Consider the following 144,179-nt stretch of genomic DNA (forward strand, 5'->3'; position numbering starts at 1 on the left):
CTTTTCTTGCCTTCCTATTCATTCTCAAATATTCTTTGCCGTCTGAAGAGAAGCACAGCTCTCCAAATCTTTTTGGGTGTCCTCGGCTGCCACAGCAACAACTTGTATGGAATCCAAGTTGTTGGGAAAGGAGAAAAATTGCCAGTATTGGGCCCGTCTCTCTTCTCTGGCTCTATCTGAAATAACTTTGGTACTTCTTGGACCTGTTTCCTAAAGTTGTGATCATTAGAGTTTTATAAATTTGGCTTTCCGTGAATTGTTGCCTCTTGAACACATCTGTGACAGCCACAACCTGTAGTTTGCCTGACAGCAGTCTACTCTAATTTCAGGGCAAAGGAACTTGATGTGAGAGAAATATGGAATGACCAAACAGGTTCCATATATTCAGACAGACCTGGCTTCAGATGTTGCCTATAGCCCAGAGACTGTCAAAGGTTACCCTTCTAGCCCAGTGTTTTTTCATCAATAAAATGGACTAATGATACCTGCCTTGCTGAAATGTCCTGAATCCAGGCATGCAACATGATGCTTACATAGTATCTGGGAAACGGTAGGCATGTGAGAGTGAACCCTGCTTTTGATGAACCTCCTCCCTCTCCCTGAAGTCACAGGCGCTGGAAGATGAAGAGGAGGCTGCGGACAGTGCGCTTGTGTTGGAGTGCCGTGATTACTCTAGATCCTCTCCTATTCAGTTATCTCAAAATGAAAATTGAAATTTACAATGTGCTCTTAATGGGATACACGCAGAAAAATGGTTACTATAGTTAAGCAGATTAAATCCACAGTCTCACATATTTACCGTGTTGTTGGTGACAGACAAGAGAAGCTCAAACTGCTTATTATTTAATAAGCATCTTCGCTGTATCATCCAGCTTCTATACCCTATGGGACAGGAGGCTCAGAAAATCCACAACAGAATGAATGAGGGTAAAACCATAATAATAATAATAATAATAATAATAATAATAATAATAATAATAATAATAATAGCTTACCTAGAAATGACCTCTTACTCTGGCATCCTTCTCCATCCTTATCAGTTACACTTGAATGATGCTCCAAAACTTACAAACCTGCCAGTTCCAGGCTTGAGAAGTCTATTTCTGCCATCTTGTATTCTTATCTAACACCAGGAGTCACACACAGGAAGCCAGGAAAGCCCTCAGTCTTCAGATACTTATGGCAGTTGATTTTCAAACTCATGGCTCTTCCTTGCCTAGTTCCTCAGTGTTTGCTCTGTCTCCCTAGTGATTTTCTCCCCCTGGGCTCATAGCCCTTCATGTGGAACAGAAAGATAACAGAGTTATTTAGAGATGACATGATTCTCTACTTTAAAGCGAGCATCATCTAGTGAAAGACCCAAAGATCAATGCAAGCAAAATCCAAAGAAATGCTCTTGGCTGTACCATCATCCAGGATCCTGAGGCCTGGGCAGCACACTGGGGCTACTGGTCCTGCAGTGAGTAAATGTGCAAAGGAAATGCCTTGGTGACAGGGCAGTTTTAGTCATTTGCGTTGCTACCTCTAGCTCTATTTCCGAAATGCCGAACATAACGTTCTGGCTGTTTATATCCTTGGCTCCCAGCAGTGTCGTACGTTCCCTAGCTCCAGGAGCAGAAGCACAGCAGCAGCTTTCCCTAAAAGGCCCGTAAAGCCATGACTGGTTTATTCTCAGATAGCCAAGGTACTCGTTAAAGGGTAAGATCTGTTGCAGCTGACGTGACTTGAAGTTAAACATGTCGCAACACGCTCTTAAGGAGACGGAGTCCCATTGACTAACAGCCTCCATATTGCTCAAAACTACTATAGGTCAAAGGCTAACTTCAGCCTCTTGGCGGCAGAAAACAGAACCTCAAAAGCTGAGGTGAATGCTAAAGGTATGAGTTCCCTGCTTGCTGCAGACTCCTTGGTCTGAGTAGATGCTGTCCCAACGTGGGAGATTTAGGCAGTGTGGAATGCATAGAAGTTGGGCAGGAAAGTGGAGGGTGCTTCTGCCTCCCAGAAAGGGATGACTAAGTTTGATTTGTAACAGCTCCTAGATTCTAGGGTAGTTTAAAGAGAATGTCTTCATGCACTGTAACTTTTTAGGTAGCTCAGTTTAAAGTTTTCAAAACTGAGACAGACTGAAACTCTAAAAAGGAGCTTCCAGGTTGAACGTGGTGATAATAAACTTTAATCCCAGCACTCAGTAGGCAGAGGCAGGAGGATCTCTGTGAGTTTGAGGCCAGCCTGGTCTACAGAGCCAAGTTTCAGGCCAGCCAGGGCTACATAGTAAGACCCTGTCTCAAAACAATAAGCAAACAAAACTATTAACAAAATCAAATAAAAGGTCTATTGAGAGAGAGCCAATGGGAGTTAGCATGAGGAAATGGGGTTGGAAATGATCTTATTTTACTGTATACATGAATGATATTCTCAAAGAATAGATTTTAAGAAGATTTAAGATCAGTTGTCATAGGAAAGCAATAGATTTCCCAATGCATTCACATAACTTGACCATCAAAGTAGCTGAGCATGCAGTATGCAGATTGCTTCATTAAAAACAATCACTTTGAGGCAGGACTGAAATGTGAAGACCAGCAGATAAGATTCCTACAGACTGGTCTGCACCTGGAGCTGACCCTGTGCCTCAGCTCTGTGAGTCCAGATATGCTGGGAGAGAGCAGGTTTCCCAGGAGTGCTGACACACCTGAGAGCAGGTAGGACTGACACTCCTGCTCTGAGGGACTTGCCTGGTGCCATCGGGACACAGGAGCTGAGGAGAAGTTTGGGACAGGATCCTTCTGGTTTCTGCCTGCACCCAGAGCAGACCCTGTGCCACAGCTCTTTGTACCCAAATTCTGCCCACAGAGCTGGTCTCCCAGGAGTGCTGACACAGACTTACAGGAAGGTCAAACCACTGTCAGAGACAGCAAGACCAGCTAACGCCAGAGATAACCAGATGGCAAGAGGCAAGCACAAGAACCTAAGCAACAGAAACCAAGGCCACTTGGCATCATCAGAACCCAGTTCTCCCACCACAGCAAGTCCTGGATACCCCAACACACCAGAAAAGCAAGATTCTCATTTAAAATCGCATTTTATGATGATATTAGAGGACTTTAAGAAGGACATAAGTAACTCCCTTAAAGAAATATAGGACAACACAGGTAAACAGGTAGAAGCTCTTAAAGAGGAAACAAAAAAGTCCCTTGAAGAATTACGGGAAAACACGACCAAACAGGTGAAGAAATTGAACAAAACCATCCAGGATCTAAAAATGGAAATAGAAACAATAAAGAAATAACAAAGCACGACAACCCTGGAGATAGAAAACCTAGGAAAGAGATCAGGAGTCGTAGATGTAAGCATCACCAACAGAATACAGGAGATAGAAGAGAGAATTGCAGAGGCTGAAGCCTCAATTCCCCAATAGAAAGACAGGGACTAATGGACTGGATATGTAAATAGGACCCAGCGATTTGCTGCTTACGGGAAATGCACCTCAGTGACAAAGACAGACACTTCCTCAGAGTAAAAGGCTGTGAAAAAAGTTTCCAAGCAAATGGTCCCAAGAAACAAGCTAGAGTAGCCATTCTAATATCAAGTAAAATCAACTTTCAACCAAAAGTTATCAAAAAAGATAAGGCAAGACACTTCATACTCACCAACAACCCACCAAGATGAACTCTCAGTTCTAAATATCTATGTTCCAGGTGCAAAGGCATTTGTATTCATAAAAGAAACTTTACTAAAGCTTAAAGCACACATTGCACCTCACACAATAATAGTGAAAAATTTCAACACTCCACTCTCATCGATGGACAGATCATGGAAACAGAAACTAAACAGAGACAGTGAAACTAACAGAAGTTATGAACCTGTTAAATGGATTTAACAGATATCTACAGAACATGTCATCCTAAAACAAAAAGAATATACCTTCTTCTCAGCACCTCATGGTGTCTTCCCCAAAACTGACCATATAATCGGTCACAAAACAGGCCTCAATAGATACAAGAAGATAGAAATAATCCCATGCAGCATATCAGATCACCACAGACTAAGGCTGGTCTTCACTAACAACAAAAAACGACAGAAAGCCCATATACACATAAAAGTTGAACAATGCTCTACTCAATGCTAACTTGGTCAAGGAAGAAATAAAGAAATTAAAGACTTTTTAGAATTTAATGAAAATGAAGGCACAACATACCCAAACTTATGGGACACAATGAAAGCAGTGATAAGAGGAAACCTCATAGCTCTGAGTGCCTCAAAAAAGGAACTGGAGAGAGCATATAGTAGCAGCTTGACAGCACACCTGAAAGCTCTAGAACAAAAAGAAGCAAATTCACCCAAGAGGAGGAGAAGGCAGGAATAATCAAACCAGGTAGAAACAAAAAGAACATACAAAGAATCAACAAAACCAGGAGCTGGTTCTTTGATAAAAATCAACACAACAGATAAACCCTTAGCCAGACTAACCAGAGGGCACAGACAGAGTATCCAAATTAACAAAATCAGAAATGAAAAGGGAGACATAACAACAGAATCTGAGGAAATTCAAAAAAATCATCAGATCCTACTACGAAAGCCTATATTCAACAAAACTGGAAAATCTGGATAAAACGGACAATTTTCTAGACAGATATCAGGTACCAAAGTTAAATCAGGATCATATAAACCATCTAAACAGTCCCATAACTCCTAAAGAAATAGAAGCATTTATTAAAAGTCTTCCAACCAAACAAAAGCCCAGGACCAGATAGGTTTACTGCTGAATTCTATCAGACCTTCATAGAAGACCTAATACCAATATTATTCAAACAATTCCACAAAATTGAAACAGATGGAGTGCTACTGAATTCCTTCCACGAAGCCACCATTACTCTTATACCTAAACCACACAAAGACCCAACAAAGAAAGAGAACTTCAGACCAATTTCCCTTATGAATATCAATGCATCGCTTCTCGGCCTTTTGGCTAAGATCAAGTGTAGTATCAATGCAAATATACTCAATAAAATTCTTGCAAATCAAATCCAAGAACCCATCTAAACGATCATCCATCATGATCAAGTACACTTCATCCCAGGGAAGCAGGAATGGTTCAATATACGGAAATCCATCAAAGTAATACACTATGTGAACAAACTCAAAGGAAAAAAAATGATCATCTCATTAAATGCTAAAAAAGCATTTGGCAAATGGATATTAGCCCAAAAGCTGAGAATACCCAATATACAACTCACAGACAACATGAAGCTTAAGAAGACCAAAATATGGATCTTAGAAGGAGGAACAAAATACTTAAGGGAGGAAATACAGGGACAAATAGTGGAACAGAGACTGAAGCAAAGGCCATTCAGAGACTGCCCCACCTGGGGATCCATTCCATATACAGACACCAAATTCAGTCACTATTGCAGATGCCAAGAAGTGCTGGCTGACAGGAGCCTGGTATAGCTGTCTACTGAGAGGCTCTATCAGAGACTGACAAATGCAGAGACAGATGCTCACAGCCAACCATTGGACTGAGCACAGGGTCCCCAATGTAGGAGATAGAGAAAGGAGCTGAAGGGGTTTGCAACCCCATAGGAAGAACAATACAACTAACCAGACCCTCCCCACCCCCTGAGCTCCCAGGGTCTAAACCACCAACCAAAGAGTACACATGGGAGTGACTCATGGCTCCAATGGCATATATAGCAGAGGATGGCCTTGTAGGACATAAATGGGAGGAAAGGCCCTTGGTCCCAGGAAAGCTCGATTCCCCAGTGTAGGGAAATGCCAGGCTGGGGAGGCAGGAGTAGGTGGGTTGGTGAGCGTACACCCTCAAAGAAGCAGGGGGAGGAGGCTGGGATAAGGGGTTTCCAGAGGGGAAACTGGGAAAGAGGATAACATTTGAAATGTAAGTAAATAAGATATCCAATAAAAAAAGTGTTGGAAAAACAAAAACAAAACAAAACAAACAAAAGATTTCTATAGAACAAGGGATCTGAGTTTAGGACCAGAAAATAAACTGAGGGACCGTTAAAGTGAAAACTGGGGAACCACTGAGATGGTGGGCGAAGATGCTTTTGACTTGAGCCTGACAACCTGAGGTTTGTCCTTGAATCTACATAATGGTATAAGGAGGTAATTGACTCTACAGGTACACCATGACATATTTGTATTCACAATTATACATAACACACACACGGACAGACACACAGACACACACACACACACACACAGAGGCATGCACACACACATGCACTTACACCAATAAACAGAATAAAGTTTTTTTCAAAGACAAAATGAGCTGAAAGAGATGGGAAGAGTATATATCCTCTTTTTGCACATGTCTATGTTGATGCATGTACAGAGGCCAGAAGATACCCCTGAATGTCATCCTCAGGGAGATGTCCCCCTCTTTTGAGACAAGGTCTTTCATTGTACCGAAGGTTACTAATTAGGCTAGACTGGCTAGCTAGTAAGTCTCAGATCTTCCTGTCCATGCCTCCCCACTGGCAGGTTTACAAGTGCGAGCCACCATGCCTAGCATCTTCACACAGGGTCTGGGGGCAGAACTCAGGTCCTTGTGCTTGTGAGACTAGCACTTTACCAGTTAGACCTTTTCCCAGATCCAAGATGACGTTCTTGCAAATGCAACTGTTCCCTAAGGCTGAGTACTTCTCATGACTCATGTTTATGAGCATCTAACATACTGGTAACCAAAACAAACGATATGTTCACGGACACTCACGGCCTCTCTTTGACTGTGTTACAAAAGGAATAAAAACACTATTTGAAGAGTATGGCAGGCCAAGGAAGGGAGAATTGTTTTGTAAAGACTGGTGTCTTTGGATATAGAGTTTAGTTTAGTTTATCCATATGTGTATGTGAGTATGCTTGCCTGAGTTCATATTTATTCTGTGCAGGCAGGAGCACATGGGGTGGGGTCAGGGGGAGACATTTAGTCCTCTGGAACTGCAGAAATAGATAGTTGTGCCACCATGTGAGTGTTGAGGGGCAAGCCTGGGCCCTTCCCAAGAGCAGAAAGTAAGATAGGGTTTTGACTTATCCCAAGTTAATAGCCATAAAAATGTTTATTATAAGAATACCCATCACTATCTCGTTCTCAGAAGGAACAGAAAGTTGGAAGCATCTCCATCCTTGTCCAAGAATACTACTTCATATAATGCATTCATAGGATTGAATAATCAATAGTTTTCAAACAGTAGCCTACAGAAGAATGCTATGGAGGCTGGAGAGAGCTCAGTGGTTAAGAGTGAGCTTGCTGTTCTTCCAGAGGACTTGAGTTTGGTGTCCAGAACTCACACCAGGCAATTTGTAACTGTCTGCAACGTCAGCTTCGGAGGAACTGACAACCTTGTGCACATATCCACATGTAGATGTGTGTGATTAAAAAATAAATCTTACAAAGAATGATACAAAGGAAGCAAGTGACATGTCCTTGAGTGGAGGACAGTGCAACTCAAAAGCTGCAAGAGAGACTGAAAGGTAAAAAGCTCAAGGCAAAAGAAGGCAAAGGACATTGTATGTAGGAATCGCATAGTAGATAAACAGTTTCAAAATATATTTTAAAGCTTCATAAAGTGTAGAGAGAATAACTTATGTCTGTATGGATGTGGCACCTGTCAATAACAAATCTGATGTCCTATGGCTCAGGTAGGAAATAGAAGGTGGGGCATCCAGGAAGCAGAAAGAACTCTGGGATAGAGCCAGGCCTGGGAAGACTCACCTTGGATGTGAGAAGACAGACCTGAGTACATGCTAACCAATCATGTAGCAGAATGTAGGTTAAAATAAATGGGTTGTCTTAAATTTTGATTCTAATCAGAAAAGAGTCTTCCTATATGGCCAAGGTATTTGTAAATATATTTTGAGTCCGCATCTTATTTCTGGGAGCATGGGAACAGGAGAAAGAACCAGAGCCTAACTCTACAACAAAGTTCAATGAAAAATAATCTGAAAATAAGCAAAAAATTTGTATATACATCACAGAAGTGATACAGATGGAATAAACACAAATAAAAGGTGCTCCGTGTTGTGTGTTGTTGTTGTAAAAATATGAAAAATAAAAAAAAGTAGGGTTGTCTTTTACCCCACTGCATCACACCGCAGTGCCCCAAGATATCCGCTAGATATCTTGTCCAAAACGTATTCCAACTCAGCAGCGGCCCAGAACAGCTGCCGCACACTTTCCTACACTCAAACCATCACACAAAAGAACACACAGCACAACAACCTTTTGCCCAGTTGATAAGATATAATTGCCCAGCTAAACATATAAAGCCCAGTACCATCCATCCCTTAAAAACATTCGTAAAACCTGTAAAGGTACGGCGTGGAATCTTAACGTCACCTGCCATATTCTCTGCCACCGCTTCTCTCCCTCTCCTCCTGTCTCCTCCTTTCCGTTCCAGTCTCCTCCTCTTCCTTCGAACTTCTCTCCCACCCATCCTTCCTTCTCCTCCAATGACAGGCCTCCTTCTATCCTGTACCTGCCCCTCACCTGTGTTTTACAAATTCAATGGGGAGATGGTTCTAGTGAAGTCACCTGAGTCCTGAGTATGTGACTAGGCAGCTGTCCTTAGGGCAGTGGAATTAGCATCAAAATACAGATAACTTCAGGGCAAACCACAACGGCCTGTCACGTGGGAAATGCAGATGTAAAAAACGAGTTGCAGCAGTTCTCCTGCCGGCTGTTGGCTGGGTGCTGAGCAGGAAGTGTGCTCCCTCGCCCATCCTTGCTAGGAATGTAGCTCAGTGCAGCCACCTTGGAAGGCAACAGTTTCTTAAAACTAGAGTCTCATCATAGAACCTCACAACCAGATGCCTAAGTGTTTGCTCAGTCTATCTGAACATATAAGAAACACAAACAACGAAAGCAAGTACGTATAACAATTTTATTTCTATCTTCCCTGAACTAGAAGCTATCAATGAGTAGTGTTCCATCTAATCAATGGAACGCTATTGAGCTATCAAAAGGAATCTGCTACACAAGCTATGTAAGCACGTGGATGACTCTTGATTGCATATTTCACAATAAAATTAGCCTATTGGAAAGGGCCTGCATAGTCAATGGTACTATTTTGATAACATTATGGGAAAGAAAAACAAAATCACAGAGACATTAACTAGATAAATGGTTGCCACAGTCTTGAAGACCAGGGGTTGAGTGGGTGCAACTGTGGTATGCTTTAAGGTGAGAGAACTACTCTGCATGACCATGTGACCCAGTAGGTGCATGGTTCTATCCATTTGTCAACACCCATAGACTGAAACGTAATGTGCATGCATAAGGAAGCTCACTCCTGGGTGTTCAGAGTGTGGACTGCACATTAGGAGAAAATAATCCATCTGTATTAGAAATGTTCAAAATTACTTCACTGAGGAGGTAGGGGTGAAAGTGCGGAACGAAATGATGTTTTAAATGAGTTGAACCTGAAGCTAACCCTGTCCATAAACTCTGTGCTCTCGTTGGTAAAGTTGCTTCCCACGAGATCAGGGCTAACAATTCTGAAAGCACTATATGCATATGCTAGAACTGCGCAGTTAAGTCAGTGGGTGGCGGTTGGCAAGCACCAGGCTTCTTTTCTTTGAGGGGGAGTTTACGGATGAACAAGGGAAGACGTTTAGAGTCACTTAGGATTTACTGGATTATAGTTGAGACATTAACACGAACTCATTTCTAACTTAATATTGATGCAGATAAATACACAGGAATAAATAATTAGAGACTTATTTATATGTTCCAGTTACTACACTCATACATATTTCCTTGCCCTGTTAGCTGAGAAGGCTTAAAAGGAAAGGTGTCCGTGGGGTAACACGGAAGCCACAGATGTTGATTCCTGATGGTGTTCTTCTATACAAGGAAGCAAGGTTCTTGGGATAAATGGATGATTTTAGGTCTGGATCAGGAGACACACGTGGTAAGTCTGAGGAATCTGTAGGGGCAGAAAGGAAGGAAATTTGGAAGAAAATGCATCATGGAGGACTTCCCAAGGGAACATTGAGGATCCCACCAGTGGAAGAGGTGTCAAAAGCCAGAGTTGAGCAGCTTGAATAAAATACAAAAAGTAACAAAATATCGAATGATACCCTCTGTGGTAAATGCGCATCTTTGAGTTCATGCCAATGTAAAAGAAATATTTCAAGAAATAGATAGGAGAATGTGTCAGAGAGGAGACAAATTGTTCACAATAAAGAACTCTAAATTATTTATGTGGCTATCCATCACTTTAGAAATGGAATCTTCCTACCCCTTAAATATGGGCTCCATATGAGTCTTCTCTCAAAAGACTGTAATACACCGACAGAAAAAGAAACATTTTGGGGAGATACTGGACAGGCGTCATCTCAGCCAGATGTTAGTTGATGTTGTAGTGATGTGTGTTGATGGTCTGCTTTCGCTTCAATAAAGTGAGAAGGGCATTTTGCTCCTGTGTTCTCCCCCAAATTTAATGACCCCTGCACAACCAAGAGAAAACTCAATCCTAGACACTGTCAAGAACACCCACAGAACATTCCTCAATTGTCAAGATCATCTGAAGGGGTTCGGGGGAATTCCAGGGCTAGGGAAATGGCTCAGTCAGTTATGTGCCCGCACTGTGAGTATGAATACCCCTAGTTCAATCTCCATCACCCATGTTAAAAAAAAAAAAAGTCAGGCATGGCAGCGCAAACTTGTGATACCATCATTCTGAAGGCATGGACTTCCTCAGTCAGCCAGCCTAGCTAGTCAGTGAACTCCAGACCCAGATTAGTAAGAGACCTCATCCCAAAAATATAAAATAGACAGTGGCTGAGAAAGATGCCTGATGTCTACCTCTAGCTTTCACACACACACACACACACACACACACACACACACACACACACGGGGAGAGAGAGAGAGAGAGAGAGAGAGAGAGAGAGAGAGAGAGAGAGAGAGAGGGATTGAACAAGGAAGTCATCCAAAATACTTTTATAGTATAAGGAACCTAGAAATAAAATTAAAGAGAATGAATATGAATCCTGGGACAGAAAAAATGTATTAGGTAGAAAACAAAGAAATCTAAATGAAACAGATGTCAGTCATTAATAATTCTATCATCAATAGTGATATACTAATACTAGTTCATTAGGCGTCTTCATTATGTGACATTAGCAAGGTATTAATGCAAGATATTAGCACTGCGGGGAACAGAGTATAAGCAGTGTGGGAACTCCACATTGTCTTCTTTTCTATGAATATTTAAAAAATTTTTAGTTGTTTATTTACATATTTATTTTATGTATATGAGTACACTGTCATTGTCTTCAGACACACCAGACAAGGGCATCAGATCCCATTACAGATGGTCGTGAGCCACCATGTGGTTGCTGGGAATTGAACTCAGAACCTCTGGAAGAACAGTGTTCTTAACCACTGAGCCATCTCTCCAGCCCAAATATTTTTGTTGTATGTATTTGTATGTATATGTGTATGCATTCACTATTTGGGAGGAGTATGTGAATGTGTGTGTATTTGTGTGTGTGTGTGTGTGTGTGTGTATATATGTGTGTGTGTGTGTGTGTGTTATGTGTATGTGTTATGTGGTGTGTGTGTGTGTGTGTGTGTATAGGCTAAAGAACAACTTTGAATGTTGTTTCTCAGGTTACTGTCCTGGAACTCACAAAGCAGGCTGTCTTGGCTTACCATGGAAGCCCCAGGAATCTGCCTGTCTCCATCGCCATCTCCCCGGTGCTGGGGTTAAATGCGTGTGCACCACAACTGGCCTTTTCACATTGGTTCTGGGGATGGACTCAGATCCTCATGCACTTGACTGGCTGAGCTTATCTCTCCAGCTCCATTCTTCTATAACTCTTAAATTATTATAAACAAAACTTTATTAGTGAATATGTATTATGTTTTTCTTGAATCATGTTACTATATACGTGTATATCATCACAGACTCATGGGAATGAAAAAGAAAAAGATACAGTTATATGCCCAGACATTAGCATTGGTTGTAGCTGGTGGTGAGATTGGAGAACACTATTTCCTTACTTTGTGCTCTTTTATACATAACTTTGTAACACAAACAACAAAGACTCTGCAAACATGAATTTGGCACAGAATACTTCACTGACTTAAGAAATTAAATTTAATATGTAAAGTTCCTGAAAATATTGTGTAAGCATATAGCATGGACCAAGTCTGTTTCAATAAATTACAAAAAGTACTTTTTGATTAGTAATTTTCTTCCCATTATTTTCTTTGATAGTACTGCAGATTAAGATACAGAGAAATAATTATTTCTTGAACAGAAAAGTATTTGTCTGTGTTCTGTTACTATTACAAAATACCTAAGTTAACTAACTTATAAGGAGAAAAGGTCTATTTTGGCTCACGGCTTTTAGTTTGACTTTTGAGAGAGAATCTTTCTCACTCTGTAGTTCAGGCCAGCATCCAACTTGCGATGATCCTCCTGCATCAGTCTCTCAGATACTGGGGTTACAGACAAGCGCTATCACCTTCAGCTCTGGTTCATGCTTTCAGAGGTTCCAGCCCTTGGGAAAGGAGAAAAGGGCATTCCACAATCCTCTTTGAAAGCTCTCCCATCATGCTCCATGGGCCTTGCATTAGCCCCAGTCTCTGAAACATCCCATGGCTCCAAACACACCACACTGGGCATCAACTCTTTTAGCAGTCAGCTCTAATTCTAACATCAGAGCCTGACAGAAGATCAAGACAGCCTTACATCACCTTTAAGGGAAATTCAATTTTCCCTTTGTAATCCGCTCACTTCCACCATTCTCACATCTTGTGTGAGTCAGGATGTTTAAACCTCTAGAGAAGTTGGTCTCGGATTCCAAGAAGGTGCTGTCAAAAGTCCCTTGTGTCCAGCCGCCAGCACACCTGCTGAGCCCCTCACATTGCAGACCAGAAGACAACAGTCATAAGCTGGTGATGTCATGACCACCTTCCACGGTGAGAAACAATTAGCTACTTTAAACAAACAGCCATTCTTCCACTCCCTTGACAGCTGTGCTCATTCAACTTTAAGCTATTCCATCACTCTTGACTTGATATTCTTTAGCATGGACCACCCATATTTCCAATGGATCATTTAATTTATTCATTTTCCCATTTTGTAAGCATACATTGAAGGCTGCTCACTTACCAGTCACCAAGTTGGTAGTTGAGGAATATTAAATATGAAGGGCATTAACTAGCCTTTGACTCTAAAGGGATCCTAAAATTTGCTTACATGATATAATAAATACTATAATATTCAGTGAAGTAAAATACACATGTGTATCAATGGAGGAGTCCATTGATGTAGTAGAGCATGGTGGGGTGGGGACCAAAGCAATAGGTAAGTGGGTAGACTTTATGCTTTCTTTGTGTCTCCACTTGGAAGACCTTCGCCTACAATAACACCACTTCCTATGCTCACATTCACTGTGCTTCTAGTGAATAGTCATAGTCAAATAGTGAGCTCAAGAGTAGAAACTGGGCGTGCCCAGTTTATCTCTACTCTCTTACCGGAACCTATGCATGGGATGCTCACATTCAGCTTCCCCACCCCCTATGTTTTCGGCTATGTAGGAAGAAAATTTTAATATGTCCTTTTGCAACTAAGTTTATCAATAATCAAGGAGACGGTTTGATCTTTGCCTCTCAAGTTTGCAGTGGAAAGGGAAGAGATGTTGAATGAGCTCTAAGGCCCAGGGAGCTGATTCAGCAAGTACAAGCACTTCTTACGCAAGGACGAGGGCTGGAGTTCGGCTCCTTGGTCTCCACCTTGCAGGCGGAGATGCCCTGAGCAGGCTTGATAGTTAGAGCTGCTGAATTGTCAAGCCTTGCGTTCAAGTGAGAGAGCAACCTCAGTCAGGTACAGAGAGGGACTGGGGGAGATACTCAACATCAATCTCTGATGTCCACACACATGTGATATACACTCGCGCGCATGCGAGTGCACGCACACACACACACACACACGTGTAAAAATAAAAATAAAATAAAAAGCTCTTGCAGTGTGATAGCAGACTCTGGACATTTTGAGAACAAGAAATACAAAACAAAATTAAGGCACAGATACAAAGTTTGAGGGAGCACCAGATACAGCACACTGACAGGGAGTGAGCATTCGTGACAGCAATGGAAGGAACTGTCGAGATGGCTCAGTGGTTAAGAGCACTTACTGCTCTTGTAGAAGACACAGGAATTTCAGTTGCTGATATTCCCATAGAGTAACTTGCAACCATCTGTAACTCCAGTTGCAGGGAATCCTACGGCCTCTTCTGGCTTCCTCAGACACCTGTATACAAATGGTACAAGTATAGACAAGAAGGCACATACATGTGCACATAAACACAAACAAACCATGGACTTTTGGTGTTAAAGGGAGAGTGGGGAGAAGTGAGGAACATAGTTACAAGGAAGGCTGGAGACTGAATTAGTTGAGGTTACCCCAAGGAATGGAGCCAATATGGATCTTAAAGATTTACTGTAAAGGATTGGCTAAGAAACTTAGGGAGTCTGAAAAGTCCAGCAGTGTCCATGGAGCTGGGAACCCAGGAGAGCTGTGGCCTTGTTCTGGCCAAAGGCCAGGAAGCCAATGTTGATAAGTCCTCATCTGAGTCCTGAAGCCTAAGAACCACAAGACCAATTTCTCAGGGCAATAAAAGACAAATGTCCCAGGTGACACATGTCCCAGGTGACACATGGTTTTCCTTCAGCTTTTTGTTCTGTTTGGCCCTCAGTGGACTACACAATACCTGACCATGTTGGTAACAGTGATGTTTACTCCATCCGCTGATTCAAAGGCTAATCTCTTCCAGAAATATCCTCACAGAGGCAGCCAGAACATTACCAGCTCTCTGGGTATCCCAGGACTCTTCAAGTTGACACATAAAATCAACCATCACAAGGAATATTTCTTGGGGATCTTGAAAGTCAAAGTAAGGTTTTAGAGCTCATTTGTATTCAACACAGAGGTTCCAAGGCCCTGTCATGACAGGGTATCTTATTTTGAACTAAAATTCCCAAAGAATATTAAAAGCAACTGTTTCAAAGTATCAGAGAGTAAGTAATCAAAAGCAGACCAAACAAGGGGAGATTTGATGCTTGAGAAAGGATCCCAGATTCCTTTCTCACTTTCCCACTGGGGCTATCTCTAGCCTCAAGGAGCTGTAAGTCAATCTGTGCTCTCATTACACAAGTCTGCATGTAGAGGTTGATGTTGCTATCATGGTTAAAATTGAGAGATGAAATCCCAGAGAAAAGAGCCACAAAGGGCTCTCTTTGAAATGCACATACAAAGTTCTTAAGCCTTAGCTGACTGTTAACTATTGCTTATGAGAGTGAGACCCCAGGTAACCAAGGAGGAATAGACACGGAATACCAGGTGATCCAAGATTACATTTTACTCCCTGTGACAGAATTTTAAGTTAGAAGTGCTTGATAAAAGTTTAAAGTTTTTGATATATGCCAGAAGACTCATGCTTTAAGATGCATAAATAGATACATTCATTCATTCATTCATTCATTCATACATACGTACTATACACACACACACACACACACACACACACACACACACATATATATATATATATATATACAAGTATTAGGATTTTTTTCTAGGTTTGTGGGGAAATGGATATGGTTCAAGATTCATTAACTCTAAACTGGAACAAAACTACGCACCGTAGACTATGACAAAATTCATATTTCAACCACCACATTCAGTACGTAAAGAAACACTAAGTATGTAAATTAGCAACAAGAACAAAAATGTGGTCTACAGCCAAAGGAGAATTAGGTAAAAGAAACAGATTTGTGTCTGGTATGCAGACGGTGTAATTAGATAACATGATCTAAAATATGAAACATCTACTGAGGAAATTATATAAAAATTAATGAAACAGGTGAGAGGAGTGATTTCAGAAAGGAAACCATAAAGATGCCCAAATGGAAACCTTACAACAGAAAAAATGCAATATTTTATATTTTAAAAAATAATGTTAATTAACAGTATAGTAGACATGAGCTTTAGACAATCCAATAAAATGACTTAGTCTGAAACAGAGAGAAAAAAAATCATGCAAAACAGTGAAAACTCTTTAGCAACTACAGGGTGGTATCATACTATCTAAAATGTGATTGTGTGCCTGTGTGTGTGTGTGTGTGTGTGTGTGTGTGTGTGTGTCTTTGCATGTGTCTGTGCCTCTGAGTATGTGAGTCTGTCTATGTTTATCTGTGTATTTGTGTGTTTGTCTGTATCTTTGAGAGAGAGCATGTGTCTGTGTATGCATCTATGTGTTTGCCTGTGACTCTGAGTGTATGTGTCTGTGTGCCTCTGAGTGTGTGAGTCTATATTTATCTGTATGTGTATTTGTGTGTTTGTCTGTATCTTTGAGAGAGAGTATGTGTCTCTCTGTGTATGCATCTATGTGTGTGACTCTGAGTGTGCGGGTCTGTGTATCTCTCTCTGTGTGTCTATGTCTCTGAGTGTGTGTCTCCTTGTATGTGTTTCTGTGTGTGTATCGCTGTGTGTATGTGTCTCTGTGTGTGTATGTGTGTGCCTCTGATCATGTGTGTCTGTGTCTCTGAGTGTATGCGTCTGTATGTGCATGATTTATTGGAAAGGGGGCTGTGATTATGGGAACACTTATTCGTGGAAAGGTCAAAAGACAGCTTCCAGGAATCTACTCTCTGCTTGCACGTTGTTTGAGGCTCGAGTTCTCTCTTGTTATTCCTACCTTGTGTTCTCCAGGCTAATTCGCCTGTGGACTTCTGGGTGATTCTCACTTACAGTCACTTCCCACCTCGCCATAGAACTATTGAGATTACAAACTGGCATCACTGCATCCGGTTCTGGGGATCAAGCTAAGGTCATCAGGTTTTTGGGAGGAAGGAAGGGAGGGAGGGAGGAAGGAAGGAAGGAAGGAAGGAAGGAAGGAAGGAAGGAAGGAAGGAAGGAAGGAATATTTAACATAATATGCTATTGTAAAAGTTTTCTAGGTTTGATTTTTTAAAAAAAATCAACAGAAGGCATAATAAACTTCAGCAAGATAAACACCACTCAAGTCTAGCTGGTACCTACGTAGAGCCTTCGCCCTACATCCTAGTGTCTTTGGCACAGGAAGGCACTGTGCATGCTAACGAATGAGAAATGTAGACATCATCCCAACCACAAACTCTTTGCTCTACAATACCTGCAAGCTATGCTAGTGCACTGGTGGCACAAAGCTTGTGGGAGCAACCAACCAATATTGGATGTGACTTCAGGCCACTCCATGAGATGGAACCCATAACTATTACTGCTTGAGTGACCAAGAACCGAGACCTAGAGCACAACCAAATACTACTATTCTTTTTTTTTTAATGTAGCAATAAAATGACTTCTAATGACTCTGCTATTTTCACAGATGAGGACTTTGCTCAGTCATCATCAAAGAAGCTTCCTCCTGCAGCAGATGAGAACACAGAGCCACAGGCAAACAATACGCCAAAAACGAGAGACCTTGGAAAGCTCAGCTCTAGATGCGATGTCGCCATCAAATCCCTCTCAGGACTCAGGGAACCCTGCAATAGAGGAGTTGGGAAGCCTGTCAGAGCCAGAGGAATTGGAGAACACTGAGATAAGAAGACCTCAACCAACAGGATGGATGCACAGGTGAGCCCAGAGACTGAGCCGGCATCCAGGGGGCTGCCTGGGTCTTCACTAGGTTGGGTCCTAGAGCTGAAAGGAGAAGTGGACAGGCCTCCATCCCCAACACAGACGCCATATCCAACTGATAATCACTTGCAAAAGAAAATGTATTTTCTCCAAAGGAGTCTCACTGGGGAAACAAATGACTTTGATGGGTAGGCTGTATGCCCAGCAGTAGACAGCCTACAGAAAACAAAGACAACAGCGGTTTTAGAGGTTCCTTGTCTCATAACATCATGTCATGATTTCTTCTTCTTCTTCTTCTTCTTCTTCTTCTTCTTCTTCTTCTTCTTCTTCTTCTTCTTCTTCTTCTTCTCCTCCTCCTCCTCCTCCTCCTCCTCCTCCTCCTCCTCTTCCACCTCCTCCTACTCCTCCTCCTTCTTCTTCTTCCCCTTCCCCTTCTTCTTTTTCTTCTTCCCCTTCCCCTTCCCCTTCTTCTTCCTCCTCCTCTTCCTCCTTCATCATCATCATTCTTCTTAATTTTATCTTATTTTTATATTATTTTATTTATATTTTAAATTTTTCATCTTTTACCCTAAAGGTCCTTTGCATAAATATCATGGCTTCCGGTGTAGTGGTTTTTGGGATTCCCGATTGTGCGAATGAGCGGATCTCTGACTCTGTATTTGGTTCTTGTGCCTCCTCGTGGCCTCCTTCCCTTCTCTTTCCTTGTTTCATCCATTCTAATGTATTAGTTTTTGTTTCATCTAATGAGAGGTAAAAAGGAGGTGGATATGGATAAGAAGGGAGGTGAGAGGAACTGGGAGGAGTAGAAGAAGAAAAAAATCCATCATCAGGAGGCATTATGTGAGAAAAAAATCTATTTTCAATAAAAGGAAAAGTTTTTGTTTCGGTTTTTTTTTGTTTGTTTGTTTTTTGTTTCTTTGTGGTTTTTTTTAGGATAAATATCACAAACCCCAGAGACAGTTAAAACATCTGATAAGAAGTGAGAGGGATAAAAAGATGTACCACACTCAGCAAGGGGAAGGTGAGGAACTGTCTAATTCCCTACCAAAGTGACAGAAGGCAGAAAATGAAGGTCATCTATCATTCGAATCCCTTCTCAGTGAAATATCCTCTAAAAGGTTTAAAACATTATCATGACTGGGAAGGTAGCACATGGTAAAGCGATTGTCACACAGCCAACATTCATCGGACAGTGTGGTGACACACTGGGAATCCCTTCATTGAGAGCGAGAGACAGCAAGATCCATGTGGCATGCTGGCCAGCCAGTCTAGCTCTCTTGGATGGCTCCTAAGAAACAATACCTGAGGTTGATCTCCAGCCTTCACACGCATGTGTATATGGGCACCCAAATACATATAGGTGCCCCCATACATGCAAATACCTACAGATCTCCCAACATGTGCTCTCTCTCTCTCTCTCTCTCTCTCTCTCTCTCTCTCACACACACACACACACACACACACACACACACACACACACACACACTATATGTATATGCATGTACATTTAAGAGATTTTATTTTTATTTCTTTTTTGTAATGGTTTATTTATTTTTATTTTATGTGCATTGGTGTTTTGCCTGCATGTATTACTGCATGTGGATATTCAGTCCCCCAGAACTGAAGTTACAGACAGTTGCGAGCTGCCATGTGGTTGCTGGGAATTGAACCCATATCCTCTGGAAGCACAGCCTAGTGCTCTCAACTGCTAAGCCACCTCTCCAGCTTCGAATACATTTTCTTAAGCAAGAAAAAGATTTTCCACAAACAAATCAACATTTTGTTTAGCTTTCCTCTACCCTAGCATTTTGTTGAAGGACATATTCAAGGTCACTGCAGCATAAATCTAATCCACAGTCAAACAGGATGAGACTATACTTTGATTCAATCTAAATGTTAAATTATGTATCACAGCATATTAAATCACAGTGAGCAATCATTATCTTTCCTATCAAGATACTGTAGTAATATAGCCAAGACAGACATGATGCTAGACAGATTTTTAAAAATATTTTTCCTCCCTTGCTAAGGATTCATAGCAGAAGCTCCACACCGTGAAGACACTGTAGGAGGGAGAATGCTTTGGGCTATCCCAAGAACCCTTGGTAGAATTCGAAACGCTCTATGTGACTGGGTTAGTTAGAGCGAGCTTCTCCCAGGTACAAGAGCTAAATTTGTTCTCGTTCTTAGATTATGTTGAAATGCGCGTGCTCAAGTGCATGCAGGTGCACGTCCATATTTTTAGTTTTATCTATCTACAGAAATAAATTTACATATGGCAATCCCCCCAACATTCAGTGTTAGGCTTAACAGTTGGCTTAGAAGTTAATTTGACAATTAATATTTTTAAATGCTGAGGGATCATATTCGAGTTGTTTTTGAGCTAGGATCTCACTATGTGGCCTGGGCTATGCTGCTGGGTCCAGCTGAAATTTTGTTTCTACAGAAATGAATGAGGAGTAAAAACATAGGTAAAATGAAGGACTATTTTTTTCTTTCTTTAAAGATATTAAATATTCAAGGAAACATTTATAGTATTTTGAGATTTATAACATTTTAGGAGCATAGAAACAGGACAAAGATACAGAGGTTATAGATATAGATGAATTAATAGTTGGAAATCACTGTAAAATATTTGAACAGAGACATAAGATTAACAGTAGAATGAGATTAAGCTTGTTTTGGTTTCTCTTTTTAGGGGGAGGGGGTTTCTCCAAATAGTCTCCTATAGCCCAGATAGTCTCACATATGCTATGTGGCCCAGAATGACTTTGAAATTCTGATCTTCCAGTCTCCACTTTCTGAGTTCTGAGATTATAGGTGTGGACCACCAAACTTGTTTTGTGGAGTGCTGGGCAAGTTCTCTACCACAGCAATATCTGCAGCCTGAACTGTCTCTGAAGAGTCATCCTTCAGCAGGACTTGGGACATACGAGAAGGAACAACCTAACTGATGTACAGAGGAAGGGTCAGTATGACTCGAAAACTGGTCAAGGAAAATGATCGGTTTTAAACAACACCTCAGTTTTTAGAGATAGGTGACAAAGAATGTATTACGATCGTTAAGAAATCAGGGATTCTAATGATCAGAGCTGCTGTGGGAAGACAGTGGTCAGTCCACATCTGTATGCCTACCAAGCATGAGGTGTGGACGGGAGATACAGGCGGAGATCGGTGGCGGCAGTTCAGAATGGGGCTGCCTTTACTCATAAAATCCCAGGGCCTATCCTCAAAAGGTTACAGCATTTATGTGACTTGTTTTCAGCATATGCTGGCTGTATGGTTTATAGGAAATGTTCTAACGTATACAAGCTGTTGGCTAGAGAAATACTGACAAACAATGTTAAAGAGAGGCTTTGTAGGGCAGTGTGTCAGGCGGTCTTTTACTCCAGCCAGCCATGGCTGAGCTAAGGGCCAAAGCCATAAGACCGTAGGCTCTGAGCTTCCAGTCAGACACCCATCACCTGCTGCACTCTGTAGATAATGTGATGCGGCGGTTTGTCGGCCCAGGGACTCGCACTATTAGGGCATGTGGCCTCGTTGGAGTAGGTGTGTCACTGTGGGGGTGAAATTTGAGACCTGTCTCCTAGCTGCCTGGATGACAGTCTTCTCCTGTTGGCATTCAGATCAACATGTAGAACTCTCAGGTCCTCCAGTGCCATGCCTGTCTGGACACTGCTGTGCTTCCTGCCATGATGATGATGGACTGAACCTTTGAACCTGTGAGCCAGCACCAATTAAATGTTGTCCTTTATAAGTTGCCTTGGTTATGGTGTCTCTTCATAAGGTAAAGCTCTAACTAAGACATGGGATGTTACCAATTATTCCTTAGCTGTCAGATCATCTCTAGCCTACTTTTTGTTATAGTCTTTGGTTTCTTGATGTAATGCAATCTCAGCAAAGAATACAGTGAAAGAATATGCCCAAAAGTCTCTGGCCCTCTTCCCCGGTCCCCTCTCTGCTAATTATGCAACTGATGCATATAGCTAGTTATGAGAAATTCTACTAGATCAGTTTGCCTACCTCATATCTACTTAAAATTCACCTACCCTAGTAACTTCCCTGGAATATGCTCTAATTAAACCAAGTTGTGAAAGAGATGAAGCAATGTTTAAGATTTTCTTCCATGCCCCATTCTTTAACACGGTCACATATTTTGGGATCTATTTTGAAGGTAACCCCTGCATGGGTATTATTCTATTCTGCCCCTTCCAAGCTCCACTCAGTAACCCCACTCTTACCCTCCTAATTTTGAAAACCCCAAGTTCCCTGTTATCAGTAGCATCAGCGAAGGAAGATACACAAGAAAACTAATCCATTGACTTAATTGAAAAATTCTATGATTTCCAAAGAATTAGACTCAGCCAGAACATTTGAACTGTAGTTTCTTTTTAAGATCTCTCTCTGTGTGTGTATGTGTGTGTGTGTGTGTCTGTGTGTGTGTCTGTGTGTGTGCGTGTCTGTGTGTGTGTATGTGTGTGTGCGTGTATGTGTGTGTGTTTATGGGTGTGTGTGTTTGTGTGTGTGTTTGTGTGTGTGTATGTGTGTGTGCGTGTCTGTGTGTGTGTATGTGTATGTGTGTGTGTTTATGGGTGTGTGTGTTTGTGTGTGTGTTTGTGTGTGTGTATGTGTGTGTGTTTGTGTGTGTGTGTATGTGTGTGTGTGTGTATGTGTGTGTTTGTGTGGGTGTGTAGAAGTTAGGGCTAGATCTTCCTCCCAGTCTCACGTTCCCAGAAATAAGACTCAACTCAAAATATATTTACAAATGCCTTGGCAGGATAGCTAGGCTCTCCTCTGACTAGATCATAACCTAAAATAACCCATTTATTCTAACCCACATTCTGCGACATGGCTGGTTACCTGAGCTCAGGTACCATGAGTCCACCTCATCATATCTTCTGGTGAATCTCCTGCTCGCGGCTCTATCCCAGACCTCAATCTGCTTCCCAGATGCCCCACCCATCTTCTATTCTACCCTTTCCTATAGGCCATCGGCTTTTTAACTGACAGGTGATGCATCCAGAGAATATGCAAGATATTCTCTTTACATAGGTGTGTATGTGTGTTTGTGTGTATGTGTGTGTGGGGGATGGTGTGTTTTGTGTGTGTATGTGCAGTGTGTGAGTGTGATGTGTATGTGTGTGAAATGTGTGTGGGGTATATGTGTGTGTGATGTTTTGTGTGTTTTGTGTGTGTGTATGTGTGATACGTGTGTGTGTGATTGTGTGTGTGTGCGCGCACGTGTGTTTATGTGTATGCGTGTGTGTGTGTGTAATGGTGTGTTTTGTGTGTGTATGTGCAGTGTGTGAGTATGGTGTGTGTGTGTGATGTTTTGTGTGTTTTGTGTGTGTGTGTATGTGTGATATGTGTGTGATTGTGTGTGTGTTTATGTGTATGTGTGTGTGTGTGTAATGGTGTGTTTTGTGTGTGTATGTGCAGTGTGTGAGTATGGTGTGTGTGTGTGATGTTTTGTGTGTTTTGTGTGTGTGTGTATGTGTGATATGTGTGTGTGATTGTGTGTGTGTGTTTATGTGTATGTGTGTGTGTGTAATGGTGTGTTTTGTGTGTGTATGTGCAGTGTGTGAGTATGGTGTGTGTGTGTGTGTGATGTGGGGGGTATGTGTGTGTGATGTTTTGTGTGTGTGAATGTGTGATATGTGTGTGTGATTGTGTGTGTGTGCGCGCGTTTATGTGTATGTGTGTGTGTAATGGTGTGTTTTGTGTGTGTATGTGCAGTGTGTGAGTGTGATGTGTATGTGTGTGAAATGTGTGTGGGGTATATGTGTGTGTGATGTTTTGTGTGTTTTGTGTGTGTGTATGTGTGATGTGTGTGTGTGATTTTGTGTGTATGTGTGTATCTGCGTCTATGTGTGTGATGTATGTGGGGGATATATATGTTGTGATGTTTTGTGTGTGTGTGAGGTATATGTGTGTATATGTGTGCATATGTGTGTCTGTATCTGTGTGTCTGTCTGTGTATAAATGGGCTCCCACTAAAGCCAAATAGAGAGCAGCAGGGCCCCTGGAGCCAGAGCAGGCAGTTGTGAGCTGCCTGGCATGGGTACTAGGAACTGAACTCAGGTCCTTGAAAAAGCAACCAAAGTCCTCTTAACCACTGAGCTCTCTCTCTCTCGCTGGCTCCTGTAGTCGTGTTTAAGCTTTACTCTATGCAAGTGAATCTCTAAGCCAGGCAAAAAAAGATGGAGGGAAGCCCACCCTTTATTTCGGTCTACAGTACTATAATACAAGAAAATGCCGCTAACCTCTGCCACCCAAGACTTGTGCATTCATTTATGAAGTACTGTTTACTATTTCAGGATAAAATCCGAACACGAAACCGTGAAATGGTAGCATTCTCGTCCCCCATATGGAAAGCCCGCCTACACAGCTCTATCTGCCTTAATTATTCTCTTGCATTCCTGCTGGCCTCTCTTGAGTGACATGATATTTTAACACTTGTTTCTTTCCCCCTCCTCTGCCCCTCCTCCTTCTTCCCTTCTCTCTCTCTCTCCCCCTTTTCATTCCCCATATTTCCCCCGCTTTCCCCATCTGTTAAACTACATTTGCTTTTAATCATTAAAAGAACAAAATCAAGTCTAAAGCTAAAATAGTATCTAAAATCCCTATCTCCATTCTAGTCCAGCTTGAGAGTTTAACCATGTAACTGTGTAAGAGTTAAGCAAAAGTTGAGAGCAGGGTGTCTGAGGGTCACTTTACGGTCTGCAGAGTAACTAACTCCTCATTGCGGAGACTGTTCCTGAGAACTGGGGTGCCCCCTAGTTCATAAAAATCCATTCCAGTTAATAAAATCCATCTCTCATCTCACTCTTCCAGAACACCAACACCAACAGCTCTTGCCTGATGCTCCACGTTTTAGTCAGCATCAAACATGCCATACTCTGCTTTCAAGCATTCCCAACTTGCTCCTGGGTCTAAATACTCCTCCAGGAAGAGTTCCCAGAGATAAACAAGCTATGCCACAGATCTTAACACATCGTAGAGCTCAAGGCAGACAGTAGAACTGCGGGATTCTTCACCTTCACAAGAATTCTGAGCTTCCTCAACAGCTTACTTAGTAAAAAACTACCAAAACTCAAACCTAGTCAGTGAGGGGCCTTCCCTTTCTTTCACTCACATTTATACAGGTATAATTAGAGTCCAACTTGGGCTTCTTAATTGCAGTAATAAAATAATTTAAGAATAGACTCAAACAAAAGCCCAGAAAAGACCATTTTATTATACTTAAAGGAGAAACCCCAGAGTAGGCAAGCTATAAACCTCAGCTGCTGCCCAGAGAAAGATAATGGAGGAGAAAGACTGTTTAAAGTGCTGTAAAGGTCGGGCACATGGCAGATAAGCAACTACACGGCCAGAGGGGGAAGCTTTCAAAAAAGAGTAAGGAAGCCCAAAATGTTGGGGGGGGGGGGTAGAATCACAAAGTGTCAAGGAAAGCATGGTTAGACAGGAGATAGGGAGGTGGTGAGAAATATGCATTTCTAAGTAGTTCAAAAGAACAGGCAGACCCATGGATCGTGGTCGGTGAGCTACTGAACCAGGGTCAGGGATACTGGGAAGAAACAGTACAGTATTTCACTAAAGGACCAATTATTGCCCGTATGTCCTTAGTGTGGCTGAAGGTAAGCCCGCCTTTCTTGGAATGACCCCTTACCCAGAGTGAGTGAACCAGCCCTACTGGAATATTATGTCTATACCCAGGCCAGAGATTTTATTCCCTTGAGCAGAAAGTTTTGCTCTAAAGACAGTATCAGAATATGCCTTATGTTTGTTTACATGGTACCCTACGCAGTAAAAGACACATGGTAAAATACACAATTTCTGGAGTCCAATAACACAGATGAAAAACCAAGAAATTACAGAATCAAGAAATTGCCAGATTTAGTTTTTCCAGGAATGAAGCAAGCAATGATAGAAAAGTCTAGAAAGGACTCATTGACCTACGCAATCTTCGTCCCTGAGCTACTCAGTCTTCATCACTGTAATAATCAGTTCATGTTTTGTTATCTGAAGCAGGCAGAAGCATTGCAGTCTTCACAGCAGGTTAACATGTATCTGACTTGTATAAAAAGGGCTTCCTTTCATGTGTTTATATAAAAAAAACAGAATTTAAATTATAATATACTGAGTACCCGAATGACACCTAGGAATAAGAAAATAAAGAGTGCCTATTGATCGCACGATTTAAACATCAGGGGTACACATTGAGAGGAAAAGTAATTGCATACAGCCAAGACAATTTTCATGGCTGAAAAACACATTACATTTCTTTATCTTTGAGCTGATTTACTTTATGTGTCTCTCTGAAACAGAGTCACAACAGGCCAAAGGGAACAAAAAAAAAAAAAAAAAAAAAAAAAAGAGTGTGCTCGTCCCGTCCCCCCCCCCCCCCCCCCCGCCCTTGGGAATAAGCTCAGATCTGCTGATGAAAGCTGTCTGGCCTTTGTCGCTGCTGAGAATCAGCATGAATGTGTTGATGGATTCCGCAGAGCCTGGTCACAGGCTGAAATCAGATGGAAAGTGGGCAACGCCTAACAAAACTCTAGGCAAGGAACAACGCGAGCAGAGCACGACAGTACCTAGCTTATGTTAATATGTTTATTATTTTAATAAAACCTTGGGGAAGGCATAGCACCTGAAAATCAATGGAGTTTTCAAGTCTGCGTTACATCTCTACCAAGAAGTTGTCTTGCTCTTTGTTCGGTAGCTATCTATTCTCTTCTGTCAATTCTATTCTCTTCTGTCAATTCGTCTTTCAAGCATCTACACAGAGAGGAATCCCCAGCCCGCACTATCTGTGAGCTCAGCCCTCATTCCTATCACTCCTGACACCCACTGTGCTCCCATTCAGACCCAGGTTATAATGCCCTAAGAACAGATTTCCAAATCTTCCTAGCTTCAAATAATTAGCACTACGAGAAGTCAACCGAGTTACTCTCCCAGGCGGACTTCTTCCATCAGCCCTTTTCAAAACAATTCCACTGGAAAGAAAAGTCAAGTCAGGAAACAATGTTTCTATCCAGAGGCCGGCAATCGACCAGGCCAATCCCGTTCTCATCAGTATCCAGGTGGATAAACGTATGACTCCTATGCTTCCGTGTTCTTTGTGATGCCTTTCACCTAACTGCGCAGAGGATTTGTTTGTTCTCATCCCTTCTCATCAAAATAGAAGTATTGTCAGATTAGAAACCTTGTCTATTTTGCTCATTGCTGAATCCACAGATCTGAGAACCCAGATTCTCGATGAATTTTTGGTGTGTGAGCAACTAACAATGTAGGAAATGGTTCATAAAGCAAATGTCAAGTACAAGGGCTGAAGGGAGTCAGCTATACTACAGAGAGGGGGGCTAGTGAGAGCAGAAGTGTGTCTGAGTAGAGATTTCACAGCCTCCCAGTTGCCTCCGTGACCTAAGGTAATCAGACAACCCTGACACCACCCCTATAAGAAGTTAAACTTCTGGAGTTTTAAATGTAATTTTCTCTTGTGACTCAAATGTTTTCAGAACCACATTTTCAGGTCATGGCCACTAAACCTGATGTTAATCTTGGCCTTTACCGTAGTGTAAGAAGCTGAAGATGTGAGTTGTGAACCCTCCAAAGGTCGCATTGAGTGAAGAGAAGACAGAGGACAAAGAGAATCTCCACACCCAATGACTGCCTCAGCCCCTAAGCAGTAAGACCTGTCCTGCCTCCTCACCTCCCACCCCTATCCCTCTTCATCCAGGAACTAGAAAAGGACTCTTTTTTTATTTACAGAACTACCTCCCTTTCTCCTTTTGTGAATATTCATGAAAGGTAAGAAGGGAGTCAACCCTGCCTTTACTACTGTGTGTCTTACTATGCAATGGTATATAACTAAATAAGAGACCAGGGTGAGGGTCTCCAAGGTGAAAATATTTAGAATAAAGAATTGTTGTGGCCGAAATAGCATTGACAGCCTAAAAGAGCTGGTAACCATTTCCTCTAACAGATTAGACCAAGCCAGGAACTCTCCTCTATAGCCAATAATTTGGTCTTGTTACGTAATGCATGTGTCTTCTCTTTGGCCTGAAGTTGAACTTGTATACAGAGGGGCTGCCAAGCCTATTTTCCCTGCAATGAAATGCCGTTTCTCAGTTGTTATTGCCCATGGGGCTCTAATTCAGATGGAAATGTTCAAAAATCAAATGTCTGTATTTCCCTTGAAGCTAGCTAGAGGTAGTTTGGGGTTCATCCCACTTTTCTTCTCCAGGGAGAATTCTTACAAAGTGAGATCAATCAAACTCAAAGCGTAATTGTTGACTACAACAGCCCCAAGCCTGCACATCAGTGTTCTATGGAAGCAATGACCAAATGCCCCAAATACTCAAGTCAGAGGCACACTGGACTCCAGGGAAACTGCTTTTCTAAGGAGGCGTTTGAATGAAAGCAAAACTTATAGGATAGGGGAGACGGCCTAGTAGGAAGGATGCTTGCTGTAGAAGCATGCAGACCTGGGTTCAGACTCCCACAAGCTACACACAGGTATACGCAGCCTGTACAATAGTGTGTCCTACAATCCCAGTTCTAGTAAAGCAGACAAGAGGATCCTTGGGCTTGCTGCCCAGTCAGAGTCTAGCTGACTAGGCAAACTCCAGACTTAGTAAGAGACGCCATCACAAAAATAACATGGACACGCATACCCCTTATACCGGTGGACATACATGAACATATATATACAGACCAACTTCCACCTCCATATCTTACGGAGAATACTACCACTTTTTATAAGACTCCTGAACAGCAATACAAACTATTCTCTGTAGGCCATTACCCCTTTAGAAAGCTATGAGCATGTCTGGCATATATTGGTACTAATTCTAGGGTAATTGGGGAAATAACAACAACATCACTCAGCAAATGTCCCTCTGTTGAGACCACTCTTTGCTTAAAATCTTCGTGGTATACATGGACCTGACCTTCTTACAAGGTTCACTCTATGGAACTGGAGACTGTGACCTCTTGGTGTTAAGTAAGTAAAGCCCCTAGCCCTTGGTTCTTAAAACAAAATTACTAAGACAAAAACTGGAACTTTTGTCCTCCCAGAAGTAAATTAAAGTATTAAAATCTTGGAGATGAGTTTGTGAACAGAATAAAGCCACTTTCACAGAATTCTACAATCCGTTTATTTTACAAAGTCAAATATTGATTCGGCTCTGAAAATAATGCACACCATTTTTTCCCACTAAATAAGTCTTCTTCAAAATGGTCACTTACTCTGTGGGAAATCAATATCGCGTTTTAAGACTGTGCTTTGATATCTCCTTTTATGTACAAGTGCAAATTGAAACAAATCGCCCATTGGCTGGGTGTCTATAGATGTGCCATTTCTTAAATTGAATTAGATTTGAAGATCCTAGATGATCAGGAGAGACCAGGCTCAAAACCTTCAAAGTCGGAGAGAGTGGTAAAGGCAGGTTGAGGGATTAAGAGAGAAAGCTACCAATGACAGGAAAGTGTCCTCAACAAGGTGTTCATGCACACACACCAAAGGAAGAGAGAAGGGCATAGAAGTTGAGTTTAAGTTTTAAATTGTGGAGAAATGATTTTAAAATCTGAAAACAAATATGCTTGGGTTCTTCAAATCATAAACTATGGACAACTTTAAAAAATAACAAGAAATGATAAAACTCAATGAACAAATAAGATATTGAGAAATAAGAAAAAAAAAAGAATCACTAGAAACCTTGAGTATTAAAAAAAAATAGCTACAATAGCCTGGGAAAATGAGGTCTTTTCCCAGGTGGAGAATACAGTAACCAGAAATGACCTTAGGATTTCACCAGGCACATGGCATGAAGGAGTGAGGTTAAACTTACCAAAGATAAGTTAATAACTTGGTGACTCAACACAGTAAGCCTCAAAATAACTATATGATTGAACTCTACTAGGTCTAAAATATACACTCAGCACGTCACCACAGAAAGCTAACCAGTGGTGCCTAGAATGGTGGGTGGAGCAGACGAGAAGGATTTGGACAGGGTACGATGCTTACTTTGTGGGGGGAGGGGAAGTAAGTTCATTTAACTTATGCTGTGACACTTAACAAAAGTATACACTTTAAACATGTAGAGTTTGTTTTCTTGACAGAAATACCATGCTTGACAGCTTCCACCATAAGGAAGCTATTCTAATGTTACCCCCACATGACCAAAAAGAAAAGAAAGAAATACTCAAGGAAGTCAAGAATATCTACAGCAGAGCTAAAGTGATAGCCCAGTGGTTAAGAGTGTACATTGCTGTGTTTGCTTTCTATTTCTGTAAAAACAGTAACCAAAATCAGATTCAGGAAAGAAAGGGTTTGATATGATTTGAATGCCTGACCATAGTGCATCCTTGAGAGACGGCAGGACCACAATCAGGAGGAACGTGAGGCAGGAACTGAAGCAGAGACTGTGGAGAAATGCTGTTGTTTGTTCTCCGTGGCTTGCTCAGCTTGATTTCTAACCCCAGGACAGGGTCGTCACACTGGGTTGAGCCCTCTTACATCACACATCTACATCAATCACTAGTCAAGAACATGCCCCACAGACAAAACCACAAGTCAATCTTATGGGGACAATTTCTCAGTTGAGGTTCTCTCTATCTAGGTAATTAGTTTCTGTCAAGTTCACAAAACCAACCAATATACTGCTCTCGCAGAGGACCATAGAAGGTTCTCAACTAGTTGCATGCGATTCCAGAGCCAGAGACATTGTTTGCCTCCCTGGGCACACGCATTCACTGCACATAATCCACCTGCCCTCACACATATATGATTTAAAATAAGTTTTTAATCTAAAAAAGAAATACCCTAGGCAATTCTTACAGAAGACAAATTAAACGTGCTTATGGAAGGATCAACCCAGACATTCTGAAGACAAAAAATAAGTAAAGTTAAATATGTAAATGCAATTTTTTTTAAAAAATAAAAGCCAATTTGGAATCAATAATATCCAAACTTACATTAATAAACCGATTTGCAGAAAAACATTAACTATTAGAGTGATTAAAGAGAAAAGAGCAAAAGGAATAAATCAACTATTTTTTAATGGATTCAACTGTATGACCCAAAACCAAAAACAGCAAAGCAAACAAACAAAAACCTCTTTTGAAGTCTTAGCACCTGCCTAGTGTCCTCATAAGGAGGAGACCGTAGTTCGTAGGTCACTGGTAAAGGGTGTTCTTTGTGTGCACGAGGCCCTGTACAGTCCCAGTAGTTCCAACCCCAGAGAGAACAATGGTAGACATGCCCAGAGCAGTGTCAATGTGAAGACACACCTAGAAGACAGTCAATATCTGTTAACTAAGGAACAGGAAGGATGGCTAGCTAGCAAGTGCCATGGGCTAGCTAAGGAAAGGAGAGCCTTCCTTCTTGAGAGCCCTTAGAGACTCCCTAACCAGTTCTCAGGCTTCTGTATTGTGCTTTGACCATTCGGTTTGTGATACTTTTTTTGCAATAGCTGTAGGAAGCAAATATTCAAACAACAATCAAAACGTATGACTTCACTTCTGTTGGGTAACAATGTCATTCCTACCTTACATAAACGTTTTCAGAAAAGAAAAAGACTAAGGGCACTGCCTGGCTTGTGTTCTGTTTGTGATAACTTTCACATCAAAATTGACTGTGAGAAAAGAAAATCACGGAATAATATCGTATCTTAAAGTCCCAGTGGTCTATAAAACAAATCCATCAATGTGTTTTTAAAAATCATGGTGACAGAAGACTAATCCAGACTAGAGAAAGAGTGTCAGAATTTCTAGATATAAATCAATTCCACTAAGAAAATAAAGAGAAACCAAATTATCACCTCAGAAAGAGAAAAATTCAAGAGTATTAAAAACTTGTTCATAATTAAAATAGAGACACATCCAATAATAAGGATTCTGAAAAAAATTCATTGATTTTAGAAATAGTATTATTTAAAATTTTGGGGAACATATATTACCAGTGAACTTTTAAAAGAATTCTAAAATTATTAATGATAAGACCAAAAAAAAAAAAAAGCCTACTCTCATTTCTCTCTATAATTACAGTCAAAGATAAAACAATGAACAAACTATTACATTGAACTTCTGCGTTGAAAGTTCAACTTGTTACCTCCTTATTGTCTACACTTCCAAACCACAGCCACTGGCTGTACCTTTTCTTACACCACTGAACGCCGTCCAATCTGCTGCACAATTTGCTTAGTACGCTCATTTAACATTTCCCAAATTCCCCCAACAGGATGTACGTCCCTCCCAGCCAAGATCTCTGTTTTGACCCTCGCTCTATCTTGGGGACCACTCAGTAATTATTTTCCATTGAGAAGTTAGGATTCGGCAATCAAAACGAACAAGATATACATGATAAACAGATAACTGTTCAAAACAGTACTGTTCAGCATAAACAGCTACTGCCATGGTGCCTTTCATGTGATGTTCAAAAGCACCCGAAACTTTATGTTTATAGACATGAATAACTACATATGTATTAAAAGTATAAGCATATGCAAGAGGAATATTTAGGGTCAGGAAAGAATTACTTCTAAGGAGGACCAGATAGAATGCAATGGTTAAGAGTCATGAGTGGGTGCTTCACCCCTATCTGCCATGCTTTATTCTAAAGTAATCTGGAGAAGATGCTTTCTTAAGGACCTTTCACGAGGAGGCTTGAAGTAGTTTTGTTATTAAAATAAGCATCTCTACAAGCTCTCCTACCAGGCAAGGCGTGGTCTACTGTCTTAGTTTTAGTTACATTTGCTGATCTCTCACTCACTATGAGGCTTTTGGTTTTGTTTTGGTTTTTTTTGTTTGTTTGTTTTTTGTTGGGGGGCGGTTATTTCTCCTTTTTAGCCCAAATTCTTGGAGTAATTTGTAAATGTTATTTGAAAGTATCCAGAATCTTGGTATAAATACTTAGATTAATATTTGTGGCTAGAACATTCCATCCATTGGGTGTTTACTTTTATGCCTCATTCTGAATATGGTAGCCTTAATTTTGCCTTCATCACAATTTTCTGGGTCACAATGAGAAACTCACCTGTAACAAAACATTCCTTCAGAAAAAGAAAAATGTAGCAGCCACATAGGTAGTGTCTGATGTTGGCCAATTACTGTGATTTAAGAGCACAGGATGTAAGGAGACAGAGGGCTTGAGAATGACTTGAGGTACAGACATCCATGTAGCCCTTTCCGGGTTTTTGGTTGTTTTGTTTTTGTTTGTTTGTGGTGTGTGTTTTCATTTTGTGTTTTAATTTTTATCTAGGACCACATTATTAAGAAGAGGAAAAACAAGGATTGAACGACCTGTTTCTTTGTGTTAACTTCCCCCCACTTTTTAAAAATCTGGTCAGTCTGAAAACAAAAACAATTCTTAATATCTGCATAAATTTAAAATGCCATTTTAGTCCCTTGCTGATGCATAGATTCTTTTTAGAAGAATGAATCTTTATTTCTCATCACATTTTTCTTATGGAACAGGCCTTATGATCTAATTTGAAAACAATAAAGTTGTCATTCTGTGAAGCAAAGCCACTGTGAAATCTTTGTCCTTTCTAATGACTCTGGTATTGTTGTGTTTCTTAGATGAAGGACTTCTAGGAGTTTGAATTGCTAGAAGAAGGGGTGAATGGAGAAAGGGAGACAAAGACAGAGGATAAGAACATAGAGAATAGGGGAGGGTAGGAAAAGAGTAAAGAGGGGAAGGAAAGGGAAGGAAGAAGGAGGGGGGTGGGGAACGAATGTCAACCTTTCCCCTTCGGAACCAAGATAATGGTATTATCCAGTTTTCAGAAAGGACCTTCTCACTTCTCTTCCTTGACCTCAAAACTCATCAGACTCCATGATTTTCCCCATGCTGTTTGTTCTTCCCGGCTGGGAAAGGATCACGTCAGAGTCTCAGGTTCCTGTGCTTTGTTTATATATTTGTGTCCTCTCTAAGAATGGCAGCTGAGAGCATCTTCCTGTCGACTGTCAATCAGGATTGACATCCTCCCATTGTTCCCCCACCCTGTTCCTACCCAAGTACAATCTTCTACAGTGTTCCCTTCTCTGTGCTCTTTGCCACATCCTCTATTCTTCCAATATCTCTTGAGGAACCTGATCAATTACTCAGCATCCGGGCAGTCTTTTAGGATCAACAACAAGATCTCTTTCCACTCCATCTCCGGAGTACGGAAGTGCTTTTCCTTGACACAGAGACAAATGATGTAGACCCTTTGCTATGTCAATAAACAAATTAACAAACGTACCTAGGCACTGTCTGAATTTTTTTTCCTATTCTATGATAGCTTGCTGTTAGAGCTAAAGCACAAAGGTCATAAAATTTAAGTGGTTATTTAAGAATTTTTAAAAAATATGTACATTGGGTCTGGTCTGGTAGTATACACCTTTAATTCCAGCACTCAAGAGGCAGAGGCAGGTTTCTCTCTATGAATTCAAGGCTACCATGATCTACAGAGCAAATGCCAGGCCAACAAGGGATAAATGATGAAACACTGTCTTTTCAAAAAAGTACATAGGAAATTGGAAAGCATGTGTTGCTAGCAAAGATACTCATTCCCGGAACCCGAAATAATGTTCACAAATGATCGATGCCTCGCATATTTACAGTCTATGATCATCACAAAGTCTCAAACAGCATGTCTTCTAGTTTCTCTTCTTGTAATGAAAAACTGACTAAAAGCAACTTAGGAGAGAAAAAATTGTTTGCCTTTTAATTTCAGGTTACAGCACATTATTGTACTCAAGACAGTCACATCACACCTGAGAACAGAGACAGAAATCACCGTGTGTTTAGTTATTCAGCTCAGTTGATTTCTTTCCTTTTTTAACTCATACAGTCCAGGTTCCGACCTGTGAAGTGATGTTGCCCACATTCAGAGTGAGGTGTCACACTTCAACTAAAGCAATACATACATACATACATACGTACATACACACACACATACATACAGCTCAGTATGGTAGTAGCACAAGCCTTTAATCCCAGCTCTAGGGATGCAGAGGCAAGTGTATCTCTCAGTTTGAGACCAGCCTGGCCTACAGAGTGAGTTCCAGGATAGCCAGGGCTACACAATGAAACCCTATCTCAAAAAAAGAGAAGGGAAGAAGATAAGAATAGGAAGAGGAGGAGGAGGAGGAGGAAGAGGAGGAAGAAGAAGGGGAGGAGGAGGAAGAGGAGGAGGAAGAGGAGGAGGAAGTAGAGGTAAAGAAAGAAGAAAAAGAAAGAGGAAGGGGGAGGAAGCAGAGAGGAGGGGAAGAGGAGGGGGAGGAGAGGAGGTAGAGGAGGAAGAGGGGAGGAAGCAGAGAGGAGGGGAAGAGGAGGAGGAGGAGAGGAGGTGGAGGAGGAAGAGGGGAGGAAGCAGAGAGTAGGGGAGGAGGAAGGGGAGGAGGGGAGGTGGAGAAGGAGCAACAAGAAGACCAAGACCCATAACATGAACAAGAACAAGAGTGAGACAGCTTCCTTATGGGCATATTTGCAGGCCAACGTGGTCTAAGCAATTCCTCACTGAGACTGCCTTTCCAAGTGATTCTTGGTTGGGTCAAGGTGACCATTAAAAATAATTAGCACCACATGCCACAACGATGGTGTCTCTGCCTATCAGCCTGGTGACCTAAGCTTGATCCATGCAAGTGCTCCTTAAATTGCCACTGTTGGCCCTGCATTATGGGGAGTCTTTGTTGGAACAGCCAGGCACACTGCCTAGACAGTGGGTGAGAAATGCTAGCTATCTGACTTGAGAGATCTGTTGTGCTGGGTTACTGACTCAGAAACTGTAGCCATCCCACTGAGGTAAAGCAGAGCTGAACATCCTCAGTGCCTAGAGCAGGGGCTGCATTTGGGAACCCATGAGGATGACGTAACCAGAAGCAGCTCATTAATTTCATTCCAAGGCTTAAGTTCCAAGTCACAGTAAATCAAAATAAAATGAGTTTCCACGGAACAAAGCTAAAAAGCGATTTTTATGGATTATAAAACAGTTTATGGCTTCAGACTTTGTTGCAACAAACTACTGAAAAGTTGCTTGCTTTTTTTCCATAATAATTATATAAGTCCTTGATTACTCTATAGAGACCACAGCTAATTTCAAATGTTGTGAAAGCAGAATCTGATTCCCCTTTAACACATGAAGGTAAGCTGCTAGTTAGAACGGGCAGCAGAAGGGGGTAAAGCGATCGCTCAACAGCTAGGAGCACTCACTGATCTATCAGAAGACCAGAATCAGTTTTCAGCTCTTGCATGAGCAGCTCAGAAGCCTTTGTAACTCCAGCTTTAAGAGATCTAACACTCCTTTCTGGCACATGCACACACACACACACACACACACACACACACACACACACACACACACCATTTAAAAACAGTGCAATATTTTTTTAAAACAAAGGTGTTTGTATATAGTATAATAATCAAGCAAATTGAAGGGTCATGCCTTTAAGCTTTAATTGAGTACCATCCTCAGGAGTGGAAAGGCTCTGGTGGCCATGTTATCTGCCAGGTAGCCGTTAAACATGTATAGCTACCAACATTATGCAGTGAACATTACTGAGTAGCTGAATCTTTTTAAAGATATGTTTCAGTTTCGATCTAATGCAATGCCAGTAGTTACTGGCTTCCATGATTGAACAAAGAAACTTGGGATCATTATAGCGCACGTTAACTGAAATAAATGAAGTCTAAGCCCCAACTTCATTACCAATGCTAGAAATGGAACTGAAGGTGCACATCTTATGCTATCTTTTACAGACCCTTTCACTAGTATCATTAGCTTCTAAGCAGCACTCGTCAGCAGGCAAGTATTGTTATCATCTCTGTTACTGAGAAGAAAACTGACACGCTGGGACATATTAGATGACCTAGGTGACCTGTGACTCCAACTGCCTATTCTTTACACAGTTGTGAAGAGCCAAGTGAATATGGATCTCAGCAGTAAGTCGATCTGAAACTGAAACCAAAGACTTCCTGGCATGGGCAGGGTGCAGCCTACCTGACACTTAGTGCTCTGCCATCCATGAACACTCCTCTCCCTTTAAGCCTCCTCATCTCCTGTTCTCTCTGCACTCCATTGTCTGAACCACTCTCGTTCCACCGCATCATGGGATCTTAAGTCAGACACTTGCCTGGATTAAAATGGAAATCCTTATATACCAACTGAATACAGCATTGTAACGGCAACGGGTTCTCTCTGTCTTTGGAATATGTGCTGGAACTTATAAGGGAAAAAATCCATTTTCTTGTTCAAATTAGCATAATGAAATATATTAAATTGAATATGTATGACGGATCATAGCTTAGAGGAAAATGAGTTGCGCATCCCAGTGTCTAGTCAGTGTGCAGACACATTAACAAAGGTGCTATAAACCTGCTTTTGTGATAAGCCTACGTAGGTACTCTGCTGGAGAGATGAGGCTCCTGTCTCTGAGAAAGACTTTGGTGCCGCTGAATAGCTCATGTCTTATACATTTGCATTGGAAAGGCAAACGTTGAAATTGGCTATCCAAAACCTAAGCCTGTGGTTTGGTGGATTCCCAGTAATTGAAAGCAGAACTTCAGTGCACTCAATCCACCTCTTCTGGGCTCCTCACCGTAACGTGCTCCAATCTGAAAACACTTGTTTTTGGTTCTTTTTTTTTTTTTTTTTTTTTTTTTTTTCCGGAGCTGGGGACTGAACCCAGGGCCTTGGGCTTCCTAGGCAAGCGCTCTACCACTGAGCTAAATCCCCAACCCCTAAACAAATACACTTTTTTTTTTTTTTTTGGTTCTTTTTTTCGGAGCTGGGGACTGAACCCAGGGCCTTGCGCTTCCTAGGTAAGCACTCTAACCACTGAGCTAAATCCCCAGCCCCAAAACACTTGTTTTAAAAGAAGCTTCTCACACACAAAGACAGGAGAGAAGCAGTGAAGAGAAATTATCATCTATACACTGTATGAAACACACTTGTCGCTTGCCGAACTATTCTTTGCTTGGGATGTTGCTCTCCTGCTAATAGCCTTTCAGCTCCATGAAATGATAGGCCTCCTAAGCCAAGAAGCCTGCTTTTGCAAGCAGTAGAGGAAGATGGCCCCGGTGGGCAGGACTGAGACCAGTCACTGTCAATGCTCCCCACGCCTCCTTGCTATAACCCCCGTTCATGAACCTTGGAAACTCTGTTGTAGTGAGTGCGGGTCTCCTCCCTCATTTGATCTTATAGTTTGTTTTTATCTAAAATGTGCTGGACTCTTTTAGCACCTTGAGCTTATTATATTACAACTGTTTTCTCAACTTAATTTTAATTGTGAAAGACAAACAATTAAAGGAATTTATCCACCTTGATAGCACCTCCCTTGGTCATTCATTTTAACTGCTAGAGAGTGTGCCATGGAGTTACTGAGCTTTAATTTATTGACTCATGGGCATCTTGTCAGTTTTGTTGTTGTTGTTTATCACACACACACACACACACACACACACACACACACACACACACACGACTATTCTTATACATATGTTCTTGTGTGCTTGAAGAAGGCTTTTCCTTTAGTGCCTAGGATTGCTGGCTTCTCACCTGATATACATCTTTAGCTTGTCCAGATCCAGATACCACTAGCTGCTGTTTAAGGTGGTTGGCTTTTGTTCTCCGCACATGTTCCTTTATAATCTGCTCACAACACAGTCATCCTATAATAACATGTCATACCATGTCATCCTTTGCTCAGAACCCCGCAGCACCTCCCTGTTGCACTTTGAACAGCTGACAAGTCCCTAACAGATCCCAGCTCCCCTCTACTATGACCTTTTAGCCCCTACTTGCTCTTTGAAAATACCTCTCCATTTTAAGGACTTTAAAGCCCCAGCATGTGAATCCTGAGCCTTCAAGTCATCCTTCAAAATATCCCCTTAACAATGAGGCTACCCATCCACTCAGTGGCTGTTCACGTGATTTTTTTCCCCATCATAGAACCAGTATCCTTTGCTATACAAGGCAACAAGCATGCATTACTTAACTTACTATATTTTCTAGTGTCTTTTCCACACTAGAATATCAGCTCCATGAGACCAGAGTTCTTTGCACGTGTTCACTGATGTGTCCCAAGCCACCCAAAACAGATTTCGATGTGTGGTAGGCATTGTAGCCTACCCACATGAACAGTATACAACTATCCTTCCATTTCATACTTTGTAGGGTACTGTCCAAACCTAACATTAATACTTAATTGCTAATGTATGGGGACTATAATTAGAAGGACTAAAGTTCTGTCTTTTTTATCAAAAATGAGCCCACACTCTGAGCAGGGACCAGGTCTGTCTTTTCACTGCTTTGTCCCCCAATGCCTGGTCTAGAGCAGATGATGCAGACAATTTGCTAAACAAATGGCTGGATGGAGATTCCTTGAGAATTTTACTCTGCAATTTGGAAATTAATTGTGCTGAAAGTTAAGTCTATTCGAAGCTTTGTGACTAAGGCATGCTAAATGCTTCTGCCTCCTCACAGTTTCCCATTGAGAAGAGAGAGCATGGAGTTTTCTGACTAGCTGCCTCAAGATAAGAATCTTTCAGGGAAATCCCTTAAGAAGTCTAGACCCAATCCTCACCCTCCCCTCTCTCTTTGGGGAGAGAATCCTGGGAAAAAACCCTAAGAATTTTAATGAACAGGTGAGTTAGAGAAACAAAAGTCTGTAAACAAGCCCAGCAGCTCTTCGGCAGACAAAGAACAACAGCGGAATGACTGAACTGTCAACAGGGCACCTTATAAGCCTCCTTTAGAGTAATGGCATAGAGCAGGCAGGCCACAGACAAAGGCCCTTTGATGTTTGATTTGGGTCTCAGAGCCTCTCTTCTGTGCCTATCTAACATGGTCATTAGGGACTCAAGGAATTTGGGGTGACTCATAGCCCTGTGTTTATGAATTAGTCATAGACATCACAACCAGAGGAAAAGACGCTGCTGTCCACTCATCCAAAGCTGTTTCTAAAATCCTGATTATTTCCACCTCATGAGCAGATGAAACAAGAAGAGTACAAAGACCTGGACCACATAGGGGAAGGGGAAGAAACACCTTGACACGGAGAACCATTGGAGCCACTTGTGTTCATAAAGGAGCAAGCCTTGGAATGTTTGATCATTCCTCCAATGGTAGCTACCTCCCTGGATATGCAAGTTACCTGTTAAAAGGGAATCACGTTTGTAATACCTTCTAGCAGATACCACAGCCTTTAAAACATAGCCCTTGTTCAAGGGAATGCTTTCGTTCCAGTGCCATCTCTGGTAAAGTTGGTCATCAGATCGAGTCATCTTTCTAGAATTTTTTTAGCAAAGCATACACACACACACACACACACACACACACACACACACACACATACACACAGAGAGGGGGGGTGTTGGAGAACTTAGTATAAAAAGTATAAATTTGATCAAATGAAAACTCTCCATTTTTAAATTTAGCATATATCTCAGGATGATAAGGGAGGGGGTGTTTTAGAGGCCCTGTGGGATTTCACAACTCCTTGCACGTTTTTATTAGAGAGTGGGCAAAAACCACTTCCCATCTGTTAGCTTTTCCCAAGTGCTGACAGGAACATTCCAATATCCAGCTTGAGTGCCCCCGCCTCTTCTTTTTTTCTCAGTCTTTTTCCTGTTTACTCTGAATGGGCAAGAAGCTGTATAGTGATCGATCGCAGGCAGAAGGCAAGGCTTAAATATTCTAATGTGGCGTTATAAGTGGAGGAACCACCCAAGCTCCATTCACTCAAGACCATCTCCTCCTAGGACTGGCCATGAGCTTGTGTTATCCTCAGAGAAACTCAGACCCTGCAACATGCAGACAAACTCTCCCTTGAGTTCTTCAGAGAAATGGAGGGACTATTGACTGACTAGGCTCCTCCCAGGAACCTAGCAACAATGACCTAGCAATCACTTACATCATCACCTGCCACCAGGTGCGAGCCAACTTGGCATAGAAGAGGGTCTGCTCCATTACCCCACCCCCTGCAATAAATCTTCTTTATACCAGGATTGTTGCATGGTATTACTCCTCAAGGAGGACACCTTGGCAGGGCCCGCAGAGGTACTCCCTCTTTGCCACATTATATTGAATTATAAAGCACAACATTGGTGCCAAAAGACTGGACAGGTTCTCCTAGGGCGCATTTGATAAACACATCCGGAATCCTGGGACCCTATCTTTGCCTGCCTGGGTCAGGATGTCTCTCCTGCTGTCCCTACCGCTGCTTTTCTCCACACACCGACTGATGGCGAGGTTTCCATTCCTCTGGGTATCTCTTTCTTCCACCAATGTGAAATGTAGTCCCCCTCCCCTCAGAACAAATGTCACCAGGTAATCCATGTCAGTCAGGTGTCAGTTGTCTGTCCTTAGTCCTCCTCCACAAGCCAGACGGTCTGACTGGAGGGACTGTAACACACATCCCCTAGTCACACTGGTGTCTTTGGGATGCCTCAGGTACAGGCTGCTCTTTCCCGTCTCTGAAAAACTGTACAATTACCGCCATCAATCAGGTAAATATAAATGAATTTGACAGTCCCCATTTCTCTTGGTGGGATATGACACAACTGTTCCCTCCAACGGCTGCTCCTGAACCAAACCGCTGATCTCCTCGATTTTACAGATCATTTGTCTGTGATTTAATTCCAAATTCTACTAAAATCCGTTCTTTCTCCTTTTGACAGCTGCTCCCGGCCCACCCACATCGACCTCCACCCCCCCCCACCTCCTACAGCCCTGCACTATGAGGGTTCTCCAGATTTTATTTCTGATTTCCAGATTCTCACTGCCACAGACAAATGATTCTCAAACACCTTTTATTCGTACACTCACTCTTAAACTTCTTTCCTCCTGAACCAGACCCCACTGCATGCTGCACAGGCACCGTGAGATAGGGCACACTGGTGCCTGCCATGTAACTTGCCCATTTTAAGATTACCACACAGTAGGAAGCAACAATTATAAAACTTCTTGATCCTAACCAACTCTCTGTTTATTACTGAAATCTCCTTTTAGACTAAGAAAACAACAAGGCTCATATTTTAAGTTGGTATGGATTTTTTTGTGATGATAGGAACATCACGAAAGAAAATAAAGAATATAGAAAGCTATATTTTGACAATATGCTGTGGATGCAGAACCAGGGAGGGTCTATTCATATAAACAAAAGCTGATTTGAATGTGTGCCTAACCATTTGTCTCCTTGCTAATACATAGCAGCATGCTTGTTTAAATGAATGCTGTTCCTTTCTCCCTGTTTGCCACAGATTTATTCACTCCTCAGTTTTCTAGCCACTGGATCTTTGGGAACACTGTCTATGTCCTTCCATGGTGCAAACACTCAACCTCACTCCCAGAAACTAAGCATTTGGGATACTCCAGCAAGCTAGAGGAGTTTGCTTTCGTCTCAGTGTTGACGCTGTCGTTCTGAGGCGGGGTCTCTCTCTGGACTCACTCTGCCTCTGCTCCACTTTTGACCCTACCCTCATTTCCATCACAGCCCAACCAACCCAGACTCATCTAACAACCCTTTCCAAATACTCAGAGAAGCGAGATCCTCTCTGTAACACTCTGTGGGATCTGTGATTCTCCTTCATGGAGTTTTACATACTTTGGGTTGTTCAATTTTCTCCCTATAGTTAGTTACTTAATATCTATTAAATCCTGATAGGATCCCAAAATGGCCTCCAATGTCTCCATTTTGTAATACAGAGATCCTTGTGTTAATCTCATTTCCTTGGTATGGACATGGCTTGTAGATGCCATGGCGTGCCACTCCTGTGGTTATGAATCGTTATGTGTCAAACATAATTAATGTTCCTAATCAGTTGAGTTAATTAAAGGAATGCCATCTCGGGTGGGTACTAATCAGGTGAGTCTTTCCTTTTCTTATTCTTTTTTGTTGTTTGTTTTATTTTTTGAGGTGGTTTCTCTGTGTAGCCTCTGTGTAGTCCCAAACTCACTCTGTAAAACAGGTTGGCCTCAAACTCAGATATCCACCTGCCCCTGCCTCCCAAATTCTGGAATTAAAGGTGTGTACCTGGCTAGGGTGAGTCCCTTAAAATGAGGACCCTTTCCTACGAACCTTTAAATAAAGCAAACTGACCTGAGTTTTGTAAATACAGAAAAACCAATTTCTGTCGACAACCCAGTTTAGAGGCCATCTCAGACACCAGTTCCCTGCTGTGGAGTGATGTGGATCCCATCAGAAGTGTCACTGCTGCCGTGGTGCCAGCACATCTCACCTGGGATGCTGACAGTGCTAACAGGGGTGGGATGGCGGGGGGGGGGGGGAACATGAGCAAGCAGGATTATCCACAGCAGTTCTTCCCAGCAGCCACAAGATGCCTTCGAGCACTAGGACATTCTATTAGCAGGAGAGCACTTGAATCTTGTCCTCCATGTCCTGCAACTGCAGCTTACAGGGCTGATAGCATCAGGCACCCTCCACCAAGTTCTCAACCAGCACCAGTAGTAAGTATGGGGAGTAGGGCTCAGGGGGTTTCCTGGCCAACAACTCATGATGAGGTAGCCTAACGATGGCATTGATTTTTTTTTTAATTCATCTGCCTTCTGTACTGTTTCCCTCCCAGTCACAGTGCTACTTTTGTTTAAATCCTCTAACTACTGTCTTTGAGAGAGAGAGAGAGAGAGAGAGAGAGAGAGAGAGAGAGAGAGAGAGAGAGAATCTTTAAAGTACCCAGGGGCTACCAATCTATTTAGAAAAAAATATTTTCAGAGTGTGAGCATGGTCCCTGAATCATTACCAAGCAAATACAAACTGGTCCTAGGGCTTGGAAGCTGAAGGGAATACAAATTAATAAAAGTAACAATTTTTTAATTAGCAAGAACATGGTCCATGACTCAAGCTGTGGAGATTTTCTGAGACCTTATGAGCAAACTCTGAGTAAACGAAAGTCTTGTCATCTCTGTTTCTCCATAACACTGGTTGTTCTTGGAACGTGCTCTCAAGCTCCTATCCCAGGGATAGGAGTCACTTCAGATCACTCATTATGGTTAGCTATTAGTTTTTATGCCTCTATGAAAAACCATGTTTTTGCCACATGCCACTTGTCCTTGTGATTGTAACTCAGGGGACTCTTTTCAACCCCCAGAGTATAAATTGTCTGATGCTCTGACTAAAGTTAGCTATTGCCTAAGACTTCAGTCATCCTTATTTTTAGGTACAGCTCTCCCAGATTCCTGCCACCAATTAGAGCAGTAAACAACAAACAAGCAAGGTCTACTACACCATGAGAAGATTCCATAACGCATATCATTTGTTCTGTCAAAATAACACTGGTTATTATCCAGATGGGGGCTTTTACCTTCTCTGTTGAAGAGACCTCAGTTAGGTCTCTATACCTTCTCTAATCTCTATTCTTACTGGGTCTCATTTCACCCAATGGTACATGGTCTTTTCGATTTCAACCCCCTAAAAGAATTCTCCTAAGCAGGGTGTGTTCTGGGAACATGTCCACTCAGTACTTAGAGCTGCAGGGAAGAAATGTACACAATATGTTCAGGGGGAATAGCTACCTCGTCCTCAGGCACGCTTAATCTTGTCATCAACAGAGTTCTAGCTGCATATTGGTCAGTCACTGCCCACTGGTCCTGGGACTCTCTGGGTACTGCCATAAATTAAGATATACTCAACTCCAGCATCCATCAAAGCCCAAGTCTTCCACACACCAGCCAGGGACCAACAGCTCTACAGATCAACCAGTTGTGATCTCTGGTTGTTTTGCCTAGGCTGCCTCTGCAGGCCGTCTCCTCAGGGAAGCAGCTGAGGTAATCCCCAGCACACAAGACTCCCCCTCTTCACAGAAGCAGGAACAACGTGTAGAAGGAAAGGTTCTTTCTGTCATTCCTACTTTTGGTGAATGTTGCTTGAGTTTGAACAACTTCCAGGGTCTCACAAGCACAGCCTTTGTGTTTTTGTTCATTTATCCCCTGTGGGAAACACAGTTCACCACAAATTCTGCTCTATTTGTTCTAAGGTGACTCAGATCAGCCCCTTGTGTCTGTTTTTGTTTGGTCCCAGACCTTCTTGATTACTTTAGAACTTATAAGCCCAATTTATAAGCTACTCTACGTCTCCAAATCAGGCAGAGAGATCGTGCCCCACCAGGAAAGCCACTAGCAAGCTCGAAAGAGTCCCGGGGTCCTCCTAAGTTATCTTTACTCTCCAGCCAAGGCCATCTATCTTGTCTAGTGAAGTAGGCATCAAAGGCCTCTTTAGTCACACCACAGTTGCACGTCTTATCACCCATAGCAAGAGCCATACAACTGCCACCACAGTGTGAAACCATGTCAGCCTGTTACCACACAGGGGAAAGTGACCACATCAGCATTTCCCCTGGAAATGCTCTATCCTGCCTTTCCCTGTCTGTGTTATCATCCACAGAAGGAGTCCTGTAACTGCCACCAAAGCAAGGATGCAAGTCACCCCATGTCACACATGAGGAAGCAGCCTATAGCAGCTGTCTGCAGACATTTGACACTGACTTTCCTTCTGGAAAGAAGCATGAAAAAATATCTTTGCATCCCAGATAGTACAAACCAAGAGACCCAACAACAATAACAGCAGCAGCAGCAGCAGCAGCAGCAACAACAACAACTAATCCATTCAACTTAGTGAGCCAATGAATTTGTAAATTTATTGATTTATTTCGGGAGTATAGTGACTCAAAGGCTAGTGCATGACTAAAAGTCTCATCCTAGTGTGGATGATGACTCAAAATTGCTGTATTATGAAGGAGTCTCTACCTCCAGGAAACCATCTGTTGTCTATGTATGTTAGGTTTTTGGAGGAGGAGAAAGAGGATCCAACAGAAAGGTCCTGAACAAAATTTCCTTCAGGGGACAGGTGTATTGACACAGCAGTAAATAGTATGACAGGGGTCTGCAGTGAGAGGCATCAGTCCTGGAAGACAAAGTTCACTGTTTACTCTGAAAGGTTTCTGGGGGGCAATGGGGACACTGGACTGTGAGGAAACAGCTTGGTTAATAAGTGACTTATGATACATGACAGGGGTCACAGAGACTCAGGACAGGGGAGTGGGGCTAAGTTAATAGGTGACCGCAGTTAAGCATCCATGGACCCTGAGGTGGGGTGGGGTTGAGATCTGGCTCTTTGGGAGAGTAGTATGTGACCTGTCAGCTTTTATAGTAGCTATGAGGGGAAAGAGACTGCAGTGGGTGAGGCCAGATCTATAGGCTCTTAGCAGCAGATCCCGAAAGGTCTGAGTTCTAACAATATAAATTCTAGAAACCCCAAACTTGACCCCACCCAAGACTATATACAGTTAAAAGACAAGAGATGGGGCTGGAAAAATGGCTCAGAGGTTAAGAGCACCAGCTGTTTTTCCAGAGGTCCTGAGTTCAATTCCCAGCAACCACGTGTTGGCTTATAATCATCTATAATGAGATCTGATGCTCTCTTCTGGCCTGAAGGCACACATGTAGACAGAACAATGTATACTAAATAAATAAACCAAAAAAGAAAGAAAGAAAGAAAGACAAGAGACACTTGGCCATATCAGGTAAAGGTCTAATGAGCCTCTCCTTTGCCTGTCATCCTTGCCACAAACCTAGCTTTTGCTATATTGTTTGGCTAATTTTACTGTTACGACTGTGGGCCAGGGTCTTCTGTAAGTCCAGCTTGTGTGGTGGAATGCCTGTTGGAAAGAGCTCTCTACCACAGGTAAACCTCCCTCTGGTTTCTATCTGCATTTCAGTTCATCTGATGAATTTCTTTTTTTTTTTCCTTTCTCAGAAACCTCTCTGTGTTGATTGAGTCTTTTAAATAGTAACTCATCCTTCCTCTTGCCACACACTACCACTCCCCATCCCTCTGGAGGACCACTTGTCCCGCCACATTGGACTCAGCTGTCAGCTGCAGAAGCCCACGAACACTGGGCAAGTTACCTAAGCAGAACCCAGGCTGAAGCCAGCCGCATGACTCAGGGGGGAAGCAGCCTTTCTCCCTGAATCAGCCCCAGCCAGGCCACATCTGAAGCTTAACCCAGCCAAGAGTCCAACCGCTGCCCAGCTGCCTATGGACACACGGGCCCTGTGCTGTCTCAGCTGAGAGGACCCCGTCTGCTGATTCACTTGCACCTGGGCTTCCTGGCTGGTCATCTGGAAAGGTACAAGCTCGGGCCTTATTTATCCAAGGCAATCTTTTAGAAGTCACCCTACATTTCTTCCAAGTGTCTGGGCGCAGTGTGGAGTGCGGTTTATTTCAACCATGTTGTAGCAGCCTGTGTTGGAACTTGCTGAGGTCTGAAGCCTGTCGTCAACATACAACTGACATAAACTTTTACTGGTGGGGGAGACATCAGAGGGCTGTACAGACAAACAGCTGAAGTGGCAGGGTACCAAAGACTGCAGCTAAAGGTCACTCTCGGCCACCCTGGATGTGCTTCTCTGAGCCCTCACCCTCGTGTAACATGTGAAGGGTGGACAAGTGATCCAAGCATGTATTGAAACCAGACTTGGCCGAGGTGCCATAAACAAAATTTTGCCCACTGTGTTTGGCAGTTACAAAATATTTCGTAGGTGGTGGGGCCATGCATCTTCCTGACATACCATGAGGAAAGTTGGAAGAGTAGCTCTGTGTCACATGTGAGGAGCAGGAAGCACCAACGTGGTAAGGAAGAAGAAGAAGACAAGATCTGGATGTTGGCTCTGCCACATGCTGGGAAGATTATGACCTTTCTGTGGATTTGTGTGAGAATTGCAGCTAATAATTCCTTCCCTACAAAGTTTACCACTAGGATAAGATCTAACACATGAAGCACCTCCGACTCTATACACCGATCATTCTATTTTCTTTTTCTGTTTTTGTTTGTTTTTTGTTTTGTTGCTGTTTTGTTTTGTTTCCAGATAGGGTTTTTCTGTGTAGTCCTGGTTGTTCTGGAACGCACTTTGTAGACCAGGCTGGCCTGGAACTCAGAGATCCACCTGCCTCTGCCTCCAGAGTGCTAGGATTACAGGTGTGCACCACCATGCCCAGCTCACTCAACTTTCTTGAGTCAAAGACATTCAGAAGTATGTTCAGAGGCGCTCAGCTTGTAGAAGAAACCGGGGCCTGAATGAGGACCTAGGTTCAAGATACATTTATTGACCTTTGGAATTCGATCTTTTGACCATAAAAAGAATGACGTCTATGCCCCTTTCCCCACATTCATATTCCTATCTGACTGAGAACACCAGAAGAGATCTTTGGTTCTCTGTATCTTAGCTTCCAGTTTCCTTCTTTCTATTTATTTTTCTCTGTTTCAGATGATTTTAAACCCTCTTTCCCCAGAAATCTCCATTTGGATATATTTTCAAATTAAAATTTATAAAGCAGACTCAAACAGCACATTGAATAGGAATGATGCCTTATTACAGAAAATTGGTCAATTATACAGGAGAAAAGATGTGACAGGTATTAATACAACAGGAATTGCGTTTGATTGACAGGATTAGGTGTACCTTTATTCTGATTTTTTTTAAAAGTGTGTGTGTGTGTGTGTGTGTGTGTGTGTGTGTGTGTAAAAGCATGTCTGCATGTTCATGTGGAGACCAAATGTTTATGTCTGATGTCTTACTCTCTTGCTTTCCACAGAGACTCTTACTAAACGTTAGTACTCGCAGTTCTGTTTAGAACGACTGGCCAGCAAGTCCCAAGGATCTGCCTGTCTCTGTCATCCCTCCACCTCACCTCCTAGCATTAGCAGGCATGAGCTGTCATACCCAGAGTTTCACCTGGATGCTAAAATGGTCTAATTCAGGTCTCAGGCTTGCACAGCAAGCATTTTACCCACTGATCCATCCATCCCGCCCCACCTATTCTTCTGAAGTTTCCAACCTTAATATGTTCTCCAACAATTGTTTCCAACCATAACTATGCTTTTGCTTTAGGGAGGTAACTCCTCATTCTCTGCCTTGAGACTCTCTGTCAAACAAAGTCAGCTCTTTTGCCTTAAAAATATAAATTACCAGCTGCCGGATTCTTGATAGCTATATTCCTTGCAGGGTCTCCCTTCTTCCCTCATGAGACTGCCTGGATTTCATTTTCACTATTAATCCACAGGCTTTAAGAACTTAATGCTTTCTAAAGAGCTCTAGCTATGGTAACAGCTGTCAGCTTTTCCACCAAAGACGCTCAGACCATCGCGCTGTCACATTTAAATATAAGAAGCCCCCAGCATGGGAGAAGACATCCCTTCTGGTTATGGTCTTAGTATGCACCAGCTCTCTGTCACTAATATCCACTTAAAACATATACATCATAGACTGGCACATGACTTTAATCCAGCACCTGGGAGGCAGAGGCAGGCAGATCCCTGAGAGTTTGAGGCCAGCCTGGCCTACAGAGTGAGTTCCAGGACAGCCAGAGCTACATAGTTAAATCCATGCTTTGAAAAAAAAAAAACAAGAAAATGTATATTATCTACTTATATTACATATTTTATTGTGCATATATGATATATATGCATCATAGTAGTCTTCCCATCCCACACATTGAATGAACTAACATTTCAATCTCCCAATCACTTTGAGGAGATTGTGTGTTCCTTGCCGAGCACTTGAACGTGTTTATGAACTGTGAGTAAATCGTGCCTTGGCAAATTAGCAGATTGAAGCATTGAATTTCACAAGCGCAGACTTAGAAATGTAGCCACTATTAAGTTTTAGTAAATGTTTTAAAGTCTTTTGCCTTTTAAAGTTGGGGTAGGATTTCTCACAAAGGACATCTTTAAGCCAAACTTAATATTTATAACTCTGAGTGTTTCAGAAGTCAGACAGACAGACAGACAGCCAAGTGTGTGAAGAGACAGAGAGTTTCTCAGATCCTCTTACGGAGTCACGCTCATTCCCCCTTCGAAAGCGGTTGAAAGATGTTTCTCTCCAAGAATTTTCAAGATTGTCTATCTTCTGCAGGCAACTCTGTGCTCTGAAAGGAGTCAAGCCTAGGCCTAAAGTGGAACTGTCTGGCTAACCAGCGTGTGTCACTTTAGCTGTTCCCGAGGACCCCTTTACTGTAACACAACATAGAAAAAAGAACTAAGCAGCTGAGACACGGAGTCACAGAGGGGCCATGGGGAGTGGCAGATGCCCTCAGTGTCTGCAAGTCTCATGCAGTCAGCAATCGCCTTCTATGAGAGTTAGCACTGACTCATGGTTCTTGAGAAGCTCGTGCCGTGGAGAGCCAGTAGGTTGTCCAACCCCTCCTCTAAAGAGGTATCTGAAACCTTGCAGGGCAGTCCATCTGAGTCCCAGAATTAGTGGCAAATGGTGTAATAAGACAAAGTGACAGGGAGTCACCAGAGAGGTACCTTTTGAGAAAACACAGATCTGTCTGCTGACTAATTGTTCCTCCCTAAGCCTCAAATACCTATTTTTTTCCAGTGAAGTTAATCCTTAAAGTTAAAAGAAAAATGTTGATCCAAACAACCTTTTAAATGCCAGGCATAGAAACACAGTGAGACACAGCTTTCATTTGAAAGTCCAGCGTCCACTTCTCATTCAAAGGGCATCGTTACTCAACCGCCCATCAAGACCTGGGACAGCACAGAACAGGTCATCCTGGAAGATAGAAAAGGACAGTGCTGCATGACACAAAGATGTCAGGTTGAAAAAAAAAATGTCATCAGAGAGCAGGAGATGATGTCAGCGGAAGACAGGAAGACCCAGAAAATGTGGTGGCCAAATTGCAAAGTACAGTAGCAGAAGGAATACCAGCGGGGTCGCCAAAGAGAAGCCTCACTGCTCAGTTTAGCCTGCATCTCCAGGTAGCAGCTCCTAAGAGATTGCTATAGGAAGACAGAAGAGATGGGATATCAAAAGGCGTTCTACCCCTCACAGCAGTGCCCTCCAACCCTCCTGATGCTGCGACCCTTTTATAGAGCTTCTCCTGTGACCCCCGACCATAGCATCACTTTCCTTTCTACTTCCTAACTGTAATTTTGCTACTGTTGTGAGTTGTAACAAACATTTGTGCTTTTGAATGGTCTTAGGGTAACCCCTATGAAAGGCTCCCTCAACCCCCAAAGGGGTCGCGCCTCATAGGTTGAGAACCCTGCTTTACAGGAACTCGTTTGTCCCACTCTGGTCCTATGTTACCATTGTGGGGCAATGTTTCCATGTGACAGTTCCTGCAAACAGCCTTCCTTACCCTTCTTCCTGTGTTCTATGATGTCACCATTCACTGGGTCAGGAGGATCTTCTGTCTATTATCTTTACATTCTCTAACTATATTTCTTAAGATTTATGTCTTTTCATTTTATATGTATGAGTGTCTTCCTTGCTGTATGTCTGCTTACCTTGTACATCCAGTGCCGGTAAAGGCTGGAGGAAGAACTTGAATCCTCTAACCTCTGGACCTGAAGTTACAGATGGTTGTCAGCAACTATGTGGATGTCAGGAATTGAACCCCTGGTCCTCTAGAAAATTCACAAGGGCTCTTCACTGCTGAGCTACCTCTCCAGCCTCCCTTCAACTTCTTCTAAGTATTTAAACTCAATGATAAATTTTGCCAGAAAAATATCCCTGTATTGTTGCTGGCCTGCCTGCCAAGCCATGGGTCCAGGGGAACTTGGTTAAACTTTGCTTGGTCCAGATGTTTCAGAGGAAGTCGAGTATACCAGAGAGCCAACTGGTCCTTTCAGAGTCAGAGAAAGGTTTTGGTTGGTATAGAATCTTAATGATGTCATTTCACATGTAGTTACCATAGCCTGGTAAGATGGCTCAGTGGGCAAAGGTCCCTGAGTTCAACCCCCAAGTCCAGGTGGAAGGAGGAGAGAGCCAAATCCTACAAGCTTTCCCTGACCTACACATGTATGCCACGGTACAGGTGCATTTGTGTATAAGTAAATAAAATGGCATCTAAATTTTTAAAAAGTAGCCACTACAACAAACTTAGTGGAAAAAGCTGAGTGCCTTTGGAAGCTCTGTTTGTTCACACTTACGCAACCTTCTTCTTCTTCCTTCGGCTGCTAGGAAGAAGCTCTCATCCCTGAACCATACAAAGGATGCTGACAAAAAAAGAATCACTTTATGAACAGTTTCTTGCACCGGCATTTTGCTTCCGAGCCTCCAAAGTGACTCATCCAAGTAAGACTGGGTGCCACAGCCCTCGTCCGGGGAATGGCTGCTGAGTGAATGACTAATATTTCACACTGTAGAGAGAGCAGGAAGTTGGCTCTGCGTTTATTATTGGAACCAGACACTAAGGAGCTGTTTCTAAGAGCACTTGAAAATGCTTGAGCCCCGAGGAATGTGGCTTACCTACTTTGCTTCATTCTTGCTATTAAGGTCAAAGGTGACTTTGCCTCCGAGTGGGTTTTGGGTGGGGGTGACAAAAAAAATCAAGTGGTGAGAGAGATTTGAATGCTGACATTGCATGTCACAAATGTACTAGAAGAAAGAAAGAAGACCTCAAACTGATTCTGACTTACGTGTTGCTTTCATTGCCTGGTCAGGTGAGATTCAATTGGCAGTGTCTTCTACCTGGGAATTAGGGTTCCCTTCTAACCTAAGCCAACAGTGAAACTCCATTCTTAAATGATGATACTGATGGTGGTGGTGATGGTGATGGTGGTGGTGATGGTGATGGTGGTGATAATGGTGATGGTGGTGGTGATGGTGATGGTGGTGGTGATGGTGATGGTGGTGGTGATGGTGATGGTGGTGATAATGGTGATGGTGGTGGTAATGGTGATGGTGGTGGTGATGGTGGTGGTGATGGTGGTGGTGGTGGTGGTGGTGGTGGTGGTGATGGTGGTGGTGGTGATAATGGTGATGGTGGTGGTGGTGGTGGAGGTGACGGAGGTGATCGGTAACTTTGGATGCAGAGATAGCTCAGTCTATAAAGTGTTTGAGGACCTGAGTTTGATCTCCAGCAAACACATGTGAACATAAGATGAGAAGAGAAGGCCTGTGTCTGCAATCCCAGCAGTGGGGAGTAATCGACACAGTGAATCTCCCAGACTGGATGCCCAGACAGACTGGACTATTTGTCAAATCCCAGGTCCTGGTGAGAGACACTGTCTTTAAAAAGAAGGTGAATGGTTTCTGAGGAAGAACAGATGAGGCTGACTTCTGTCCTTTACACAGACAGACAGACAGACAGACAGACAGACAGGCAGGCACAAGCTAAAATGCAATTATTATATCCTTCATTGGTTTGGGTAGGAAAACTGTTCTTAGCCTATGGATTAATATTATTTGGAGACTGTGTCAGTCTTTTTGTCAAAGGACATTTCTTCTCTTTTTTCTACCTGATTAGTGTTTCCTCACACCACACTTAACAACACAGCAAGAACTCTGTCCGTAGCCCAGTACCATCAGCTAACCTGCCACCAGGCTAGCATCAAGTAGAAGGAAGCACTGTCACAGTGAACCTCGTTCCAAGATGTCCCTTAGATGAGCTTTTGAGCCTTCTCCCCACCCCCACCCCCGCAGAGAACCACAGGTGAAAATGGATCTTTCACGTCTTCTCTCTCTCCTCTCTTTGCAGATTCACCTGTTGCTGTAAAATTATAAAAAAAAAAAAATCTGTCTTTTACCCTGTCCTAGGTTTGGCACCGCAGTGTCCTAAGATATCTGGTAGACGTCTTCATCTCAGTCAGCAAAGCCTCTCACCCACTTTGCTCCACCCCATATCACACTGCCGATGGCTTCTCTCTGACCCTGGCAACAATCTCTCTACCCATCTAGTTCCCAAGGCAGGCTGCCACCATGTCAGACACACACATCTCAATTCTGTGGCAGCCCAGTGTCTCCAGCCACCACACACTCTCTTGAAATCAATTAAATCGCCACATGAAAGAACACACAACACAATAACCTCTGATCCAATGATAATATATAATTGCCCACCTAGACATACAAAGCCCTGTACACATCCATCCCTTTAGAACATTCATAACAACCTGTAAATGTGCAGAGGGGAGTCTTAACATCCATCTCCATGTTCTCTCCGCTGCTCCTCTCTCCTCCCTCTCTCCAGCCTCCTCTCTAAAACTTTTCTCCCGCCCATCCTTCCCTCTCGTCCAATGACAGGCCTCATTCCACCTGGTACCTGCCTTCACCTCATAATGACATCATCCTACAGTCACCGTACACAGTAAAACCGTGAAAACCACGTGGTCTTCAGGTCAGACCAGCAGACACTCGCAGGCCTTGTCAGATTGCTTTTTCCCATTAACAGTTTTACAAATAACAGCTGAAGGTTATGATTGCTCCATAGAGGTGAACTTAACGTTTATAAACGGTAAAACTCCCTGTCCTCACAAACAGAGACGTAGACTTTGATCTCTCAGTTTATAAGCCAGTACCATGGAGCAGCGACCCTTCCTGTCTCTGCACGTCAGTTCACACACAATTCACTGGGACAAAGGGTAAAGCTGGCCCTTTCCGCCTGTTTGGAATTTGGAATAAAAGCAGAACCAATTTATCAAAAAAAGTTGGCATTTTTAATTCCCTATTCTCACGCTCAAAGATGCTGAATTATTTAAGGTATCTTTCCACATCTCCCCACCAATAAAATATCAGTTCACCAAGATGTTGTCTAAATCAGCTCCTCGGTGTATTTCCCTTTCCTTCTTTCTCCTACCACGCATGACTCTTATTCTCCTCCATCATAAAAGGTACCTCAAACATCCTCCGAGTTGACTTTTCCCTCCTCCCTTCCCTTTGGAACTCCGGAAATGGGTAGACGCAATCTGACACATGGCTGTTCACCAGGAAGACACTGCCCGGTGCCTTTTTCCTTATAGAGATCTGTCTGCATGCCGACAGAAATTCTCATTGTCTGAAACCAGTGCTTTGGACATTGCATTTAAAAGAAAAGGAAAGGCATCCTGAAGGATAAATATTCTAAGGATTTTCTGACAGCCTGAAAGGCTGATAAAGGAAATATGACGAGGTTGGAAAGTCCTGACAGGGTGGACAAAAATGCTGAGTCTGCTATTTTTCTTCACTTACTGTGCCAAAGGTCACCTGGGGAGTGAGACCCTCACTGGAGATAATACCACACAGTTGCCAGGCAACTCTTGGAGTGACCCGCCCCACCTCCACCTCTTACTTTTTCCTCTTTGCATGAAGCTGCTTTTACACCATGTCTTGCTTCTGAATCCTTTCCCAATTCAATGATGAAAGTTTCCAGGAAAGGGGGGAAGGGAACCACTGGGAACTCAGTTTAAAGGCTTTTCCATCTGAGCTGGGAGGAAGCGGGGAGAGCCAATGATTGCCGCTCGCTCGTTTTAGAAGAAGGCACTGTGTCCCTCAAAAAGAGACTGTTTTCAGCTTCAGTGACTGGCCACAGAGGAAAATGTATAACTGGGGAGTTAGAAGAGGGAAAAGCGTTCCAAGACTTAACTAGCATTGTTCATGAGGGCAGTCTGACCCTCTGGTATTGGAAAGAACCTCTTATCCCCAGAGATTTAAATGCTACTGGGACAAAGGCTTCTGTGGATGCGTGAACTCCCGATGCTATTTCTCAGTTTGAGCATGGCCCGGTTGCCAGAGATGCAAGATTTGCTGGCTTGGTGGGAGTCATCTTTATAATAGTTCTCAAGAGTCTGAGAAGACCTGGCCCAGCCATCAGAAGCGATTATATTCCCAGTCCCCTAAAAAAACAGAGGCATTTAGTTCTCCAGCAGCCGCCTCCTTTCACCAGCAGTGACATTACCTTAGAAAACAATTTTAGAAATTAAAGTGAAACAACAAAAAAGATTTTAAAAAAGTTACATTGTATGAGAAATTATTGTCCATTCCAGTAACCAGTTACAAAGAAACATATTTAAAGAGAGTGTTTCTAGCCCGGTGCTCTCCTTCCTGACAGCTTTCCTGTGGTGGATGCAATGCCCAAGTGAGATGGTTACTGTATGTTAGACTTTCAAATCACATCTGGAAACGTAATCTCCAGAAACGCACAATTCCTTCTCTGCTAAGAGACTTTCCAAGTTGCGGCTTGAAAGGGAGGTGGAAAACGACCCAATTCTCTGATTTCCACACCCACAAGGTGCATTTCCCTCTGGTGTTTTCCCCTCACACAACTCCGCCATAGCACTAGAAACTAATACAGGAGTGGAATGAAGCACTTTTGAGGACAAGGAGGAGCACGTGGAAATAGGGCCACAGGCCACAGGAATTGTGTCCCTCACCCTCATATCCTGGTAGATGAAAACACTTCTCATAGCATTGGGAGCTGTGAGGGAACTTGCTGGGACACCCTACCATATCCACCCCTATCCGCGCCCACCCAGGCGAAATGTCTAGGTTAGACTTAGTGCAGTGGCTCGGCGCAGTGCTGCCTTCCAGGGCTTTCCGTGCCTGGCACAAACATGGTCCTCCCAGGATGAAAAGTAGCTGTTTTCACATGTGATATGGATTCAGGGAGGGAGAGCTTGACTTTGAAAGAGAAGACTGGAGAGAAGTCAATGATGCCCTGCTAAAGACACCATGATTTCCCCAACGGCATTTTTATTTAATGATAATGAAATCTGGTCTCGATGCAATTTCCTAACAGCCAGCTTATGCTGTGAGCTGTCTTGGCACTGGCAATTCAGAAAGAGATTGTGGGGTGAAAGCCACTGAATGCAGTATCTTTCCTTGTGGCTTTTTCTCTAAGCAGTGACAAGTTTTCACGGAACGGTGACACTTCAGATTAATGCCTTAACAGGGGCAGCAAAATCTGACAAAAAAAAAAAAACAAAAAACAAAAAACAAAAAAACTTGTCAGAAAATTTAAGAGGCTCTGAAACAAGTTATTTATTCCCTGGGAACCCTACACAAGTCAGCCACAACAGGATAATGTTTGATCATAAAGAGAGCAGGAGGGAAAATGAGGAAGAGGTTCTTGTTTGTTTTCTCTGCAATTTTCTACTAAATGGTTAACATGAGGCATATTGCCTATAGGAAGCATACACTGGCGTGGTATTAGGTTTCTTATTCTTAACTAATGCATCCTCAGTCTATCTGCCTGTTTTTAGGAGACTGGGAGGGAGGGGCAGGGGCATGCCTGCCTGTATGGTCAATGCCAAGACAGTGGCGTGACACCCCACTGCATGCTACGTGTAGAAGCTGAGGTACCAGGCAAGCAGCCATGTCTGAAGACAGCCTGAGTAGGCAGGGAGAGTGCAGGCAGAATGAAGTCTCACAAACCACCACATTGAACAAAGGAGCGCTGCTCACTCAGCCGATGATAGAGTGGTAAATTAGGGGAAGGAAGGCAAATCCCAAGAGAAAAATGGACTGTTTGGTACCAAAGGAAGGTTGAATACAAAGGCCTTTCACTTTTCCGGTCATTGTTACCACAGCAGAGCATACCAGGCACAAAGTCCTGCTCAAGTCTCCCTCCTCAGCTCTGGCCACTCACCCCAACCCCAGGAAGTCTGGAAATAAGAGGTCCTGCTCCTTGGCAAGGGCAAGTTTTCCTTTACTAGTTAATGCATTGGCTGCATTCTGGAATAGAGTCTCAGAACAAGTGGCTCACAAGGCTGGCTACTTAACTGTGCTATGTGGGGTTGGTGCGCTACCCTATGGCCTACCCAGTCTGGACTTAGGACAAAGGAATCTCTGGTTCCCTGCACTTAATGCACCAGATCCATCGAAGGAACTGGTCCTCCTACTGCTGCAAGAGGGGCTTTCTTCTATGACATCCATCTGGGAGAGTGGCTGGAAACCATTTTAGAGAGTCTCTTCTCCAGTTATCCACGAGGACTCTCTTTCAGTTCCTCTGCTTCTGACCCTTCTATGCGTGTACCTCACACCCCAGCCATGATGAGAAAACCAAATAGAAATGCTTTTCCTGTGCAAAATGAATGGGGCCATTAAAATAAGATAAATGAAGCTGCATTCAACTGCAAGATTTAACTGTCGAGGCTCTGGTATCTATACCTTAGCAGGACCCATCAACACTGAATTTTGGATCCCAGCCTTACTTACTGTATAAATATGGCTACACACACATTCCTTGGGTCAAAGTCTAGTCTGCCCTGGCAACGTGAAGAGATGACAAATCACTTTCAATTTGTCCTAAAGTTTCAACAGGGAATTTGGGATTGATTAACAGCTGCATTTTCAATCTTAATGCAGGCCAGTTTCTGAAAACAGTGAAATTTTTGTTTAAAAAAACAGGCATGTTTTAAAGCGCTGAACGCATAGGAGGGACTTTCTGAAGGTTCACCTCCCACTGGACTCACACTGTCTGAACAAGTCGTCAGTCTCTGCGGCCGCCACTTGCTCAGACGTTTATTCTGAGAGTTTGGAGACTAGGGAGGTATTAGCAGATGAACATAGCAAAATCTATTACTTGTCTTTTGACTTATTAGTGTTAATGGTGAAATGTTCACAGTAGGGGTTGTCTGGGTCACCTGTCAATTACTGAAGTCTGGGAGGACAGGCCCTAAGGCTAATAGAGGCTCAACCATCAGCTGGTAATGTGACAGCCCTGAGAAGTCACTGAGGTAATTCTGCCTATTTGTCAGTAAGATGCTGAAGTAGTTTTCTGCTTTGTTATTCTTCAAACCCAGATCCTGCATCTACTCATACAGTTTCCCGAAATGAGCTCTGTGTAAACATGCTTTTTGGCTCTTGTGTCCACACCATCTGATACCATCAAAAGAATGGCAGCCCTAACAAGGCCATCCCCCTCATTGACTCGTCAGTGCCAGCTGCACCGACTCTCTCACCACTTTGCTGAGTGCTGGTTTCCATTGCTTTCCTCTTCCACTTGTCAGATTCTGTTTCTTCTTCAAGAATCTCCCAAATTGGAAAGATTCCTAGAAGTATACTAAACGCATAAGATTCAAACTTATGAAAACTTGAGAGTGTTACCGGCAGCCATAGTCAGGGCAAAATATTTCCAGGTTCTTGATGTCTTATTTGAAGAGTTTCATGACTTAGTCACCCAAGTTAATGCTTTTCAAACACTAAGGCAGACATGAATGATATAGAAATGTTCAAGGTGTTTCTGTACCCCACTCCCCAGAGCTTCTTATTGAGTAGGTCTAGGGAGGGAGGCTGAGAATTTACACTTCTCACAGGCTCCAGGAAATGCTGATGCCTGGTCACTTTGAAGGGCACTGATCTGAATCAAAAACCAACCATTTGCTTATCCACGAAACTCCCAAGAATGGGAAACTGGAGCAGGAGTGGAAGGCTGAGAGGTCTTAGAAGGGGAAGATAATTACAAGGAAATTGCAAACATTGGGAGCCAAGAACTGAAGAGTAAGAAGAAAATAGATAGCTCTCTTGTGGTGACTACACAGCTGACTTGCACTGTGGCCTTCCCAGTATGAGAACACAGATAAGCAAACACAACCAAGCATAGGACAGGGACATGGATGGCAGTCGCAACCAGCACGCATTCTTTTTACTGGCCTGGGCAGCACGCATTCTTTTTACTGGCCTGGGCGGAGAGCCTCCCGAGTAAATGTTTTCAAGATACTAGCTGCCTAAAAGAAGAGTAGACCAGAGAAGTAACAAAAAGGAGAGTCAGCAACAAAACCTATGTTGCGTGGCTGAGGGTGTGGTTCAGTGGTAGAGGTTTCCTCTGCACGCCCAGAGGGAAGAAGACGAGAGGGAGGAAGGGAGGGAGGGAGAGAGGAAGAGAGACTGTGAGGGGGAGAGGAAGGGAGGAAATGAGAGGGGGAAAGGGAGGGAAAGGGAGGAAGGGTGACTGGGAGGGAGGGAGGAAGAAGGGGGGAGACTTCATTTAAATTATCATTAAACCCAAGATTCAGAATTAGAAACTTTAAATGAAGGCTTCAAGCATCTGTCTTAACATTCCTTATATGGTAAATATGAATGTTGAAGAAATCTGCACGAGTAAATTCAGCGTAGAGCAGAACAGACACTGACGACGAGGAAGCTAGAAACAAGTTAGAACTGAAAAGCCACAGAATGGGAGCAGTTCATTGCACAGGCTCAGCAGCATAATGATGTGGGAGCAGGCCATGAGCTACTGTATAGATCCACATGAACTAACAAATTGATACGAATTATCAGGGGAGGGGGGCTTTAAAAATTAAGCACAGCCCCCAGAACAATTGGAAAAAATATCAGCATTTGGGTCATCAGAGGTTTACTTAGAAGAGAGAAAGAGATTAATGCAGAAAAATAATTCTAAATTTTTCCCTAACTTACCTGGGCATGATGACATACCCTTGTAGTCCTGGCACTTGGAAGACTGAGGAGAGAGATGGGAGATTGTGGGTTCAAGGTCAGCGTATGCCACATTGTAAGATGCTCCTTCAAAATAGCCAGGAAGCAAACACAAAACCTTTCCCAATATAGTAAAAGGTAAACATTCCTGAAAAAGACAAACACACACACACACACACACACACACACACACACACAAACATAAACACACATACACACATAGAACACACACAAAAACACACGCACAAGACACATACACACACAAAACACACACACATACACATAAGACACACACACGCACACACACACACACACACACACACACACCTCCAAGGATAAGAGTAACAGGGAACATTTAACGACAAAATAGTCGATTCACCAGACAGTGTAACAGTACAATATTCTTGGTAATAAATCTTCAGAGTACACGAACAATAACAACAACAATCTAGCACACAGAGAAGACATAAACATTCCCATGGTGTACAGGGAGAATGCAGATATGGCCCCTCAGAAATCAACAGGATAAGTGTACATAAAACTAGCAATAAGAAGACTCATCACCAGCTACCAAATTGACCTACATCACATTTACCAAGGCCTCGAGCCCACAGCAAGAAACACATATTTTTTATTCATGGACTATTCATTAAGACAAACCACAACCTCAACCTCAAAAACATTTAAAATATTTTAAATCATTTAAAGTATATTTTCTGACCACAAAGTTTTAAGAAATAAAATAGAAAGGAACATATAAAATTCTTGAATACTTGGAAGTTAAACCCACAAGTCAAAATGGAAGTCTCAGCGGGAATCGGTATTTTGATCTGAATGATGTAGTAAGATATAAAACCTACAACATTTAAAAGGAAACGTACTCAGACTGACAAGATGGCTCAGTGGGTAAAGACACTTGCCCCAACGCCTGGCAACCTGAGTTCAGTCCCATGGCTGAAGGAGAGAACCAACTCTAGCCAAGTTGTCCTTTGACACCCCCCCCACCATGGTGTGAGCATGTTCACCCCCCTTCTCAACAAAGAAGTAAATAAATGCAGTTTTTAAGAATAAATAAATAAATAAATAAATAAATAAATAAATAAATAAATAAATAAGGGACTTTGGATAAGTATGTAGCCTCGAAAACACAATTAATCCCAGAACAACTGATTAACTATCTTCCTTTACCAGTAGGATTGTGGCTATTCCTGTGTCCATCAGCCCCATTTGGGGACAGATAACTGTTGTGAGCCTGTCTTACACCTCCTAGTATGTATGTATGTATGTATGTATGTATGTATACACACACACACACACACACACACACACACACACACACACACCTTCTAGTAATATATGCACAACCCAACAATTTGACAACCCAAACCATCCAAGTCTAGGCATGGCTGATTGAGTTTTTTGAGGGAGACGAACATCATTTCCTATCTCATGAACTGAAAACCACTGCTGTGCTTTGTTGATTTTAACTGCTACCTAACCTTATCTTGTTATTTTGATTACTAGAACCCTTTTTCCTATTATAGGCCGTTCTGTTACGAATGTTCCTATAGCGGGACAGGATATGAGGTATGGGAGTTATACTGTAGAGTGTACTCTTTAGAATGAACTGGCTGGACCTCACAGAACATGTATCATCCCCTGGATGGGGAACCCAGATCCCACTCCAAAGCTGAACCAAACATGTCTCCAAGTGGATCTGGGGTTCTGTTACACCCACGTATGCTATCTTTTGTGTTGACACAGAATTTCTGCCAAGGGAATAAGTAAAAGGACCTTTTCTTACATTTTCCTGGCTGCTGGTCACTTGGATTGGTTGGTTGATTTTATTTTGTTTTGTTTCTCCAAAATTTTGTTTAATCGTTCGACAGTTTCACACATTTATGTAATAAACTTTAGTCGCTTACACCCACCCCCACCTCCCCTCTGAAACCATTCTTGTGACCTGCCTGCCTGTGACACCCAGGATGCTTTGCTGTCACACCTGGTTCTCTGAGCTTTCTGGAATAAACAGTAGATACTCGTTTACAGTGTCTCTAAAGGACGGCAGCAGTCTCCTACTTAACTCAGTAACCACTGGTCCAACTTCCCGTTTTTGGAATCATATTAAAATTAAATCTGCTTGTAATTGACTTCTATGAACACTAAGAATCTGACATTATTTTGTTCCTGAGAAGCAGTGAATTGTCCTGGTATTGAATGGTATGTGCTTTAGCACCAACTAACAATGCCACTGACGTATTTATTTTCTGTTCACTGACAAGAAGTGTCCCTCCGGCCCACTCTGACATTGCCACACAATTTCAATTACTAAAAGTTCATAGTAAGTTTTCATGGGAGAAGCCTTTCTCATATATTTTTCTTCAAAACTGGCCCTAGATGCCTTATACTTCTATAATTTTATGGGTATTTTAAAGTTGGGTCATCACATAGTCTCTCTAGGATTTTTAAATTGAGAATCTTAGTTGAATTTTTATAGATTTTGTAAATACAACATCCTTATAATACTGTGACTCCTACAATTTTTTTTCTTTTCTACACAGAAGTCTTTGTAGCTTCTCGTTTGAGTTACCGGTGCTGGAGACCAAGCCCACTGTATTGTGAGACACATGAGACAGGACCGCTGAGATACATACCCAGTCCCCGACCTGCCTTTAAGCAGAACTTTTAGACAAGCTTTAGGTAAGCTTTTCCCAAGTTTTGTTTATTTCAACCCAGGGCTTCAAGCATGTAGGCAAATGCTCTACCACTGAGCTACACCTCCAAGTTTTCGTAGCTATTGTACATGCAAATTTTAATTTAAAAAAATCAGACTGTTTTTCAGTGTTTGTTAATACTATAGAAGGCAATGGATTCTGCTGTTGGGATGAAGAAGAGGGAGGGGAGGAGGAACCGTCAGCCAGTTCTCACAGCCTGCCCTGTTTCTCATCTGTGAATCTATGAGCACTGGCAGTTTTATTTCTTCCTGTGTATAACTGGTTCTCTTGCCTTACTGTGATGACTTATGCAGTCTAAACAGTGGTGACTAGGGAGCCTTGAAAGCAGGCATCTTGTCTCATTGCTAAATTTTAAGGAAATATTTTTAATCTTTTCATTTCAAACACTACATCTGCATGAGCCCTGGAAACTGCATTTCATGAAGGAAGGAATTAAGCCATATTTCAAGTTAGTTAGTTAGTTAGTTAGTTAGTTAGTTAGTTAGTTAGTTCCTTTATCCACAGCATAAGTGGATTTTTTTTTGTGATACTTTTCTGTCCACAATAAGGGTTTTCATTGCTACAATCCATAAATGGTAAATTCACTTAAAGAAAAATAAATAAAACTTCATTTATTTTGATTGAATTAGAAGATGGTGAAGCCCACGGTTATTTCTTGACATCTCCTTTTAAAAACTAATGATCTAAATCGACAAAGCTATTATGGTCTGCTGTTCGTGGAATAGGTTAAAAATTGAGTAAAGAAATATCGGCAGAGCAGTCAGCTTTTGTAAAGATCTTACACTTTAATGATTATGGTAAAAACGAAGATTAGGGGAAAAGAAAAACTAACAAGGGCTGGAAAGGTGATTCAGTGGTTATAATACCAAGGGCAAAAGCAAGAAGACCTGAATTCAGATCCCTAACGCCCACATAACAACCAGGTGGGTAGCGCCTGCCTGTTACCAGCAGAGAGCATCCCCGGGCTCACTGGCCAATCAGTCTAGCCCAAATAACTGGCTCCAAGTACAGTCAGAAACTTGATCTCTGGACAGCAAGGACAGGGTTAGAAGAAATACCCAAAGTTTATTTCTAGCCTCAAGACATGCACATACATGAGTACATACACACATAATCTCTCTCTCTCTCTCTCTCTCTCTCTCTCTCTCTCTCTCTCTCTCTCTCTCTCTCTCTCTCACACACACACACACACACACACACACACACACACACACACACATTTACACAAAGTATATAGTCAATCTTTATTCTGCATCCACAGTTCCCAAACCTAGCTCTATATTAAATCATCTTGGAAATATTTTTGTGTGATTGTTACTTGGACTTGATTTTTTTAAAACACATATCTGTATTAATTCTTTTGAGAATGTTTCGTTTGTTTTTGCTTTTCAAGACAGGGTTTCTCAGTGTATACTTGGATGTCCTGAAACTTGTTCTGTGCACCAGGCAGGCCTCAAACTCAGATCAGCCTGCCTCTGCTTCCTGAGTGCTGGGATTAAAGGTGTGCACCACCATCATCCTGCTTCTTTTGACAATTTTATACAATGCATTTTGACCATATTTGTCCCCAACTCCTCCCCTAACCTCCTGCCCAATCCACCCTACCTCCATATCACCACAAACTTCATGTCTCACTTTTTTTTTGGTTTTGGTTTTGGTTTGCTTGGTTTGGTTTTTGTTGTTTTGAGACAGGGTTTCTCTGTGTAGCCTTGGCTGTCCTGGAACTCACTCTGCAGACCAAGCTGGCCTCGAGCTCAGAGATCCATTTACCATCCATTTACTGTCTCAGGAGTACTGGGATTAAAGGTGCATACCACCACCACTGGGCTTTTTTTTTAATAACCCATGGACTCTAATTTTTGTTTTCTACACACTTTTGCATGTGGGGGTCTTAACTGAAATAAGGTTGACCTACCAGGAGCCACAGCCTTCAAGAAAACTGACTTTCTCTCCCTCCAAAGACATTAACCAACAGTCCATAGCTCCTCAACTCAGAACTCATGAACTCATTCCCCCTCCATGATAGAAGATTGACTGGCTTGATCTTGTGCAGGTCTTGTATGGGCAGCCACAGGTGCTGCTGTGAGTTAATGCATGCAGAAGTCCCAACATGACCAGAAGACATTCTTATACTCCAACCTTCCCCAACATCTGGCTCTTATAATCTTTTCCCCCCTCTTCATTGATGGTCCCTAAGCCATAGAGATCTTCCTCTTGGGACTATGTATTCCCTGAAACTTATTTCCTGTGTTTTGACCTGCTGTGAGTTTCTATATTAACCACCATCCACAGTACAAAGAAACTTCTCTCGAGAGGTAAGGAGATAAGAATTTAGAGGGCATTTGATAATGTGTCTGTTTAGCAAAATCATAGTTGTAGGATCACCCCTAGAGACAGCAAACTCCCCAGCTGCAGGTTCCTGGCAAGATTCAGTACCAGCCATGTGCTACCACCTATGGTGAGGAACTTAAATTCAGTCTAGAAGCTGAGCCACCATTACGCCAGTGTCTTGTCACCCCAAGCACTATTGTAGTTAGCAGGCTCCCAGCTGAGCAATGCTGTGGATGACTCTCTTCCCTAAGTGGCCTTCCAGTCCTTGAGAGCTAGCTGACAGGGGGCAGCAAGCTTCATTAGTAATGTCAACTTGATTTCTCCATGTGCTGTGATTAATGTGTGTAGTGTCTCCAACAACTGCATCTTAACACCACGTTCTGGTCAGCAACCAAGAACAAGGGCAATCACCTGTGTTGGATTCCCACTGTTCTTCATACGGGTGTTCTGTGTCTCTGTGTGGTAACTCCGTGGAGATTTTATGAAGATGTCTATACCAGCGTTCCACTCCAGCCTGTCTGCCCAAGGTGGTTTCTAGTGGTTTCTATTCTCTGACTTTGCTTCTCTCTCTCTCTCTCTCTCTCTCTCTGACTCTTTCCCTCCCCCCTCCCTCTTCTCTCTCCCTCCCTACTCCCTTCTTCTCTCATAACTTTGACTTTTTATTGGCTATTATGTATTACATTTCAAGTGTTATCCCCCTTCCCCTACTGCCATCCCCCTACCCTCTGCTTCTATGAAGATGCTCCCACTTCAACCCACCCATTCCCACCTCAATGCCCTGGCATTCCCCTACACTGGGGAAATGAGCCTTCACAGGGCCAAGGGCTTCTCCTCCTATTGATGCCAGACAAACCTCTGTCTTAATAGTGTAAAATAAATTTTTTAAAAATAAGCATAATCAGTGAATTAATGCTGTATTGTTTTTACCTTATGCTAGTCCCCAGTAACCACACAGAGAAACCAAGGTTTATTTGAAGTTTCTTCCCCAATTACCTGGGCAGTATTGGTTTATATTAACCCCCTAAGCTGATCTGGCTACCTCCTGGCCATGATCCCATGATACTTGCATATGATTATTGATCTGGCTCTTTGGGCTTCTGGCTTTTTTCTCATGATGTCTTCTGAGATCCTTTTCTCCTTGTGGCCTATCTGAATCTCCCTCCCTCTCTCTCTCCTTCTCCTGGCTGGCAGAATTCTCCCTTCTGCTCAGCCACTGGGTAATCAGCATTTATTGACAAGGCAGAGAATAAATGGTAAGAATTGTTGATACAAACTTGAAACAGGAGATTCTAGATCTAAGCATTACAACGCTGTGTCTGCATTGAAACAATGTATGAGGGCAGAGAAGTCATCATTTTAATAACACAGGGGTAACCTTTACACAGTACACAAAAACATCATGCCTACATGGCAGTACCACTTCTTAAGCTGACTCAATTGTAAAAGGATTATATTACTAATAATTGATCTAGATACCCATTAATCTTGTACCCTTTTCTCTTCCCAAGAGGCTCCAGACAAGTAACTCTGTGATTTAGGAAAAGTCTATAGGTTCCCTTATTAACATCCAAAGCTGCAAGTGACAGAGTCTGCTGGAAAAGAGGCCAGTGTGTAGCAGAATGTCACCCTCACGCCTAGGAAGAGCCCCACTAGTGTGCTGCCTTGGGTCCCGTGCTGGTGAGCTTTGGATCCCCACTGTTCTGGCTTCCTCGCCTCTCCTTACCCACTCTACTTCTATTCGGTGGTTTAACATCTCAGTGAAATAACAAGAGTCTTTTTAAAGGGGGGAAGGGTAGGAGCTGAACATTTATTTGAAGGACAGAATGTCAACAGCACTGCCAAGAAAAACTTAATGAATCAAAATAACAGATGGGTTAGCCTAAATAATAATACATAACTTGTGGGTGTCATGCGAAACTTCTGGAATGTCTGAGGTTTTCTGTGTTCCCCGTATGATATTTTGGCGTTCTACAGGATATCTCTCTGGCTTTTCAACGTTCTCATAATTTTTCTTTGGTGACATCTAGATTTCCTGTGTGGGGTGTGTGTGTGTGTGTGTGTGTGTGTGTGTGTGTGTGTGTGTGTGTGTGTGATGGTTGCCATGACTACTTCCTTTCTTCACAGAAACACAACACCATTCAAACTAAATATTTAGAAAAACATTTTCAGAAATGAGGAGAATTTGAGAGATAACATAAGACTCTTACAGATCTGGAGTCTACATATAGCATTATAGTGGGAACAGAGACTAAGAAGTACTCTTACCAGCACAGCAAGATTCAACTCAACCAGTAGATAATTTGAATTAAAAACAGGTAGTTCTCTTAATAGACAAAAAAACAACCTATTGTTTCATTCTATGACTTAACATTTATTTTCACAGACTGAGAAAAACACTTCTGATTTTTGTTATCATCATCATCATCATCATCATCATCATCATCATCATCAGTAGTAGTAGTAGTAGAAGTAGTAGTAGTAGTAGTAGTAGTAGTAGTAGTATTGTATAAAAGTTTGCCATTTACCTAATCAGGTCAAAACTAGGAAGAGAAATGAGATTGTGAGATTGTGAGATACGTGTGCACATGCATACACACACACACACACACACACACACACACACACTGCAGAATATTTGATCACACTGTGAGCCCCAAGATTATGTTATTTACTGAAAAAAAAACTGTTTCTAGTTGTGGTATAGCTCAGCCCTTGGCAAACACTTTTAATCCCTCTATCTGGAATGCAGACAGGCCCTTAGTGCACAACTTTAATCCTAAACAAAGAAGAAGGTAAAGTTAGTTTATAGACAGAGGCAGCCATGTTTGAAAGTGATGTCTAATTGAGTGGCAGAAAAAAGTAATGAATCAGAGAAATACTTGACAAGATAGGATATGCCCAATTCTCACGAGAAGAGAGAAGAAAAAGAAACTATTTAAGAGAGCAGTGCAGAAAGAGAGAGAAAAAAAGAGGAGGCAGTTCTACAGAGACAGGTTGAAGAGAGAACAAGCTAGATACAGGTAAAGACACATGAGCCAGAGAATGAGGAGTAAGAAGACTAGAACATACAGCCAAAGTCTGTACCAGGCCAAGCAGAGCAATTGGAGAGAGGGACAGGGAGGGGAAGAGGAGGAGAGAGATGGGGGAGCCAGATTGAATTACTTGGCTTGGACTTTGGTGTTTGAGCCAGAGCAACTGAGTTGAACCAGCCAGCCAGAGTTCAGAAAGAGCTACGAGGAGGTGAGCTTGTTCAACAGGAAGTCTCCAAGGCCGAAAACACTCTAGGCCTAAATAAGAATCAAAGGAGTCTAGAAACTTCCAGGACTAGGCCTAGGTTAGCACACTGAGGCAGTAAGACCTGAAAACAAGGATTATTACAGGAGAATAAAAGTTACTGCTGCACACACACACACACACACACACACACACACACACACACACACTTCATAGAAAGGATATTTTAAAAAGCAAGTATTTAAGTACATGTGAGCATTAAAACTTATCAGGCCTGAACAAACCTAAAGAGACATTTCTCAAAAGTAGACATGCCAAATGTCCAATAGATATGTGAGAGTTCAACACTTCATCGGGAAACTTCATCGGGATTAAAGCACAATGAGACAGCACTCTGTACAGTTGGTATAGATGCCATTAAGAGAAAGAAGTTGTGGATGTGGAGAACAGGAAGATGCATAGAAGGAGGAAGTGGAAGGTAGTTACCAGAGCCAGGGACAGAAGGGAGAACAGGAAGTCAGTCAAAGGCTAAAATAGTTAAGAGGAAAATGTTCTACAGCTTTACACACCAAGACTGTTACCACTAATGATGCACTGTGTACTTAAAAGTTGCCAGGAAACAAAAAATATGAAAATTGCCAAGAAAGTATACTTCAAATGATTTCAGCACCAAAAAAAAAAAAACAAAACAAAACAAAACAAAAAACCAACAACAACCCCTGAAAAAAAACCCAAAAAACAAAAAGTACATGAGGTGATGAATAAGTTAACATTATTAGTACATTGTGTGTGAGGATGGTGTGTGTGTGTGTGTGTGTGTGTGTGCGCGCGCGCGCGCATTTGTGTGTGTTACATCTTAAATATACATAATTGCTATTTAATTAAAAAACAAAAGGTTAATAATAAAATTAAGTTTACTCAGCTGATCAGCATATTTTAAAATTAAGTGTTTTATGAGGATATCTCAAAAAGGGAAAATTATATGAGCGATTCTTTTTTATTTTTAATTTTTGAGCCAAGGTCTCTTTTAGTTATCCTACAGCTTTTTATACAGCAGGCCATCATTGAATCTGCGATCCCCAAGACTCAGCTGTGCCTCACACCTCCCCATACAACCTAAGTGATGTCTCAGTTGGACTTCCTGACGCAGTTGGACTTATCAGAGACCGTCTTGTGACCTTCATGGAATCACGCAGATTTCAGTGTCAGCTCAGATTTTTTCAAAACTTACTTTAATAAGGGTTCTTAAGCACTTCAAACTCCCTTCTAGCCTATTACCCACCAGTGATAGTGGGAAAGAAAGGCTAATAGGAAACAGGGGTTGTGAACCTGTTCAGAAATAGTTCTTTATGGAGATTCCAATCTTGGTTATCAGCAGTCCAGTCCTCTAGCAAACACCAAACATGGATGAGCAGCTGTAGTCCAGTCCATTCGGCAGCCACCACTCAGGAATCAACAAGGGCAGTCTGATCTGGAGGACACCACAAAGCTCTGCCAATCCGAGGGAGTTCTTGCCGCCAGCGTGTCCGAGAAGTTCTTTGGTGAGTTATGTTCTGTGAAATCATGACAGGGGAAGGTCAGCAACAGGATGTAGGGGGAACTGACACAAGAGTGTCTTCAGGTAAGACAGTGAGGCAGAGCAAGGCAAACCAATGCCAGAGCCTCCTTCTGTCCGTAGGTCAGATTTATATTCTTTCTAAACATCACATGCCCTCCCACAGGTCTACTTCAACAAAACTTCCTTTCACCTGTCTGCCCCAGCCAAACATCATATTACATAACTGAGTTTCCAAAGAAACCAGAAAGTTCCACTTCACTTCAGTCTCCAGCAGCTCAGTCTAGCCCTCTTTCCATTGCATTATGTACTCACTCCGTGTTCTTTAAAACAATTACAGGGTCACGCCTGTAATCCATGCACTCAGGAGGCTGAGACAGGGGAATTAGAAGTTCAAGGTCAGCCTTAGCTACTTAGCAACTCTGTCTAAAAAAAATAATATATAGAAAGGAAGGAAAAGATAAATATACACAGTGCAAAAATGTATTTTAAAATATATATAATTATTTCTGTTCTCAGCCATCAGAGCTTGGCCTGCTGGATTTCTTTTTATCATAAGTTAAGTGAAGTTAAATAAAAATAATCTGTACATTTCTAAATTCATCTTATATCATAGATAATATAGTACCACAAACATTAAATATTGAGATAATATTTAGAAATTGATGGTTTTCAAAAAATGACTAATGCTCTCTTTTAAAAAACATTTTTAATATAACTAAGTAGCTTTTTTTTTTTACAATTCCAGAGTAAAATAGTGAAGCATTTAAACAATGTGAAGATCTTTTTAAAGTTTAAATAAATGTTCAACCATCCTTACATGAGCAGATCGTAAAGAAAATGGAAAGACCATATCAAACTGGCTAAATGCATTCCACATTCATGGTTTACTCGCTGAACTGTTGTTGTTCATGGTTTTCTTACTGATTCTTACAGAATGTACATATTTCTTTTTAATTTTCCTCTTTTATGTTTCCCAAGTTCACAATTCACATAAAATACCCATTGAGGCAGACAAAAAAGTGAAACGAATGTTTTAGCGCTCTTCGGGGATTTAAATAGAGTTTTTACAATAAAGCTTTGATTACTCAGAAAGGACAGGAGTACTTAACGCTTAATAGCAGGAACAAGGAGGATGTTTCCAAAGTGTCAGAGGAGAATCTGAACTTGGCAGAGTCGATGCAATGGGTTTTCAACCCCAGAACCCTGATGAAAGAGGCCAGAGGGCAGGATAGGGCCACGGTGGTGGGGAGGGGAGACATGGGAGGAGATGTGTAAGGTTGTGGTTTCCTGAAATTTAAGATGACACAGACAGTCCCACAGGACTTCCTTTATTATATTATTGTGTAATTTGGATTCAGAGTGAGGCAAACCCACAAGTTAAAGGGTTTTCAAAGTGGCTTAAAACTCACATTGAAATCAGGACACAGCACGCTTCCAGTCAGTGTCTCTGCAACACTGATCAAAAAACACAGAGGAACACAACACATAATTGATTAACACATGGTAACCAGGTGAAGGTGGGCTTGGAGTACACTGCTTTGAGAAATACACTTTCCTTCCTTGGACTGGAAACCCGAAGACTGTGTTAAATGATACAGACTTCTCTGAGGCCCCCAATGGAAGATTTATAAAGGCTACGGGAGACAACATTAGGGTATTTGAGCACTTTTTAAGAAAGATCAAAAGTATTGATTTTTTATTTCCTTATTTTGTCTTCTTATTTAAGAGTTAGCTAGCTGCCCAAAGCACTTAGACTCACCCGGCAGAAGACCTACTGAGAGATTTTTATTCATCTCAATTTTTATCTTCTGTGTCTCTCTCTTTTTTTTTTTTTTTTTTTTTTGGTTCTTTTTTTTTTTCCGGAGCTGGGGACCGAACCCAGGGCCTTGCGCTTCCTAGGTAAGCGCTCTACCACTGAGCCAAATCCCCAGCCCCTCTTCTGTGTCTCTTGATGGCTTGATTTCACATCATTTCACAATGCAGGAATTAAACTAATCGGCTACAAATCTGTGGGGTGTGGATGGGCAGCATAGGAAGAGCAATAGTAGAAGAGAGACAGCTGTAAATATTTCAAAATGTGTTTAATGTGTCCGAAGTTGAACAGCCTCTCCTCACACTGTGTATAAATTCCATCCAGACATGGTCATTCAATCCCCTCCCCTTGGTCTGGACCATGGGTACCATTGAACTTTCAGGCAATGGCCTAAGAGTAAATCATGTACTATAGTGTCACATGACTTCAAGTAATGCTGGACTAGTACTTCAACTTTCCCTTCTAAATTCCAATCCGTCTCTAGAGCAACTGCTACTTCTGATACTTTCATTGGTAGCATCTGGTGTCAAGTTGATACACCTGGGAAGAGGGAACCTCAACTGAGGAACTGACCTTGCAGGGGTTGAATAAGAAATGTTCTCAGGGTCTCAGATCTTTGAACATTTGGTTTCTAGTTGCTCCTGTTTGTGGAGGTTTAAGAGGTGCACCTTGCTGAAGGAAATATGTCCCTGGAGGCTTCGAGAACTTACAGCCAGGCACCAGTTCTAACCTCCCCCACCCCACTCTGTGTGTGTGTGTGTGTCTGTCTCTATCTCTCTGTCTCTCTGTGTCTCTGTCTCTGTTTCTCTCTGTCTCTCTTTGTCTGTCTCTGTCTCTGTCTCCCCCCCCCCCCGGTACCCCGGTATAAGCTCCTTGCTCTTACCAGCATCCGCCTGCTGCCATGCTTCCTAGCCATGGTGGACTCTTAAAACTCTGGAGTCATAGGCCAAAATAAATTCTTCCTTAAGTGCTGTGTTTTATCACAGCAACAGAAAAGTAACTAAGACAAGCTTCCATCAACTGGCCTGTGGGGGTGTCTACGGGGTACTTTTTTGATTGCTGATTGATATGTCAGGGTGCAGCCCTGGGCTGTATAAGAAAGGTAGTTGAGTAGGCCAGGGAAAGTCAGTAAACAGTGTTCTTCCTTGGCCTCTTCTCCAGTTCTTCCCTCCAGCCTCCTGCCTTGTGTTCCTGTCATGACTTCCCTCAGTGATGAAGTATAAAATGAAATAAACCCTTCCCTCCCAAGTTGTTTTCAGTCATGATGTTTGTTACAGGAATAGAAACTAAACTAGAACCAATACATTTCTCGCAACTATTCATGTATTTATGCATTCGTTCAAAATAGCATGTATTTTAAAACATATGCCATGTTTAAGGTCTTAAGGAATATAGCATTGAATGTAGCAAAGTCCTTGAAGTCCACTATTTCATCATGTTTATATGTTGAGGAAGAACTACTTATCATTAGAATAGAATAGAATCATAACGTAGTTATTGAAAGAACTCTGGCCACAGCTGTGACCAGAGCTTGCCGTGAGCTTCTTGTGCTGAAGGAAAGTAGTGCTTACTAAACACTTGTTATGCCAAGCACTGGGAAAATACCTCTGCCTCCTCCATGGGCAGGAAGTTGAGCTGGCTGCAGTCCATGGTGTCTGTAGAGCTTAAACTTGTACGCAGTTGGATACTGACAGAATGATAGCTTGTCATTAAATTTCTTCCCAGAGATCACTCAAGTTACAGCAAAAGAGAGAGAAAAGGCGGGGGGGGGGGGGGAGAAGATGGGAGAGACAGAAAAAGAGAGAAGGGAAGAAGGAAGGAAGGAAGGAAGGAAGGAAGGAAGGAAGGAAGGAAGGAAGGAAGAAGAGAGGGGAAACAAGTGAAGGGGAGGGAGGCAGGAAGAAAAGGGAGAGATTGATTGAAGGTCTTTTGAAATAGCTTGGATTTTTGTGCAGAGAGAAAACTTTATTGTCTCATTTAACATGGTAAAAATGGAGACAGGTTCAAGATCCCATTCTTCCACTAACCTTTCTGCTCTTGCAATAATTTCAAAAGATCGGTTCTTTCCTCCAGTATTATTGTGAAGACTTTGTTGATTTATGCCTCCGTGGGTATGCATATGTACATGTCTGTGTGAGTGTGTCTGTGCACATGTGTGTGGAGGCCAGAGGTTGACCTGGGCTGTCTTTCTCACTCACTTATTGAGTCAGCTCTTCACCCAAACCTAAAACTCACCAGCTCAGCCAGCCAGCAGCTCCAGGGAACCTTGTGTCTGCACCTTCCTAGCACAGGGGTTGCGTGCATGAGTATGCCTCCACACCAGGTATTTCACATGGGTGTTGCAGTTGTAGCAAGCGTTCTATCAACCGAACAGTCTCCGAGGCTTTGACAAATATCTAAGAGGTTCTGCAGTGTACCAGGCTTCATCCTTGCTACAGAGGTTCATGGAGATAAGAGTCACTGTCCTTACAAGTACCTTATCTCCAGCCCTTGTCCTTCTACCCTCTTCTCTCTTGGGAAGAGGAGGAATTCAGATAGTAATCAGTCCTGTTATTTGTGGGTAGAAGATAAGGTTCAGTTTTGATAAAAGACCCTCTGGCTATCTCCAGACCCTTCTGGACAATGTCAGGACAGACCAAGAACTGATTCCAGCCTTCTCTTGTCGGATGGACAGCAGAGGAGAAATGTTCAGCATGCGGCCAAGCCTGATTCCTGCACAGGCAAGGATTCCAGATCCCGGATAAGCCAAGAGGACATCACATTGTTATGTTTAAGAGGCCCTGATAAATACATTCCAAACTGATTTACAGCCTTAAGTCATGACCCTTTGAGTGTAAACACACTAAACACTTCAAAATCAGTAAAGGACTGTTGAAACAGCTTAGTAGGTAAAGTGCTAACCAGAAGCCTGGCCACCTAGGGATTTTCTGAGTCTATGACATCTACAGAAGGGACCATGAGAGGAGCAAAGCCATTCACAAGGTCAATGGCTTCTTAACTAATGGCCAACAGATCTATTAGTCTGTCTTATGCATGTATGTATATGTATTTATGTATGTACGCATGTATGTATATACATGTATGAGTGTTTTGTGTATATATGTGTGTGTGTGTGTGTACATATGTATTTTTATCTTTCAAGTCCTTTTGGAATCACCCTCTGGGTTAGCTAAGGATGAATGACTTGCTGAATTCTCAAAGTTTTTAGTAAGCTTAGAAACAAAGCTAGAAAGAGAGGGGGAAGGGCAGAAAGGCAAGAGAGAAAGAGAGAGAGCAAGAAAGCAGAGTGGGGAGGGGTCCCCGTGGCTCTTCCTGAAGCCAAGGTAGTGATAACTACCTCTCCTGTCAGGAAAGTGGCTATGTTTGCTCTCCCAATGTTACTGAAGCTTCTTGATCAATCATCCTCCTGTGGCTGACTGTGGACCTGGCCATGATGGCAGTGGCATAGTCTTTCTTGGGAAATGACTACTCTCACTCAGTACAATGACATTAAATAGCTGCACACAGTTCCCTGCGGTTTTGTCTTATCAGATTTTATGGCAGCTTTTAATTTCATTTTTTTATTATGGAGTGTGTGTGTGTGTGTGTGTGTGTGTGTGTGTGTGTGTGTGTGTGTGCGTGCTGCAGGTTCTGCACTGATGACACTTGAATCTATTTCCCAGGACTCTCAGAAAGGCATGATAACCAGATTTGGTTTTATGTGGTGTTTTCACTTTCCACTTACAGCACCCACCCTCCCACTCCTCAGCCTTCATAGGCTAGCTATGCAGGAAAACATCGGGTTCAAAACAAGCTAGGCAGAGCAGTCTTTAGAGAGACAGGGGCCGTGTCCATAGCTACCATTAAATGAAAAGTATTTTCCTTGGGTTGAGCTCATGAAAATCCATATTATTAGACACAGAGCCAAAAATAATGGGCTTGCTTTTCCCGGTGTGGGAGGGACCATGCCCTGTGACCCAAGCTGCCCACACAGCCACTGAGTAAGAGCCTTGTGACCTCTTGGAGGAAACATCCTGATGGAAAACAAGGAATTGCCACTTGAAATTGAAAAGTGGTTTTTTCTTTTTCCCTTAAGTCTTGAGTTAGTTAAGACATTTTGAAAGTTCATTGTGGTTTTAGCATAAATAACAAAACTATTAAATGCAGCAGTAGGAAGGCAGTCATCATTGGCTACTTTCCATCTTTCATATTGAAAACCTTAGGGTTTGGGGGAAAGTATTTGCATTGATGTTTCTCCCTGTTGGAAATAAGATGAGAATAAACTCAAGAGAAAAGTGAAAATGAAGCAGCTCGTAATTTACAGTTCAACAGAAAGGGACAGTGCCTCAGAGAAAAGGCAAAACTGACTGGCATACTGATTGGGCATAAAACTGGCTTAAAATCCCCTGATCACATTAAATTCCTGCCTTTTTCTTCTGGAGGCCAGGGCTTGTCCCTTTCCCAAGTCCCCATCTTATTGGGGTAGGACTCAGCCTCATCTGATGGCTAACTTCAGGCACGGGACTGTCCCCTTTCTGCTCATAGACTCAGTCATATAACAAACTACTTGTAACTTCCCAACTCTCCATTTTCTGAGATGGATGGATGTCAGCCACCAGCTAGGGAAGAAAGGGTCCTATCACCTTCTACTTGCCTATAACTAAGATCACCTCATATTGAAAATGGACAATAGCAATCTATTATATTTCTTTTTTGTTCATTTGTTTGTTTCTTTGGAGACAGGGTTTCTCTGTGTATCCCTGACTGTCCTGGAATTTGCCCGGTAATCAGTTTCAACACACAAACACAATTTTGTTTAAGTTCTACCCAGCAATAAAAATGAGGTGTTTCAATTTTCTCAGATGAGAAGATTAGAGTTGTATCATAGGAGCCCCCTGACCAACTTGCAAGCATTCCCCTGAAGAGTCCTCATTGCCTAGCCTTCCCTTCCCCAGTCCCCTCTTTCCTAGATGGTTTACAGATTATATAAAGTTGGGGACAAACTTTGTGACTCTTAACAGCTCTCTAAGCCTCCTGAGCCCTGTACCTTCTGTTAGCTTTCTGAACCCTGTAAATTTTCTTAGTTTCCTACACTGGTTAGTTTTTTTTTTTGTTTTTTTTTTTTTTGTTTTTGTTTTTTTTTTTTTTTTTTTTTTTTTTTTGTCAACTTAATACAATACTAGAATCATTTGAGAAGAGGGAATCTCAATTGAGAAAATGCCCCCATAAGACCGGCCTATGGACAAGCCTGTGAAGCATTTTCTTGACTTGTGATTGGTGTGGAAAGACCCAGTCCATCCATTGTGGGTGGTGCTGTCCCTAGGCTGATGTCCTGGGATATGTAAGAGCGCAAGTCAAGCAAGCCAGGAGGAGCAAGTCAGTAAGTGGCATCCTTCCATGGCTTCTACTCCAGTTCCTCCCTCTAGGTTTCTGCCTTAAACTCCTGCCCTTGCTGCGTTGACTACAACTGTAAGCTGAAATAAACCCTCTGCTCACCAAGCTGCTGTCACAGCACTCTTCACAGCAGTAGAAAACAAAGTCAGGTACTTCTGGAATATGAGAGCCCTTCTCTTCCTTCATGGGATATGTTCCAATCCATAGGACATAGCCGTACGGCAAAGGGATGGATGACATTTCAGGTCACATAAACATGTGGAGTCACCAAGGTTAGTTTCATAAAAGAGGAACAGAGGATCTGGAGAAACTCACAAGGGACAGAGAAGACAAATAACAAGAAGAATGAGTCCCCTGTTCTCCTGCCCCACCCTCAGGAAACTTAGCTAAGAATGCGGTTGCTGGTTGCAAGGAAAAGACAGGAGTAATTCCAGGGCCTTCCTCACTCAGAGCCTTCTTTATCAGACTCTAAAGAACGTGAATAGTGAAGACCAGACACAGCCGGAACTCTTCCCAGAGATTCCTGGGATGGAATGAGATGAACATTTATAAGGAGGAAACAAACTGCTGGAGACAGTGGAAGCCACAGCCAACATTTACTGAGTCCTTTCTAAGACACAGAGAGATTAGTTTCAGGGCCGGCCAGGGCAGTATGGCTGGTAAGCTTACATTCTTATAGGCTAAACTCTTGGCCAGGCTGAGCACTGATCACTAAAGCACTCTGTCACCTGAGTCATAGTGAGCATATAGAGTCCCTGGCTAAATCTATGATGGAGCCTTCCTGCTGGAGCTGAGACCGGATGCAACTCTTAGAGAATAAGATCAGATCCTGCTCAACAGATAAAGAAAGGATAGAAGTTTGGACTTGAGCAGAGAATGACACGACATCTTTTCTGAGATACAAAATAGCTAAGTGGGTTTAGATATCCCGAGTTTTGTAGTATTAGACTTTGATACAGAAAATAGGAGAGTTTAGATTCATGGACAAGAGTCAGATCAGATAGGATGACTTTCATGTTATAAAACCAAGCTTGCAACAAGAAGCTTTTTCTATAAATAAAAAGCCACCAACAGAGTTTTAAGTAGAGTAAATTAAAAAGGGCTTAGACAGTTCTCTTTGATGGCGGTGTGAATACAAAGTTGGTAAGAGGCAAGACTGGCATTCAGGTGATTGGCTGGAGAGAATGGAACAAGTTAGATTAACAAAGATGAAGATGTGGACTATAGTTCCAGAGAGAGACGAACAGACTCCAGGGCAGTTTGGGGTGAATCTGTGTAGCTCAGCAATGTAAAGACTGAGCCAGCATGAAGCACAGTGGCCAGGTTGCTGATGGTGGCCATCCGGGGCAGTATTTTTATAAACAAACAAAAAACCAAACCAAACCAGTGATGCTGCCTTGATATCAGTTTGAGGAACTATAGGTTTGAGGAGTCTAAAAAATAAGTAACGAGGTATGTTTAGCAAGCTCTGAGTCGTAAGGGTAAAACCCAGGGGGAAGTTCCAAGTTAGAGACCCAGGTTTGTGATTCATCCATCCACTCACTGAACAAACATCCATTGACCAAAAAGAACCGGCCTGTTGCTTCAAGAGCGTCAGGGACCTTGTTTGTAAGTCAAGATAAGAAATTTCAACTTTGCCCATACTTCACAATGACTGGATCAAGCAAGAGAAAAACAAGCTCCAAGTTGTGGTTCATAAACATCGTTTTGTCAGGAAGATGGAGATAGCCAAAGGACAGAGAAAAGACATTAGGGAAAGTGTCTTAACTAAAGTGAGCAGCCCATGAAGGAAACTCAGGGTCCAGCATCATCAGCCTAAAGTAGGCAACAGAGGGCTCATCCCATAGAGGAAGCAAAGACAGACTGTGAGAGGCACCACAGTCATCAAGGTTCCAAAATGGGTGGTGGTATGGGTGTGAGTGAGGTACACAGTTAAATTATGAGATGTACGTGGTTCTTCATGATAAAGATAGTCTTTGTGGCTTGTTCTAGGCGGTGATGGATCGAAGAGTGAATTATGAACATCGAAATCAAGTAAAATCACAGCGAGACACTTAGTGTGCACTCTTAAGGAGCTCAATGAGGGGTTGTCTGGATTGGGGAGCAGGGCACTGTGGGGTGATGCTGCTGAGGACTTTTCTTAATCAAGGTAAGTGAGGATGTGCGCTGCATCATCTCAGGGGCTGGACCCTGACTGGCAAAAAGGAGAGATTAAGCTGAGCACAGCATGTGCACCTCCCATTTCCTCTGTGCCCATCTCAGGTTTTTTCCCTCTGGAAAACAGTACCTGTTCTTACCATCTCCCTAGCTCTTTAAGCTTTTCTGGTTTTGTTTTTGTTTTTGTTTTCTTAAAAGCCTAATTGTAATGGAGGAAAGCAGAGGACACTTTCTTTCAACTGAAGAGTCTGATTCTTTTTATAGACTACAAGGATGCATTAAAAAGTGGTTCTGGGTAAAATATACAAGAATAATTAGGAGGCAGGGGCGGGGCTGTCCTTGTTTTGATGAATCTTTTTGCCTGAATTATATATTCCAATATAAGGAAATCGTCTTTAAGGATTATTTAAAGTAAATGGGGTCGAGCATAGACAGAGCAGGCTGAGCAACCATTGAGTCTAAATCTCGTCAATTACAGCCCGCCCTGTACTTGTTAAATAGTGGTGGCTTCTGTTTGGGAGCTCACAGCAGTGATGGATGTACTGCTTGCCCTCCTTGCGACCTTACCTTCTTGAAGCCACTCAGAGCCCCAGATGTTGTGCTCTGCTCTGCTCTGCTCTGCTCTGCTCTGCTCTGCTCTGCTCTGCTCAAGCCTCTATCCCATGACTTGAAGCATCACTGCTGTGCATTGGCTTTGGCCCGTGGTTTGGAGCTTATGACAAATGGGAAAGATGCTAACACTTGCTGCCAGAGGATGTGGAAGAATTTCTTAGGGGAAAAGCAAGCCAGGAGGGAGGACTCTGCTCCTCTCATGCCTCACACATTCATCCTGAGGAGATTAAGGGGTTTGTTAGCCTCAGAAGGACTGGCTCAGAGGGCTTGAGAGATGGGTGTGGTGACACTGGTGTGCATGACCAGAGGGCCAGCAGCCATTTTGGTTGGTATAGGGAGAAACCCATCTTGTTTGTGAAGGAGAGAACAGCTAGAAACAGTGTTGGCTACGGAAGGGAGGGAGTAGAGGTGTACAAAGTGTCCTCTAATGGGGTTCTCTGGGATTCCTAGTGGTCTTCAGGAAGTTTAAATTATACCAAACCTCTCCTTTGCACCTTTTTATCTGTTTGACAATACATTGTCAGTTTCTACATTACACTGTTGTTTCTACATTAAGCTCACTACAGTGTTCCAGAAAGCATGGGGCTGATAGATTATACTGAGAGTAGCTTCATGAAGTTCACTGACACAGCAAGTGAGAAGCTGTTTCAGAGATCCAGGAAGAGGTGGAAAGGAAGACTCTATTAGGGTGGGTTGGGGCTGGTGGATGGCATGTTGCTCATGGAAGGATCCGTTACAGTAAGAGCAGAAAGAAGGGGACCACAGAGTCAGACCATGATGTAGAGTAGGGTTACCTAGAATCGGTCACCTACCTCTCTGCATAGATGAGGCGACTTACATTTTTCAAACCCAGTTCTTATCAGCTGGGCACACTAGTAGGACAGACAGACAAAGCTATGCAGTTTTCCTTCCCCTGACACCTTCTTACCCACATGTCCCGTGCCCCACCCCCACGTCACAGTGCCCTTGGCAGAGTGAGGTCTCCTTCAGCAGCTCCCCACTCTGCTCTTTGACAATCTCGTCTAGTCTCTTCTTTGCCCCAGTCAGTACACTCTTTATTCTTGACCAAGTTCCCTCAAAGTTTGCCAGAGGCCTGAGGAAAGAACAGAAAGAAGTCTAAAGACTGATGTCCCTGTGAATATAACCCTGACATGTTAACAAATGCATGTTTTTATGTGTTGAAAACTGAACATTGAGGGATAGTCAGGGGCACTGCAAGCTGACTGGAAGAGCTGGTTGTCAAAACAAATATCAGATGTTTATACTTCCTAAATGATAGAGTAATGTCTGCTCTGGTCTAAAGCTGGTCTCTGCATTCTCTCATTCTCCCATTCTCCCATATTCTCTCTCTCTCTCTCTCTCTCTCTCTCTCTCTCTCTCTCTCTCTCTCCCCCTCCCTCCCTCCTTCTCTCTCTCTCTCCCCTTCTCTCTTCTTCCTCCCATACACCCTCCCTATTTCCCTCTGTCTCTTCACCCCTTCTTTCTACCCTTTCTCTCTGCCTCTACACTTCTCTCTCTCTCTATTTCTCCTTTCTCTACAGGTATACCCTTCTCTAGTTATACAAAACTGAATTATTGTATATTCTTTAGTATTTCCCTACAGGTTCTATATTAATTCATTCAGATGTATTTGCTATATCTCGGTTTGGGTTCAACGTTTTGTAACTATTCCATGCCTGCTTAAACAGAATGGACACCCTTGAGTTGTTGACTGGAATGCTTGTTATATTTAACAGAATAGCTATGTTTCAAATCTTCTACATTTCACCAACTTTTTCTGCCAAACACAAATTATGGCTAGATGTGCAACAGTAAAATCTTTTGCCATAATGGATTTTATTATGTTTATGTAAAATTTTGCTTGCTGTATTAAGTCCCCTTTAGTCTATTATCTGTGCTATTTCTTTAATGTAAGCGAAATTTCTTATTATCATATGGTTTCCCATTCATTCTCCATAGTTCTCAGTTGTAGCATTACTTTATCTCTGATAATAACATAACTATGCCAGCTATATGTTATAGTATTTTTATTATTAACGTCTCACATCCTAAAAAGCAGTGGTTGAAAGAACCACTTCCATATCTGTCAGCCCCTCAGTTGCCGAAGGTCAGCAATCCTGGAGAGATTTCACTGGGAAGCTCCTGGGGTTGACACCAAGATGTTGGCTGACGATGCAGCCTGTTTGGAGCCTGAGGATCTGACTCACCCCATCGGCTGGCAAGTGGGTGTTAATTGTTGGCAAGATGTTTAGGTGCCTCCCTGCAAGGGGCCTCCCTGCAGGCTGCTTCAGAATTCTCACAGCATGGTGACTGGGCTCTCCGGGAGGGATCAAATGGGATATAATCTTAGGACATCTTCTACAGGTTCCTATTGGAGAAGCCCAGGCTCAAAGACAAAGGAAGCAGATGGGACTGTGAAGGGGAGAATGTCCAAAGATTTTCTGATTTGCTTCACAGCCACTATTAACAGGTCTTCTTATTATTTGATATTTTAGCTTGTATTACACTTTTCAGGGTGCCTTATATAGACAGATTTCATTCCTTCCTGGTCACCTATGTCTTTTAAGTGAGTCATTTAGTCTGTTCACATTGCTTGTTGATTACTAATCAATTCAGATTCATGGCTACCATTTTATCTTGTGTCTTTTATTTCTTCATCTTTTATGTTTTTCCTTTTCCTCTTCTTTCTTGACGCCTACCCCTTTAAAATCATTCTTTTCCTATGTTCCAAATGCTCCTCTCTACTCTTTTTGAACTTCTGCACCTTACTTTCTTACAAGTGTCTTTACAAATCTAAGCATGTGTCTTTTATTTCATACACTAAAGCAGCTCAATGTCTCTGTTGTGGATTTCTTTAGGATTATGTCTGACGGGTATATTTAAGAATCTTTTTTTGAAGCAAACTTTACCAAGAGACACAATTTCAAAATGACGTAGACACTGAAATTATTCTTAAAATTTTTATCCAACTACTACAAAGTGGTCTAATAAGTAAAGAAAATACTGTGGAAACAAATGGAAGGACCGGGAGTGTGAAGAAGAAAGGACTGGAGAGTTAAAATACTATATTGTATGGAAACGAGATTTTCAAGTTGTCTCCCATACTTGATTGCTGTCTTTTGATTTCCAGCACACAGTATAACAGAAAAGTAGCAAGTATTCAGCGAGTTGATTGAATTGGTGACAGGAGTGAAAGTGAAAACCTCATCTAATGTTCTGATGGTTAAAAATCCCTTGGTATGTAGGACAAAGCAGATCAAACGGTACCACAGTGGGACTAGAACAGAGCTGGTAGCCAGGGCAGGCTCCACGTGTGGTTTCTGCACTCTCCTCTTGCTTCTTGTTTTGGTATCTTCTTTTTATTTGTTTGTAGTGAGGAAAACCTTCCCACAAATGCAATCCAACTCAGCAGCCTGAACAAACAAATTATCTTAAAGAGCCACTCACAGACTTCTCTTACTGAGGACAAACTGTCCCATCCTCGCCTTGCAAACCCTGAGACCAGCACTGCTGCTCATTTGAAAGGTTTATGACTACTCACAGAGGTGGGTGCAGAAACAATATCATAATGAGACCTGCTGCTCATGCTAATATGTTTTAAAGGCTCCTTCTGAAGACGTCGCTACCTCTAAATTCCCATGGATTGAATCTTATTGGGTAAAAGTGAATAAAATCAGACATCACTTTATGTCCTTCATGAAGGAATAGAGTAGAAGGAAAAGAAACACCTCCAGGCAGTGTTCAACTGTCATAGGTGACGCTAATGCTGCAATTATCCAGAAAAACTAACTCTACCATTTGGAGCCAAGTTTTGAAAAGCATTTATTAAATATTAAATACCGACCAAAAGATGGCCTTTGGTCAGCTGAATTCCCAGCTGGAATGCCCTTGAGCCACTAGCTACATGTTGTGGTGGCTAAGGACAAACTTATAGGCTACTATACTTCCCCATGAGGTTTTGCTGGTTCTCAAGACTACCATTCCAGCATTCCAGGAAGTTACCTGGCTCCTGGGCAGGTGGAGCTTACAGAGTGATTTGGGGGATGGATTATAGTGTGAGGAAAGGCTGTACACTTTAGGAAGAAGCAAAGGGAGTTAATAGGCTGGTATATATATATATATATATATATATATATATATATATATATATATATATCTGTTAGAGAATACTTCCCACCATTCTCAGTCACCAGGCGGGGAACCATGTGATTGTGATGAGCTGATTCCATAATGGTCCATACAAAAGTAACATCAGCAGTGAAGAAAAGAAGTGTGGCTTCCTATGTGGCCTTTCTGAAGAGGGTAACTTTGTGAGAGTGGAGAAGTCTGATGACTTCTGACCTTTGTTAGAGAGAGAGAGAGGGAGAGAGAGAGAGAGAGAGAGAGAGAGAGAGAAAGCTCAGCTGAGATCCCAATAACCAAGAACACAGTTCATTCTGTGAACTTCTGTGAAGAATTCATTCTGAGAACGCCCTGGCTCTTGCCTTTTAAGACCTCATCGTCATGAAAGTGTCAGGACCTCGGTACGGAGAAATGGCATGTCATATTACATTGAAAAGATGAATGGAGCTGAGTTTAATAAAGTGGCTGTTTGAGAAATTACAGGCAGGGGGTCAGGATACCATAGAGTAGGATTCATTAGCACAGAGTGCCCCCAGTTTTGCCACCTGTATACACCACTAAAGAGAGGAGAAATGGTGAGGAAAGGCAACATTTCCAGGACGTTTACACAATTTAAAAAGTAGAAACTGACCCTGGATTTGGCCTGACAATTGACTTTGGTACTGAGAGGGGAAAAAAAAATCAACATTTGGTTCTGTAATAAGCCTTCCTCTGTAACACAGGGGCAACTGTCTGGTGTGTGTGTGTGTGTGTGTGTGTGTGTGTGTGTGTGTGTGTGTGTGTGTGTGTCTGTGTGTGTCTGTGTCTGTGTGTGTCTGTGTCTGTGTGTCTGTGTGTCTGTGTGTGTGTCTGTGTGTCTGTGTATCTGTGTCTGTGTGTCTGTGTGTCTGTGTCTGTGTGTATCTGTGTGTCTGTGTCTGTGTCTGTGTGTGTCTGTGTGTAGACTTTGATTCTAGCAAATCTGATCATGAATGTTTAAGCCATATTTCATTTCACTGTGTTTGTTAGGAACATCTTGGGTCATTGTCTCCAACCCAAGTCAGTGGCAGTATTGAAAGGGTGAGAGTCGCACCATAAAGGAGAGCTGACTGATTAGGTCAGGCAACTATCAAATTCTTGGAAACTAGAGTTCTGCCTCTTAACCTTCTGTCTCATCTTGGATTTTCTGTTTGTTGGCTTCATTTTCAACATATAAAGCCAAGAGATGCCCCCAAGGTTTTTCATCTTAGACATGGAATTCTCAAGGGAAGGATCCACTGGCTTAACCTGGATCACGTGACCATTCCTGGATCAGATCAGTTGTGGTTAGTCGGTTGGCAGGAGTTTATTACAATAAAGGAAGGATGAAAGCAGGCACTTGCTTCTCATGTCCGTGGGCAGAACTTTCCATATTTTACCACCCAAGGGCCTCCTAGAGTACAGTTTCATGCAGTGCACTCTCTCAGGAGCTTTGAAATATGACAAGGAATTCTGCCATGCTCTGTGGACAACATTTCATAATGTCGTCTAAGTTAAGATAGTTTCATTAGTCTCTTTTCATCGTGTGTGTGTGTGTGTGTGTGTGCGCGTGCGCACGGGCATGTACAGGGAGGTATATGCAAGTATATGTATATGTTGGGGGTGCATATGTGTGTGCATGCATATGTGTGTGCATGCATGTGGAAGTCAGAGGTCAATCTCAGAAGTCATTTCTCAGTGGCTATTGTTTTAGGAAACGGCCTCTCACTAGGACCTGGTCCAGACTAGGTTAGCTGCTGGTTAATGAGCCCCAGAGATCCCCCTGCCTCCACCTCCTCAATGCTGGGATTATAATTATAAATGCAGACACTGTATCAGGGTTTCTTCCAGGGTTCTGGGGATCAAGATCATGCTTATGTTGCAAAGCCTTTTACTTACCGGTGGAGCCATCTCTCTAGTTCCTTTTCCCACCTCTCAAAAGCCTCTCATCTTTGTTTTTGTGACGTTGAGTATAAGCATCAAAGCAGTTTTCTGGCACCAGATTCTGGAGGAAATCAAGTCACACAATGACCACAGCTATTAAATCAGATTACCGCCCCCTTGGTAATTGTTCAGGACCTTTCGTATCGAATCCTCCTTTTGGCTTCAATCACTTCCTACCAAATGGAGGCTGAGGTCAGTCGTTTCTGTTGGGATGTCTCGAGGATCTCAGACGCCCCTCACCTCCCATCCACAACATGGCCTCCCACAACACACTTACCATATTTCATCCAAAGAAGCCAGCCGCTGTTGCAGAAAGTTATAAAATTATTTATAAAACACAAAATAGATGATTTTAATTCCAGTAACATACTATTTTGTTTACCCAAACTGCCACATACTCCAGTTTAAACTGGGTTGCTTTCCAGGCCACCGAATAATCTAAGTAGATTTCATAATACACCTAACCTCACCTACCTTATCTTCTTCTAGCGTGATTTCCAAACTACATTCTCAAATGATGGTGTGCTTAGTCCTCCCAAACACTGCTGTTTTATTTACAGCTTCATGCCTTTTCATGCTATCCCACAACCTTGTATATTTATCAGCTGGAGCTATCATAATAAATGCCAATAGCTAGCGACCTAACAGAGAAATTATATTTTCTTTCACTTCTGGAGTCTGGGTATCTGAACTCAGGTGTCCTGGCATTGAGTTCTTCTTGCTGTGTCCTTGGGCTTTTCCCCAGCCCTTAAAGTGCATTTAGTGTCTTTTAGTGTACTGGACTCTCTTCTTTCCTCAGCTCATCAGTTGGCTTGGATAAAGGCTAACCGGAAGTCCTCACTGTAACGTGACCATCTCTTACGCTCCCCAGCTTTGAATGTACTCACAGCCTGCGCTGCTGAAGATTAAGATTTCAACACGAGTTTTACAAGGCACAATTCAAACTGTAGCACCTTGAAATTTCATTTATAATCTAGTTTCTCCCCTCAAAAATAACTATGTGGAAACTCAAATCCAATATATATGCAAGGCTTTCCCACAGGCCCCCTCTTTCCTCTTGCTTCTGGATATAGAAATGGATTTGCCCTGAAGACAAACTTCCAAGTTTTTGGTTCTGCTCACAGATTCCCTGAGCATGGGTGTCTGTGGATGTCAATCAATTTAAGGCTGATTTCTACCTCAGGCACTGGGGCAATGTTACCTTGTAGTCCACTCCTTCCTACTGACTTCTCTCCTCTACGTTCCTATATCCTTTACCTCTACTCCTGTGGTTCCTAAACTTTGTGCTTTGCACACATCTGGGTCAAGTCAACCCAAGAAGATTTAGAAACCTTTGATTGGTTCATAGTTTGCTACAAAATAATGAAGAAAATGAAAAATAATGCCACTTGAAATTTCAGATTCGCACCAACAAGAAAAGCGTTTCAGGGAAGCTTCTGCAGCCTCGCTGTTTATTTAATAGAAGCTTTGAACATCCATTGTTATGTGGTTTAGGACCCAGAAGTTCCAGGAGCTGAGTCTTCCTGATCTTTTCAAGGGTATTTATTCGATGTCTGCAAAGTGGAGTCGAAACTCAAGACTGCAAATTGTTATTCATTCTAGAGCAAGAGGAATTTAGAGTTCATGAAGCATGCAACTCCAGAGAGGAAAGACAGAGGATAAAAGGAAGCAGCCTTAGTGAGGAATGTGAGAGTGCTGGCAGTGACAGTGATCAAATGGACAGCAGAAGGATGGTTGGGAGGACTGAGTTTGAAGCTGATCCAATCCTTGAAAAGCAAATTCTCCAGCCCGGCAATCTTCCCTTACACCGCTGTCTTTGTGAGCTCATCAGGTGCACACAAAAAGAAAAACAGAAAGCAAAACTCCTCTTGTTGACCAACTGGAACTGGGCCAACCTCATAGGCATGGTAGGGTCATTTTCTAAAATATGTAGTTTATTTTTATTTTCATTGGTGTTTTGTCCACATTCATGTCTAGTATCAGAAGCACCTGAACTGGAATTACAGACCATGTGGGTGCTGGGAATTGAACCCAGCATCTAGAAGAGTAGCCAGTGCTCTGAACTGCTGAGCCACCTCTCCAGCCCCAGGATAATTTCTTACATAGAGAACATAGGACAAGGTGGGACTCAGAGGTAAGCACAAAAGCCCAGAGTCCAAGAGCCTCCAAAACATTCTGAGGGAGAAAGAGCACATTGTCAAAGTTACATCATAAAGCAGTTGTCATGCAAACAAGACAAACAACAGCAACAACAACCATAGGTAAAGGTACCTGCAGTGACTGTCCACACATACCATGAAAGCAGCACAATTAAAGCTCTCCCCTGCAGTCATATCCCCCTCCTGCTCCTGTCTGGATAAACTTCCGTAGGTTTGGTACTTGTCTTTCCAAAGATGCAAAATACAGTTCAACTCGCTCTTGAACAACCTTTTTTTTTTTTTTTTTTCCTTTTTTCTTTTTTTCGGAGCTGGGGACCGAACCCAGGGCCTTCCGCTTGCTAGGCAAGCGCTCTACCACTGAGCTAAATCCCCAACCCCCTTGAACAACCTTTTAATTTTTATTTATGTGTATACGTGTTTGCGCTTGTCTGTGGAGCATTTGGGTCCTGGGTGCCTGGAAGGCCTGAAGAAGGAACGCGAAGCCCTGAGACTGAAGGTGCAGACGGTTGTGAGCCACCGTGTGGGTACAGAGGGGTGGAACCTGAATCCTCTGAAAGAACAGCTGCTGTCCTTAACCACTGAACCATCTCTCCAGCCCCTCAAGCATTTTTTAATCTATGTTTAAAGAGGCAAGATAACTTTGATATATGGAATATGAATCTTTAATCCTTTTGTACCCCAGTGCTAAGCAGATTCTTAGAACGTAATAGACACAAGCCATATATTCAATAATTATACATCCACAAATATATAAACACAAGTACCTATATACAAGTACATATACATAAGCACAAGTACACATATTTATATAAGGTACTTGCATATAAAATTGTGTAGTTACAAATGTACATATATCTTGACTGTTTCTCCAGCTACTTCAGATTTATTCCGTTCTTTTATTTTAATAATTAATCACATCAACATATTCATAAAACAGTCTTGAAACTTAAAACAATTAAGTATGCAATGTACTCCGTGATTCCTTCAAAACCCACTAAGCCAATTTTCTTTTTGGCACGGGACACCCTATTATAGCCTTTAAGATTAAATTTCCAATTGCTTTGGGTTTTCTGCTCAGCTGCAATTAACTTTGAGGCTCATTCTCACAGGACATGTTTCCCTCCAATCCCTCCGATGCCAACTAAGTACAGAAAGAGGATCATCCGTTTCTGAGGTCACCTAAGGCACTAGTCTTCTTTGTGTGCATTAAATATAGTTATTAGCAGATATCACCTTTCGAAGATGGGGGTGAAAGACAGAAAACACACAAAACTCATTGCCAAATTTGTCTAATGTATTTAGGAGAAAACACCCAACTCACTTCTTGTAAAAGATGATGCCAGCCACCAGTAAAATATATCTGTCAACAACATTGCAGGAAATCAGCTTGTCTTTATCTAAGGAATTTGCACCGTGTGACTGTGATGAAGTCGGCTGTTACTAAAGGTGATTTTCAAAGTCAGAGCTCTAAGCATCCACAAGGTGCCCATACATCCAGAATGAATCCTAGGAGCCAGACTCCAATGAAAACAGAACTGCAATCTGCCAGCCTCTACTCCAACACGGTAACCTGCAATCCTACAGACTTATCCCAGTTACAGGCACTCTAAGGACTGTAAAGCATGCAGGCCTTATGAAGGGGTCCTCAGACGCAAACAACTATTGGAGGGCATCGTCTTTCTCTATGGCTTTCACAGGGCCGTTGGTGGAGGTGTGGCACCTATTCAAAGAACAAGAAAAGGATGGGCTGGGAGTGGGATGGGGTGGGGTGGGGGTGGGGATACATCTTTAATCCCAGTAGTGGGAGGCAGAGGCAGAAGGATCTCAGTGAGTTTCAGGCCAGCCTGCTCTAAGTTCCAGGACAGCCAGGGCTACACAGAGAAACCCTGTCTTGGAGCCCGGACACCACACACACACACACACACACACACACACACACACACACACACACACACACAAAGAGAGAGACAGACAGAGAGAGACAGAGAGACAGAGGGATGGGGTGTCGGGGGAGAGAGAGAGAGAGAGAGAGAGAGAGAGAGAGAGAGAGAGAGAGAGAGAGGAGAGAGAGAGAGAATGAACTGTACCTCGGCTGTTCAAGGTGTCTTTGAGTTTGGGATCTGTCTTAATTTGTTCCTGCTGCTATAACATAATACTATAAACAACAGAAATTTTCTAACCATACTAACATATACATATATATATATATACACACATTTATAATGTATATATATTAAACACAGTGTAAAATGAGGGTGAGGGTCTAAAGGTAGAGTGTATACATGTATATGTGTATACATATATTCCATCAGGACAAGGATAAATTATCTCCAGGGTAAACAACAGGATTGTATAAGAAATAAAGCATATGATCAGAGGGGTACGGCATACGGAGAGCTAGCACAGACTGATGCCTTGGCTTTGAGATATCTTCTTTTCCTTGTGTCTCCATCCTTGAGTAATGAAGCTATGCCCTTTGTATTACATTAGAACCAAAGCTGAGTCACCTGAGTTCCTTACCTCAGCTCCTCCTCCACCTTTAAACCCTCATCATCCCACAGCACTGAGTTTAGTTAGCATAGTGTCTCAGTGTTTGTTGAATGAAGTCATGAGTGAGAGAATGGATGGTCTCTCATCTCCCCCTCTTCCTTTGCTTGTCCCCTCCGATCACTCTGCTCTGCCTTTCTATTTTATCTTCTGTATTATTTTCTCTTCCCTTCAATCCGTCCTTCAGAAGTCCCCAGGCACAGTGCCAACCATGTTATCATTTGTCAAATTAAAACGCAGAAGACTGTGAGTTCTTACAAAAATTGTGGACAGTGAGCCATGACCCAGCAGCCAAGAGTGCATATAGTTCTTCAGGGGACTTGGGTTTGGTTCCCAGCGACCACATTAGGTGGCTTTACCACTACCTGTGACTCCAGGTCCAGAGGATCCAGGGCCCTCTTCTGGCTGCTGCAGGCACTCCATCTGTGCTTACATATACACGTACACGAATACATTTAAAAGAAAATAAATAAAAACCTGATTTAGCAGAACTTTTCTGGGACATGGCTCTAGCTCACTTTTGCCACTTGGCAAGTTTGCAAGCTTTCTTCTACCTCTCTTGATATGCCCAATATAATTAATATCCTTTCTCATCATGTTTGAAGTTTCGCCACTGTTTATTAACAAAATTAAATATGTGGAAGCATACACAGTTTATGTTGGTCCCTAGCAAATGACAGTTTTCCATTTCCCTATCTGTGTTTTCTTTCCTCCCTCCCTACCTCCCCTCTTTCTTTCCTTTTTTCTTCCTTTCTTTGTAAAGATGTGTTACTAGGTTACTTCAATCCAGCCTAAAACTCACTGTGTAGCCAGACTGGTCTCAAATTCTCAATACCGTGCCTCTGTTTCCTAAATGCTGTGATTAAAGGCATGCACCACCATGTCCGACTCTGCCTGCTTTTCTAAGAACCTTTACCCCCGCCCACTACCTACCACACCATCTCTTTCTGACACAATTCCACATCTTCAGGAAAGCTCAGTTGCTAAGCTTCCCTTCAAGGCTAAGGGCAGAGTTCCTCCGTCCTCTGTCTCTGCATCCTTCCGGGTGTCTCACAGAGCATGTTAAACGGTCCACTGGACAGTTGGTTGGACAGACCCCGCGCCATCACATATGTTAATACCCTATGTGGCACTGTTGGGATCATGAAGTATCTCGATGGCTGAAGCCACCCTTTCCAGCCATGAAGACCATCTTTATAATGGAAGCAGTGAAGAAGAAAGTTGGCAGCAGCCTAAGAGAAAGGGAAAACTTTGTTCACTCACCATGAACCTGTGTGTGGCCTCATTCGGAAGGAAGTGCTCGCTTCCAAGGAGCTGGGCTCTCACTCTCCTGGAATTCCCCCAAGTCAGGCAAGTCTAGGGAAAAGGTGAAGCCCCACTCCCTCGCCTCACTAGATCTCTGGTCACCTGCCAACTTCTGAAATGGGCCAAAGCTAGTTAGAGCCAACCAGCTCAGATCTGAAGCCTGGGGTTATAGAAAACCAAGGAAAGGAACGCATTTGTCCCTGAAGATTAAAGACGGAAGAGAAGAAGGGGAACAGGATACAGAGCTACAAGAGACAGACTGGAAGGAGAGAAAAGGTGGGAAAATCATATATTCCAAACCGTTAGCTCCAAGGCCAAGCTCCTGCATGGAACAAGAGACATGTTAGATGAAATCCCCGTTCCAAGTTCTGATCTGCACTGTGTGAATTGAAGTTTCCAGAAAGGGGCGGGGGAGACATATGTGTTACAGATTCCACGAAGCTGATTGACTGATTCAGACTTCCATGGTTGTGGATGGAAAGTTGGAATATTGCAAATTATCTTAGGCTCTCTTTTAGCTCCCCTAATAGCCATTCCTTGCCCACCTCTACAGCTGATCTCACCTCCCTGTAACTACCAGGTAAATCCTGGACTACACGAGAAGATCTTTAGCTTTTGCCATCCTAACTAAGGCTGACTAAAAGCCACACCAGGAAGCAGCTGAAACTCTAGCGGAGATGTCTCTGCTTTGCCTGCATCCACTTACTGATGTTTTCACCAAAGTATTTGAAAAGCACCTTGATTCATAACTTTTTCCATTCTGTAACCATAAAAACCTCATGCAACCATCACCACATTGGAACACGATATTTGGGTAGCTTGAGCCTATATTCCTGGACCCTGGTATTTGACTTCAGCCTGAACTCTTTCTCCCTGGGACTGGAAAGCTGGCTTGGTGTCCACCATTACTCCATAAGACTTTCTCATCCTATAGTAAATGAACCACACACTTCCCCTTCAGTTGGCTTTGTGTGATCTGAGGAAGGACACTAGTCCATAGTCTCCAAGCCCTGACTAGCACACAGGTCACCTGCACAAGTGGACCCAGGCAGCCTCATGACCCACCCAATTATGAACTTCCAAGTGGATGTAAGTACCACCGTGGAAAGACCCACAGAACAGCTAGCCTGTGGTGCCTCCTCTTGGGGACCTTCCCTGGAAAGGAAAGCAAAACACCCCAGTGAAGGATGAAAATCTTTTTTTATTGTGAATCTTTACATGTAATGGCTCCTAAGGCTTTTCCCTATAACTTTGTCCTGAACTGACTTAAAAGAGACCTCTAGGAGACAGAGTAGCAGAGAGATGGCTGTGGTGGCCTTGAGCTTGCTATGCTGAGACCCTCAGGATTTGTGCCGTAACTGAGGCCACACACCTACCGTTAGGAGTCAGGGCTTGCTTGTAAAAGCTCTGAGCTTTGAAAGCATCTTGTTCCAGTTCTTTGTTTTACCTTTGAACTTCAGAAGGGAAAGGAATGTCTTTGTGGATTTCCTACAAGACTTATAACAACATCACATTCCTCGGCCATCACCTCACTTTCTTGACTTGGGGATACGGGAACTTCACCTAAAGAAACACAATCAACTGCCCTGGACTAAAAACTGCCCTCAAGGAGTGCCAACTCCCTTAGAATTTCACTTCCGGAGTTTCCCCGCTTTGTGGGCCAGAGCGTGCCTGAAATGGAAGCAGGCATCGGAAGTTCTCAGGGCCCTTTATCAGTGTGAGCATCCCTCGAATACATGATCCCTGTTTCCTCCCATGACAGGAAGTCTGTGTGCTTAACAAATGCTGACCATTTAGTTGACTGCTAAGAGGTTCTAAGAGGTCTGTCAAACACAGATAGCCTTTCATGTAGCCAGGTACTTGTTGATCCCATCTGACTTCAAAGGCTGGAGGAGCTGGGGCTGGTGGGGGTGGGCGAGGGTCGGGGCTTGGAAAGTCTCATTTGGTGAGTGAGGGAATCCTCAACTCCCATATTATCTCTCCCTGATCCACACCAGAACCTCAATACAAACACTGCTCACTCCTTTGTGCTGTGTGTGTGTGTGTATGTGTGTATGTGTGTGTGTTCTGTGTGTGTCTGTGTGTGTTCTGTGTGTGTGTGTGTTCTGTGTGTGTGTTCTGTGTGTGTGTGTGTGTGTGTGTGTGTGTGTGTGTGTGTGTGTGTGTTGGGAGAGGGTGAAGTAGATTGCTGTTACAGCAGTGCTGGGCACAGAGCTGGGGCAGACAGAGCAGGCCAGCAATGTACTGCTTAGCTATACCCCCAGACCTTTTTCTATTCACGGAAAACGTTTACCTGGAAAGTTGAGACTTCCCTCGTCATGGAGAGAATAACTAAACTCAGTGTAAATAAGAATTTATGTATCTCCTACATGAAAAGCACTTGCAAGGTCTTGGGGATAATAGGCTCTCCTGTATGCCTTGAGTTTATAACATAAAAGTCCAAGACTTAGTGGTGCTGCTTCCCAGCTGTGTGACTTAAGGCAGGTTAGTGAACATCTCTGGATTTGTCGCCCCACAACCAAAATAAAGATAAGTCCCACTCCCAAGATGCCTGTGAGAATTTAGACAACACCTGAATTTTGCACAGACTTTAACACATGCTCAAGACCCGATGAGAGACACTATCATGACTGTTCTCCCTCTTATGGGTTTATTATTGTTAATATAATGACTTTTGCAAAAGGTTCACTGAGAAGTTTGCAATGGTTAACACCCTGGGTTAAATTACTTTTGCAAAACAGCTGATCTGTTATCTGACTGGGCTCTAAAGGACAAAAGAATTTTGAGATTGGAAAATTCTGTTGAAGGCTCGTGGACACTGGGCATGAGGCAGGTTTTGAGGGTAGAGACTGAGTAGATGCTCCCAGAATGTACTGGATAGAGTCCGTGAGGAGGGCTGTTAACTGCACCCCCCTATATGAACAAGTACTGCCATGAGCAGGCAAGAGGCCAGTTGAGTCCCAGAGGTGGGCAGAGGAGTGAAAAGAACAGCCTGGTGTCCTTTCTGCGACAGTCTCCTGCCCTTCCCCTTACTTAGAGGGAACTTCGTAGAAGCGCCATTTGAGGTCAAAACACAGAAGCTTTTAAGACGCTGCCTTTCTGCAAATCCTTGAACAAATATTAACTCACTCATCATCTCCTCACCTCTGAGAGTTGAGGAAGCAGGACCCGAGTAGAGGTGGGAATGTCATAATCCCATCTGTAAATTACAGTGCCAGCAGCGTTCATTAACAGACCTGAAGGCTGAGACTTCAGGAAGCTAAGTGCTCTCTCATCTCTGCCACAGGATTCGTTCCAAAGGTATTTGCACAGGATGGGGAACCGTTGATGCTGTAAGCCAGTTGGCCATTTCATGGCTCAAAAGATAATGGCAAGGAGAAAGCAGAGGGAGGAGGCAGGAGAGGAGGAGGCAGGAGAGGAGGAGTGAGGAGGAAGGAGGCAGGAGAGGAGGAGGGAGGAGGCAGGAGAGGAGGAGGGAGAAGGCAGGAGAGGAGGAGGGAGGAGGGAGGAGGAAGGAGGCAGGAGAGGAGGAGGGAGGAGGGAGAAGAGGAGGAGGGAGGAGGGAGGAGAGGAGGAGAGAGAAGAGAGAGGAAAAAGAGGAAGGGGGAGAGGTAGGAGGAGCATGAGGAGAATCCCCCTTTTTGGATTAATTATGAACTATTACTTAAACATTTTTAAGTGGGGGAAATGCTGGTTGAAAGATGCTTACTGACCACAAACATTAGAAAGCAGAGTTCCAACAATTTCCACTGTGTCTGGTTGAATTAAAGCATACATAGAAAGTTGTGCGACTGAAAGTCCACCCAAACAATGAGGGCGGTGATTGGTGACCAGGACAGGACGCAAAAATGGAAACAGGAGGTTGAGTAAGCCCTGCACAGGACTGCCTGCCTGAGACCACGTTTACAGCTTGTTACAAAGCAGATCTCTGCAGGCATGGGAAAGAGAAGTCAAATGTTTGAGAAACTCTTTGGTTCCTTAGCTAGGAAGCCCTAGGTAGCTCCTCTGCCCCACTATGTGCCCCTTACCCTCTTTCCATGAAGCACATGGGCCATACTAACCTCCTGCCCTTTAGATTTTGCTTCACGATTTTCCTACTCTCCTAGACCAGTTAGAAATAAGTAAGACCCCCCAAATTCCTCCCTTGTTTCTGTCCATTCTATCCCCCTTTCCTCAAACCCCTTTTCTTTCTAGAATAATTACTGTGATAACTAGAGGAAAATAGCCTCACAGACATGAGGGATGTGTATTTAAAATAAAGCCTAAAGCCATTTGGCCCCTCCCTGATTGTGTGAAGGGGTCTTTTACTAATCAGAAGGTTGGTGATAAACTTCTGTCTGCTGGAGTCCAAAAAGTCACCTTTCACCCTGCCCCAGTCTAGAAAATTATCTCTCTCTCTCTCTCTCTCTCTCTCTCTCTCTCTCTCTTATATACACATACATATATATATGTATATATAGTATTTATATATATAATATAACACACACATATAATGTCTCTTTCTCTCTGTGTGTTTTCTCTCTCATTCCTGCTTTGTTTGTACTTTGCAGAGAGTGAGAAAATCACTTGTTAAAGAACCTACTCCACGCTAAGCAACATCACATCAATTCGACCCGAGTGAGGACAGTGAATGCCAGGCCCCATTAGTCTGTCCTTCAGAGTCACCACCGGAAGGCACTACAGAGGCCCCAGCAAAATGTTAAGGTTGCCATCACTGAGTTTCATTCTTCTTAAATGAAAACCTCCCACCCTGGACACTCAGGAGAACTTATAATTTACCTTTTTTATTTCCAGAAAATCTGAGCGCTCAGCATTCTTGCTGCTATGGAGGTATCAGGTGGGATTTCACTTTCCTGAATTAGAAAGCACAGGAAAAACAAGCTAAATATCCAAGACTGTGTGGTTCCTTGAGACTTAAAGGTCATGGATCATTCTAGCAAAATAAATTCCAAATTGTTCTAATTCATATAGTTCAAGTTCGCATCAATCTGTTGTTAAACAATTTCTTTGATGCTGAGAGGGGAGGTTGATTTAAAAATAAATAAATAAATAAGTTACTGAATCATCAGACATAGTAGCACACACCTTTAATCCTAGCATCTGGGAGACAGAGGCAGGTAGATCTCTGTGAGTTCAAGGCCAGCCTTGTCTACTTAGTGAATTCCAGGTCTATGTAGAAAGACTGCCTCAAAATAAACAAACGAACAAACAAACAAATAAATAAATGTATGTAAGTTACTGAGGACTTTTCTCTTGAAGCTTAAAGGTGGACTAGAGAGATGGCTCTGCAGTTAAGAACACTGGTAGCTCTTCTAGGGGACCTGAGTTCCATTCCTAGCACCTACATGGTGGCTCACGACCATCTATAACTCCAGCGCCAAGAGATCTGATGCCCTCTTCTGGCCTCTGTGGGCACAGCAATATGTTGGCAAAACTCTCATATACACACAATAAAAATAAGAGATAAATTAAAAATCTCAAAACTTGTTCAAGAAAAAGAAGGTATGTTTAGCCTAAACTAAGAGCCGTTGGCTACCAAATGCCGGGGCAGGCTCACGCCTGAGGCAAATTAGGTCTCACTCTGGCCGGGATGACTGTTCCCACAGTGTTCCAGCTGCGCCTCTCTACCACACCTCTGTCCACCCACCCCTGCGTCTTCAGGGTGGCGAAGATGCGAGGATGGGAAGATGCTGATCTCATGGGTCCACCAAGCATGTTACTCATGAATGCCCCCTCAGTTCCCACACACGCTCAGACTTTCTGTGAAATGATGCATTATGTGTATTTTTTTAGCCAACACCCAAAATGCTGCAAGGGTCAAAGGGCCCACAAAATGCTCTCAGAAGACCAAGATGTCAGACCAAAAGAGAAAACAGCTACTCTTCCAAGTGGACAGCACTCAAACCATTTTATATGTGGAGTCCTTCCTTGGTGTTGCCTCTTTAGCACCAACTCAGACAGGGGACCCATCCTTGGTTAAGAACAGAGCTCACAAATACAACCCTTTGATACCCTTGTTGATACAATGTCTGCCCAGATCTCTATCAGAACCTGACCCCGGAGCTGCCAAACCCATTCTAAAACTTGCATTCATTTCACTTCTGGGCAGATAAGTTTGCATTGGAAGATCATTTGGCCCCTCCAAAAATAACAATTTTATAGTGCTTTCCTAGAAGTCTAGACTAGCAAATTAACTAGTTCTCCAAGAAAAAAAGGAAAGATTTTTATATTTATGCCTTAAAAGATAGTTATCTATATTAAATATACAGTCTTTGGAACCAAGAGAACAGTTTCCTCTTTTCTGTAAAGTTAGGCGTCATTATTATTTTAAAAGATAATCATGTTCACCCACTGCCAGATATCTGACTGTTCCCTCTGTATTTTTAAAAGCATTTTCTTCCAAAAGGAAAGCTATGGGGTCTGGGGACAGACAGAGTATTCCATGTCTTCTCTCCCACTCCTTTTCTGGCTGAGAGAAAATTGTGTGCCTGGGAACTTACACTTTGTTTTCTATAATTCCATCAAGTTTGAAACAAACAAACAAAAAGGTGTATTTCTGGGGAACAGACCGTAACATGAAAGGGAAAATGGCTGCGGGGTGGGTGTTTGAAAGTCCAATAGGCCAGCATTTGGCTCGAAGGGAGCTGAGGGAGGGAGGGCTCTACTCTGTGGGTTTTCTCTTTCAAGCGTCGCTTCTGCTTGCTGGTATCAGGAAACACAGGAGACATTTGTCACCAGCAGCTCTTCAGAGATTCCAAAGTCCCTTCCTCCCAGATCCAGGAGGGGACTTTGGACATATAAGAATCCCATATTTTTTTTTTTTTTTGCAGATTTGCAGAATTTTTTGTGCATTGTTTATCAGTCAGTGGAGAGGCTGTGAAGGCAGACTTTGGGAAACGGTTCCAACAGTTCATAAATCAGACCTAAATGAATAGGGTGGGCTCCTCTTTCTGACAGCCCCTGAACCTCTCCCTTATGGTCTCTTTACTAGGGCAGAATGTTATGTGACTAAGAACTGGGGGTCTAATGGAGTCAGGGTTCTTTGGGTCACTCAATATAATTTGTTTTTTCTGGCCACATCATGAAAGAGAATTGCATTCTGTTACATTTATATGATACCATCTCTTTTGATATTGTCAAGGGTTTTATGCCAGGCTGCATAGCATTGCTGATAACAAAATTCTTTGGGGGAAAAAAAAGAAATCTCTCTCTTCTTTTTTTTTTAAGCCATTTTTCACACATCAAATGACAGCAGCTGAAATCAGCTGGCGTTTGTTCTTGACTGGTCAGAGAGCAAAATGTGCTTTTCATATGCAATTTCTAGGAAGCCCTGGAAACAATACAAAGTTTTCTAACCCCCTCTGCAACTGACAGAATCTACATGACTCTTCTTAAAGGTTATATTTGGCATACTAACCAAAGAGCAGCGTCACACAATGACTCTAAAGGGTGACCTAGACTACTGTATTATCAGTGGTCAGAGCACAATGATTGGTTCTGGGGGGAAAAGGGTTTGTTTTGTTTTGTTTTTGTTTTGTTTTGTTTTTGTTTTGTTTTGTTTTAGTTGTTGTTGTTTGGTTTGGTTTGGTTTTTTGTTTTGTTTTTTTTGTTTTGTTTTTTTGAGACAGGTTTTTTTCTGTGTAGCCCTGGCTGTCCTAGAACAGCTCTGCAGACCAGGTTGGCCTCAAACTCACAGAAATCTGCCCGCTTTCTGCCTCCCCAGTTCTGGGATCAAAGGTGTGACCCGGTGTTCTTAACCCTAGGTAGGACATAAAACCAGAAGCTTGGAAGGACCTAGCACAATCCGGAGTTACAATCAGGCAAATACCACAGAGACGATCAGAGCCAAGCTATGAAATGCAACCAGCTCCCCAGTGCTAACTAAGAGAATGGTACTTCCTAGCTGCACCATCCCAGAAAAGCCTCACCAAAGCTGGAATACAAGTTAATAACTAGTAAGATGCCCAAGTGCTGGTGTCTGAGTCCACACTCTTAATTGATCTTGATCAGTGTTTTTAAATGAACAGTGAGCTCGAAATCACATCACTTCCTTAAGGAGCAATTACCAGATCCGACCTGCTATGCAGTGAGCTCTATTCTCTCAGGACAATGGGCACAGAATTATCTGATATTATTAAGGAAGATTTGATCTGCTGTATTACTTTATACTTGAACATTAAGAAGGGACAGCCATACCATGGACTCTTCATGGTATATGCCTGTCTACCATAGCAACATTTTTTATATCATCTGAATTTACCATAGATCAAGATGTTTGGGGCTGGTCCAGGTTATCAAGAGATTCAAGCTCAACTTAGCTACATGTTGTACTAGTGACCAAAACCCATGCTTCCTGGCAGAGAAATATTTGATTCCCTTAATGAATTTCAGTATATTTCTCTCAATTCTTACTCCCCCAGACCCACCTCATCTTGTCTGAAGAAGCTTCATAATGCTCCCGGCCTTTTGTGTGATAAAACAGAATCATCTGTTCACATTATATTTTTAAGGCAAATTCAGCATCTTGGAGCCTTGTTATGTGATTTATTTGGCCCTTAGGGGGCTTCTCCTGAAAGTGCTGAAATGCCACACTGACATTTCACTTGGACTTGCAGCCATTGACACTTCAAGTAGGATTTATTTATGACTAGAGGGTTTCTCGCATTAAAACGCAGTGTGTGCCGCCTCTACCTACTGCGGAATCTATCCGCTAACAGGAACAAGGAGAGCTGAAGAGAAGTGAGAGCAGGGAGGAGCCCCAAAGCCGTGCCACACCCTAAGGAAGGCAAATTCGACCAGGGAGAACTTTCAAATGAATCCATCTATGTTAGCTTCTCTACCAGAAATCACCCTCATAAGAGTAATTGAAACAGGAGAACCACACACAGGGTTTTAGGGGAAAGGAATAAGACTTTTATTCCATCCACAGATTTGATAAAATGGGAAGTGACATACAAATAATGCCATTAGTATGCAGTTGTTGATTTTGATCATTTTTCCCCCACATGTACATCATGGCTAACATAATATGAGCACTTACTTACATCAAAACTCTTTCAATTCTGCAGGTCCTTGTGCTAACAAGATGCTGGGCTTGAAAAGGTATATGGTGATGGCTTTGAAGATGCCACCAAGTAAACAAAAGTCCTCTGTCTCCTCCTCCTCCTCCTCCTCCTCCTCCTCCTCCTCCTCCTCCTCCTCCTCCTCCTCCTCCAATTAATTCACATCCCCCAAACCAGCCTGCATTCCACACCCATTCTAGGTCAATAAGCTCTGAATAAGCAAAATTCCAGCAAAGCAAGATGGAGACTCTGCCCTCCTGTGAATTAGCAGAGCACTGAACCCACAGGGCAAAGGAGAGTGGGGTCCTGTCAGGAAACATCATTCTCAGGGACAAGATGTACAAAAGAACGAGTCACGGGCACAAGTTTCTGCTCTGCTTAGCATCTAACCTTGACCATGACTGATGGAACTCTTATAGAAACACGGTAGTTCTTTGACCCTTAGCTCTTATCTACACATATACAAAATTAAGCAGAAAGCTTCCATGGTTAAGAAGTGATGACAGACATTCTCCATTTACAGTTTTTATTACGAAGGGAAATGATTTAGCAACTTCAAAACCAAAATGTATTCACCCAATTAGACATTGGAGTAGACTCCGGCAAGTTAGATCAGTGAATATTGTGAGAACCAAGCCACTAGCGTTGTAAATAACACTTCCTGCTGAACTCTACACACTGCATCAGAAAACATCATGGCTGTCGATTCGGAGTCAGCTTTAAGAAGTCCACACTACCCAAGTGAGTTTCCCTTAAAGCCCACATCTCTCTTCATCAAGAGCGATCCAGTCGCTCCTGCAACTTCACTGGGACCCATTTTGAGACTCCTGGAGTCCTCGTCTGCCTTACAAGGTATGGTGAGTCAGCAAAGAGGGAAACTGCCTGTAACTTCTCGAGGCAACATTTTAAGCCGTCTGCCAAATCCTGGGTTGCCAGCTGGCGAGGAGCAGTACTCATCCATCCAGCAAGGAATCACGTATGTGTTGCTGAAGGGAGACATAAGTTGTTCCGTTTTAACCTGAATCATCCACACGAGTAAACAGTGAAGTGTGTTCCCCTGGTAAGGCGACTGGCAGTATGAGCCACAGGGTAAATTATGAAGGATTAATTTCCCACGTCGTCCTTCCACCAAGAACACAGTGTCCAGTGCGATTCCCAAAGCTTCTTAGACACCCCCTCTTGCCCCTGTTGGTACCCCAACACACACCCTACTCCCCTAGGTCTGGGTCTAACCTGTCTCTTTTGAAAATAAGTTTGCGCTTCAAATGAGTGACTCTTAACATTTGACTCACTTCAATATTCACTACTTTTGCCCATCACACATCCACTAAGACTTCTCAATCTTACCAGCACTCTGTAGGGTAATAAAAACCCAATAAAACATCTCACAACTAGAAAGTATATAAGTAACTAAGAGTGGTGTCTTCAGACACAGCTGAGGTTTCTTGTATACTCCCAAGGACTGAAGGCAAATGACAAGGGATATCTCTTATCTTGTGGGAATTAACCTTATATAATACCAAGCTGACTATAGTTAATTCCTCTCAAGACCCTCTAGTGTCCCGGGTAGAACTGTCTTGTAAATCCTGCTCTGTGGGAAACAGGATTTAGCAGAGTTTCTCATAGTGTAGCTCTGGGACAGTCTCTGTGGTTAACACATTCCCAGGCTCTACTCCCAGTTATCTCAAAAAAGGTCTTAGGAATCTGCTCTTTTTGCCTTCTTAAGAAAAGATCTTGCTTGTAGCCCAGGCCAGCCTCAAATTTGTGTTTCTCCTTCATCAGTTTCCTGAGTCCTGAGATTTCAGCCATGTATTACCATACCTAACTAAAACTTCAATTTCTTCTCCCTCCTCTCCGTCTTTCCTTCTTTTTTCCTTCCTTGTTTCCTTTCTTCTTTGTTTCTCCTTGTCCTCTTCCTTTTCCTCCTCCTCCTCTTTCTCCTCCTCCTCCTCTTCCTCCTTCATTTTTGAAGACAGAGTTTCTCTGCCTCACAGCCCTGGTCATCCTGAAACTTGCTTTGCAGACCAAGCTGGCCTTGAAGTCACAGAGATCACCTCCAGCTGTCTGAGTCCTGGGATGCCACCAAGCTCTGCCACAGCCCACTTTTTAATGGTGTTTTCTGGGTGTTTAGAATTTGTTGTCGTTGGTTGGTTGGCTTTTAGGTCTCTATATATTTCTATACTTTAACCAGATGTCCAGCTAGTAGATTTTCCACCCGTTCAGTAGGCTGCCTCTTTGGTTTATTAACCGTTTCCTTGGCTGAAACACAGAATCTTCTTAATTTCACAAAGTCCCACCTGTTGATTATTAGTCTTATTTTCTGGGTGACCAGAGTCCTTGTCAAAAAGTCCTTACCTGAGCCTATATCCTGAAATGTACTCCCTATCTGTTCATGTAGGGCATTCACAGTTTCAGGTCAAAGACCTTTGATCCATTTGAAATTGATTTGTGTTCAGGGTGAGAAAGAAGGATCAAGCTTCATTCTTTTACATGTAGATACCCAGTTTCCCCAGCACTATTTATTAAAGATGCTTTTCTCCGATGTGAATATTTGGTATCTTTGTTAAGACTCGGGTGGTTGTAAGTCTGTGGACTTAGCATCTGGCTCCTCGAGGGATCTATTGTTTAACAAGCTTCCCATATGATACCCACCAAAACACTTGGAAATCATTTGTCTAGATTTGTTATTCATAAGTATTCATCTGCCTAGGAATATTTTCTTCTGAGAGGAGCGTCTACATATAAATCAATATATACAACACATAGGAATAAGATTTTCACAGACGACGGACTCATGACACTCCACCCCTAGCTGAAAAACTATTGGCAGATCCGGGCTGAGAAGGGAGGAAGGGTCAGTTTTCTTCAAAAGTCTGAGGCTCCTGGTGAGTTGCCCATGGTCCAGGAGATGGCCCTGATGTACTGGATCCAGTGATGGGCATTATATCCTGTGTCTCCTGTCTTTCCCTCTCTATTTCTGCTTCCAGGTCACCGTGAGGCAAGTAGCTATGCTCTCTGCTATGGTGTTCTGTGGCTAAGAGCAGTAGTGCCTGCTAATAGACCAAAACCTTGTACCAAAATAACTATTTCCTATTACGGTGTTTTTGTTGAATATGTTATCACTGAAACAGAGCGACAACTAACAGCTCTGTTCTGGACATAGTTAAAAATATTTCTTGCTTTAATGAAATGCTTTACTCCCTAGGAATCCATTATGCAGGAACAAGCTGATGTTCAGGGAGTGATTTATGCACAGCTCTGGAATTAGTCAGTAGTAAAAGTTGCCCAACACTGTAAATGTGCTTGATGCTACTCAATTATACACTTTTAAACAGAAGGGTAAACTTGATATAGTATTTTTTATTGAGTTGAAAAAAAAAGATTTATTCACAAAAATATTCGTGTCACCATTATTTATGGTAATGGAAATTTTAAAATGCTGAAGCTCAACATGAGAGTCACTGGCATATCACAGTGCCCTGGGAAACGCTCTGACATGCGCAGAAGAGGAAAAAATAAAGGCAAGACTGTGTAGTTGGCCCCTCATGTCCATAGGTTTCAGAGCTATGATTTCGTCCAACTTCAGATTAAAATACGGTTCTAGTTAGGCAGTGATGGTGCATGCCTTTAATCCCAGCTTTTGAGAGGGAGAGTAAGCAGTTCTCTGAGTTCTCTGAGGCCAACCTGTTCTACAGAGAGAGTTCCAGGATACCCAGGGATACACAGAGAAACCTTGTCTTGGAACACTGAAAAGAAAAGAAGAGAGGAGAAGAGAGAAGAGAGGAGAGGAGAGGAGAGGAGAAGAGAAGAGAACAGAAGAGAAAATACAATTCTGTCCACTGTGCATAATTCAGTATGTACTAAGGTGATTATTCCTGACCTCTCCAGGTTAAATGACCCTATCCTGTTGGTCACATTAAATATCCTGCATATCAGATATTTACAGTACAATTCATAACAGTAGCAAAATTGCGGATTTAAAGCAACAATGAAAATACTTTTATGGCTGGAGGTCACCACAACAGGAGGAACTGTATTAAAGTGTGGCAGCATTAGGAAGGCTGAGAACCACTGCTTTAAAATATAGAGGATTGTGTGTGTGTAAGCACTGCCCCATTCAATGGGAGGGACTTGAACATCTAAGGATTTTAGTGGTCTCAAGTGCCTTGGTTGGAATCAGTTCTCTGTGGATAGCAAGGGACATCTGTGTAAAATATAATTTCTACTATTTCTTCAAAACTAGGGCAATCTAGATGGGACTAAATCAGAGAATTGCTAGCAATGGAAGCTAGAGGAATGGTTGGGATTCTTAACACTTTCTCTAATGCTTTCTGAAGTTTTCTAAAATTACTATGGATCATTTAATAAGCAAAGAGTTTTAATAGGAAAAGAACAACAGCACTTACAGGCTGATCTCCATGATAGTAAACAAGGGAATGTTCCTCTCTAATCCTATGGACTCTTTCTGTTTTTGTTTTTGTTTTCTGAGACAGAGTTTCTTGCTGCCCTAGAACTTGCTCTGTAAACCAGGCTGGCCTTGAACTCAGAGAGATCCACCTGCCTCTGCCTTCTGAGTACTGGGATTAAAGGCATGCACCACTATCGCCGCCACCACCTGACTATTCTTAAATATTATTAAATATGAGCAGAACTTATGAAAAGACATGAGAATAGTAACAGCAAACAGACTCTGAGTCTGGGATTGCTCAGCCCTGAGCACGTCTTGAGTCACCCTCTGAGATCAGAGCCTCAGTACAATCTCAATTATACCTGGTTTAAGAGACGCAGAGATTCCGTGTAACCTGCCCCAAAACAAGACAGGTGAAAACAGAACCTTCTCAGATAGCCGGGCTCGGGAGCTCATGCTCTTAGCCAATCCACTTCAGCACCTCTGGGGGGGGGGGGGGAAATATATATATATATATGAAAAAATAGAAAAGAGAAGAATCATATTAGCTTTAATAATCAAGATGGTATTTAATAACCCGGCACAAGCATAGTGTTTTGAAGCAATAGAAACGTAGCCAGGCATGGTGGAGCACCTGTGATTCCAGCACTCAGGAGGCAGAGGCAGGAGCATTGCAGTGAACTAAAGCCAGCTGGAGCTATGTCGTCAGCTCCAAACCAGACTGTGTTTTCAAACAAAGGACCCACTCGGTTATCTTTCCATTCTAGTTCTCGGAAACCTGCCATTACCTACAGGGCTATGTTCCTTCCTTTTGGAGATTCTAGTATAAAAACCTCTTTCTGTGGCTTTTCAAGTGTGTGGAAGCTGCACATACTTCTGTCTTTGACCCACGTGATGTCTCCTTAAGCCCTGCTTCCGTTCTTCTTTACTCTCTCTTCTGACCTTCCTGCCTCTCATGTAAGAATTGTGCAACTCAGTCAGCCAATCTGGTTATCTGGAATGACCCCACTCTATCTCCAGAACCCTCCAGCCATCATGTAGAAGGGATAGAGCATGAGTGTCCTTGGGAACAGTAACTTGGTTGACCAGGGTAAGATATAAAACTTCAGCAAATAGAGTGAATGTGAACCCCATCTGAACCCGAATGTGGTGAGCAGGTAGGGAAGTTTTCAGCAGTTGTCAAATACCCAGAGCAGATACTAATGTTCTCTGGATAATTACGTTTAAATCCTTCTGGCTTAAAACCTTACAAATCCTTCTTAAACATGTATTTTTCTTAAAGAGTTTTTTTTAAATGACCTTTCAGTACTCAAGTCTATGGAAGTAACCGCTAAGATAAATAACACAAAAAATTCAATAGTTCATGAGTTCATTCCTTTAAGTTGCTATACCTTAGATCGTGAGCATGTGCTAAAGATCCCTGTGGTAAAATCCCTCAAGGTGGTATCCTGGAAGGTGGTGGAGACATCAGAAGCTGGAGTCTAGTTAGAGGTTTTTCTTCTATTTATTTATTTATTTATTTATTTATTTATTTATTTATCTATCTATTTATCTATTTATCTATTTATCTATTTATCTATTTATTCTTCTCTCATCTTGACCAAAGTTTCCCCTCCCTCCTCTCCTCCTAGTTCCTTCCCCCACCTCCCTTTTCCCCTAGATCCACTCCTCCTCCATTTCTCTTCAAAAACTAAAAAAAGGAAAGAAAAGAAAAAGAGGGGGGAGGGAGGGAGGAAGGAAGGAAGGAAGGAAGGAAGGAAGGAAGGAAGAAAGAAAGAAAGAAAGAAAGAAAGAAAGAAAGAAAGGAAGAAAGAAAGAAAGAAAGGAAGAAAGAAAGAAAGAAAGAATAGGCCCCCAACCAAACATGGCATGATAAGTTACAATAAGAGTAGGCACATAACCTCATATCAAGGCTGGACAGGGCAACCCAATAGGAGGAAAAAGGGTTCCAAAAGCAGGCAAAACTGTCAGAGGTATCCCCCACTCCCACTGTTAGTGGTCCTCCAAGAACATCAAAATGATACAGCCACAAATACACACACACACACACACACACATGCACGCACACACACACACACGTACCTATGTGTCAGATGTGTCAGACCCATACAGGCTCCCTGGTTGTCTCTTCAGTCTCTGTGTACTCCTATGAGCCCGGGTTAGATGATTCTGTGGGCCTATTTTCTTGTGGTGTTCTTGACCCACAGCTCCTAGTCTTTCCTCCTCTTCTTCCTCCCTGAGCTCCACATAATGTTTGGCTGTGGGTCTCTACATCTGCTCCCATCAGTTACTAGAAGAAGCCTCTCTAATGATGATTATGCTAGATGATTAGTATCATTAGAAATCATTTCATTAACTTTATTTTTCCTTTTTTTTCCCTAGTCATGTTTGGTTCTATCCTGAGTTTCTGAACTAACCAGCCTCTGGTTCCTGGTTCCAGGCAGTGTCAAGTGTGGGCTTCCTCTCCTGCCATGGGTCTCACTCATTGGTTGGCCACTCCTACAAGTTCTGTGTCACCTTTACCCCCAGTACATCTTGCAGGCAGGACAAATTGTAGGTGGAAAGTTTTGTGTCTGGGTTGGTTTCCCATTCCGAGTAGGAGTTCTAAAGGCAAAGTCTTCAAGGCACAGTGTTGGGCTTTACACCCCAAGGTGACTGGTTTTGCTCTGCCTTATGTTTCTGCCATAAGTGTGCTTTCTCTCAACAGACCCAGGAGCAACAGGACCAACCAACCAACTAACTACAAACTGGAGCTGTGAGTCCATACACCAAAATACATCTTTTCTCATTGTAACTGATTGTATCAGACAGTTACTACAATAACAGAGAGTTAACATGAACACAGAACACATATCCTGGCTTCCATATGACACACATGGTTTTCCAAGAAAAGAAAATCACCGCCCCCCTTTTGTTAGAAACAATGTTACTAAGTTAGAACTAAGTTAATCAGCCTCAGCAGACCCAAAATAAAATGGCGGTTGCTCCCTTGTCTTAATAGGATTCATAGACTGTCCTAATTTATTTTTCCTTCCCAATATTGAATTTATCTTAATAATGCATACAGAGGATGTTCATAATCTGTGTCTTTCTTCTCATTCTCAGTTCATTTCAGACTTTTGATTTATCAGAAGAATCTCTATTATATAGCACATTGGCATATTTATGAATATTTTCTAACATTGAATTTCAGGAAACACAAGTAAGAATTAAATAAATCCTACTCCCATCCACGTCGTCTTTGGAATCTATGCTTGATAACAATAGTTCAATAAGACTGAAGGTAATGGAGTAGATACACGGGCATGGGCAAATTCATTGACTCAATAAATACTTACTACTACTTTGAGGAGGGTCCAGCTTGTGGGAGACACAGACTTATTGATACATTGGAGTCAGGTCACACTGGCTTCCAAAAGCCAAGTCCTAGCAACATTTTTCTGATCCCACTTCAGGGACGTGTATCAATCAGTAGCTTGAATTCAGTTGCCATGAAAGAATTTACCATAGAAATTGGTAAGCACCGTAGGTCTGAGACTTCACTGAGCTCTTACTGGTGTGTCACTGTCACATGTCAGCGCTGTGTTTAGAGCTACATAAGAGGTAATAAAAGCACAAAGCGAAGGCTAAACCTAGTGTTCATCACTGAAGGTTCCTTTGGGGACTCAACTCAAGTGAACAGCTCTGAAAGACTCTCCTCTGTGCCCTCAAGAAACCCCACTTTCATTCACAGGCTAGCATACTACATTCTTTATCTCTTTCAGAAAGTTTGCTTCAAGAATAAGTGTCTTTTTTTTCTCTCTTCTGTTTGTATGTGTCCCCCCCCCCCAGCCCCCACCCCATTACTGGAATGTAACGTTTTCAATGACAAAGTTCTTAATCTGTTTTATATCTCTGAATAGTAATAGCCATTCAGAAAATAGTAGGTGGCTCTTAGAGGATTAGTGGGACTTTGGAAAAATTAAAGGAAGAACATCCTAAGTGAGGGGACGATGTAGGAAGTAGACAATGACCAGAGAGAGAGAGAGAACATGGGAGCCCAGAATGTGAACTCAAATCAATGTTAGGGTTATCGGGACTGAAACACGGGGCCATGAAGAATCCCTCGCTGAGCATGGATAACTCTAAACTCCAATAGATTTATTAGAAAAATAAGAAAAAAGAAAGAAATGCCTCTCTCCTCAAGCCCCACATACAAAATGATAGACTAAATTTCTTTTGCCTCACAAAAGGGGAAGGGACCACACCCTAGAAGGCAGCATTAACATCATTCAAACACGAAACATTTGGAAGCATTTAAGGCAAAGGGAATACGCTGGTTTCCGGGATATGCATTGTTAACGTCCTTCCAAGGGTAACTGTGGTCTCTTGTGGTGACTGCATGTTTCAGATATCCTGAGAAGTGTCTTAAGGGGATTTTCTCTTAAATGAAGAAGCAGGGGATCCCAGTCCTAAAGAGGTAATCTAATCTGGTGAGACATACAGAGTAGTTGCTCTGCAGAGAGCGCCCAGCACTCCCCCACTCCCCTCCTAAACTGTTACAGTGTGTATACAAAGAAACAGACTCCTTAGTGGGAGGAAGAGAGGATTCTGGAACCCAGAAGATGGAGTGACTAATTCCACCAGGTGGAATTGAGGAAGGCTCCAGGACAAGGTTATATTTGGGTTGGCCTTAGGAGATGAGTTGGAACTGCAGGAAAGAACAGGGAAGGGGCCACTTGAGACAGGGAGATCCTGATCCAAGCCACAGAAGCCTGGAATTGGGGTGTAGCTATATTTAAAGGCTCAAGGAACTGCCACACACAAAACAGCTTACACAATTCTCTACCGAGCAACCACCAGCATTTGTCTGCAAAATAACATCCTAATTTTACTTTGGTTTGCAGAGTGACAGCGTGATTCATTAATTCCCATTACACATCGCAATTTCAAAAGAATAAAACACCGAGAGCCCTTTCTTAATTAGGAAAGGTCACACGGAGGGGACCTAAATCAAATCTACTCTTTTTACTCAGCAAACCAGCAGCCAAGAGAGGTCCGTGACAACCCTGTTCAGCTCACACAACTCCAATCAGCTTTGTGTGTACAAGACAAGCAAGAAGAGTGTTTCTGCTTTTTAACACTTGGGGTGTTCACATGTGCTCATAATTCAGCGTGGCGATTTAGATAGGTCCCAAATCAAACTATGCTTGCCAAGTCAGAATTATCTACATTGGACAAAAACATAATTCAGGTAAAACAGTTGGAGTAAATTCAAAATATAAGACTAAATGATTTTTCCAAAGCAGATAAATTCTGAGGCACTTGCTGGTTTTGGTTTTTGTTTTTGTTGTTGTTGTTGCTGTTTTGTTGTTGTTTTGTTTTGTTTTGTTTTTTGTCTTTTAAGATCTTTTTTTTATGGATGTTTGGGTTTTACATACATATATATTATATGTGTACTACATGTGAGCCTGGGTGACCGTAGAGGTCAGAAGAGGGTGTCAGATTCCCTGGAACTGGAGTTACAGACGGTACTGAATAGCCATGTGTGTTCTTCCAATCAAAGCCAGGGCCTCTGGAAGAGTAGTCGATGCTCCAACCCTCAGAACCGTCACTCCAGTCCACTGAGGCAATTGCTTTAACTTTACTTTGCCATTGGTTTCCCTGAAACAGTAAGTTTTCAGGTGGAACTGAATTTTCTTTTTTTTTTTCCTCCATCTTTATTGGATTGGGTATTTCTTATTTACATTTCTATTGTTATTCCCTTTCCTCTTCCAGGCCAACATCCCCCTAACCCCTCCCCCTCCTTTTCTATATGGGCTTCCCCTCCCCATCCTCCCCCCACTACCACCCTCCCCACAACAATCACATTCACTGGGGGTTCAGTCTTGGCAGGACCAAGGGCTTCCCCTTCACTGGTGCTCTTACTAGGATATTCATTGCTACCTATGAGGTCAGAGTCCAGGGTCAGTCCATGGATAGTCTTTAGGTAGTGGCTTAGTCCCTGGAAGCTCTGGTTGGTTGGCATTGTTGTTCATATGGGGTCTCGAGCCCCTTCAAGCTCTTTCAGTCCTTTCTCTGATTCCTTCAACAGGGGTCCCATTCTCAGTTCAGTGGTTTGCGCTGAATTTTCTAAAACAGATGTCCATATACAAACATACTTAATACGTAAAAAGCAAAGGACTCAAAGGATTTGGTGACCCAGTTCTGACCCCTGCAAGTCGTCCTCTGATTATCATACACATGTACCATCCCCTCACCACATCACACACAAATGAACATAATTTTTTTTTAAATTTAGAGAATACTTTATTAGTTTTTGTAATCAAACCCACGTAGATAAGACCTTACATATTTAATACAGTGTGTTACCCCTGTACAAATGGAAAAAACTTAAGTTCAACATTTCTAGACCAATATGGCTGTTAATTTCTGTACAGTGCCAACTCAACACAGTAAACGGGGATACTTTTTTCCAAAGTTGACAGCACAGCTAAAGTTTCAAAAAATTCAAATTATATATCTGTATATATATATATTTATATTTATATAAAAAGACCAATAATAGCAGTGTGTTATGCATCAACAGCAGCAACAGCTTTTCCAGGTTCTGCAGTCATCTGAACAAAACTGTAGAGACATCTAGCACACTCCATTAAAAAAAAAAAAAAAAAAAGTAAAAAAACAAAACCCGAGAAAACAGCACAGTTCTGTTACTCTTGTGGTACCTGGCACCATTTTTTTTAAAATTAGCTTCTCAATCATCATCTGGAAAGAAAACATTCTGAGCAACATCATTAAAAACAGCTCTGATAAAGCACGGTCACTACTACGTATCATAAAGCAGGTACAAGGTTGGGGATTTAGCTCAGTGGTAGAGCGCTTGCCTAGGAAGCGCAAGGCCCTGGGTTCGGTCCCCAGCTCCGAAAAAAAAAGAACCAAAAAAAAAAAAAAAAAAAAAAAAAGCAGGTACAAGCTATTTTACATCCACAGAGGTATGATACGGTACTGTCCTACATCTATAATACTAGAGGATACAATTTAAAAGGCATTATTTGAGACTTGATTCTACTTTTCCAGCAGAGGGCCCAAAGGATGGTGTGACACAGCTTTGTAAAGAAACATACTCTAGACAGGATTTCCTTTCACTAGTGGCACAGTTCTAAGGATTCATTCTCTCCATGAATGTCAGCTAAAACCGTTATTAAAAAAATGAAATATCCCTAGAACAAACCCGTATAACCACCGGATTCACATGAAGATGACCTAGTGGAGACAAGCTGGACCTCACCTTACCAACAAGCTATCAAATCTGTTATGTTTAAACAGTGAGACCTCCAAGGAAGGAGATGCCAAGTAGTGCTTCAAAGCTTCGGACCACAATCAAACACAGCATCCTTTTCAACAGAAGCAGAAGCTCATCTGAATATGCTCAAGGATGCTGACATCAACATTTAATCATCTCCTCACTCATCCAGGAAGAAGGGGAGATCAGTTACTACTGTACTTTATTGTGTTCAACCAAATCACCATGTTACAAAAATAGCAAGCTGCCATAATAAAAAATAAGGCTCCTCTATCCAGCACCAGATAGCATCATTTTACTTTCAAGCCTAGAAATTGCACACTTGTATATAAACCAATCGAAGATGAGGATTGAGAGTTCATCTTGGTGGATTTTTCCTTTGATGAATATGAAGTGTCCTTCCTTATCTTTTTTGATGACTTTTAATTGAAAATTGATTTTATTTGATATTAGAATGGCTACTCCAGCTTGCTTCTTCTGACCATTTGCTTGGAAAGTTGTTTTCCAGCCTTTCACTCTGAGGTAGTGTCTGTCTTTGTCTCTGAGGTGTGTTTCCTGTAGGCAGCAGAATGCAGGGTCCTCATTGTGTATCCAGTTTGTTAATCTATGTCTTTTTATTGGGGAGTTGAGGCCATTGATGTTGAGAGATATTAAGGAATAGTGATTATTGCTTCCTGTTATATTCATATTTGGATGTGAGGTTATGTTTGTGTGCTTTTCTTCTCTTTGTTTTGTTGCCAAGATGATTAGTTTCTTGCTTCTTCTAGGGTATAGCTTGCCTCCTTATGTTGGGCTTTACCCTTTATTATCCTTTGTAGTGCTGGATTTGTAGAAAGATATTGTGTAAATTTGGTTTTGTCATGGAATATCTTGGTTTCTCCATCTATGTTAATTGAGAGTTTTGCAGGATACAGTAACCTGGGCTGGCATTTGTGTTCTCTTAGGGTCTGTATGACATCAGTCCAGGATCTTCTGGCCTTCATAGTTTCTGGCGAAAAGTCTGGTGTGATTCTGATAGGTCTGCCTTTATATGTTACTTGACCTTTTTCCCTTACTGCTTTTAATATTCTTTCTTTATTTTGTGCGTTTGGTGTTTTGACAATTATGTGACGGGAGGTGTTTCTTTTCTGGTCCAATCTATTTGGAGTTCTGTAGGCTTCTTGTATGCCTATGGGTATCTCTTTTTTTAGGTTAGGGAAGTTTTCTTCTATGATTTTGTTGAAGATATTTACTGGTCCTTTGAGCTGGGAGTCTTCACTCTCTTCTATACCTATTATCCTTAGGTTTGATCTTCTCATTGAGTCCTGGATTTCCTGTATGTTTTGGACCAGTAGCTTTTTCTGCTTTACATTATCTTTGACAGTTGAGTCAATGATTTCTATGGAATCTTCTGCTCCCGAGATTCTCTCTTCCATCTCTTGTATTCTGTTGGTGAGGCTTGTATCTACAGCTCCTTGTCTCTTCTTTTGGTTTTCTATATCCAGGGTTGTTTCCATGTGTTCTTTCTTGATTGCTTCTATTTCTATTTTTAATTCCTTCAACTGTTTGATTGTGTTTTCCTGGAATTCTTTCAGGGATTTTTGCGATTCCTCTCTGTAGGCTTCTACTTGTTCTCTAAGGGAGTTCTTTATGTCTTTCTTGAAGTCCTCCAGCATCATGATCAAATATGATTTTGAAACTAGATCTTGCTTTTCTGGTGTGTTTGGATATTCCGTGTTTGCTTTGGTGGGAGAATTGGGCTCCGATGATGCCATGTAGTCTTGGTTTCTGTGGCTTGGGTTCCTGCGCTTGCCTCTCGCCATCAGATTATCTCTAGTGTTACTTTGTTCTGCTATTTCTGACCGTGGCTAGACTGTCCTATAAGCCTGTGTGTCAGGAGTGCTGTAGACCTGTTTTCCTGTTTTCTTTCAGCCAGTTCTGCTTTCGGGCGTGTAGTTTTTCCTCTCTACAGGTCTTCAGCTGTTCCTGTGGGCCTGTGTCTTGAGTTCACCAGGCAGGTTTCTTGCAGGGGAAAAGTTGGTCCTACCTGTGGTTCCAAGGCTCAAGTTTGCTCGTGGGGTACTGCCTAAGTCCTCTCCGAGGCGGCAGCAACCGGGAAGATCTGTGCCGCTCTTTCCGGGAGCCTCCGTGCACCAGGGTTCCAGATGACGTTTGGTGTTTTCCTCTGGCGTCTGGATGTGCACAGAGTGCAGTCTCTTCTGGTTTCCCAGGCGTGTCCGCCTCTCTGAAGGTTTAGCTCTCCCTCCCACGGGATTTGGGTGCAGAGAACTGTTTATCCGGTCTGTTTCCTTCAGGTTCCGGCGGTGTCTCAGGCGCAGGGGTCCTGCCGCTCCTGGGCCCTCCCCTACGGGAACCCAGAGGCCTTATACAGTTGCCTCTTGGGCCAGGGATGTGGGCAGGGGTGGGCAGTGTTGGTGGTCTCCTCCGCTCTGCAGCCTCAGGAGTGCCCACCTGATCAGGCGGTGAGGTCTCTCTCCCACGGGGTTTGGGCAATTTTTAAATTTAAATCCAAAAGGAGAAAATACATGAAAAAGAGACTTTTCCTAAATATGAACATTGAACTCTTAATAGCAACCACAAAAGTCAGAAAAAAAATAATAATGAAGCAGTATCTTCAAAGTTCTGGCAAAAATTTTTTTCAAGCCAGAATTCTGGAGGAGACAGGCGAAGAGTTCAGTGATTGGGAACACTTGTTGTCCTCCTAGAGACTAGAGTTCAATCCTAGCAGCCATGTTGGATGACTCACAGCCATTTGTCTTTTAAGCTCTATCGCATACAAGACCCTAGTCTGGCCTTTACAGGTTCTTACACACATAGGGCGAGTAATATGTTAGGCACACACATATACATATAAATAAAAATAAAGATAAACCTTAAAATGGTGCATAGGAAACAAAGCAACTTCCAAGAATTATTAATGAGGGGCTGGAGAGATGGCTCATTAGTTACAAGCACTGGCTGCTCTTACAGACGGCCCAGGTTCCGTTTCTAGCACTCACATAGCAGCCCAGAACTCTCTGTAACTCCAGTCCTGGAGCATCTGACATCCTCTTTTGGGTTTCTCAGTCACCGGGTACACATGTGGCACATAGACATATATGTGAGGCAAGACAACTGTACATATAAATAATAAGAAGAAAAAAATTGAAAGAAATACCAGTGATTTTGACAAATGGACTATACTTCCAAACAAGAACGTTAGAACAGCTTTAGAATATCTAAAATTTCCAGAATAACTCTTGAGTCAAAGGCAAATTCTAGTTGGAAATTCACATGCAAAGAACGAGTCAGAATGAATATCAAACTTATAAGAGTTCTATTTCTAACACATTATTCTTTTTCTAGGAAAGACAGGGAGAGACCTGAAACAACATAATAAAATTTCAGCAGTCTTCGGAGTCAGACGCTGGGTGCACCAGTGCTTGTTACATTGTTTTTATATATTCAAGATACGCCATAACTACTTTAGATTTAAAAATAACGACTTATTCTGATATGCCAAAGTATGACTCACACTAAGCCAATGGAGAATCTGGTAAAGACCTGTTGATTTGTCTCTGCTGTGTGACAGACAATGGAGAAAAAAAGGCTTCTGTAGTGTTCAAAGGGCATCATGCAGTCTGGGGTCACATTGCTTCTGATCTGCATGTCCCATCTCACTAAGAGGCTCAAACTAGCTGTCCCCAGCCTGCCCTGGGGGGTAGGGGAAGGTCACATTTAGATCTCTCAGAATAGTTTCTGCTGATTAGCAGAAGAAGCTGTGAAGCCATCATTTGATAAGAACACACTGTAAAATATCAGCTACATAGGAAGTCAACTCTGGGAGCAAGTGAGTGTTTGACTAAACCTGTGTTGACCTTATTTTTAAAGATGTTTTAAATATTCCTGATATAAAAGTAGAGTCTGTGCACGCATTATAGTTAAGTCACCATCCTCCCCTTTTCAATATAATTTAAAATAGTCATCTTAACAAAATCCGCAACTTCCCATGCTCTGACAGCCCCAAGTTGTAGGTAATCCTCAGACTCTCTTAGCGCCCACAGCTAAAACCTCGGTGAATCTTTATATCACAATTCCCTATCTTTATTATCAAATGGGAACTGCATACGCCCTTCTTTTGGAGGTAACACATTATTGTGAGCTCCTAACGTAGACAAATTGCTTTTGGTAGCCTGCTACTTAAACCTAAGTACACACGTAAAGCAATTAGAATATCAAACCACATTTCCAAATTAGAAAACTACGGAGCCAACAGAGGTTGAGTTAACAAGAGTAATGTAATAATATGTGCCAGTTAGAAACAGCTGGCTTCAGCCAGCCAAAAGCACTAGACCTGTCAGAAGACAGGGGAAGGAAGAAGGGAAAGTGTGTTTCCCTGTTTCCGGCTCTGACCAAGCAAAACAGCTCCTCCCTCTTTGTGCCAGCCCTGCCAGGCTTTATTCCCTCATCTAGTGCCCCAGGCTCCTGCCTACGTTAGTACTATCTATTCTCTGCTTCCTTCCTCAGGATGGCTGGCTGAGCCACTAACCCCTGGGTTGCCTCCCCACCCCTCATTTGGGTCTTTCTTTCTTTCTTTCTTTCTCTCTCTCTTTCTTTCTTTCCTTCTCTCTTTTCTTTTTTTTTAAATTTTTTCCTTTTATTTTTCCCAACGTGCTAAATTCCTTTTATTAAAATACCTGGCTCAACCTCCTCTTTCCTGTTTTGTGGATAATATAAGTCATATGTGAGGGTTGAGAGAGGTGAGAAGCGACCAGTAAGTAAGAAACAGAATTCTTCTCATCCACTTCTTTTTAATGGTGGTTACTGGAGTCCATGCTTCCCTCTTTTTTGTGCATAAATTAGATCAAGAGAATGAATCCCTCCCCCAAAGTCTATGTCATGACTATTTCATGCAGAAGCCATTTCTGCTCCTCCAATGTTCTGGGCCTCCATATAACATCAGAAGGGAGTCAACTGAATGGTGTTTATCCCTCAACAGGGATGCGCTGAAATGATGAGTGAGCTCGACCCTAGACACCATGTTGGGGAAAGTGGTTGAGAAACCTAAATATCTTGTCTCCACCAGCCTCAAAGCAATCAACTCCTAAGAGAAATCCAGACAATCATTTCCTTCGAAAAATGATGAGTGGGTTGAGATCAGATTCTATTTTCCTTCCTGGAGTTCCCCTAACATTATATGATTCATCTGTATTTACTTTTTGGAGTTATCTCACCAGACAGACTAGGGTGTGAAAGAGAGAAAAGAGGGATTTAAAGTAAAATCTGCCTTCTCCTGGGATCAGGAACAAAGAAAACACTTTGTGATAGGATGACCAACTGTCTTTCGAATGTCAAGATCCCTGCTTTCTCAATCATAGTTTTAACTATATAAGCATCAGCTATAATTTTTGCCAGTTTTCAAGAATGTTAATATTCAAAAGTCTGGAAACACATGACTTCTCCTAGGGAAAGAGAAACTAAGAATAATTGGTGTTTAACAAATTCAAGAGCGTCAAAAACTCACAGGACATCCTTTGTTGATCTTCAAACCACCAACACAGGAGAAAGCAGAAAGGTCGTGACTGGTGGTCCTCAGTCCCAGTTTGCCATTTTCTTATTGTGTTTTTTTTTGTTTTTAGACAATTTCTTTGTGTAGCCCTGGCTGCCCTAGAACTCACTCTATAGACCAGGCTGGCCTCAAACTCACAGAGATCTGCCTGCCTCTGCTTTCTAAGGGCTGGAATTAAAGGCTTATGTCATCACCACCCAGCTAATGGTCAGTGTTTTTATCTCAAAGATTTTCAAAAGTGCTCAGACAAAGGATTCATTTTTTTCTTTAGTGTTAGGTAGTGACTCTAAGGCTCCATCCACACCAGGAAAATATTCTACCACTGAGCTGTCAGCAGCAGCCCCCACCAACTCCAAAAAGCAAAACACAAAACAAAAAACTCAGGCAATCACACCAGAATCTCCATTGGAATCTCCAGGACTGGGTATTAACATTTTTTAAAATTTCCTCCTATTGCTCTTTGAACAAAGACTGAGAGCTGTTGACCTTAAACAAAAATTAGGGGTTATCTCACACAGAATTATTTTCATGAATGCAGTTGTTTTCCCTGTGTTTGTCCATTTCCCCTTCCTGAAGTTCTGCACTCTTTTGATTAATGGTGACCAGTAAACAAACCTGCAATTTTATTTTTCTTGTTATCTTATAGTGTTGTGTGTTGTGTCCTGAGATGTGAACAAAATCCCTAATCAGATAGGGCACTGATCACACACACACACACACACACACACACACACACACACACACACACACACACACACACACACTTCTACCCAAGCCAAACTTTGCAAACCAGTGAGTTTTTTGAGCTACTTGATGATTCAAAGGCAGTTGGACCACCAAAAACCCAACCCAGTATGGCTGATAACTCATGAAAATGCATCTTTGGAGTTCAATGTCCAACCATATCTACTCTTTAGGCAATCGCCTCTCCTTGGCAACCATTACTAAATACATAACTTTGGGGCCTGGGGGTGGACTTGGGACTTTTGTTAAGTTTCAAGAGCTTGCTAAACCCCTGTGAGTCTGTTTACTCCTGTAAGTTTCCTCTCTCTGCTGAACCTTATGGGTCCCCTAGGCTCCAGAAGCAAATGTGGAAGAAATAACTTCATAATCGTAAAGACTTGGCCAGGGAGAATAAGGTTTCTGTGTGCAGGACGTGCTGAGTGCAGTGACTTCTGCCAGCATCCTGGCTGTTTGACGTCTGTCTCAGGAGTGGCTTTCAAGGTGCGTACATCCAATACAACTATTCATTGATCTTTGGTTTTGTGCAACTCTTCCTTTCCGTATCTTCTGGCTGTTCCCACAAGGGTCCAGCACACACCGATCTTTGCCACATCAAGAATGGCCAGTGCATATTATTCTCCAGAGTCCAAGACTCTTTCAAGGAGGACATCACTCACTGTGGCTGAAAACAGTGTATGAATGTATCTCCTGGGAAACCAAAGAACACAGAGAGGCTTAGCCTGGGGCTCCTCTAAACAACCTTGCTAGGACACCTAAGAGAAGCTTAAATAGGAGCTTACTATTTCCCCATGACCCAGTGCACCATCTTGCATCTCTCTTGAGGTGTTTAAACCTTATTCCAAAGGATGCTAGTCTAGTCTGCTGTGCACTGCTGCCTATCAAGAAGGTAATATTTTTGTGATATGGTTACTAAAGTATGAATATACTGACTGGCGTTCTACAATGCACTACCCTATACAAAGGAAAACGGCTAGCACTTTGCCATTATCCACAAGTTACTTCACGAAACGCTCTAATGAGATTGGGGTTGGTACCAAATGTTCCTTTTCACAAAAGGCTTTGGAGGAGCCAGTCTGATGCTCCAAACAGTTTTATCCAAATCATGTTTTGAGCTAGATTTGACTGTTTTAGGGACCACTCTAAACCCAAAACCTCTCTTTCTCCAGATTACCTTGCTAGAGTGATACAACTTCCAAATAGCAGTAAAATGATACAGTAAGATGGTTCAGTGGGAAAAACACTGCACAGACCCCGGTAACAAGAGTTTGATCCTTGGAACCCAGGTAAAAGATAAAAAAAAGAGAACTCCACGAGACTGTCCTGTGGCCTCCATTCATAGACATGAATTAACACATATACACAAAATTTATATACAAAAATTATGTATATATCACACACATCATATATACATATATATCACACACACATATATATCACATCACTTATATCACACACACATACATATATATCTCAGATCACTTATATCACACAGACACATATATATCACATCACTTATATCACACACACATACATATATATCTCAGATCACTTATATCACACACACATATATATATCATATCACTTATATCACACACACATATATATATCATATCACTTATATCACACACACTATATATCACATCACTTATATCACACACACATATATATATCATATCACTTATATCACACACACATATATATATCATATCACTTATATCACACACACATATATATATCATATCACTTATATCACACACACACACACACATACACACACACACACACACACACCCCACTAAGAACACCTTTGCCCATAATTGCAAAGCAACATTTTTCTCTATAATAGGTTAGTGTGGTGATAAATATTCATTCTGTTGTTGCTGCGGCTGTGGTTGTGGTACTGGAGCGTGAGCGGCCATGCTAGGCAAACACTGTATCCCTAAGCTGTATCTTGAGTTCTGTTTTATACCTTTTTATAGTGAGATAGAGTCTCACTAACTCGCCTAGACTGGCCTTGAATTCCCTCTACAGCCCAGGCAGACCATGAGTTTATAATCCTCTTGCCTCAGACTCCTGATTACAGGCCTGTGCTCTAATACCCAGCAAACGAATATTCATCATGAGACGTACTTTACGGAAAGGATACAGTACTTCAAAGCCTTCGGCAAATGAGCTAATTCTAAGGAAAAAATAGAGATGGGGTGATTCTATCAGGCATGGCCAAAGTGGGAAGTGAGCCAAAGTGAGCAAGGTGGGGCCCAAATCATGCAGTTCAAGCCCTGCAGCTTCGTTCAGGCTCTACACCCAAAGAAACCCATCCGCCCAAGGTCACCCAGCAGTTAAAATGGCAAAGCTGAAACATTTCTGCAGACCCTCTGCTCACAGCCTTTTCTCTTCATGTATAACAACTACTTCCCTGCCTATCGTTTACTCTTTTCTGTTCACCTCACACGGAGCTGCAGATACTTTATGGGTTGTCTTGCGAGTCATCCACACTTCACAGAAACCCCTGCCTTCTCCCAGGGGTCTCTTTCCTACCTCCCTATGCTCTTCCGACGGGAGATAGATCCCCAATTGCTGGGTTCCTGTCTGTCTCACTAGAGAGTCCTTCTGTGATTGCACTGTGTGGGCTGCCTGTCTCTAAATATAAGATTCCATTTACTGGTTTGGTACAAGGAAAATCAATTGTCACTGTGGAAATATTCTCATGCAATAGTTTAACTGACTTCTAAGTTCTATTTAAAAAAAAATCATCCAATCTACAGAGGTAAAGGGTTCTGCAGATTTTATCCATTGAAAATTTTGACCGTTCTGTAATCATGACCTTCTGAAAATATAATGACAGCCAGCAGAACTGTCTCCAGGAAAAACAATACACAAAGATACATACGCTGGCATTCATACAAAAGTCATACAAAAATCTGCATGAGGTAGTGCTCCCTGGCCAGGAGGCGAGATCTTGGATCCCTGAATTCGATCTCCTTTATGTCACTAAAAAGAACACTAAGTGCTAAGCAGAAGTCATTTTCTGTGTATGGAGTTGATGAATGGAAAAGATCGCACTAGAACACAGGTCTCACCTTCCAGGCACACGGGTCCACTCTAGGATGACAAGGGTGACCCAGAACACAGATGAATATGCAAGTCATTGGTAATTAAGCTGAGGTAACAAATATAAGCTGGAACCCTTCGGGACAAGGACTAAGGTCATTCCTATCAAGAACAGAAACACTCTTGAGCTGCCATGTTTTTCTGTCACAATAGCAAAACTTCCCAAGGAAAAATAAACTGTGGGCTTGCCGTACGGCCTCTGAATCTTTATCTAGAAGCAGCTTTTAAAAACCAAGCTTCTGGTCCCTTGTCCGAACACACATTAAATGTAGATTACATATCTCCTGAGTAGAATGTACAGAGGAAATTATCATAACGCTCGGCAGGAACAGGACCTAAGTTTGCTTCCGTCCCCCCAGGGGTGTCTCAATCAATTTTTGGTTTTATCAGCAACACAATAGAAGATCAGAACTTTCTCTTTGCTTCTGTTTGTAATGTCAGTTCTACTCCTGGGGTTTGACTATTTCAGTCTGACTATTCAGAGAGAGGATAAGAAAAATTGATTGCACTGCAAAGAATCTCCCTGAAGGGCTAAATCATTCATAACAGCCTTGACTTTAGACACCATATCTAGCAGTATATGTTCCAGAAGACTGTGAACCCCTTTCCTTTCCTTTTGTCGAATGGGGTCTGTTCTCGTGACCTCCCTCTTTGGCTGGCCCTTTTCCTTTCCAGTCAGGCACCTATGTCTGTTCAACTCCTTGTTTTTAGAATGTTAATATGAGGGCTGTCTCTTAGCTTAGTGAGTCTCTAATCATCCCAGAAGAACCTCCAGTTCTGAATTATAAAACAACTATAGTCTGTCTGGGTACCCCAGACCAATGGCTCTCATTGGCTATTAAAATAACAGAGAAATTTCCAGATCTCCCTTGTTTGGATTCTGCCTCTTGAGATTCTGTTTGCTAGACTGGGAGTCGGGCCCAGGCACGGAGACTTTAGAGGCCTCCCAGGTTCCAATCTGCAGCCAGCAGTAAGGACTAACCTTAAGCAAAAGAAGAGAGAACACCACAGGCAGTGTCCAGGCTAAGGGACAGCACCAGGAGTTGAATTGTCTTAAAACAGAGGTGAGCTTGCAGAAAAAGGAAGCTGGGTAACGAATGGTCCTGGTAGCCTAGGAGGCTAGCTAATAAGCATACACCATGCTCAACTCTCTTAAGTGAACCCAAGAATATTTGAGGCATACAAGGCAAACATCCTTGGAACATTCCTTTGTCTTCTAATTCTTCACTCAGTGCCTCACTCTACACTTGCTGTTGGAAGAAAATCAGCTTCAGATAGCCTTTTCCCCCACACCTCCCTACTTCCCCCAACGTTATTACCTCAGCTGTACCAAGCAGCATAAGCCTCCAGGACAGTGTAGAAAACCAGGAAAGCGTCTCTTCTTCCTCCTGTTCCCCATGTAATCACTAGAACCCTGATGCCCGCACACAACAGTAGCAGGCGCATTCTTCACTGATTTCCTTCAGGAATCTCCTGAAACAACAGGGAGCTGCCATTTTAGATACCGAGACTCTGTAAATCCTAGGACACTGCCTCAGAAAAGATCCCCTGTTCCTGCTCCCTTAAACTCCTTCTCGTCTTCCTTTTCCAATAATAAAGACTTGGCCCCAGAAGGCTACAACCTCCTCTCCTTCCTCTTCCCGTTCTCACCCCCAAATTTGGAGAAACGCTGCCTGATACCTTTTACTGGATGCTCTGAAACTCGTTAAACCATTCCTCACTCTGAGTAGGCGCCATGATAGCTAATCCATCCATCCGCAGAAGGGCAACATCGGCTTAGAAAACCAAGGTGCTGAGAAGTTTAGCAGTGCGCCCCTAGCTCATCCAGAAACTTAGATTCTGAATCAGAGGAACCGAGGAGTGCTTGTCTCTCGAAGGGTCTGCTCATCTGAGGAAAAAGGGTCCTTTGCGAGGTCTCCATACGGACTGGATGAATCACACAGTGGTTCAAAGTTTAGTCGTTAGCTTCCCTGGTACCTTGATGAAAACACAGAAGCAATGATGTTTGTAGAAAGATACACAGAAGGCGATGATGATAACAATCTGCTCACTTAGAACGAACGCACCCTCCCCTCTAAGTTCTTTCTTCATTAGTTGCATGAGACGCTTTTCCAAATTATTTTTGTTTGATTATGTTTGATTATGGAGGGAGGGTATATGCCCATGAGTATAGAGGCCAGCAAAGGTGTCATGTCGCCTGGAGCTACAGCTACAGACGCTTGTAAGCCACACAACATCGGTGAGGGGAACTGGACTCAGGTCTCTGCAAGATCAGTATGCTCTTAACCATGGAAGCATCTCTCTCCACACAGTTCTAAGAAAATGCAATTCACGAGTCCATCTGAAAACCTGGCCTCTTCTAGGTATTCTAATATTTTGTTTCTTTCTGTGGGGAAAAAAAAAATCAAGCTAAGCAACATTGTCAGGACTTTTCATAGCAAATCCCTTGGTTTCCAGAAACCAGCCTCCTGCCCTCCTCGCTGTGTGGTTGCTGCCCACAGAGTCACCAAAGGCTTTGTCATGCCCTAGAATTTCCGAGCAGGTGAAGGGCAGCTATGAAGTCACATACGTTAGTGACTTGGAAGTAGACAGCGCAGAAAATAGCATATCTGCTTCTTACAGCACAAATATTCAGATCCCTGGCCCAGTGGAGCACAGAAACCAAGAGGATCCTGGAGTCGCTCAATGGGGTCAAGATTCTGTGACATCCTCTAGCACACGGCACACGGCAAGTGCTTCACACTGTAAATGATACCACTGTACACATGTACACACTGTATATGCCACATCAAGTGGACCCAGCTCAAGTCTCAGGGTTAAAAGACACTCTGAGCATTAGTTTGTGACAGTTACATCAGTCACATGACACCAGACAATGACTTCAATTAAAATATTTACCCATAAGTTGGGCCTTAGGCTTCCTGTGTTAAATAGATTGGGGCTTTCACCTACCTAATGGAAAAGAAGCTTTTCCTGCAAAGCAATGTTTGACTCACTGGGCAAGGAACAGTCCAAGCGGAATCAAAGCTACTAAAATCCATATGCGGAGAACTGCTCAAGCCTTGCAGGACTGTGGTCCCTAGGTCTAGACCAGTTCCATGCCTGGTTGACTCACTCCACTCTACATCTTCTGGCTCTTTACCTCTGAAATTCACTTCAATAAACAATGCAATTTCCTAACCCAAGCCACTCTAGGTAAATCAGAGGCTTCGATCATCCAACATGTTTTTTAACAAGCCAATTTTAAAACTACAGGGTTCTTTTCATTATTATTATCATTTCTAAATAGAAAGATAAGGGAAAATTCACCATGCTTCTGTGCAGTGAAGAGCAATTACACACCTGAAGGAGAAAACGCCTTTGTTGCTGCCACCAGACATTTCACCACACAGTATTCACTCATACGCTCTTGTAGACTCTCTGATGTACTTCTTAACTTACCGCCTCGAACTCAGTGGGGATTCGCCAAGCTACCAACTTATAGAAGAAAAAACAAGCTTTAGCCAATTACAAATTTGGAGCTCGTCATGGAGAAGTCCCAAATCCCAAACTAAGTTTCTGTCCCTTCCGTTCTGTTTTGTTCAAGTTTCTTTTTCACATGATGGTATAAAATATTATTAGTGTATGTAGTGAATATTTCTATTAGAAACAAAAAGATCCATTTATCTCATCTACTAGAGCCCTTCAAAACAGAAGTGGCTTGGTTGTCCTTAGAGTTGCGACACAATGATTGCATTGGGTCAGGTTGGAGAATCTGGAATTAGAAATGGTATATTTTTGTTTCCTCTTAGTGTGTCTCATTCTTTTTATTAAGAATCCATCTCTAGACTGTCCTGCCCCAATGTTACAGACAGGATATGTTTATTCAGTAATGTGAACATTCTTTCTAATGGAAAGCTGGAGATGGAAATTAAAATAAAAAAAACTAACTCTTTTGAACAAAGAGAGTGGTATAAGAACCTTGAAAATCAGCTGCCCTCACTCTAATTGTGAGAGAATAACCAAACGATGGAGCTTGGGTCTGTGGCAAAGGGGAAATTAGACCAAATGAAGTCCCTTAAGATAGTATTTTTTATCTGATTGTTATGTCACTGGTCTATCAAAGGATGGCTTGGCCTTGTTTTCTGTTTTAGAGTCTTCTACAGGCCAGTCACAGTGTCAACCAGAGCTGCAGGAATGTCAAGGCTTAGGTCAAGGCCAGTAAGATGGATCTGTCTTATCATCTGTAAAACAAGACTGATAGCTTCTCCATAGTTGGCAGAGGACATTAAACTAAACCTTTATTTCCTTACAGAAGTGCTACTAAAAGCTACTTCTTCAGGACATAAACAGGTAAGGAAAGGATTCTACCATTCTTCAGGGTTGAGAAACAGTGGATTATACAAAGTTAAGTTAATCCCCCTTCATCTTCTTAGAGTCAATAATGAGGCACTGGTCACTGTGAATCTGCAAAATGATGACTTATAAGGAGATTTTAGCCAAGCCTATCTTGGCCTACTTTCCCAAGAGAACCCCATGTGATTTGTGTTAAATAATAAACTAGACAACTTCAGTATAAATGCCTGTTCATGGAGCAGGGTAGATCACCCACTTGCAATCCTTATGTGCTGATTCTGAACCACATTATAACACAGGATGCCACATGGGTATTGACAAGACTATGTCACAGCTACCATAGACTTGGCTAACAGAAAAAACTTCTTCTTCTTCGATGTGTTAACTCAGGAAATAAATGCTGGATCCACCATACCATGCTTTGAGAGAGTACATTGTTGAGACCATGGGGTTGGATCTATTCTTGTAGAAAGGAAACAGAAGAAGACAGATCGAGGGGTGATTCGTGTAGGGAAAAGTCACAAAAGTGCCATCCTAAAGGCAAACCATTGCTAAACAAAAAATAGTTCCCTTCCAATTTTCTTCTGAATTTTGAGTTGGCTTAAAAGCTTAAAGGATTCAATGTGTTCTTTGAACATGGATCCAGCCCTAAGAAAAGCAAGGAAGACATCTGGCAAAATATGTAACACTAAAGATTTATGTCTTCTTCGTAAAGTGTATTTCCCAGTTGTATGTTCCTTCTTTGCTCAAGGTTCTTTATTTAAAATTTAGACTTTGGGGATGAGCTTCAAAGATATGCTGGAGGAAACCAAGGTACCAGCTGCTCTAGGAGGTTGAAAAGGCATGACACACAGGAACAGACACACAAGAATAGACACACAGGAAAAGCAGGATTGGGACTGGTACACGCCCCTGGGCCTTTCCTGAGGAACTGCTCCAATTCACTGAAGGAAGTCTCAGTGGCTTCAAGTCACTAGGTGATATGAACCAGGGATGATATATTCAGTAGTGATGTCTGTAATATAATCAGGGTCTTCAGGTTGCCTCTCCAGGGACTATGGACATTTTCATTAAGAAAAACAGTCGAAGTAAAATTCGGGGCAGGGACAGAAGTCCATGGTGACAAGACAATCACTCATCCGGGTCATAGGTCAAAGCAGAAACCCAGCTAGCAGAATAGAAACACAATGTCAGAGGCATGCACTGGTTCATCAGTGTTCAACCTGCATTTTGAGACTCCTTAGTTCCCGACAGAGAGGCCAGGTCTGGGTTGGTCTCAGACTCCTGAGCCTGCAGGTGGGGGGCACAGGACAGGCAGTCAGGGTTCCAAGCACAAGAATCCAGTGTTCATGGAGCCATCCCCGAGGCTTCTTTTCCATGATGACACAGCACTGAGGTCCCAGTCAGCATGACTGCCAGGCAGAGTGGGCAGCAGAGAAGAAGTCAAGGGAAAAGGGGCACTGCTGTTGGCCTGGTTTGCCGCTCCTGCGGGGAGTGGTGTCTGGGGGTGGAAAAGAGAGAGGGCTGCATGTGTTTGTTTATTTCCTCATAGCAACACACAAACTTAGCCAAATGCAGATAAAAATTAAGTGCATGACAACTTTGCTAACCTTCTGACTCAGAAATATTACTAAATATGTGGGTCAGATGTAGGCGGATATAGACGAAATCCTAAGCCCCACCTAAGGGTCCTTACACTGTTTCTCCTCTGCCTTCCATACAGAAAGAACTCTCAGTGTCACTGAGAAGAGTTTGTTCGGTTTCTCTAAAGTGACACAAAAGAAAACCAATATCCACTTTCCTTATGTACCCTAAGCTAAGAGCATTGAAGCACATGTGTAGACACTTGGTCGCAATTCATGAATGATTATTTCTCTCTTTGTACTCTCTCTTAGCGCTCTCTCTCTCTCTCTCTCTCTCTCTCTCTCTCTCTCTCTCTCTCTGCCTCTCTCTCTCTGCCTCTCTGCTATTCCTATGTCAGGGCATGACTAGGGTTTCCCAGAGCTAAAGATAATGTCTCCAGTGGGCTGAGACCAAGGGTCAGCAAAGGAAATGTTGATAGAAGTGTTGACTATGGCTTCTGACATTGCCTGCTCTCAGTGTTGACTATGGCTTCTGACATTGCCTGCTCTCAGTGTTGACTATGGCTTCTGACATTGCCTGCTCTCAGTGTTTATCTCCTGATGGGGTGGGTTTACTCACAGTTAGCAAAGGGAAATTTGATTCATTTTCAATATATATTGGGTCAAGAGATCAACACACCCATTTCTAGATTTCATTCATGCTTTTGTGAACTAGTTGGGGCAGGTGGAAGGGATGAGGCAACTGTAAAATCAAGGGAATCCATGTTGGACCAAACCACAGAGCTCAATGTAAAGATCAAAACTGCTTGCCACATGGGGCTAAGAGGTGACTCCACTGAGAAAGTAACTGCTGTGCAATGTGAAGACCTGAGCTGGAGCCCAGCACACACGTGAAAAAGCCAGTATGGGTCACGTTTCTACCTCCAGCACTGAAAGCAGAGAGTCAGGCAGCCAGTCTAGCCAAACTGCTACCCTGTGGGCTCAGTGGAAGACTGTCTCAAAAACGAGATTGAGGAAAGGCAACCAACATTGATGTTTGCTCTACACACACTTCCCCACATACACATGCCCACACACATGCACAAACATGTGTATGCACACACACTCATACACATGCACATTCGTGTACATGCACATGCTCTCTCTCTCTCTCTCTCTCTCTCACACACACATTTTTTATGGTTATGACAAAGTTTTTCTGCATTTAGTATTAAGATCTGAAAATAATGTTTAGAATTTACAAAGAATCTTCCAGTATTAAAGATAACAACTATGAATATGGTATTTTCTTCTACCATTGACTCTTTTTTTTTAATTTTATTTTTCTTGGGTATGTTATGTATTTACATTTCAAATGTTATCCCCTTTCTCCCCTCTCCCCTCCTTCCCACATTTTTAAAGGGAAAAAAATGTCACCAAACTTCACAAAACAAATAAAAAACTTCTCTTTCCTTAAAAGAAAAGAAACTTATCTATGTATTTTGTGTATGCTTTGTCTGCACGTACACCCACACACTACAAGAGGGCACTGGATCACATTATAGATGGTTGGAGCTGCCATGTGGGTGCTGAGAATTAAACTCAGAACCTCTGGAAGAGCAGCTAGTCTTAACCACTGAGCCATCTCTCCAGACCCTTCTTTCTCCCTTTTTAAAAACCACCTCTACTTAGAGTACATTTCATAAACTCTTTTTCTTGATTTAATCTGAGCTAGATTCAATGGCACATGCCTGTAATCCCACCTACTCGAGAGACTGAGGTTAGAGAGACACTTGAGCCCAGAAGTTCAAGGCCTTCTTAGGAAATACAGCAAGACCCACTTCTAAATTCATCCATCTATCCATCCATCCATCATCAATCAATATCTATATTTGATGAAGTTGTAAATTACCAGAAGAAACAAGAACATAAAAATAAGTAGCAACATATGTCTTCATCCCCTGCCTATTTGGTAAATAAAAATTGACTGCATTTTTATGCTAAAGGAAGAATGGGACAGAGCTACCAAGCTTACCATACCTTGGCTATTCAAAGCTCTGAGGAGGGTATGTCTGTAACACAAATGCAAGGTTTCCTCGCTGAAGGCCCTAGAGTAGTAGTTAGGATACAGGAAGTACTTCATAGGCATCTGTAGGGAGGGGACAACAACCCCGTTTGCATTTCTCTTTAAAGAGAACCTCCTGCCCATACTTCAGCTAACTGCTACCTTCTTTCCCACTGGGCTCTCCTTCCTCTCTACACCAATCTATTCCAAACACTCTTCGCAGCCCACATGTATCAAGTTCTTCCGGTTTTTAGCATGCACGCCATGTACCTATGTGCACATTGTTGTTCCTCAGGTGCTACGCACCTCGGGAGGAGGGTTTTTTGTTTGTCTGTTCCTTTTGAGAACAAGTCTCTCACTTTATCCAAGATTCACCAAGTAGGTTAAGCTGACTAGCTGGTGAAGCCCAGGGTCTACCTGTCTCTGATCCCCACCCCCAACACTGGAATCACACCCCACCACCGCACTCAGCTTTGTCTACATGGGTTGCTCAGGATTGAACTCTGGTCCTCTGCAAATTAAGTAGTTTACTAACAGAGCCAATGCCTCAGCCCAAGATTTTTTTATGTGGTTCTTGGAGGGAGAGCTCGCAGATTAAGCTACTCTCAATTATTAATACTCAGAAAAGAAAAATGTGCAGTCAGGCCTTAGCGCTGTCCCTTCTCGGATTCCATCCATCTGCTGCCCGGATCGTGCTGACAAAACCCTCTATTTCACTTTATAGATTCGTTCATTCAGTAATTTCCCTGTTGATTCATGGGTCTCAAGTCAACCTGTCAACATTCTGCCTTGTAGATTCAGGAACACAACTGGGTAGAAAGGGAAGGTAAATGTTGGCTATCCTCTGGCAGGAGACAAGAAGATGATTCATTCCTCAACATTTTTCTGCTATAGGGCCATTTCTAGGAATGCCATGAAGCAAGGATGGGGGCAGCAGCCAATGCACGTTGGAAACATTGTTGTGCTTTGTCGATTCATAAGACCATTGGTCGCTACTACTGGAGAGGACGTATCCCATTCAGGATGGTCAATAAGCACCAGCTAATTGCAAACGCCAGTCAACACAGCAACTCCCAGCACACACACAGAGCCTGACATAAGTCCAGGTTTCCCCAGCCTGTAAACATAAATAAGAAAAATCATTTTTTTCTATTATTTATGGCAACTCAAGACTCCATTTATCAAACAAGCTGGGCCTCAGCCTCCTTCCCTGGGAATCCTCCAAGGTGGTGGTAGTTTATGTACTTTCCTGAGTCAGTTGATCTCTGCTTCCCCAAGTGTAGGCCATCAATCTCTACTCTGTCTGTGGGCCACTTAGGCCAACTGCCAGTTGCCATTTTCTCCTTTAGAGCACTGCTGACCCATTTCTGGCAAAGGCTGCTGCTTCCGTGCTCTTCTTGCTTGGGGAAGAAAGGAAGAGAGGAAGGCACCCCTCCTTTAGATATGCAAGAAATGCCGCCTTACACAGTACAGCTAAGACTACTGTTGCCTTGTTGGAGCCATTCACTCACTGCCTTTCTCCATCTTGTTTCTGCTCAAGATGCTAACCTCTGCTGAAACATACCAACAGGACTTCCTATGCCAATCAGGAAACAACAATGAACAAATGAATCCTTGATAGCGGAAGATATTTTGTACTTTATCAAAAAATTAACTAAAGGGGTGTGTGTGTGTGTGTGTGTGTGTGTGTGTGTGTGTGTGTGTTAGGAATGAAATACTTTCCATATAATATTTACTTGTGATTTGCTCAGCTTCTTTTGAGAAGCATATATGGCCACACTTTTCAAAATGAGAAGCAAGAGAAGTAGATGACAATATTACCAGCACCAAGTTCAAGCATCTAAGATAGCTATATGTTTTTCTACAAACAAGAATGTCAAGTCTGTACCAAGAAATCAACATTCTTCATGAAGAGATTGGCTAAGCTAACAAAACCCACAGGGTACAGAGTGGAAGAGGTGAGCATTTGGGTGCTACCTGGTCCTCCTTAGGAATGCTATCCTGAAAGTGATGTGTTTGCATTCTTCAGCCCGACTGTAACTCTAATGGCCGTGCTCAGTTCCATCTGAAATAACTTAGTCCAGCTGATCTAGGCGAGAAGAACATTTTAGAGTTTTGTATAATGAGCACTACCTCTCAGGCAGTGAGTTGGCCCACTCATGTGGTTTCTAAGCCAAAAATTCTTCCTCCTCTTAGCAATGGAATCACATAAAAGATCCCCAGAGAACTTACTCAGATGAGCCCAGAGAAGAGGGCTGAGGAGTGAGTCTGTCCTTGGCAGCGTAGAGTGGGTCAGCTGACTCTGTGGTCTCCTGGGCTTTTGAATCTCTGGACCACCTCCTGTGCTTTTAGATTTCATCATTTTCTCCTAATGAGAAGAGGGGCCATGTCAAGTCTATGAAGACACTGAAGAGGTAAAAGAAGGAATTACAGTAATTCTGCTCATTGTATTCACAGACCAGGTTTGTGGCTTTCATATTTTTCAATTATCTCTCTTTTACGTGGAAAGAAAAGTGGTAAGCATAAGCACTAACATAGAAAATCACAGTACTAATGAGAAGCAAAACTGTGTATGAGAGTCTAGGTGTGGATCTTACAGTGTATATAGGGGAAATGTGTTTTTAATTAAATAATATAGTGATTAAAGTAAATGCTACAACTCACCAGTCACAGAGGACTCAAGACCAAAAGATAATTGAAACTATAAAGGGGGGGGGGGCAGGAAGGCAGAAAGGAAGGAAGAGAGAGAGAGAGAGAGAGAGAGAGACAGAGAGAGAGAGAGAGAGAGAGACAGAGAGAGAGAGACAGAGAGAGACAGAGAGAGAGAGAGGAAGGAGGAGGAGGAGGAAGAGGAGGAAGGCAAGAGGAAAGAAGAAAGGGAGGAGGAAAAAGAGGCAGAAGAGGAGGAGCCACCACTGCCAGTGCCCTTCCTCCTCCATGGAGAACCTACTGGGCCACCTGCTTCACGCAGCTCTTGTAAGAGATAGCATTTTCTTGGCTCCACCTCCTTGAGACCTAACCTGTCTGGTCCACTAGCCTACCTCAGGTTTCAGTATGGACAAATAGAAAAGGACAATACCAACAATCTAACTCAAGATGTCAAGCCCTGTGGCAAAAACATTAAATAATATGAAAACAAACAACATGTCCTCATCCCAAGTCACCAGTCCATTAGAAATGGTTCCCATGGAGAAGGACTTGGACAAATTTCAAGACAAAGGATCCAAAAGAGCAATTATAAACATGTTCAAAGAATTCCAAGAGGATGTGAACATGCAGCTTGATGAACTTAGAGAAGGCAGGGATAAACTGATAGAAGTCCAAGAAAACACAACTTAAGGAAATAAGGAAGATAAATCAGGATATAAAAAAGAATCCAATAAAAAGAGCTACCAAAGAAAACCCAGATTGAAATGAAGCTGGAAATGAGAATTTCAACTGATCGAATAAAAAGCTCAGTGGAAAGTCTCCTGCAACAGAATGGTCCATGAGAAAGGCAGAACTTTGAGATTTGAGGCCAAAGGAGAGGGGTTAGATCACTTAATAGATGAAAATGATAATTCCTTTAAAATGTAAGAACAGAACAAGCAGAATTCTTGGGACACGATGAAAACACCAATCTACAAATTAAAAGCTTGGAAGAAGGATAAAAATTCTAAGTTGAAAGCATAGAAAAATACTCAGTGAAATCATAGAAGAAAACTTCCCGAATCATGGGAAAGAAATGCCCACATAGGTATAAGATGCCTTCAGAACACCAGACAGGATCAGAAAGCAAATTCTACATGACATATTAAAACAATAAATATACGAAGCAAAGAGAAGTTATTGAAAGCTGAAAGAAGCACAAAATCACATATAAAAGCAGGCCCATCATAATGACAGCTGATCACTTGATATAAACTTTAAAGCCAGATTGGGTCACAGAAGAATTTTGCTATAAGCAGCAATAACTGCAAAGACTCACAAAAATGCAGAAAATAAGCAACTGCCGGGTACTCATTCCTAAATGGGGCATCAGAATCAGCCCCTCCAAGGCTCAAGGAACACCATAGAAGAGGGGCTGGAAGAACATTAGAGGGGCAGAAAGGACGCAGTGTTGTGGCAGCAGGTACAGTATGGGCATCGTATCTGGAAGTCAGGGTAGCTCTGTGTACCTGCATGAAACTCACAGTTAGATCCATCAACATTTTGCATGGAGGAAGAAGGGCTCACAAAGCCCTACCATTCCCCGAGGACCTATAAGCAACTCAGTTAACAGTTGCTGGGGGAAAGAAATAAATTTCCTTCAGTGGTCTAGACACTGGCATACTTACACCTCCTATAAATAACCCTTCACCCACGCTCCTAAGAGCAGCTACAATGAAACTCACTGGGTCACTGAAAAAGACCCAAGAGGCAGGAGGGGATCAGGAGAAGTAGGTAAGAAATTAGACTGACTAACAGGGGTGAACATGATCAAAAGACATTTCATACTTAACATAATGAAACCTATTATTATCTATATCTATATCTCTTTTTTTTTCTTTTTTCTTTTTTTCGGAGCTGGGGACCGAACCCAGGACCTTGCGCTCGCTAGGCAAGCGCTCTACTATATCTATATCTCTTAACTAGTAGGTGTTAAAAAAACAGGAAGAATGAACATAAAATTAATTTCTAAAAATAAAAAATAATGGTGAGGTAAATAGACTAAAATGAAAATATTAATAATGAAGTCCTGGGTTCAATATCAAGCATCAGAAAAAGAGGGGGAGAAGGAGCCAATGGCGGATTCAACCCAGTGAGGGAAGAGGCTCCGGTTTGTAAGGACTTTGCTCCCACATTCCTGGAATAGAGTGCTGGGCAGCGGTGGGGACTTTTAAGAGGAGTTCGCCCACTGCAAGATCTTGAGGTCACTGAGAGTGCTGCCCTTTTAAGGAAGTAAGATTAGTTCTCCAGAGAAGGTTGTTGCAAAAGGCACAAGCCAGGCTCTCCCCTTCCCTGTATGAGGTTGCGACCTCTCCCACCCACGCGCACTCCCAGCGTCACACTGTCTGATGTTGGATCTTCATCAGAGGAGGCGCACAAGGGCTGCCTCTTAGAAACTCGTTATCAGATCCAGAGGGACTTGAAAATGCATAGCATAATGAAATTCACAACTATTCCTTACTACTTGTAACTTACACAGTTAGAGCAATTTTAATGTCTGTTCATTGTTTCCCTCCCTCCCTAGTAAACTTACAACTCAATCAGGGAAAAAAAAACTATAATTTAAACATTAATAAATTTTATACTTTCTTATAGCTCTTCAACAGAGCCAAGGGCTCTGTCAGAGCTCAGTGAGCAAAAGGTTTGTTGTCCAAACATGAGAACCCGAGTATGGTCTCTAGACCTACCCTGAAAGCCAGATATATATGGTTTTACACACTTGCAATCCAGTGCTGAGAGAGTGGACACAGGTGGATGCCTGGGGCTCAATACCCAAACATCTTAGCATTTCTGGAGAGTACTAGAACAGTGAGAGAGCCTGTCTCAGAAACAAAGGTGATGGCTTGGAATATAGCTAAGCACTAGAGTGTTTGTCTAGCATGTGTGAGTCCCTAAATTTAATTCCTAGCACTGCAAGAAAAAAAGAAGGGTGAAGCCAGCAGTTGGTCAAGCAAGGTAAGTCACCTGCTGCCTAAGCTAACTGAGTTAGAGTTGATCTCTGGAACAGATATGGCAGAAGAGATTCATGGAAGTTGTCCTCGGACCTCCATGTGCTTACTGTGATATGCATGCCTACCTCTGCACATGTAGCACACATAAATGGATAAATAAGTAGATGTTCAAACATGTTAAGGGTGTGCAGAGCCTGAGGAATAGCACATGGATTGGTTCTCTCCCTTCCATAAGCACACACACACACACACACACACACACACACACACACACACAAAAGCCTTAACCAGTTTCTTAGCATTATTCCCTTCTCAGCATCTAATATATTAAATCAAATGAATCTCATAAGCCACATACAATTGAGAAATAACTGAACACTGGGCCAAAGGCCCAAAGCACAGCCTGGACTAAAACCCATGGAAATGGTTGAGACGCTGGGATGCAGTCTTTTCGCTTTGTGGGAACCACATGGTGCTGCCCCAGCACACCCAACAGATAATTTGACAACCACAAAGGAAAATGTGGAGCTGTTGATATGGAAAACTACATCAGAACCCAAATGGAAACTCTCAGAGAGATATAAGGAAGACTAGAACAAACTGTATGGTGGATTCAGTTTTAGTCACTACAGCATGTGCTTGGGAGACTGGGGTGTGGGGTGCTGGGAAAAAGAATCCTGTTGATTCAGAGTGACAAACTTTTTAATTAAAAATTGTTACAAAGAACTTTCTGAGACGAAAAAAAGAAGATGGCACAGTTGGTAAACTGCTTGTTCTGCGGGTCTGAAGACCCAAGTTCTATCCCGGAACCCAGGGTGTGGCTACACACACCTGTAGTCCCAGTGCTGAGAAGACGGAGATAGGAGGTTTTCTGGGGCTTGCTGGTCAGTCAGCATAGCCCAGTCAGTGAGCCCTGGGTCCAAGTGAAGCTCCAAAAGCAAGATGGATGGCTGCTGAGGAATGACACCAAGGTTTGGCCTCTGGTCTAGACGGACAGACAGGCAGGCAGGCAGGCAGGCAGGCACGCACGCATGCACGCACGCACTCGCGCACGCACACACACACACACACACACACACACACACAATTTTCAAATTTATTCTCTCTTCTAACTTAACTTTAAGCAGATAAACCTATAACCTGTATTCAAAGTTCGCATTACCTAGTGGAGCTGTTTCTTCTTTATAGACACCCTCCCGTCCCCCCTCCTTCTCACTGTGGACATCCTATTAAGTGGGACTCTGGTCATGTGGCTTTTTCCTGAATCTGCTGAGGATAGATGTCATCCCACTGATCCCACCCTGGATGCAAAGGGCACTGTCTGTCCTGCTGTGTGTGCCGAAACCTGCAAGTGCTTTTGGCTATAATTCTGGGCTGAGGTTCCATTCTGATCTGCACCCCTGGAGTTAGCATCAGACTCCAGAGTTAAGAACACTACACCTAACAAGCCTGCCCTCACTTCAGATGCCAGTCCCAATTCAGGGATCCTTGGGGCTTGGCAATTCTCACTAGCTTGAGTCATGAACCAAAGCAGTGTACAGAACTCACGAAAGCAACATAATTATAATTGATGTTCTATTAAAAGGCTATAAATTAGAACCAAACAAAAAGATATGTATGGAGAGATCTAGGAGGGTCCCAGAGGCCTATACATTATCTCTAGAGAATCAGGTGTATCAACCATCCCAGGAAACCAGCATGACCACAGCCTGGAAGCTACCCTGAGCTTCAGGGTTGAGAGTTTATTATACTGGGAAGTTTAGCATGAAGACATGACTAATGGATTGAATTCGACTTCTAACTTTCTTCTTCTGTCCCCAGAGATTCAGAAGGTGGGACAACATATGGCTCAAAGTCCCACCCTCTAATCACATGAATAGATTGGCATGGCCTCCCTCAGTCTTGAATCATCTTATTACTGACTAGGGCTGAATAGCAAATATTCCTATCCCTCAAGAAATTCCAATGGCTTAGAAACTCCCTCCCTGGATGCAGAGAAAGACCAGACAAATTCTTTGGCTTAGAGGCTCCTTCCCTGAATCCAAGGAGAAAGACCAGATACATTCTTTAGCATGCTGTCGGCAAGCACTTACTACTGAAGCCCAGTTCACGGCTTTCTAGTCTAGACCTTTAGGAGGCCAGTCCCCTGGTCCTCACAGTACTTCGCTACCAACTGAGGATATGAAACTCATGGATGCTGCTCTGAAGTGGTTTGGTTTGCCCAAGAACTCCATTCGGGTACCTCCCTCAAATTGAAATCAAAACTGGATAAACAAAAAGAATGCAGACAGGTAGAAATGGGTACATATAAAATACTAATGTTTTTTGGCTAGTTAACCTAGATTTTATATGGGGAAGAAAAGTGCATGAAATCCAAAAGATTTAAAATTATAGAAAAGGAAAGCCTACTTTTATAATTTTCTTACAACATGATATAGCATTATTTTAAATACGTGAGTTAAAGATGCATGCTGTCAATTTTAGGGATATTGGCTAACACATGCTTTGACACCAGAAGCAATGATTCTCAGGACAGGGGGTAGGTATCTTAGTTCAGACTGTTAACAAAAACATCATGAACTGGCTCCTTACAAATAGCATAAACTTATTCCTCATGGATTCTTAATACTTCATCTAAGACTAGAGGGCCACATTGTTGAGTTCTGGTGAAGATCACTCATTGCTGTCGTCTTGCTACATTCCCACATATATCTCCACAGTGTGGAAAGAGAAGGAGAGATCTCTCTAAGGTCCTTTTATAAGCTACTGGTCCTGTGGCTCCTGAGATGGTCAGTAGTTAAGAACATAGGCTGTTCTTTCAGAGGACCTGGGTTCCACTCTGAACACCCATGTGACAGCTCACCACTGTAACTCCAATTACAGGAGATCCAACTCCTCCTGGCGTTTGAGAATACCAGGCAATCAAGTGGATCACAGACATACCACACAGGCAAAATACCCACATACTTTAAATTTTTAAAGGAGAACACCAATCCCATTCATGAGGGGTCCATCCTCCTCACCTAATTCCCTCCCAGTGACTCCACCACTTAAGAACATCATTTGGGAGCTAGGATTTTTTTAAGGGGATTTAAAAGAGGGATATAGTTTCTGCTGAATACACTTGAAATTATGCAGGAGGAAAAGAACAAAATGTAGTCAGCTACCTTGGTTCACACCTTAAGAGCACATGAGGATAACCCGCCAGGTTTTGATGCCAGCAAAGGACTGATGGGCTGACATCATCATGGGGGGTGAGGTGGGGAACTACCTCTTTCCCAGACTCAAAACCTGAATGCAATTCCCTTGAGTGGTCTCAGCCTATCCGGATTCTACTGCACAGTTTAGAAGGTGCTTGGGCCCACACAACCTTAGTTTATGTTTCAAGAATTCATCCGTTGGTTTTAGTTTGGCTTCCAAACACATATATCCCCACAGACATTGTATTATACATTATGGCTAAATCCTCAAAACTGCCCACAGAAGGCTCTTTAAGTTATTATATTTGAAGTGTGTACTAAAATAGTACCATATCAACTATGCTAACCCAGCACTTATGAGTCCATGTAGGGAGAGAGAGAAGCATTCCAATTTGCTGCAACTGGAGAAGTCAGGATTGCCTAGGGGGAAGGAGAGTTAAGGATAGGAGGCAGGGATGCCTGGGGATTCTTAACAACCTGGGTGTCAGAAGAAGCACCCAAGGAAGACATCTGTTGTCCATCATCCACTTACTCCATCTGGAAACAATATTTTGATTTCACACTGGGGAACTCACGATCCCCTCCTTTCTCAGTGTGTGTGGTTGCATTGGACTCAGCCTGACCTCATACCCACACTCCAGGGTGGCTGCATGACAGAGGCAGGGCTGGCCACAGTGAGTAACTCAGAGATGGCCATGGCCTGCCTTTCTTTCTAGACCATATGTAGGCAGGTATCATGCCATAACAGATTCTTATCCCCTAGACAATGCAGACAGTGCAGTGCTGGGCACACAAGACATCACTGTGCCCAAATAAAGTAGGAAGCAATACGCATTGACCATCTACCATTGGCCTTTATATCACTTTAAGGTGTTTTGCATAGCAGTGACTGTTAACCGCCTTTCTCACAGATGTATGCTGCAAGCTGAGTGTGATTCTTATGGAGACATAATGCTCTGAAAAATAAAGTCTCAACATTATTGATTTCAAAATATTTTACTTTGAGTTATACAAAAAGACCATATTTAATTGTACTATCTTCTAGTGATACTGCCCTCACCTGGTGGTGTGTGTCTTGTAGGCTTAGGATTAAGTTTAAGGTAATAATACAAAATCATAAAAAAAATATGAATATAGACAGACAACATTAAAACAACAAGAGATAACAATGATTATGTCCCCATTGACATGCAGGTCCTCTCAGAGTTTTAAAAGAGTATAAACAATTTTTTTAGTGAGCTTCGCAGAGCACTGTGCAAATAGTTCTGTGTCATTTCCATTACTGTGATTGCCCTCTCTTTCCTTCTCTGTTCAAGAGAACATGATATCTGAAAGTCAAATCAAGACAATTTGAAACCATTTGCACCTGTAAGTTTCTTTATAATGTGTAATAAATTAATAAATTAAACCATATCATATGCGCACACACATACCACCCACAAAGAAATCATAAATATGACTCTTTTCAATATAAACAAAAAGTACTTGTTTTCCCTCTGGGGAAGTGTCTGCTCTAGCACTAGAACTCTACAATAAGAATTTACACTTACTTTATTGGCTAATAGCTTTGCGCTAATCCAAAAACTCATTTACCTCTAGTCTCAATATTACCCTTTTTTGGCTAAAATAGTCTTTCTATAGGCTTAAAAGCTGAGTATCCATTTTCAGAAAGACTGTGATTAGCTCGGCCTGGAGTACGTTGGGCAGGCGCCTCAGAGGCCAGTTATGGAAAACTTTATTTCCTTGGTAGGAGTCTGTTTCTCATTATCTCAAACACATCCTTACTTAGAAACTGCAGCCTGCAGTCTTTCAAACAATATCCAGGCTGAGGGCCCAGTGAAAGCCAGGGGCAGAAGAGGGAAGATAATTCAATGTTCATTGCCGCCTTGGGCTCTGGGGCATTTTGTCTCATTATCTGGGAGAGAAGTCTAGAGGCTGTCCTCTTCCTGTGGCATACAAACAGGCAGATAATGAACTAATGTCCCGAGCCTGGCTTTTATTGAGGCTCTAAGACGATGGCGCACGTGGTTTTTAAGCACCTGAAATGCAACTGTAGTCAAACCACAAATGCTTACCATCCAAACTTCCTGCTTCCATTTTTGTTTATATACAAAGTGGATGATGGATGGATGGATGGATGGATGGATGGATGGATGGATGGATGGATAGATGGATAAATGGATGGATAATAAAAAGTTCCTAGTTCAGGGTTCTAGTGCAGGAATTTTCAAGAACAGCTAATGAAATTGGGATGTCATGTTTCAATGCTGGAGTAGGACAATCGCCAACAAAAGGCAGCGAATCTGATACGGAAACCCAGGGGGGATGGGCCAGCAAGAGAGAAACTCCTGTGGTAAATCTGGTGGCAACTCTGCCTGTAGCTACTCTTCTTCAGCTCGCTCCTAGCCGGGCAGGCAAAGCCTTACAAAGTATCCACCCCACTTCACCTGGAGTTAGCTTGAGGTCCTCACTCCAGAACCACCCTGCTAACCCAAGACATCTTGAGCAGAGTGCCTCACCAAGGGTTAGAGACAGAACGCAGCGTACAGTAGACACCTGAGAACATGGATGAAGAGGATATCTACCACTGTTTTCTCATCTGGCATATTAACTAAGAAGCAGTTTTCACAGGTGCAGTGCAGATCATTACGTCAGGTTTTGAAGTTTAAAAATTATGTTCATGGCTGGGGAGATGGCTCAGTGGGTGAAGGTGCTTGTCATCAGCCCGATGACCTGAGTTTCTGATCCCCAGAACCCACATGGGTCACCTAACCCTCTCCACATGTGTGCCATGGCATGAGCACCTCTCTCTCTCTCTCTCTCTCTCTCTCTCTCTCTCTCTCCCTCTCTCTCCATCTCTCTCTCTCACACACACACACACACAAATATTAATTATAAATAATATAAGAACTTTATTTATTTTCATAATCATTCTTTGGTGGTCTCCACAATAACTGGGGAAAACGTGGAATCAGTATTATATTTGTTATTGTTAGTGGCGAAGGTGTTTCAGGATTGGTATCTAGGAAGCTAAGTGAGTTAAACAGCTTCCTGAGTCTGGGTCTTAAAAGAGTTGTTAAGCGACTCACAAAAGAATGAATAAACAGTATTTATATGGGCAGGCAGCAGAGCATTGTAATTAAATCACATACTTTAAGTCCAGTAGCTGGGCTCCATCACTTACTGGGACGGCTAATTTTATGCACGAACTTGACTGAGTCATAGAGTATCTCTACATTTGATTGAATATCACTTCTGAGTGTGTGTCTAAGGATGTTTTCAGAAAAGATTAACATTGAAATCAGCAGAGTAAAGAAGGTTACCCAATATGGGTGGGGTTTATCCAATTTATTGAAAATCTAAACAGATTCTTCCCTCCAAAACAGGCAAAACCAGAAAAAATTCTTCTGCCTGGCAACTTTTAAACAATTTGCAGCCAAGACTGCAATGATACCACTGGCTCAGTGTCCAGCTTGATGAAGTAGCTCTCCTTATTTTATTCAATCTCCTTTCTCCCTCTCCTTATCCTTCCCCCTCCCCCTTTCCCATCCTCTCTGTATATGCACATATGTGTGTGTGTATGTCTATGTGCATACCTCTCCCTTCTCTGCCCTCCTCCAGCATGTGTATGTGCATGTATGTGTGTGAGCACACACACACACCACAAGCCTGTTCTGAGAGTTCTGGAGAACTTGGAAAAATGCAAATCTTATTACTAAGAAGTACAGTGTTATTACAACAGCACCAAAAAATGTGGAAGTGTTTTAAGAACTGGATCTCATGTAAAGGAGGCTTGAAGGGTTCTTGATGTTGGAAACAAACAAAAGAAACATATTCTAAGCACTACCATTAATTTCCAGAAACCAAATTCAAGGTCGTAGGCCCTAGGGGGCTGGGGACTTCCCTATAGCTGAACAGCTTCTGTTGTAAACAGTTGTCTAAATCCAACCTTCTCAAAGACAACTTCTCCATCTTGCTGGCAGAGTCAAACAAGTTCATATTCCCAAGCCTATGAATGAACGCCTATCCCACTTCTCCAAACATTTTCCTAATTATCTGCTAACTGGTAAAGAAAATAGAAATTGCTATCTAAACCAAGGTGTACATGTTGCAAAAATATATAACCAATTGCCTGTTATGCCCTAATGAACTACATGCAGATGATTCATTCCTTTGTCCCCTTATCACTCTGAGCTCCAGACCTAATGTCTAGGAGAATAAATTAAGGACCTTGAAACCAGGTGCCCGATGGGTATTCCCTTGCTTAACCCATAATGTCAAAATACAGTTGGAAAACTCTATAGCTTCCCCACACCCAAACAAGCAGTTCCCATACTTTCAAAATGTCATAAATCTCCCTTTGGGAATGGAGATCAGATCCCAAACTGGCTGCCTCCTTGAGCACTGAGAAAATAAAGCTTTCCTTTTTAAGCTTTCGTATCTGATATGAGTTTTCTCAGTTTCCCCCAACCCAACGCTGACACACTAGAAAGAGCTGAAATTGTTGTGAAGAATCGTATGGGCAATGCTGGTAAAGACACAGAAAGAGGAATAAGAACTATAAAGAAATCTTGCGTATTTTTGCTGTTTGTTTTCGATTTTTGAAACAGGATCTCCTCTAGCCCAGGTCAGCGTTGACCTTGAACTGCTTAGCCTCCTGTCTCTGCCTTCCGAGTGTTGAGCTTACAGGAACGAATCCTCACACCCCGCTGAAATCTTGCATCTTCTTGGAGAATACAGAAGTGATGCGAACAGAATGTTGATAGAAACAGATGGTAAAGGTCATTCTGATGATGAGGACATATAAATAAACACGTGGCGACTGCAGAGATGGCTCAGCAGTTAAGAATGTGGGCTGTTTTCACAGAGGAACTGGTACATTCCAAGTACCCCTTCAGACGGGCTCACAATGAATTGTTTGTAATTCCGACTCCAGGAGGATCCAGCGCCCTCTTCTGGCCTCCAGAGCATCTGCACTCAAAAGCACATCCCCACATACACAGTATACACAGTAAACACATGATAAAACAGTAAATAAGTTAAATAATAAATGAACACATTATTGGATCACGGAGGAAGGTTATTACTGTTGTAAAGTGGCGAAGAGTTCGTCTGAACTGTTTTATTGTGTTATGAAAGGTACAGTTTGCAAGCATTAAATTGGTTATTCAGCCATGAAGATTTATACAACCATCTGTTTACTCTGTTGATTGTGTTTGTTTGTTTGCTTGTCACAGGGTCTCATAGAGCCAAGGCTAGCCTCAAACTTGCTACGGGGCCAAAAAGCCCTTGAAACTCTTCTGCGTTCGCCTCACAAGTGTGGTGATCATAAGCCGGGTCTGTGATGTTCGGCTCTATGGAGATTTCTAAGCAGAGTTTTGGAGGATCTTGGTTCCTGTAAACTACTTCTGGTGAAGTGTGAGTTGAACAAGATGTGTTTAAAATGAGACTGTTAATCAAAAAGGCTTAAAAACTTGGAAAATTCTCAGCTTGACTATATTACACAAAAAGGGGGTGGGTGGGACAGGTGCCCTGAAAA

General features: G+C 42.4%; 2 long non-coding RNA genes and 1 pseudogene across 4 annotated transcripts in view; 1 reads left to right on the plus strand and 2 right to left on the minus strand.

Moving 5' to 3' along the window:
• Window positions 1-4,946: 4,946 nt before the first annotated feature.
• On the plus strand, window positions 4,947-5,037 carry LOC120094960 (U2 spliceosomal RNA; annotated as a pseudogene).
• A 3,845-nt stretch (window positions 5,038-8,882) lies between these two features.
• LOC148003783 (uncharacterized) lies at window positions 8,883-53,626 on the minus strand. 2 transcript variants are annotated; one of them, XR_015629169.1, is made up of 5 exons: window positions 53,557-53,622; window positions 14,167-14,282; window positions 12,408-12,528; window positions 11,675-11,841; window positions 8,883-9,941 (listed from the first exon to the last, which is right to left on the minus strand). It is a non-coding gene; the product is annotated as an uncharacterized LOC148003783 (long non-coding RNA). The 2 variants fall into 2 exon arrangements; XR_015629170.1 differs by lacking the exons at window positions 8,883-9,941; window positions 11,675-11,841; window positions 12,408-12,528; window positions 14,167-14,282 and adding exons at window positions 47,966-50,209; window positions 50,363-50,436; window positions 50,947-51,006 and having other exon boundaries at window positions 53,557-53,626.
• A 76,721-nt stretch (window positions 53,627-130,347) lies between these two features.
• The window catches only part of LOC148003784 (uncharacterized), a 69,486-nt gene continuing 55,654 nt past the window's right edge, over window positions 130,348-144,179 (minus strand). Inside the window, exons 3-5 of one of the 2 annotated variants that reach the window (XR_015629626.1) lie at window positions 132,034-132,169; window positions 131,047-131,201; window positions 130,348-130,918 (exon numbers count right to left, since the gene is read on the minus strand). This is a non-coding gene — a long non-coding RNA (uncharacterized LOC148003784). Of the gene's footprint in view, window positions 130,919-131,046; window positions 131,202-132,033; window positions 132,170-141,955; window positions 143,612-144,179 lie in introns of those variants that run through there. The other variant, XR_015629627.1, reaches the window with a different exon arrangement.

Source organism: Rattus norvegicus, chromosome 9 (genome assembly GCF_021556685.1).
Source record: "Rattus norvegicus strain SHRSP/BbbUtx chromosome 9, alternate assembly SHRSP_T2T, whole genome shotgun sequence".
NCBI lineage: Eukaryota > Metazoa > Chordata > Mammalia > Rodentia > Muridae > Rattus > Rattus norvegicus.